Here is a 121,896-nt window from a genome sequence, read left to right as displayed (position 1 = left end):
ATAACCCCTTTAATATCCAAAAACGAAAGCCGCATTCATACGTTCCGTGTTTTGCATGGAACCCAGACATGGAATGCATGTAACGGACTCCCCCCTCCGCCAGGGCAGCATCTATAATTAGATGCTGGGAGCGGGGGAACTGTACAGATACACGGCGCTCTGTAATGAAGTAGCCGTGCGGCACTGTCATTAAAACGCGGCACATAGGCATACAGTTCCCCCGCTCCCAGCATCTTATCACAGATGCTGCCTAAGCGGAGGGGGGAGTCCTTTACATGCATTTCACGTCCGTGTTCCGCGCAGAACACAGAACGTGTGAATGCGGCCTAAGACAGGACCTTGGGTTCTTCTTTGTGAATTCGGGGCAATTCCCTCAGAAGTAAAAGTACACAAGAGAAATGGGACATTTTTAAGAGTATCCTAGGTAGATCTTGTAAACAACAAATCCCCTATGGGAATAAACGTAGTAGAAGAAACCAATGTGGTTGGGGGTGCAATAAATTATTTTAAAAAAGCGTTCAGACTACTAAAACAAGAAGGTAGTGAAGAAGCATTGAACATTTATAGGCAGAAGAATAGATTGTGTAAAACAACAAATAAATGAAGGTAACATTGCCACAGAAAGTAAAAAGAATCCCAAAATGTTCTTTACCCATAAAAATAATAAGAGACTTAAAACTGAAAAAAATCTTGGTCCCCTAAAAAATAATGTGTGTAATAGTGGAGGGGCATGAGGAAAAAGCCAATACCACAAAATACATTCTTCTCTACTGTATTCACATAGGAGAACCATTTACTGGAGTTCCTTAGGGTCCATTTACACAGAAAGATTAGCTGACAGATTATTTGCCAAAGATATGAAGCCAAAGCCAGGAATGGATTTGAAAAGAGGAGAAAGAGGCTTCAAATCTTTGTCAGATAATCTGTAAGATAACCTTTCTTTGTAAATGTACCCTTAATGAAAATAATTTATCACACAGCATCAGCAGTCCTGCCAAACTAATCTGATCAGATTCTATGAGGAGGTCAGTTATAGACTGGACCTGGGAGAGGCTGTGCATACTCCGATTGGGTCACAGTTACTAGTGGGTACCACAGGGTTCCATATTGGGTCCTCTTCTTTTTAATATTTTTATTAATGACCTTGTAGAGAGGCTACAGAGTAGAATCTCCATATTTGCAGATGATACTAAACTGGGTACAATAATCACCACAGAGGAGGATAATATCAAATTACAGAGGGATTTGGAGAAGCTGGAGGCTTGGGTGGAGAAATGGCAAATGAAGTTTAATGTGAATAAATGTAAGGCTATGCAATTGGGCTGTAAAAATAATAAGTACAGTTATGTGCTATATTAAAAAAAAAACACTGGGAAAACTGCTTCTGAAAAGGACTTTGTTTGTTTTGTTCGACAGTAAACTCAACTTTAGTGATCAGTGCCAGGCAGCAGCTGCCAAGGCTAATAAAATCATGGGATACATCAAAAGAGGCATAGTTGCTAAAGATGAGAACATATGGGGAGATTTATCAAAGGCGGGAGTAAAGTAGAACTGGCTCAGTTGCCCCTAGCAACTAATCAGATTCCACTTTTTATTCTTCACAGATTTCTTGGAAAATGAAAGGTGGAAGTGATTGGTTGCTAGGGGCAAATTGAGTTTGTTAAATCTCTCCCATAGTTTTGCTTCTCTAGTCAGACCACACATGGAATATTGTGTACAGTTTTGAGCATAGAAACTTGGAAAGAGAATACCACATTTGGACAAGTGGCAAGAATTAAATGGAACTGCACATAGAATGAGGTCTTTGAACAGACTAAAATGTTAAAAGGGAAGGCCCCCACCCCATCCCCCTAGCTACCGGTGGTAGCTGAGGGGTTGGGGCAGTGTGTGGGGTCCGTCCGTCGGTAACGGGCATTGCTGGCGCCCCCGCTGCCTTTCATCTCCCCCCGCAGTGAATCCACGGCGAGGGGAGATTAACTATGTGTGTCCCAGACCTCAGATCAGCTCCCCCTAGTGCCCCGGTAACTAACCCCCCCTCCCCCGGCGGCCATCATTTCCAAGATGGCCGCCTCCATCGCTATGAACAGACTGTTCACAGTGATGGAAAAGTAAAAATGAATGAAAGCCCCATGCTCTCTGCCACTGGAAGTAGCGGAGATCATGGAGCAGTGATCGGGGACCCCCTGTGGGGTCCTGGTACAAGCGATCAGCGGTATATACTATATACCGCTGATCGCTTGTGCCATGTGCTGCCGGCACTTTTTATCCCGTCACCATAAATGATTGGCCGTAACCACCGCACATTGCCCGTAACCACCGAACATTGCCCGTAACCACCGCACGTTGAACGTAACCACCCCAAATTGCCTGTGACCCCCTCCAGATTGTCTGTAATCACCCCAGATTGCCCGTAACCACCCCAAATTACATGTACCCACCCCAGATTACCTATAAGCACTTCAGTTTATCAGTAACAATCCCAGATTGTCTGTATCCCCTCCAGGTTGCACATAACCCCCCCCAGGTTGCCCGTAATCACGCCAGATTACATGTAACCCCCCAGAGTGCACATAACCACCGCACGTTGCCTCTGACCACCGCAGGTTGCCTCTGACCACGCCACGTTGCCTCTGACCACCCCAAATTGCCAATGACCCCCTCCAGATTGCGGTAACCACGCCAGATTACAGGTACCCACCCCAGATTACCTATAAGCACTTAAATTTATCCGTAACCACCCCACGTTGCCCGTAACCACCCCAGATTGTGTGTAACCACAGCACGTTGCCCGTAACCACCCCAGATTACCTGTAACCACCTCCAGATTACCCGTAACCACCCCAGATTACCTGTAACCACCTCCAGATTACCCGTAACCACCCCAGACTGCCCGTAACCACCCCACATTACCTGTAATCTCATTTTTTTTAATTTTATTTTAGTAACTGCGCTATTCTAATAACTATTACTAGCTGAGGTTTTGCTCCAGTAAATTACGTATAAACTGGAAAAAGGTCGGCACTCCGATCTCAGGTGGTGCCCGGGTAAGAAGTCAAACATCAAAGGAAGATCCCGGCACTCGCCAAATTTCTGCAAAGTGATTTATTTACTAGTGCATGTACAGACAGGCGGATAATCAGCCTGTCTGTACATGCACTAGTAAATAAATCACTTTGCAGAAATTTGGCGAGTGCCGGGATCTTCCTTTGATGTTTGCTCCAGTAAATTGGCACTCCCTTCTGAGCCCTCCTGTGTGCCCATACAGTGGTTTATGCCCACATATGGTGTACCGTTTTACTCAGGAGAACCTGCGTTATCGATTTTGGGGTATGTTTTCTCTCTTGTTCCTCGTGAAATTGAGAAATTTCAAACTAAACCAACATATTATTGGAAAAATTCGAGTTTTTCATTTTTACTGGCCAATTTTGAATACTTTCCTCTAATACCTGTGGGGTCAAAATGGTCACCACACCCCAAGATGAATTCTTTGAGGGGTTTAATTTCCAAAATGGGGTGTCTTTTGGGGGGGGATTCTATTCTGCTGACACTACAGGGGCTCTGCAAACGCACCTGGCGCTCAGAAACTTCTTCAGAAAAATCTGCACTGAAAATGCTAATTGACGCTCCTTCCCTTCTGAGCCCTGCTGTGTGCCCATACAGTGGTTTATGCCCACATATGGGGTACCGTTCTACTCAGGAGAACCTGTGTTACAGATTTTGGGGTGAATTTTCTCTCCTGTTCCTCGTGAAATTGAGAAATTTCAAACTAAAGGAATATATTATTGGAAAAATTCGAGTTTATTTTTACTGTCTACTTTTGAACACTTTCCTCTAATACCTGTGGGGTCAAAATGCTCACCACACCCCAAAATGAATTCTCTGAGGGGTGTACTTTCCAAAATGGAGTGACTTATTGGGAAATTTTACTCCGCTGGCACTACAGGGGCGCTGCAAACGCACCTGGCGCTGGGAAACTTCTTCAGCAAAATCTGCATTAAAAAAGCTAATTGGCACTCCTTTCCTTCTGAGCCCTCCTGTGTGCCCATACAGTGGTTTATACCGACATATGAGGTACCTTTTTACTCAGGAGAACCTGCGTTACAAATTTTGGGGTACTTTTTTTCTCTTGTTCCTCGTAAAATTGAGAAATTTCAAACTAAAAGAACAAAATATTGGAAAAATTTTAGTTTTTCATTTTTACCGTCTAATTTTGAATACTTTCCTGTAATACCTGTGGGGTCAAAATGCTCACCACACCCCAAGATGAATTCTTTGAGGGGTGTACTTTCCAAAATGGAGTGACTTATGGCGATATTTTACTCTGCTGGCACTACAGGGGTGCTGCAAACGCACCTGGCGCTGGGAAACTTCTTCAGCAAAATCTGCATTGGAAAAGCTAATTGGCGCTCCCTTCCTTCTGAGCCCCGCTGTGTGCCCATACAGAGGTTTACGCCCACATATGGGGTACCATTGTACTCAAGAGAACCTGTTACAAATTTTGGGGTGCTTTTTCTCTCATGTTCCTTTAGAAAATAAGAAACTTTAATCTAAACGTATATATTATTGTAAAATGTAAATTTTCAATTTTTTTTACGGCCTAATTGTGAATACTTTCCTCAAGCCCCTGTAGGGTCAAAATGCTCATTAAACCCCTAGATTAATTCTTTAAGGTGTGTAGTTTCCAAAATGTCACTTATGGGGGGGTTTCAGGATACCAGACTTCTAAATCCATTTAAAAAAAGAACTGGTCCCTAAAAAAAATCAGTTTTTGAAACTTTCACGAAAATGTTATAATTTGCTGATAAATTTCTAAGCCCCATAACACCCTAAAAAAGTAAAATATGTTTGCCAAATTTTGCCAGAATAAAGAAGACATATTGGTAATCTCAGAATCGCTAGCATACATTAAAGCATCACTGAGCTATAAGCGCATAAAATGAGACAGGTCAGATTTTGAAAAATTAGCCTGGTCATTAAGGCCCAAACTAGCTGCAGCACAAAGGGGTTAAGTTTTAGGCAGAAATACTTGGACTTGTGGTCAGGGCTAATTGTAAGGAAAAAGGCAGTGGCTTTGGGGGGTGGCGGGCATAGCAGCGTTATATACAAGGGAAAGGTGGTTTGCTGGGCATATAATGAGAGAGCCTGTAACAGGGGCTTTGCTTGTAAATTTCGGCATAGCTGCAACAACTGTGGGTTGAACCATCCGAAAGTATACTGTTTTAAAAAGAGTGTGTTTAGCAATTGTGGGCATGGGGTGCAGTCCTTTTGGGTTGGAGGAAAAGGGGGCAACACCAGTGAGGGTGCACATGTTAAGGGACTAGCTCTGGGTGTTCCCAGATAGAGGGAGGGCGAAGTTGCTTGAAGGTTTTTTAGAGGGGTTTAAGTTGTCAGTGTCTGGGGTTGTGTTGGGATCTCGCACAATTAGGAACCTAAAATCAACTAGTGAGCACGACGAGATATTGCTTGAGAAATTGGAGAAGGAGGTGGGGTTGGGCAGGATGGCTAGTCCTTTTGTGCAACCCCCATTTGAGGATTTCGTCTTGTCTCCATTAGGGGTAGTCCCCAAGAAGGAGGAAGGAAAATTTTGAATGATCCAGCTTCTGTCATACCCAGAGGGGGGGGGGGTGTCCAGTTAATGGTGCCATTGACAAGGACCTGTGTGAGGTAAACTATAGTAACATAGTAAATAAGATTGAAAGAAGACAAGAGTCCATCAGGTTCAACCTAGGGGAACCCTACTGTGTTGATCCAGGGAAGACAAAAACCCCTGTGAGGCAGACGACAATTGCCCCACCACAGGGAGAAAACTCCCCCCCAACTCCAATGGCAACCAGAACAATCCCTGGATCAACGTATCACCGGAAATCTAATGCCCATAACTTGTAATATTATATTGTTCAAGAAAAGCATCCAGGCCTCCCTTGAACTTATTTAATGAATCGGCCATGACAACATCATGTGGCAGAGAGTTCCACAGTCTTACTGCTCGTACAGTAAAGAACCCGCGTCGATGCTGATGATAAAATCTTCTTTCCTCTAGACGTAGAGGATGCCCCCTTGTCATGGTTGCAGTCCCAGGAGTAAAAAGATCACTACAAAGATCTCTGTACTGTCCATTCATATATTTGTACATTGTGATCAGATCGCCCCTAAGATGTTTTTTTTCTAGCGTAAATAACCCCAAGCTTGATAACCTGTCCTGGTACTGTAACCAACCCATTCCTTTAACCCCTTAAAGGGGTTGTCCGGCGAAAAAAAATTATTCACAGAATAACACACATTACAAAGTTATACAACTTTGTAATGTATGTTATGTCTGTGAATGGCCCCCTTCCCCGTGTTTCCCCCCACCCACGCTAGACCCGGAAGTGTGGTGCATTATACTCACCGCATGTCGTGTCGTCCACGGTCTCCGATCGTCAGCAGTGACGTCTTCTTCGGGAGCTTGGCGGATCTTCCCGAGTGCCGGCCACCCTCTGCAGCGTCATCCGAAGCTCAGCCGCGATTGGCTGAGCATAACTGTGCTCAGCCAATCGCGGCTGAGCGGCTGATGACGCGGCCACGTCATCAGCTGCTCAGCCGCGATTGGCTGAGCACAGTTATGCTCAGCCAATCGCGGCTGAGCTTCGGATGACGCTGCAGAGGGCGGCCGGCACTCGGGAAGATCCGCCAAGCTCCCGAAGAAGACGTCACTGCTGACGATCGGAGACCGTGGTCGGCACGCGACAGGTAATGTATAGCGCACCACACTTCCGGGTACACGGGTGGGGGTGGTGGGACACGGGGAAGGGGGCCATTCACAGACATAACATACATTACAAAGTTGTATAACTTTGTAATGTGTGTTATTCTGTGAATAATTTTTTTTCGCCGGACAACCCCTTTAAGGTCCAAGCCAATTTTCGTTTTTGCGCTTTTGCTTTTTCCATTTTATGTTTAAAAGTCCATAGCGCTTGCATTTTTTCACCTAGAGACGTATATGAGCGCTTATTTTTTGCGAAACCAATTGTACTTTGCAATTACAGGCATAATTTTTCTATAAAATATGTTGTGAAACCGGAAAAAAATCATTTGCGCTGTCAAATTGAAAAAAAACCGAATTTGTTTTGATTTCGGGGAGTTTTGCATTTACGCCGTTCGCCCTATGGTAAAACTGACTTGTTATGCATGTTCCTCAAGTCGTTACGATTACTATGATATATAACATGTATAACTTATATTGTATCGGATGGCCTGTAAAAAATTCAAACCATTGTTAACAAATATACGTCACTTAAAATCGCTCCATTCCCAGGCTTATAGCGCTTTTATCCTTTGGTCTATGGGGCTGTGTGAGGTGTCAGTTTTTGCGCCATGATGCGTTCTTTCTACCGGTACCTTGATTGCGCATATACGACTTTTTGATCGCTTTTTATTACATTTTTTCTGGATTTGATGCGACCAAAAATGCGCAATTTTGCACTTTGGGATTTTTTTGCGCTGACGCCGTTTACCGTGCGAGATCAGGAATGTAATTAATTAATAGTTCGGGCGATTACGCACGCGGCGATACTAAATATGTTTATTTATTTATTTATTTATATTTATAAAATGGGAAAAGGGGGGTGATTTGGACTTTTATTAGGGGAGGGGATTTTTTATTAATAAAAACACTTTTTTACTTTTTTTTTTACATACACTAGAAGCCCCCCTGGGGGGCTTGTATATACACAGCAATGATCTCTCATAGAGATCATTGCTGTGTATATACACAGCAAAGATCCATGAGATTGGTCATAGATTTCTATGGCCTGCTGCAGGCCATAGCAATCTACTGCCGAGCCGGGATCAGCGTCATTCCGACGCTGAGGCCCGGCACGGGCAGAAGAACGGATCTCCCCCCCGTGATCGCATCGCGGGGGGGAGATCCGACCCACTAGACACCAGGGATAGTGTGCATAAAGCACTTCAATGCAGCTGTCAGGTTTGACAGCTGCATTGAAGTGCTTAATTAGCCGGCGCGGCAACGGGACCCACGCCGGCTAACAGAGGCACTGCCCGGCTGCACGTGTCAGCCGGGATCAGCGCCGTTCAGAGCGGGGTCCCGGCAGGACCCCGCTCTGAACACCCCCCGCGGCGCCATGACGTATTAGATACGTCATGGGTCGCTAAGGGGTTAATGACCTTTGTTGCCCTCCTCTGCACCCGCTCCAGTTCAGCTGTGTCCTTCTTATATACCTGGAGGAAGCTGTCCAGTTAGTAAGGGGCGTGGGGAGGGGTGAACTGATGGCAAAAGTGGACATATAGTCAGCATTGAGATTGCTCCCTCTGCATCCTAGTAGTTTTTTTAAGTACACTGGTTGTGGTTTCAAGGGGTGGTATTATGTTGACAAGTGTTTACCAATTGGTGGTGGCATATCCTGAGCACTAATTCAAGAATTTCGGTTCGTTACGACATTGGTGCTTGGTAGAGATGACTTTCTTTTGTTTGGGCCACAGGGGTCAGAGATTTGTAGAGGGGTTATGAGGGACTTTGCTGGGTTCCTAGAAGGGTTTGGGGTTCCAGTGGCACATGAGGAAATGGTTGAGCCTACAGCGAGACTGTTGTACCTGTCGTACCACAAGATCAGAATTATAAGGGAGTTGAGAGAGGATCTTGCTGTGTGGGTCACATTTTTATGGGGTTTTAATGGAGTTGTGGTTTGGGTTAGGGAACCAGCATCCAATCAGAAATTGAGATTGTTCACTAATGCAGCTGGGTCTTATGGTTTTGGCGGTAAGTGGTGTGAGAGTAAATGGCGGGTTAGCTGGGAAACCAGGGGGTTGTTGAAGAATTTGACGTTGTTGGGAGTTGTTCCCTATAGTCGTGGCAGTGGAGCTATTGGGGGCAGGAGCTCAGAGATAAATGGGCAATCTTTTTGTCAGAATATATGTGTGTTGTTAATGGCATCAATAGCCTTTCAAGTAGTTCAGAGCCTGTTATACGATTATTGAGACATCTGGTTCTGAGGTGTTTACAGTTGAATATTCAGTTTCAGGCCAAGCATGTGCCAGGGGTTAATACTGGGATAGCTGATACACTGTCCAGGGGCAGGATGGAGGACTTTTTTGCATTAGTACCTAATGCAAGAAAGATTGGTTAGCATAGCCCTAATTGTGTCTGGCAGGTGGTGATCCCATCCTAGGGGAGTTGGTGACATGTTCATTGGTTAATAATGTGATGTGTTCCATGGCCTGTTCTAAAACCCATCCAAAGGGTAGGGGAGCATGGGTGTCACTACAGAAGACTGGGGATCAATTATGTCCCTTACGGGCGGTGGGCAGATATATAGAGATAAGGGGTAAAAGGGTTTGGGGCCCCTTTTAGTGCATAAAGACGTTAGTGCACTGTTCCGGTTCCATTTTTGTGCAGTATTGAAGAAATGCTTAAGTGCGGCGGCCACAATCCTGCAACTTACAGGTCACATTCTTTTCGGATTGGGGCAGCTTCAGATGCGGCTGCAAAAGGTTTGGGGGATGATCGGATAAAAAAAAGATAGGCAGATGGAAGTGTAAAGCATTCAAAACTTATGTGCGTAAGGTTTCATAGTAATGTTGTTCTGTGTTATGGTGTGCTGTCACTGTTTGTTTCATTTTCCTAGGGAAAAAAAAGGTGATGTGGATCGTTGGGCACTCGTATGTGCATCGGGCAGCAAGACGTCCATACGGTCTACAGCATGGGTCTCCAAAATGCGGCCCTCCAGCTGTTGCAAAACTACATTTCCCATCATGCCTGGACAGGCAAATCCAAAGCTTTAGCTTGTAATCTGTGTGGAATGAGGCCTACTGGTTTTAAAATGATGCTTCATCAAATGTATGCAAAATGCATAGGGAACATATATGTATACTTACCAGTCAGCTCTGCCACAGGTTTCCAGGCCACCCAATGGCTGCTGCCATCCTCTTTAAAGCCTCCACTGGCAAGCCATGCAGACAGGAAATAACCACACAACATAGATCTCTCTATGCCATCTTTGCATAGTGGGCACTTGCTGTCCACATGGCACATCAGCAGAAGTTTTGAAGATGATCTGGACACCAGTGGCGGAGTGGTATGGGTAAGTATATATGTTGTTTATGCTTCAGCATGCTTAATTATCAGACAACCCCTTTAAGGTCAATCTAGTCTGATAATTGCAACTTTACAATTATGCAACAAAACTCAACAGTCCAATAAAAGTTTTATTGTATAGAAGCTAAATTTACAGCAAAGAGGTAGTTTTATTGTATTTGAAAACATTCCAAGAAATACGCATAGGGCAAAAAGGAAGAAAATAGAGGGCATTCACCAAAAAATGTCTAGCTTTATTGAAGAAAACTTTAAAACACCATGCAGGGTGAAGCAGACAGCAAAGACGCCAGTAACTCAAGGCAGCATGACAGCTGTTTCCCGCCTGTAAGTGCGCTTCTCCCGTCTGCTGCCTTGAGTTACTGGAATCCTTGCTGTCTGCTACACCCTGCATGACGTTTTAAAGTTTTTCTACAATAAAGCTAGACATTTATGGTAAATGCCCTCTATTTTCTTCTTTTTGCCCTATGGAGATATCTGTTTTTATACCTGTTCCATAAGTGAGCACCCCATTAGTAGCATATATTTGCAATACTCTACACATCTAAAGACTGTTTGTTTTTCGTACACCGGTAGTACTGATCACTAACTATATCTGGAATTCCAAGAAGTACATTTGTACAGCAGATTTCCAAGGGCGTAATGGCCAACAATTAATACTAAGGCTATTAAGTGTTATCAATATGAATTTATAGATGATATCCATGTACCACATTGGCACTATGTGCAGGAGCATTATTGCACAATTCCACCATGTATACAATCAGGATATCTGCTGGAGAGGTACAGTAACAGTACCAGAGCCATGTTTATTCTACAGACAGGAAACAAATCATGTTCTTCAGTTCCAGAAGTGAAAGAAAAAATGTATTATAATATAAAAAGGTAGCACAGCTACATGACACTTTTATTATTATTGAAATATTGTTATTTATACAAGTAAACTGAAGGCAAAGTAAAAAAAAAAATACATATACATACACAACTTTACATTTAAAAAATCCCATTTTAATACAGTCGAGATCTTTTCACATCATTATTGTCGCCAGAGTTTTTTCTCTTTCGAGATATTGTAGTATTTGCAACATGTAGATAGGGAGCGGCATCTGGAAGGCAGTAATTGTTGGTAGGAGGAGGTGGGTCCTGGGAACATGAAGAAAAGAAACTGTTAAATGTTTTTGAAGTAATCCATTTTATCCTTACAATGACTTTTAGTGCATATTATTCTTTTCCCCATTTATATGTACATGTATTTAAACATATCATTATATACATTTACATGTATTCACACAAAAAAAAATTATATATATGAATCCCTCACCTAATATTCCATAATTATGCAAGAAGATACTGCTCTATAACAGCAGGTGTAAATGGTTGCTAACTGACCTTGCTTTATTATTTGTATTACAAAAATATATAGAATAGCAGATTTAAATACACTGCAAATACAAACAACTCCTAGACCACAAACCTTCATTAGGTAATCTGCAATGTACTCTGGCTTTAAACAGTTCACTCCTTGTGCTGCAGCTTCAGATATATTGGCTTTAGCATATTCAGGTTTCAGCTTACTAAAATCTGCAAACAAGTGAGTTGCCTCCTTAAACAGAGAGGGAGCATGACCAGCAAATACCTGAAGATACAAATAACACAGTGTTTTAGTGCTACAAGATTGATTTCAAAAGTAATGGGTAAAGAATGGGTAGGTACCACCAGATTTCAAGAAAAATAACCACTAACAAAATTATGCAAAAATTAGGTGCTACTAGCAGCAAAATGCTACAAAATATAGAAAAGAAAAAGACAAGAAGGCACTAAAATGACCAATAATTATAACTGTAATGCTGAAAATACGGCCGTATTTTCACCTCAAAATGACGGCTGTTCAGCAGAAAAACAATGTTGTATGAACACGGGCTTAATGTTAGGAAGTAAACTAGACTTTTTTCACTATTTTTAATATTTAACTATTTTTTGACTCACTATAGGGCTATATTCTATATTCTGATGAACAGCTCAAGACAAACAGTGCTTTTTGTAAATGTGCAGTTTTACATACAATTCTGCAAGTATTTAGCATAAATACGTATTCACAATTGTATAGTTTTCCCTCTACCGTATCTTGGTTTCAGTATTGTATAAATTCAGCCTAAGTGAAGGGACTTCTTGCCACCCATGGGTTGGGACTAAACTTACTTATCAAACAGAAACAAGAAAGTAAAAAGAGACTGACCTTTGCTCCCCCAGACTGCAGAAGACGTTTAAATCCAGCTTCTTTTGCTTGGTCAACATTCAATATAACTTTCCATCCACTAAAAGCACCCTAAAAGGGTTTAAAACACAAGGTAATACAAAAACAACTGTGCTTAGATGACACAAGTAGTGCTTAATTGCCAAATATTCATCAGTAAGCATTCTGCAGGAGCCGGTATGCAGATCACATGACCAAATGACTAATGTCAAGGAGCGCCGGTCTGCTAGATCAGCGCTCGCTTACTGAGCCTATTACATGGCTTGATAATCGTACAATTGTACAGTCAGACTGTATTTTAGGCAGGACCAAAAGACACAATCAGCTGATGATTGTTGTCATCCGCTGATCGTTGTCTTTATTACCATACACTGAGCTATAATCTGCCAAATTAGCCTGATCCGCCAGATTATTGCTCCATGTAATAGGGCCCTAAAGGTATGTATGGCCTTCCTGTCCTATAAGAATCTATCAACAGATTAGCTCGGGACTAATACATCAATGATCTGCCACCTTCTGATACAGATGAATTTAAAGTTTATTTCTCTGATCATCAGGGGCAAAGAGGGTCACAGATGTAAACTCTGAAAGAGCTTTTACAAATTACTACTTGGCAGGTAATGTACATTTTTTAAAAATTAGATTTGGCTTAGATGTATAAATTTACCTCTACACTGCCAGTATCTTGCTTTATTCTCTGTAGCTTCCTTCTCCATCTCATTGCTGCCTCAGCCAACATACGTTGTTGGGGATTAATACCACTAACAGCATTCAGTACTGAAGTGCTTCCCCATTCATAGTCATCTTCCTGGAAGAAAAAACATCCATTCATGCAGCCACCAATAATGTAAAAAAAGTAAGACCACCTTGTTTACAGCATGCAAAGGTTTTTTTTGTTTTAAAAAGTCATGACCATTAAAGTCCGGTGATTTGAAAAATGTCACAGCCGTCAGAGGAGAACATAGTAAACAATCATTACTTACCTCTCCCTTGCCTGCAAAAGCACCAGTTCACAGGCTCTGGGACCCCCCCCCCCCCCGCGTTCCAATGATGTCACAAGTTGGGGAAAATGCCTGTCCTGGCTGATGGACTATGTACTCAGCCAATCAATGACTGCAGCAGAGTCCCGCCCAAGTGACTGACTGGCTAAGGGGGCAGTTTAACAACCGGGTAGTGAAAACAGCTGGTGTCCCGGAGTTGACCATACACACTGAAAAGCATTGGCACTTCCTTAGATGTTTTACACACTATTTTGACTTCACTGCATTTGCTCAATTTATATAAAGTATTCAAGATAAGACCAATTACTAGAAATTTTTCCTTTATAGACAGTAGGTAAGGTTTCCACTTCCATCATACAGTTATTATGTTAACCTTAATAAAGCGCTTTGCAGCTCGACAGGCCTCAAGGTAAGATCGATGAAGCACCCATTTCCCTGCTGCTATCGAAGCAAGATACTTCTCATTACGGAGAGGATGTCCAACAATAATATGTGTACAGCTTGGGTCAAAACACTGCTTGTCTATCACTATCCCATCTGCAAGCAAATGAAAAAAAAAATAAAAAAATAATCAGGTTACTATGTTGACACGTAACATTCTAAATATTGACATTTGCTATTTTCTCATCAAAAAAGTAAACCCCAGTGGAAACGTTTTCTCTATTTTCTTGCTTCTATGAGCATTTTGTGATTTGAAATAGACAATATTTTGGCATATTAAAATGCCACTTTCATTCTCTGAGATTTATAGAGTACCTGTCATCAAAAATAACTTTTGACATGTCATCAGGCACAGCGGATCTCTCTGCTGAGACCCACCGTGATCATGAGATATAGTAAGGGAGAACGCAAGTCACATTATCAAAATAAACGAGTAGCCAAGAAGTGAATCACTCTGCGCTCTCCACCAAGCTACATCTCCTAATCATAGTGATAAATCGATTTGATAAATAACTTTTGACATGCCTGATGACATGTCAAAAGTTCATTTCAATGACATTGACTTTTTAAGAAATGCCTCTTTAAGAAAGGCACAGCTTTAGAAATAGGGTAAAACCTATGATGGAATCCACTTACCTAACTCCTCAATTAGCTGGCAGTAATCAATTCTTTCCTGGGGATTTAAGGAAGAAAGCTGGAATCGACGTTCCTTATCTTTCCCTTCAATAACTGGGTTTTCATTCTGCAATAAAGTATAAAGTTCAAAATGTTAATGTTTATTTTAAAGAAAACATGGCATGGATTAAAAAAAAGAAACTAAATTTTAATTTGATATTTAACTTTACAGACTAGTTTGCTATCTGACCATTTAAAGGGGTTACTGACGAAATCTCAAGTCTTCCAATACTTATGAGCTACTGTGTGTCCTGGAAGAAGTGTACTCTTTCCAGTCTGACACAGTGCTCTCTGCTGCCACCTCTGTCCATGACAGAAAAAGTTCAGAGCAGTAGAGGTTTTCTATGGGAATTTGCTACTGCTTCGGACAGTTCCTGTCACAGACAGAGGTGGCAGCAGAGAGTACTGTGTCAGACTGGAAAGAAAACACCACTTCCTGCAGGACATACAGCAGTTAATAAGTATTGTTGCAGGTTCTATCGCACAGAGGTAAGCAGATCTCCTCCGGCGGTCCAGGAAAGTTATTGGCACAGGCAACCCTGCCGGGTTACAGTGTACCTGTCACAAAAACAAGACAAAGTTATTTAAGCAGGGTCTGAACACTAGGACACTGACCAATCAGAGGAATGGATAACGACCACATGTTCCTCTCCCTGATCTGTGTCAGTGAGAAGAGACATGCCCCATAGGCTTTTAACATAAGGCAGTTTTCTCACATGACACAGAGTCGGGCTCATTCTCACAGTCTGAACAAAACTAAAATTAGTTTAGTTATAGGAAAAGTACGACCAAACTAATTATTAAACTGTGGGCAGGTGGTGGAGGGAATATAAGAGCCTATTACTTACTGGTCCCCATGCTTTTGCAGCGACGCATCACCTGGTTTCCGGATGTCTGTTAATGTCATCTTCTCTCCTTTTCTTGGTGCGTCACAACACAGTGTGAAAGGGTGGGAGATAGCCCACTCAGCCAGTCAGTGACTGCAGCGCGGTTCCACCCCAGTCACTGACTGGCTGAGTGGGGCATCCATCAGCCGGGTCGTGATGTAGCAGGGGGAAGATATGAAGAATCCCAGTGGGGGTCCAGGAATGGGACATGGCGCTGCGAAGGCACCGGTAAGTATAGTTTCTTCATTATGCTACCCCCACCCCCTGCCCATAATGAATATCTTATATTGCCCCAGACTACTACTTTAAACCACATAACAAAAGCTATCTGATATATGGGTATGTAAAGTACCAATTAACCTGCATCCTGAAATTCATGCATATGGTTCAATATACATCAGTTCATATATCAGTATCAATCAAGCATATGGCTTGGTTACATGCAGCCTATAATGTGGAGTAGATTGCACAGATTCTCTTACAAATTTTGCATATACAGTATTTTGTACAATGATCAAAAGAAAGCCGAATGCAACAATGCAAGCTAACCTTTTCTTTTGGCTGTGGGGCCACCATAGGCTTAGTTAATGGGAATGCAATACTAGGAGCTTGTGGAGTTGGGATCAACTTTTCTTCTTTAGTTGGAGATTGTAGATCCTTTCCTTTTTTAAACGCTTCCTCAGCTGCAGTTTTATCCACTTCACAGGTTTCTGAAACAGAACATTAAAATTACATTTTGTCACTTTTAATTTCTCTAACCATTTAAAGCTAGGAAACAATAAATGCAACTATTCCAGTCTTGTCTGCTACATATGCTACAACCCATGCAGGCAAGGATATCAGGTATACTTACCCATATTAGCCAACTCTGTGTCTGTTAAGGATTCCTTAAATTGGGCTGGATCATCATTTTGGTTTTTCACATTATGCTGAGGTTGTTCCATATACTGGGAAGGACTATTGGGCCACTGTAAATTGCTGGCTAATTTAGCTCTCTCTTCTCTTGCCGTGGGGTCATCCCAAATTATTTGCTCATTTTGTGATGGCTCTGTATTGAGGTCAGCTGTGGGCTGGCGGGAATTTCTAAAAGGACATTATCATACATTGTCATTATTATGATAGGTAACAGATACTAAATTCAGTAAAGTCATCTCATCTCGCACTACCTCCTTGCTTCCAGCACTCGGCTACGGCCATTTCTAGTAGAACGAACTCCTTCAGGAGTACAAGGAGAGTTATCAAACCCTGCCCTGCTTAATGACGTTCTTGGTCCTTGTGCTTTAACTACTGATGTTGCAGACATCAGCTCTTGGAGCTGTCGCTGGAAGTTTTCCCTCATTTCTAGTGTCTGTGTAAGGGCTGGTCATGTGAATAAAGAAAAGAATTTGAGAAATGCATTTTTTTTTTTATAATCACATACATTATTTTTATTAAAAAGCTGGCCTTCGTAGCATTAGAATACATGTAAAAATGAAGAGGAACGATCCAAGAATTATGGTATATGTGATTGATAACCCATGTTGAACATGGTTGTGGGAATTATGAATCTATGGAATCTTTCCTTTATGTCAATATTTATTCAGTTCATTACCTAAAGGCTAACAAAACTCTTCTTGGACAAACTAGAATGTAAAAGTGTTAATATTTACCTCCCTTTACTTCATTTCCTTCCAGTGGAGCATTTACAGTATTTGTCTTTATAGAAGAAACTTCTATTTCATCATCTTCATCTGCTAGTCCGTTATTCTGAAATGCAAACAAAGCACTAGTTTAAAGGAACTATTCATATAGATTTGTTAACAACTGTGCATGAATTGTTTCATGCAAGTGTATTGTCAAGGTATCTAAACCAGTGCTTTTAAAACTTTTTCTACTGGAGCCTAAGGGCTCTGCCACACTAGCGTTTTTCTTTGTTTCTAACAGATCAGTCTATATTAATTAAACGGATGAGCATAAACTGATGAGCAGACTGATGCAAACTGATTGCAAAATGTTCATCTTTTTTTAATGGTCCGTTTGTATTTTGGCTTAAAAAAAACTGACTTTTGTACATCAGTTTGCATCCGGTAGCATCCGTTTTTCTATCCGTTTATTTTTCTTCTTTGGTTTCTTGCTGCTTCTGCGCATGCTCAGTGCAAAAACGGATGGAAAAAACGGATGTGAACGGAAATACCTTCCGTTTTAGATCCGTCCTCATTGACTACAGTGTAAAAAAAAAAAAGGAAGTGCACTTTCCGTTCGTGATCCGTTTTTTTTTAAGCGGAAAGAAAAATACTGCAAACACTTTTTTCTTACGTTCAAAAAAACCGGATCATGAACGGATTGCATGCAAATGGAGCACAATTAGGGCAAACGGAGCACACTAATATATAATGGGAATCTATGGGGATTTTAACAGATCCGCCAGTTTCCGTTTTGCTTATTCTAAAACGGAAAAGGTAGACGGAATGGTGCCGGATGGTCAAACGCTAATCTGAACGTAGCCTAACTCAACCGACAAAATGATGCCTGGGCCTCACCAGACTGACCAAGAGGATGCTGGGCCTCACCATCTGTGGTGGAATACCATGCAAATATAAAAACTATTGCTCAGTCTAACATTAAATAGGTAGAAATGAATGAATAATGTGCCTTAACCCAAGATTGTTGCAGCCAGGGAAAGGTTTGTGCAGCTTATAGTCACTTTTGTGAAAACTGCCTCCCCAACAGTGCCTCACCAACAACTATGGGACTTCTCACTGGTGAGGCCCACCTCACAATTTGAGAAGCTCTGGTATAAAATGTTATTATATTTGAAACCCACACCCACTGCATGCAAATGTGGTTTCTAATGCTTTTAGTCTGTCTTTACATGGTGTTGTACCCTTAAAGGAGAAGTCCGGTCAAAATTTATTTTTTATATGTTATTACTTATGGAAAGTTATACAATTTTCTAATGTACATTAATTATAGGAAATGATCATATACTGCTATTTCCCTTAATTTAGTGTATCAGGAAGTGTTAGAATTCTCTTAGAAGCGGTGACGTCACGACCAACGGTGTAATTCCTATGGAGTGTCCAGCAGGGGGCGCTCTCTATATAAAAGTCAATGAGTACCATTGACTTCTATATATAGTGCGCCCCTGCTGGACACTCCATTGGAATTACAATGGATGTGTGTATGTAATGTACTGTACTTTGCGATTGAATACATTTATGGAATACTTTGGGGAGCAAGTGTCCTTGCTCCCTAAAGTATCCCATAAATGTAATCAATAAATACATTTGCTGGGCACCGAGCAGGGAGGGAGAGAGGTGCCATCTACCTCCCCCCTCCTTGCTCGGTGCTGGGAACATATACAAAGTACTACTCCCCCATTATCTGCAGATAATAGGGGAGTAGTACCTGTGCTGTCTTATCGCCGCCCGCGCCACCGCTCACAGAAGTGCCGCCCGCTCCGCCGCCGCTCACATAAGTGCCGCCCGCTCCGCCGCCGCTCACAGTAGTGCCCCCTCCTCCTCCGCTCCCCCCCTCCTCCTCGAAACACTATGGCCCTGCTGACTCCCTGCTGCCTGCCCGTGCCGCTCCTCACACTATCCGGCCGGCCGGCCACCGCTCTCTGCTCCTGCAGGCCGGCCGCGTCAGCCCTCACCCACCACGGCCGGCAGCACGGCGCTCCTGGTGCTTCCTGGTGTCCCAGGCCAGTGTGGGTGAGGGCTGACGCAGCCGGCCTGCAGGTACAGAGAGCGGTGGCCGGCCGGATAGTGTGAGGAGCGGCACGGGCAGGCGGTGGGGAGTCAGCGGGGCCATAGTGTTTCGAGGAGGAGGGGGAGCGTAGGAGGAGGAGGGGGCACTACTGTGAGCAGCGGCGGAGAGGGTGACACTTCTGTGAGCGGCGGCGGTGGCGGAGCGGGCGGCACTTATGTGAGCGGCGGCGCGGGCGATAAGATAGCACAGGTACTACTCCCCCATTATCTGCAGATAATGGGGGAGTAGTACTTTGTATATGTTCCCAGCACCGAGCAAGGAGGAGGAGGTAGATGGCACCTCTTTCCCTCCCTGCTCGGTGCCCAGCAAATGTATTTATTGATTACATTTATGGGATACTTTAGGGAGCAAGGACACTTGCTCCCCAAAGTATTCCATAAATGTATTCAATCGCAAAGTACAGTGCATAACATTACATACACACATCCATTGTAATTCCAATGGAGTGTCCAGCAGGGGAGCACTATATATAGAAGTCAATGGTACTCATTGACTTCTATATAGAGAGCGCCCCCTGCTGGACACTCCATAGGAATTACACCGTTGGTCGTGACGTCACCGCTTCTGAGAGAATTCTAACACTTCCTGATACACTAAATTAAGGGAAATAGCAGTATATGAGCATTTCCCATAATTAATGTACATTAGAAAATTGTATAACTTTCCATAAGTGATAACATATAAAAAATAAATTTTGGCCGGACTTCTCCTTTAAGGCTGTATTACACGGAACAATTATCGGCCGTGTAATAGAAGGCAATAATCAACCAACATGAACAATTTTGCTGTCGTTTGTCTTTCAACATGTTGAAAGACAAACCACTGTGATAGCAGCGATCTGCCGCCGTCGACCCGTGGAATCGGAGCGGTGGCAGATCACTGCTATCCTCTATGGGCCGCACGGACAATCTAACCATCGCTTGCAGCCCCTCCTGTACTCACCCACTCACTGCCACCGCGTGTAAAAGCGGCAGCAGCAGGTGGGGAACGAGGAACATACGAGTGCTGACGGCGCTCATTTGCTCCTCTATGTCGCCCCATGTAATAGTGGCTTTAAAGGGGTAGTGCAGCGTTTCAAAATTTTTCACAAAATTACACACATTACAAAGTTATACAACTTTGTAACGTGTGTTATGTTAGTGAATGGCCCCCTTCCCCGTGTTCCCACCCACGCTAGACCCGGAAGTGTTGGTTCATTATACTCACCTGATTCGTGTCGACCCCCGTCCGCCATCTTGGGACAATGATGTCATCTTCGGAAGGCCGCCCGAACCGCTCCATCCGTCCCTCATGCCGGCCCCCCTTTGCCGCGTCATCAGCTGCTCAGCCGCGATTGGCTGGGCACAGTTATGCTTAGCCAATCGCGGCTGAGCAGCTAATGACGCGGCAGAGGGCGGCCGGCATGAGAGACGGATGGAGCGGTTTCGCCAGCCTCCCGAAGATGACATCATAGTCCCAAGATGGCGGACGGGGTCGACACGAATCAGGTGAGTATAATGCACCAACACTTCCGGGTCTAGCGTGGGTGGGAACACGGGGAAGGGGGCCATTCACTAATATAACACACATTACAAAGTTGTATAACTTTGTAATGTGTGTTATTTAGTGAATAATTTTGAAACGCCACACTACCCCTTTAAAGGGAACCAATCACACATAAATTGGCTATAAAGCTAAGGAAACGTGCTGGTAGATCAGCCAGCAAGCTTCACAACCATCCCCCTGTCCCCCCCGTCCCCTGTACATAGAGCCCACAAAGTTTGTTTATTAGTCTCCCGGGCTCTATGCAAATTACCTTGTAAGTAGCCACGGTGGGCGGGTGGCTTCTTCAAGTAGTCCTTGTCCTGGGCCGGCTCCGGCGCTGTAATCACACCCCTCTGGGCGTGTGTAGAAAGCGCCGCATGGTGACGTCATTAGGGGGGGGCGGCATTGCACGTCGGCCTGGCCGACGTCTTTACTAAGCTGCGCATGCGCAGTGCAGCCGGAAAAGATGCAGCTTATTAAAGACGTCTGCCAGGCCAACATGCAATGCTGGCCCCCCCTAATGACGTCACCATGCGGCGCTTTCTACACACGCCCAGAGGGGCGTGATTACAGCGCCGGAGCCGGCCCAGGACACGGACTACTTGAAGAAGCCGTCCGCCCACCGTGAATACTTACAAGGTAATTTGCATAGAGCCCGGGAGACTAATAAACTAACTTTGCGGGTTCTATGTACAGAAGATGGAGGGGACAGGGGGATGGTTAGGAAGCGTGCTGGCTGATCTACCAGCACGTTACCTTAGCTTTATAGGTAATTTTTGTGTGATTGGTTCCCTTTAAAGGGGTTATCCAGGCTTAGAAAAACATGTCTGTTTTCTCCAAGAAACAGCACTAGGTTTGTCCCCAGTTTGGGTGTGGTTTTGCAGCTCAGGTCTGCTGAAATGAATGGAGACAAGTTGCAATACCACTAACAATCTGAGGACAAGGTGGTGCTGAGAGTAACCCTTTTTTCTTTTTCTAATTATAGACAACCCCTATAATGTGTGAAAGACTGGTTCATTTTAACAATTTTAACAACATTTTTTTATTAATAGTTACTAACAAAACAAAAAAGAAACGTAAGTATACAAAACGATGGCTGTAACACTAACACACAAACTTTACAGTGGCATTTTATAAATGCTAAACAATATATGAACACAGGATATATGAATATTTTACTTCGTATATATTTATACTGCACTACTGCTTCCACTTCATGGTAAATTAAGGCTCTTAGCGCTTCAGGACAGCTGAAACAATTTGATCAAAATATGCAAAATATGAGAAGGCCCCATGTAACCTCTCTCAGACTTTGAAGGGCATATTTCACTGGTAGGAGACAGATACTGGAACATGTTCTTTCTTTCTATAATGTTTTTTTTCTGATTGAAATAATTTTATTTTTAATACATTTTTATAGCGGCTGCCATCTTGCCTAAGCTGTTTAAGTGACATACTTTACAGCATGCCACAATGAACATCTCCAGACCCTATTCTTTGTATGGACACACATTTAAACATACTTAGTACCTCTGTGACCAAGTTCATTTCACAGGAAGGGAGAAGCAGAGATTCTATTGTCTTTGCTAACTACTGGTGTAACCTCTTGCTGTAATGCTGTACAGATCACTTTCCAGCAACCCTACACTTATTATCACAGACAGAACGGAAATACTCAGCTTAGTTTTAAGCCCAGTGTTAAAATAATCGTGAAATCTTGCAGGCTTTATTTTTACCATCAATATTAAGACAAATGCTGAATGCTGCAGCGCTGTACTCTCAGATGTAACGTCTCACTGGGCAGCTTCTGTATTATGCATTTTGGTGAGAATATATATGTTAGCATTTGCTGAGGTAATACAGTAGTCCTGATTAACATGTTCCAGTCCCTTTGGAGAAAACATAGTAATGGTACAGTACCTCCTGTGGTGGTGATGAACAGCAAACAAATAACTTGGCTGTTTCTGTAGCTTCTATCTTTTTTAATGGAGAGTAACTGCACATGAGCAACCCCCTGCTACTCACATTTAACATTCATTGTATTTTCAAACAATTTTATATTGGTGAAAGGCACTAGTTAACCATAGAAGACTTCACCATACCTTCTCATGTTTGGAAACTGTTGTAGAAACCTTACTGCTATTCACTCCATCCTGTACAGCACTGATGTCAAGGCTCATTTTTGGATTGTATGTATGAGGGTAAAGAGACTCTGGGACTCTCTTTTGCTCTTCTGCACACTTTTCAGTGAAAATGCAAAATGAAGCATATTAATATGGCAAGCATAAAACTTATAGCTGCGAAAAACAAAGGCATATGTACTTCACTATACTCTCAATAACAGTATCTTAAAGTTTGTCCAACATTTTTGTTTTTTATAATAAAAAATTACTACTGTATTAGAATTATTATTTACCTACTGATTTACAAAAATTTACTAAGGGCCTTATCACACTACTTTTGCAGTGTCTGGCAGAGGTATACAGTCCTATTAGAGGGACATAGCAACTGGCACAACCTTTAGCAATATACACCCTGGGTCACAGGTAACGTGCACTGGTAGATATCGACATAGGTGTGTTCAGTTCTGCATAGTTAGCAGTCCACACGAAAAATTGAAAAAATGAGCAGCACGCACTAGATGTAAGGTGTATATACCATTTATTTCCAAATGCTGCACATTAAAAACATACACCCAGCAGGTGAGGAGCAAGCAAAGACAGGTAACAGCTGTTTTGCATGTAGACCCATGCTTCTTCTTAAGCTGTCTCCACGTGAAACAGCTGTATTCTGTACGCCTGCTGGGTGTACATTTGTAATGTGCAGAGTTTGGAAATATATGGTAAAGAGTGGTATGCATCACCTAAAACTGCCTTTGTAAAACAAAAACATACAGGTATACACCTTTGTATGTAATAATCCCATAATAACCAAATTAAAAGGTTTCCTCTTTTTATCTTTGTCAGAAAAATGGGCTCCATTCTATGGATGCAACAGCAGCTTTCTTAGTACATGCGCTAATACAACACTACCACTGCAAAATGCATTGTGAAAGCAGCCCCTTGTAACACCTTTAGAAGCTTAGAAGAAAAAAAATCCACATTATACATACAGACAACAGCCAATGTTCAGAAACTATGTGGATGTCAGTCCTTTCCTTTACAGATCTGAATTCTCGGTTGGTATCATTCTGTTTCCCCTGATAAATAAAGTGAGTTACACTTTCATCAAAGCACCACCTAGGAAAAAAAACAAAACATTATTTGTGTATTGGTTCACTTGTAGTTGGAAAACACTTTACTACATTTTTAATTAATTTTGTTGTTCATCTGATTTAGTGCATCTGCCAGCATAAAATACCTGTATTCTGCGCCAAGCGAGGCTGCTATACCATTGAGCTCCCCTTGTCTCTTGATGAGCTTCTTGCTCACACATATAACTACATCATTTAGTATTTTGGGTTCTTGATCTGTCTGTAAAGAAAACAGAAATTTTATAGAAATCAATAGTACATAGATCTTCAATTTATGAATACTAAGATGAAAGAAAATCTGTTGTTTTTATTATCATCCCTTCATATGTCTATAAGCTATCACCCTCGTAATTTTATGAGAGTACTATACCTATAAGCTATTCATTTCTTCTCTATCCCATAACCCAAAATGCCTTTCTCGTGCGTCTTATTGGGGGACACAGACACCATGGGTATAGGCTGCTGCCACTAGGAGGCTGACACTAAGAAAAAACAAAAAAGGTCGGCCCCTCCCAGCAGGCTATACCCGCCCACTGGCACTGAGCTAATTCAGTTTAGCTTAGTGTCAGTAGGAGGCAGACGCAGGTCTGGTTACTCCAGACCAGTTTCTGCTTGTTTTTTGCTTAGATTACTAATTTTTTCCTCCTTACAGGTCGGGGCACGGTGGGTCACCAAAGACTCACCCTGATCCCCCCCCCCTATGCAACCAGGGCACAGAACCTAACTGGAAAGGGGCTGTTTACCCTAGGTTGCCACCGGCCGGACCCAGCGCCCAGGACACAGACTAGCTCTGCTGTCTGTTGCTCCTTTATGCGGATCTACTCCGCCAGCCCCTGCCCGCCCAGCCTCCCTAAGTTGAGCGCGGCAGCACGGCACAGTGCCGGCAGAAGAGGAGATGGACCAAGACAGCGTCGGGGTAAGTAGGTGCTTCCCTGCACTTCTCTCTCTCTCAGGGCTATGGTTCCTGCATCCACCGGGTCCCGCGATCCCCCTCCCCCCTTCTCCCTCCTCCCCCAGGGTGGTCTTCGTTTCCCTCCGGAGATCCGTCGGATTCTCCATTCTCCTCTAGCTCCGGGCCCCCTGTGCCTCTACTTAGCCCTGCGGCGTTCCGTTCACCGCATGCGGGGGTGCTGCGGGTGCCGGGCTTACGATCCGGGCCCGGGGCCTTCTCTTCTGTCGGGACCGCGACTTCCGGTTTACGGCCTTCGCTTCCGGGTCGCGGTCTCGGCTCTTGCAGTCCTCTGCTCGGGCGCCATTCTCCTTCTTCCTGTATCTTTCGTATTTCCCGCGCGCGGTCTTTTCTCCCGCGCGGGCCAGCGCCTGACGTCGCCACGCACGTAGCGCGTCATCAAGACGGCCCGGTCGGTGCAGCAATCTTCAGACTGCGCAGCGCCTCGGTCTAGGAGATTCAGCCGTGGGACTACAACCCCCAGCCTCCCTCAGCAGCCTCTGTGCCCTGATCGGACCTCTGCCATCTCTGATCCTTGTTCCTGGTAAGCTCCTCTGGGACTAGTTCTGCCTGTTTTCCTCAGTTTTCCTCAGTTTTTCCTCTGAGTATCCTCACTGTGTATTCTGTTACTCTGCAGGCCTGGTTTCTTCAGCCTCCAACAGCTGTATACTGAAGGAGCACACTAGCTGGCTGTTTTTTTCCTACTATATATTTGTATTTACAGATATATGATATATATATATATATATATATATATATATATATATATATATATATATATATATATATATATATATTTATAGATTCTTGATTAGCATTATGTCTGACTCAAGATCTGATTCCACACGCCGCCAGCACCCTCCTCCTTCCTCTGTTACCTACTATTTCTGTACGTCTTGTAACACTAAATCTGCTTTTGGCCACTCTCAGCCACTCTGCGCTGCCTGTTCCATGCAGTCCAGCTCGTCTCTCTCCATGGATCCTGCTCAGGACCCCCCTCCGGAGTCTGAGGAGCCTGCCCCGGCCTGGGCGCGCTCCCTCTGCCAGTCAGTGTCGCAGATGGCTCAGTTGTCTCAGTCGGTGGCGGCCGCTCTTGATCGCCTGTCTGCGTCCACACGCCGCCAGCACCCTCCTCCTTCCTCTGTTACCTACTATTTCTGTACGTCTTGTAACACTAAATCTGCTTTTGGCCACTCTCAGCCACTCTGCGCTGCCTGTTCCATGCAGTCCAGCTCGTCTCTCTCCATGGATCCTGCTCAGGACCCCCCTCCGGAGTCTGAGGAGCCTGCCCCGGCCTGGGCGCGCTCCCTCTGCCAGTCAGTGTCGCAGATGGCTCAGTTGTCTCAGTCGGTGGCGGCCGCTCTTGATCGCCTGTCTGCGTCCACACGCCGCCAGCACCCTCCTCCTTCCTCTGTTACCTACTATTTCTGTACGTCTTGTAACACTAAATCTGCTTTTGGCCACTCTCAGCCACTCTGCGCTGCCTGTTCCATGCAGTCCAGCTCGTCTCTCTCCATGGATCCTGCTCAGGACCCCCCTCCGGAGTCTGAGGAGCCTGCCCCGGCCTGGGCGCGCTCCCTCTGCCAGTCAGTGTCGCAGATGGCTCAGTTGTCTCAGTCGGTGGCGGCCGCTCTTGATCGCCTGTCTGCGTCCACACGCCGCCAGCACCCTCCTCCTTCCTCTGTTACCTACTATTTCTGTACGTCTTGTAACACTAAATCTGCTTTTGGCCACTCTCAGCCACTCTGCGCTGCCTGTTCCATGCAGTCCAGCTCGTCTCTCTCCATGGATCCTGCTCAGGACCCCCCTCCGGAGTCTGAGGAGCCTGCCCCGGCCTGGGCGCGCTCCCTCTGCCAGTCAGTGTCGCAGATGGCTCAGTTGTCTCAGTCGGTGGCGGCCGCTCTTGATCGCCTGTCTGCGTCCTCTTCTGCGCCTGTCCAGTCCCGTCCTGCGGCCTCCAGCGTCCGTCCCGGCAGGAGCCGCTCTCGCAAGCGTCTTCGCCGTGGCTCGTCTCGATCTTCTTCTGGCTCCCCTCCAACCAGTCTGGCCCCAAGGCATCCCTCTCCTACCAGGCGTTCCCATTCTCCTGGAGACCCGTCGGATTCTGAGTTGTCTCTCAACTTCGATGCTGAGGATGCTTCGCCCATGGCTTCCACTGTGGATAGCCTTGTGGCCGCAGTCCGCGATACCTTCCAGTTGAAGGATTCACCGGACCCATCGCCCTCTGATGAGGTCTTTTTCCATAAAAGCGGCCGCCGTGTCCGTAGCACCTTCCCCAGTCACAAGGAATTTGATGACCTGTTTTCCAAGTTTTAGAAGACCCCAGACAAGCGTTTCTCAAAGCCTAAACACTTGTCGATTCTTTATCCTTTTCCTGAGGACCTTATGGCTCGCTGGTCAGCTCCACCCTCAGTGGATCCCCCGACTCTTCCGCTGGACAATGCGTCGTCCCTTAAGGACTCCACTGACAGACGCACTGAGTCCTTAGCTAGGTCGGCTTTTGAGGCCTCCGGTTTCTCTCTCCTACCCACACTTGCGTCCACTTGGGTCTCTAAATCTATTTCAGTGTGGGCTAAGCAGCTGAAGGACGGTCTTATTTCCGGCACATCAGCCGAGGAATTAGCAGACCTCGCACAACAGATTCAGGACGCGGCTCAATATCTCTGCTCTGCTTCTCTGGACGCTGCAGCCTGTTCGACTTTTGCTTCAGCCAATATTGTGGCCATCTGCCGGTCTCTGTGGCTTCGTGAGTGGCGAGCTGACAACGCTTCCAAGCGTTCTCTCACCAGTCTTCCTTTTGCTGGCTCTCGTCTTTTCGGAAAATGTCTAGATGAGATCATTTCTGATGCCACGGGGGGGGGAAGAGTACCAATCTTCCCCAGCAGCGTCCCAAGCCTCAGGATTCCCGTCGCAAGCCAGGGTCTTTTCGTTCCTTTCGGTCGCTCCCACCGTCTCGCTCCGGGAAATCTGCGGCCCCTCAGAACAAAAGGTCCGGTTTCTCCAAGAACCGTTCTTCCTGGCAGGCGCGATCCGCCGCCTCCCGCCCTCCCTTTAAGCCCGGGCACCTCCAAGCCTTCCTCCTCCTGAAGGTTTTCCCCCACCCGGCTCCCAGGTGGGCAGCCGCCTCCTGTTGTTCCAGGAGGTCTGGCTTGCTCATGTTCAGGACGCTTGGGTGCGGGAAGTGGTTTCACAAGGTTACAAGATCGAGTTTGTTTCCGTTCCCCGCGATCGTTTTTTCCTTTCTCGGCCCCCCAGGTCTCCTGCCCTGGCGGCCGGTTTTTCCCAGGCCATCCCTTCGCTCCTCTCGAAGGGAGTGATTGTTCCCGTCCCTCCTCTGCAACGGTTCCGCGGGTTTTATTCAAACCTTTTCGTGGTCCCGAAGAAGGACGGTTCGGTACGCCCGATTTTAGACCTCAAACGTCTAAATCGTCATGTCCGACTTTCTCATTTCCGAATGGAGTCTCTGCGCTCTGTGATCGCATCTCTGGAGCCGGGCGAGTTTCTCTCTTCGGTGGATATTCAGGACGCGTATCTTCACGTGCCGATTTTCCCTCCGCATCAACGTTTCCTGCGCTTTGCAGTAGGGGAAGAGCATTATCAGTTCATGGCTCTCCCGTTCGGCCTGGCTTCGGCCCCGAGGGTCTTCACGAAGACCATGGCGCCCGTCATGGCCCTTCTTCGGGCTCGGGGTATCTCTGTAACCCCTTACTTGGACGACATACTCGTCAAAGCCCCGTCCGAGGACCAGAACTTGGAGAGCCTCCATATCACCCTGGAGACACTCTCACGCTTTGGTTGGCTGATCAACCACCCCAAGTCCTCCTTGATCCCGGCCCAGTCCATTGTTTTTCTGGGAATGCGCTTGGATTCAATACGGGCACGCGTTTTCCTTCCAGCGGAGAAACTGCAGTCCCTTCAGGCCGACGTCAGAGCTCTTTGCAGCCGCCGCCCAGTGTCCATACGTTCCTGTATGAGGGTTCTGGGGAAGATGGTGGCGTCGATGGAGGCAATCCTCTTCGCCCAGTTCCATTCCCGTCCGCTGCAGCTCTTCCTGCTGTCACGGTGGGACAAGTCGCTCCCCTCCCTAGACCGGAGGGTGAACATTCCGGCTCGCCTTCGTCAAGACCTTCAGTGGTGGCTGCGATCCCCGAGCCTCTCTCTGGGTCGCTCCTTCCTCCCCGTCCATTGGCAGATCGTGACCACCGATGCCAGCCTGCAGGGCTGGGGAGGGGTTTGGAACGACCTGACTGTTCAAGGAACCTGGTCGTCCGAGGAAGCTTGCCTCCCCATCAACATCCTCGAACTGAGGGCGATTCGTCTCTCCCTTCTGCACTGGCAGGCACAGCTCCGCGATCTCCCAGTTCGGGTGCAGACGCCCACGCCACAGCAGTGGCTTATGTGAATCATCAGGGCGGGACCCGCAGCAAGGCCGCCATGATGGAAGTGGCGCTGATCCTCTCCTGGGCGGAGAAAACCGTGCTTGCCTTGTCCGCTGTACACATTCCGGGTGTGGACAATTGGATGGCCGACTATCTGAGTCGTGCACGGGTGGATCCAGGGGAATGGTCCCTGCATCCAGAGGTGTTCTCCCAGATCTGTCGCAGATGGGGAACACCAGATGTGGACCTGATGGCGTCTCGCTTCAACCACAGACTGCCGAAGTTCGTCTGCCGGACGCGGGACCCTCTGGCTCTGGCCTCGGATGCCTTGGTGATTCCCTGGCATCGGTTCAGCCTCCCTTACATCTTTCCTCCTCTCCCGCTCCTGCCGCGGGTGGTGAGAAAAATAAAGGTGGAGGGAGTTCCGGTGATCCTCGTGGCCCGGACTGGCCACGGCGCGCCTGGTACACGGATCTCGTGAATCTCGCCGCCGACGTTCCTTGGCGTCTACCAGACCGGCCAGATCTTCTCACTCAAGGGCCACTCTGCCACCCGCGTTTAGCCACGCTACGTTTGACGGCGTGGCTATTGAAACCTCGATTTTAAAGGCACGCGGGTTTCTGATGCGGTCATCAGGACCATGATTAAGGCTCGGAAGCCTGCGTCGGCGAGGGTTTATTACCGTTGTTGGCGGGCCTACCTCCGTCATTGCGAATCCTGCTCTGCGCCACCGCTTTCGTTCTCTCTGGCATGGCTCCTTGCCTTCCTCCAAGCAGGCCTGGACTCTGGCTTATCCCTGAGCTCTCTTAAGGGCCAGGTTTCCGCTCTTTCAGTTTTCTTCCAGAGGCCCTTGGCGTCGGTGCCCCAGGTCAGGACCTTTCTCCAGGGGGTGGCGCACGTTGCGCCTCCTTATCGGCACCCAGTTCCCCCGTGGGATCTGAACCTGGTCCTGGATGTGCTGCAGTCTCCTCCGTTTGAGCCCCTCCGAGATGTGCCTTTGGCCATCTTGTCCTTTAAGGTAGTTTTCTTGGTGGCGGTCACGTCGGTCAGGCGGATTTCGGAGTTGGCGGCTCTGTCGTGCCGTCCTCCCCTGCTGGTGTTGCACCAGGACAAGGTGGTTCTTAGGCCAGTGGCGTCCTTCCAGCCCAAGGTGATTTCCCCTTTCCACCTCAACGAAGATATTGTTCTTCCCTCTTTTTGCCCGACCCCCTCTCATCCAAGGGAGCGCGCGCTCCATACGCTGGATGTCGTTCGCGCCCTGCGCATCTACCTTTCCAGGACTAAGTCTCTTCGGAATTCGGACTCACTCTTCGTCATTCCAGATGGTCCCCGGAAGGGATCAGCGGCGTCTAAGGCGACCCTGGCTCGCTGGGTCCGCTCCGCCATCGCTCAGGCATACCAGAGTAAGGGTAAGTTGCCCCCGTTCCGGATTGCGGCTCACTCGACTCGTTCGGTTGGGGCTTCCTGGGCGATCCGTCATGGGGCCTCGGCTCTTCAGATTTGCAAGGCCGCCACATGGTCCTCACTACACACCTTTTCGAGGTTCTACCGTGTGGACACTTTTGCATCGGCCGATGCGAGTCTGGGCCGCAAGGTCTTGCGGGCGGCAGTGGCTTCTTCCTCTTCTTAGCTCTTCTCTGTGTCTTCCCACCCACGGGACTGCTCTTGGACGTCCCATGGTGTCTGTGTCCCCCAATAAGACGCACGAGAAAGGAGGAGTTTTTACTCACCGTAAACTCTCTTTCTCGTAGTCTTCATTGGGGGACACAGCACCCACCCCTTGTTGAATGTTTTAGGGTTGCCTGTTGGCCTGTGTTTTCAGATTTTGAGTGTGGATTGTTTTTTCTATTGGTTTCGGCTCCTCCTACTGCTTTTTCACTACTGAATTAGCTCAGTGCCAGTGGGCGGGTATAGCCTGCTGGGAGGGGCCGACCTTTTTTGTTTTTTCTTAGTGTCAGCCTCCTAGTGGCAGCAGCCTATACCCATGGTGTCTGTGTCCCCCAATGAAGACTACGAGAAAGAGAGTTTACGGTGAGTAAAAACTCCTCCTATTTGACACCCTCAACTCTCTCCTTAAACCTAAAATAGACACACACACCACTGACCTCTGTGCTGAAGACCTAGCCCCCAAATTCAAAAACAAGACATATCCCATCTGGCAAGATATCATCTCCCAGTCCCCAAGTAGTGTTGAACCCCTTCCCTCTCACATTCCCTCCTTATCCCTCTCAGCCTTCTAACCAGTGACAGAGAAAGAAGTCTCCAGACTTCTCTTCTCCTCACGCTCCACCACCTACCCTAGTGACCGTATTCCCTCACACCTTGTCCAGACTCCTCTCCTGCTCTCACTACTCATTTAACTAAAAACTTCAACCTCTCCCTTTCTTCTGGGATCTTTCCCTCTACTTCCAAACACGCCATCACCACCCCATTTATCTCTAAACTTTTGGAATGTCTGTTCTATTCCTTCCACCTTTCTACAGAAACTGCCCTAACTAAAGTCTCTAATGATCTCCGCACTGCCAAATCTCAAGGTGACCATTCTTTGCTCATTCTCCTGGATCTATCTGCAGCTTTTGACACGGTAGATCACCAGCTCCTCCTCTCCATGCTCCACTCTCTCAGCTTCAGGGACACTGCTCTTTCCTGGTTTTCCTCCAATCTCTCGGACAGCTCCTTTAGTGTATCATTTGCTGGCTCCACCTCATCTTCTTTTCCTCTTACATTTTGGGTTCCCCAGGGATCAGACCTGGGCCCTCTCCTTCTCTCAATTTACACTCTACCAATTGGACAAATCATAAGCAAGTTTGGTTTTCAGTACCATCTCTATGCTGATGATACCCAGCTCTATACCTCCTCCCGTGATATCACCCCCGCACTCCAACAAAACAGTAGTAACCGTCTGTTGTCTCTCCACCTGACATTTCCATATGTCTGTGTTGCAACCATAACCCCTATACACAGCAAGCTTGATGCCTTGGTGTTTTGATTCTGATCTGTCCTTTACTCCCCACATTCTCAACATCTGTAAAGTCTCAAACTCTCATTGTCGACGATTCATTCCCGTCAAACTTCTCCTGCTCATCCAAAAAGCTTTTCACGATTCTGCCCCTCCCTATATCTCCTCCCTCATCTCTGTTTACTACCCCCTACCCGTGCTTTACGCTCTGCTAATGACCTACATCTAAAATCCTCCTTAATCCACACCTCTCATTTCAGTTTTCAGGAGTTTACCCAAGCTCCACCAGTTCTATGGAGTATACAGCCTAAGAATGTCAGACTCGCCTCCGATACCCAAAGCTTTAAATGTGCCCTCAAAGTCATCTTTTCAAACAGGCTTATCAGGTCCCCTAATTTGGTCAACCCCGGCCTTACCATAAGACACTGTGACCTGCAGCATGCAGGCATTGGTTGGTGATTGGTTCACCCACCCTTACCTGCACTGCTCTATTTATAAAGATGGCCGGACCATTGTAACAATAAAGCACTTTTGCCTCCAACCTCCTCCTAATAGTCTGTTAGCTCTTGCAATCAGGGCCCTCACTCATTACGTATGGTTGGATAATTACATGTGTATCTCTGTAATGTCTGATTTTTGTCTATGTACCTCCAGATTATTACTACTACTACTATAGCGCTTAGGTACTATGTGTATGGTTTTCACATTGTAAAAGGGCAAACTAATATTAGCATACAGATAATGTAGGTCAAGGATAACAGCCTGGCGCATAAAACACACAGAGAAGGCTACTTACCTCTTTTTGCTCACTAGTCTTTAGCTGAGGACTAGCCGTGATAGCAGCAGTTTGCCGATTACTATTGGCAAGAGCCAACTGCATATTTCTACCAATAACTTCAGACAAAGGAGTACTCTGGGCCTTGTTCTTCTGGCTGCCTCCACCTGGTGTTTCCAGAGCAGCAAGGGCATCCTGTAGGAATTTTACAAGGATTATGGTATAATGCTAAAGCATTACTGTAACGATAAAGTTTTGACAGGTCACACACACAACAAAAGTCTTGATCAATCAGTTGTTTGGGTGTTCAGACCCCTGCCTATCACTAAATAGAGGCAGAAAATGCGAGTGACAAAGCACTTTACGTCCTGGCTCAGATTAGTTTAACCTTTTAAGGACTGAGCCAGTTTTCATTTTTGTTCTTTCATTTTTCCTCCCTGGGGGACTTCTATATACACAGCACTGATCCACCATTGAGATCAATGCTGTGTATATAAAAAAAAGCAAACTCAGGCCCTCCAGCTGTTGTCAAACTCAGGCCCTCCAGCTGTTGCTGTGTATATAAAAAAGCAAACTCAGGCCCTCCAGCTGTTGCAAAACTACAAGTCCCATCATGCCTGGACAGCCAAAGTTTTGTAGTTTTAAAACAGCTGGAGGGCCTAAGTTTGACACGTCTGTAATAGAGCAATGATCCATCAGATCAGTGCTCTATTACTCTGGCCGAGCTGGGATCAGCGCCATTCCGATGCTGAGCCCCGGACGGTTCAGTAGAAAGGATCTCCCCTTAGCGATCCCCCCACTAGACACCAGCAGTAGGGGTTAAGGACTATTTAAATGCAGTTGCCAGCTTTGACAGCTAATACCGCTGTCCCTGGCTGGGGACCAGGGGCAGCGGAGAGGGCTCACGCCGGGAGCCCTCTCTGTTTACTCTTGACGGCCACAAGACGAGTATACCCGTCATGCTTTGTTAAGGGGTTAAAGGGGTTTTCCAGCAAAAATCTTTTTCTTTCAAATCATCTGGTTTCCGAAAGTTATAAAGATTTGTAATTTACTTCTATTTAAAAATGTCAAGTCTTCCCATACGTCTCAGCTATTGTATGTTCTACAGGAAATGTTTTGCTTTCAGTCTGACACAGTGCTCTCTGCTGACATCTCTGGAAAGGTTTTCTATGGGGACTTGCTACTACTCTGGACAGTTCCTGTCTCAGACAGAGATGTCAGCAGAGAGCACTGTGTCAGACTGAAAAGAAAACAACATTTCTCATCCTATTTAACTGGCAGGGGGTCTAAATACACAGACTCTGACCAATAAAAACTTTTGATGTGTCATGTGTCAAAAGTGTTTTTTTTTTTAATTTAAAGTGACAGCAACACTTTAAAAAAGGACACTACTAAAACTCCAATAACTGTGTAGTCTACATTTTGCTAGAACACTGCTCAGAACCCAGTGCTGTGCCTGACCACATCATATAGGTTACACACTGGTTATAAGCAATGTTTGCAGGTGCTGCTTATTAGGTTAATACATTTTCTAAATACACAGTACCTTAACATCAAATGTGGGCTTGAAGAGTTTGTCTTTACAAAGAAATTTGGATGGTGTATCCAGATGCAAAGATGGTTCCCTCACAGGTAGTTTACTCTCTATACCAGGTGTTGAAATATTTCTGTTGTGCCTAGACAATACAGACTGGAAGGCCTTGCTCTGAAAGCGGTTCATATCCAAAGGGGTTACTGCTGCCTTTTTTAAGGCTTCAGGACAATGTACTTGACGGTCTGGTGTATCTACAGTAGGTCTGGCTATTGTTGGTCTGTATGTCTGACTTACAAAACTTTCTTCTTTATCTACAAGAAAAGAAAAGGCATGTATAAAAAATATATAATAATACGAAATTATACCATTACGGTCATTTGAAATATCTTATGACATGCCGTCAGACATCACTGCTACCCGATGCAATCTGGAGATACAGCCAAGGGAGAGCACAGCAACACACAACTCTTTAACTTCATTATAATCTGCTATCTTTGGTTGGCCAGGAAAAAGAAAGGCACTTTCAACATCTCTTAGTGGTTGTATGTATATCTTTAAGGGTATGTTCACACTGAGCAAATACTGTGGAATTTCGCAGCGGAATCCCGCCATGCTCAGTGTCCCAATGTGAGTGTATGGGAGAGCATGCGCTCCTCTTGAGCGGAGGCTGCGGAGGAGCGTGCGCTTTCCCATAGACGGGCTATGGCACACGGACAGGCGGAATTTTCCACTTGCTTTACTCAATATGAACACACCCCAATGCTTTATTTAGCTGTGTGCTTATTTTCCCCAGAAACTACACCACTCTTGTCCTCAGTTTGGGTGGCTCACTTCCAGAGAAGCAAACTGTAATACCACACACAACCTGAGAACATGTGTGGTGGTGCTTTTATAAGTTTGACAACCATACAAAAAACATACCAAGACAGCATGTAATAAAAAGTGACCCGCAAGTCGCATATGTTAGATATAATATTAAAGAAATGAGAGAGAAGAATGAAAAGAGGAAAAAAAAAACAAAAAACAAAAAAAAACGAGTATTTAGGACCCTCCACAACCCAGTGGCAGAGGGTAGGAGGGGGCAGACGCCAAACACAGCTAACATACAGGTCCAAGACCATATGGTCCTAGGGGACCCGTTGTCAACGGGTTAGAAATCAGAATTTCTCCGAGTTTATGTATGTGCGCCAGGGAAACCACATTTTATCAAACTTGTCAGAATCATTAGCCTCTGCAATGATTTCCTCCATTCTGCCAAGTTCCCCTATTCATTCCTCAATCGTTGAGGTAAAGCGTGTCTTCTAGGGCTGGGCGATATATCGTGGAAATTCTTCTATCTTCCCGTCCCTGGCCCCTTCTAATGGCTGCTCCAGCCTCCTGTCCTGCCAGATGGACATGGAACTATTACGCGGCTGGGGTGGATGTCAGGGCAGGACCTGGCAGCATGCTTTCCTTTGCGGATAAATTTCCACGTACTGCGTTTCCCTGACATCACCGTCAGTCCTCCTTTTTATTGCCTGTGTGTGGACAGGCTTTCAGTCAGTCGCATGCTGCAGAAGTAGGGGGCACTTGTCATCTATTTGCTGCTCTCCTTGCATGAACACTAGCAGTTGCCATGCCTGCCAGACAAGGTACGAGTCTCCTGCACGGTGTCAGGAATTAGGATGGTGACCTCGCAGGCAGAGGGATCATTTACTTTCTCTTTTAAAGATTTATGCACAGAGAGGCAAGTAACGATGAGGGTGAGAAATGGCCCAGAAAGTCTCCCCCCATACACAATCCTTCATTGTGCAGATTAGTGAATAGGATTGTAAGTTTCTGGCTGGTGGTGATCAGACGATGATATTGGAGTGAAGTGTCGCTGCAATCTGCACGTCAATGGGCCATAACTGTTTAATGGACCAGGGACCTCAAGGGATAGATTATATATCACTAGGATCTTATCCCAAAAATTACGGATACAAGGGCAAGCAAACCAAATGTGCAACATGTCTCCTGCCTCTGTCAAGCACCACCAACAGCGATGTGAGGCCTCCGGTAACATCTTGTGCAAAGTGACTGGACAGTAGTACCATCTAAAGATGGTTTAATAATTTTTCTTCTTCGCTTTAAAGGCCATAGGACAGCTAGCAAATCTTCTGGAGACATTGTTTATCAAATGAGATGTTGAGCTCGCTCTCCCACCCCAAAAAGGTGGCTCTGTTAGGTTTGGCAGTACTGACAAGACCTGATAAAGGACCAAGATACAGTGTGGGATTGCAGCTGCTGCAGTCACCAGGTTTATGGACTGGGCTTGTAAAGAGGCCAAAGGAGAGATGGCATCACTGTTTAATGCAGTCCCATACTGTAGGGCAGGCAGGACGCTCCCACAGAAGAAACCGTGGTGCTGCTTTTGTAAGAAAGTAGCCATTTAAAAAAAAAATCTGGATAACCTCTTTAACAAATCAGTACACAGTCATGGCAGCCTTTATTAACACCTAGATATGGGGTTAATAAAGGCTGCACCAGTGATCGTGTTGCCAGGGCTGACAGGATGATGTACAAGCATGGCACCAGACAGGACCTATATTCTAACAATGAACATCAGTTTGCAAGAAGTGTTTTAAAGATTTTTAAATGTTTCTATTTGACGCAACAGTGGAAAGCAAAAATAAATATATAAACAAAGTAAAAGATCTTACCCTTTTCATGGGCATTCTCAACAAGAAAATGGCTTTCATCCACCTTTTTGCCAGTTCTGGCACACTGCAGTAGCCATTCCATAGTTACTGCAGGCAAATTCCACTTTTTAGCTGCTTCAAATTTGGAGCCTTCGGGTTCTTGAAGAATAAGGTGAGTGCTGGCAAACATGCCTTTTTTGGCATTTGCTTTTCTTACAAAAAATTCTTGAACCCTGCAACATTAGCATGTGATAAACATTACTTCACAGCAAAGTCATGTGTGCAAGTAAATTGTAATTTTATCTTTACCTAAACCAGAACCCCCATGGAGCACTTCTATTAAGCCCCCAAACACTTAACAGGCAACGTTGGGGTTGTACTATCATGTGGGAAATTGTGGAGTTACTACTGTGCTTAGTTACTACTTATGCTTAGGGCAGAAAATGGCCTATACACCTTAACTCTTCTGTCCTCCCCATATACAGGACACAGCTGAACAGTCACGTGTTCTGGAGGGAAGGAGTAAGGGAGAGAGTTATAACTCACAATTAGCTCTCAACAGTGTCAAAATCTTGATCTTTAATTGTCCATCCCAGCGCCCGGTATCTTGGCATGAGGGTGGAGTTGCAGCGGCATGTAGTTACATTGACTCCACCCAATTCCCAGTCACTCACGCTTGATTGGCAGCCTGAGTGCTGGGCTTTGCACTAAGTTCCCAGAGCTGAGGCTGCAAAAAAAGTGTGAAAGTCTGGGAAGAGGGTGGAGGCAGCGTCAATTTTTCTCACAAACAGGCAAAGACAGCAGGCATATACTTAAGTATGTGCCTGATGTCTCTGCCTGTTTGTTAGAAAATGGAATTTTGCACTGTTAAAGACAAGTCCCTTTATATATTAGCAAGTGTCCTGCATTTTCTTTAAATATTGTATTTCTGCCCTGCTTGGCTAGGAAACACCATCATTGTGACATTATTTTAGGGTGCGTTCACAGATTCAAAGTAAATCTGCAGCTTCAAATCTGCGTCATTAAATCTGCTGCAGATCCTGTACATGTGACCGCACCCTTCCTAAGTGCACTGTGTGCATGATGAGAAGGTGGTGCAGATCACTTTGTCTGAAGTTTGGATACCTGGCAAAATGGTGCAGTATGCTGCAATATTTTGCCCATTAAAAAAGGTAAAAATTGTGGTGGACACCTAACAGATCCCATCAAGGTTAAAGGGATACTATGGCAATTTTTTTTCTCTTTAAAATCGACTGCTGTCAGAAAGTTACTGTATATAGATTTGCAATCTACTTCTATTTAAAAATCTAGTCTTGCAGTACTTAGCTGCTGTATGTTCTAAAGGAAGTCTGACACAGTGCTTCCTGCTGCCACCTTTGTCTGTGTCAGGAATTGCTCAGAGCAGGAGAGGTTTTTTTATGGGGAGTTACTACTGCTCTTGACAGTTCCTGAAATGGACAGAGATGTCAGCAAAGAGCACTGTCAGAATGGAAAGAATATACCACTTCCTGTAAGACATACAGCAAATGATAAATACTGGAAGACTTTAGAAACTTTTTCAAATAGAAGTAAATTACAAACCTGTATAACTTTTCAACACCAGTTAATTTGAAAGAAAACATTTTTCGCCGGAGTAGTCTTTTTAACCCCTTAAGGACAGAGCCTGAAATGGCCTTAATGACAGAGACAAATTTTATGAATATGACCAGTGTCACTTTAGTCATTAATAACTTCGGGATGCTTTTACCTATCCGGCTGATTCTGAGATTGTTTTCTCGTGACATATTGTACTTTACATTTCTGGTAAATTGGAGTCGATACTCATAACAAATCTTTATGAAAAAAACCCAAATAAGGTGAAAAAATGTGAAAAAATGCATTTTTCCAACTTTGAAACTTCTTTGCGTATACAGAAAGTGGTTATACCACATAAATTATATATTAAATAGCATTAGCAACATGTCTACTTTATGTTGGCGGCATTTATTAAACTATCTTTCATTTTTTTTAGACGATAGGAAGCTTAAAACATTAGCAGCAAATTTCCAAATTTTCAGTAAAATTTCAAAATCAGATATTTTTAGGGACCTGTTCAGGTTTAAAGTGTATTTGAGGGGCCTGTATGTTAGAAAGCCCCACAAAGCACCCCATTTCAGAAACTGCACCCCCCAAACTCTGCAAAAGCACATCCAGAAAGTGTTTAAACCCTTTAGGGGAGTCACAGAAATAAAAGCCAAGTGTGTAAGGAATTTGAAAATTTTAATTTTCTGTGCAGAGATTTTATTGTAATCCAATATTTTTCATAATTATAAACCTATTACCAGAGAAATGCACCCCAATAATTATTGCCCCGTTTCTGCAGTTTATAGAAATACCCCATATGTGGCCCTATTGCGCTATTTGACGCAACCACAAGCCTCAGATATAAGGGAGCGCCTAGTGAATTTCAACGCCTCCGTTATATTTGGTCATTTTTGACTGTACCACTTCAGGTTGGCAGAGGCTCTGGGGTGTCAAAACCTAAAAAACACCCCTAAAGGGACACCATTTAGAAAACTACACCCCTCAAGGAATGTAACAAGGGGTGCGGTGAGCATCTGGACCCCACAGGTGCTTCACAGATTTTCCGAACAATATGGCGTGAAAAAAGAAAAATTTATTTTTTACACTAAAACGTTGTTCTAGCCTTCAATTTTTCATTTTCTTAAAGGGATAAGAGGCAAAAAAAGACAAAAAATGTGTAGCGCAGTTTCTCCCGAGTACAGAAATACCCCACATGTGGCGATAGAGTGCCAAGGGGGCGCAGGACGAGCCTCCAAAGGGAAGGAGCGCCAATTGGCTTTTGGAAGCTGAATTTCACTGAAAAGGATTTCAAGGGCCATGTCGCATTTACAGAGCCCTCGTGCTGCCAAAACACTGGAAACCCCCCACAAGTGATTCCATTCTGGAAACTACACCCCTCAAGGAATCTAACAAGGGGTGCAGTGAGCATATGGACCCCACTGGTGACGGGCACAAATGTGGAACAATGTGACGTGAAAGGGAAAAATTTCATTTTTTCACTTTCATGGCACAAATGTGCCCGTCATCAAGGGGTCCATATCCTCACTGCACCCCTTGTTAGATTCCTTGAGGGGTGCAGTTTCCAGAATGGGGTCACTTGTGGGGGGTTTCCAGTGTTTTGGCAGCACGAGGGCTCTGTAAATGCGACATGGCGTTCATCATCCATTCTAGCCAAATCCAACCTCCAAAATCCAAATGGCGCTCCTTCCCTTCGGAGGCTTGCCCTGCGCCCACATGGCGCTTTATGTCCACATGTGGGGTATTTACGGACTCGGGGGAAATTTATCTACACATATTGTGTGTTTTTTTTCTCTTTTAACCCCTTGTGAAAATGATAAATTCAAGGCTAAACCAACATTATAGTGTAAAAAATGTAATATTTCATTTTCACGCCACATTGTTCCACATTTGTGCCCGTCACCAGTGGGGTCAATATGCTCACTACACCCCTTGTTACATTCCCTGAGGGGTGTAGTTTCCATAATGGGGTCACTTGTGGGGGGTTTCAACTGTCTTGGCAACACAGAGGCCTTTTGAATGCAACATGGCCCCTCAAAATCCATTCCATCCAAATCCAGCCTTCAAAAACGAAATGGTGCTCGTTCCCTTCGGAGGCTTGCCCTGCACCCGCATGGCGCTTTATGTCCACATGTGGGGTATTTACGGACTCGGGGGAAATTGCGCTACACATTTAGTTTTTTTTCTCCTCTTTTAACCCCTTGTGAAAATGATATATTCAAGGCTAAACCAACATTATAGTGTAAAAAATGTAATACTTCATTTTCACGCCACATTGTTCCACATTTGTGTCCGTCACCCGTGGGGTCCATATGCTCACTACACCCCTTGTTACATTCCTTGAGGGGTGCAGTTTCCATAATGGGGTCACTTGTGGGGGGTTTCAACTGTCTTGGCAACACAGGGGCCTTTTGAATGCAACATGGCCCCTCGAAATCCATTCCATCCAAATCCAGCCTTCAAAAACCAAATGGCGCTTCTTCCCTTCGGAGGCTTACCCTGCACCCGCATGGCGCTTTATGTCCACATGTGGGGTATTTCCAAACTCAGGGGAAATTGCTCTACACATTAAATGTTTTTTTTATCTTTTAACCCCTTGTGAAAATGAAAAAAACATGACAAGATTAATGATTTAGAGTAAAAATTTTACAAAAATTACACTAAATGTTGGTCTAGCCTTGATTTTTTTCCATTTCCACAAGGGGTTAAAAAAGAAAATGAACACAAAACGTGTAGGGTATTGTCCCCTGAGTACGAAAATACCCCACATGTGGGCATAATGTGCCATATGGGCACAGGGCAAGTCACCAAAGGGACAGAGCGCCATTTAGAGGCTGGAATGGAGGATGGAGGCCATGTCGCAATTACAAAGCTCCTGTGCTGCCAGGACAGTAGAAACCCCCGACAAGTGACCCCATTCTGGAAACTACACCCCATAAGGAATCCAACAAGGGGTGCAGTGAGCATATGGACCCCACTGGTGACGGGCACTTACGTAGAACATGTGCCGAGAAAATAAAAAATACAATTTTTTTCATTTTCACGTCCCAAATGTGGCCGTCACCAGGGGGCCATATCCCCGCTGCCCCCCTTCTTAGATTCCTTATGGGGTGTAGTTTCCAGAATGGGGTCACTTGTGGGGGGTTTCTACTGTCCTGGCCGCACAGAGGCTTTGTAATTGCATCATGGCATCCTCTAATGGGAATGGCGGCCATACCTATTTAGCTGGGGAAAAGGGACAATTCTAATTTATTTTGGGGGTATTAGGCCAATTATTAGTTTATAAGGTTGAAAATGACAGGTGTCCATCAAATTCAACCTGTGTTGATCCAGAGGAAGGCAAAAAAAAACCCTCGTAAGGCAGACGACAGTAGCCTCATCACAGGGGAAAAATTCCTTCCCGACTCCATAATGGCGATCAGAATAATCCCTGGATCAACGTGACCCCTGAAATAGGAATAAGGGACAGAATTTAGATAATGTAGAACCCCAGTGACGTGTGGTGCGCCTTGAAGCGATCCAATATGCAGAGGCCGGGGGGATCAGGACAGGTGTCACACTGGAAAATGTTGTCCTTCCTGATCCCCCTGTTACACCACACTCTGCACTTCTTCTGGGGTCTCCCTTTCTCCAGTGTGGGGGACGTCACCTGGAAAATGTTGCCCTGGTGCGATACGGGGTCCCTCATATCCAGAAGCGCTGGGTCCACTCCATGGCTGCTAAATATTAGGGCACTATTACTGCTTCTGATATGTTCGGATCGTGCCGCAAGCTACAGGGCAGCGAGAGACCAGAGGAGGGGGGTGCTGGTATAAAAGTTATCCCCGTACAGGTGGTGGTGACCTTTATCCAGCAGTGGGAAGATCAGTTCCCGGACGATCTTCCCACTAACTCCGAGGATGGGGGGGCATCTGGGGGCTGGATTCGGGTGTCCCTTCCTACATACACTCTAAGGGTACGTGCACACTGCGGAATCGCGACAGATAACCCTTCGTGCATTCCACAGCTGGCACCCACCGGCGGACTGATGCAGGCGCGCGTCTCCACACGTGTCATAGACTCCATTCTATGCACGGGCGGATTCCGCTCTCCGTCCAACGTGTTCATTCTTTGGATGGACGATGGAATCCGCCCGTGCATAGAATGGATTCTATGACACGGGTGGAGACACATGCCTGCATCAGTCCGCCGGCGGGTGCCAGCTGTGGAATGCATGAAGGGTTATCCTTCGCCATTCCGCAGTGTGCACGTACCCGAAATCTGTAAGTGTACCCAGAGGTACGCTCACAGAGTGTGTAGAATTTCACTCCATACCGTCATCTCTTATTGGGACGGTACTGGCGGAAAAGATGTGTCTGGGGGGCAGCGTACGCTACGCTACCCCCAGACACGTCACTGGAGGATGAGGATGATGAGGATGAATGGAGGAACGAAGGACCCCCCATTCATCCTCACTGGCTGTTTCGGTGTCGGAGGTAATAATAACGTATCCCTCTGACGCCGAAAACACCCTGGGGGCCATCTTTATACAGGGATTGGTATATGGGGTATGTAGTGGTGTAGTGTCAAACTTTATTCAATGTAGTGTGGTGTAATGTAGTGTTTTTTACGTGTTTTTTTACAGTAAGTATAAAAAAAAAACCTACGCCAACAAAGGAGTTGCTGATAAATGCCGCACTTATGTGCGGCACTTATAAGCAGACCGTGGCAGTAGGATATAGAAAAAAAACACCCTACGCCAAAAAGGAGGAGTTGCTGATTAGCAGCGCACTTTCGTGCGATGCTGATCAACACTCAGCGGCGATAGGGTGCGGAAAATAGAAAAAAAAAATTTAAAAAAAAAAAAAAAAAAAATTCTGAACATCCCTGTAGCTGCTGATAAGTGTATTACACATATCAGCCGCTAGAGGGCAGCAGAGCGCAAAATACGGAAAGAGCCGACGCTGGAGCCGAAAATAGCCGAGAGAAGCCGAACGTGACGTCACGGAAGAAGCCGAAGACCCGAACGAAGACGAGGATGCCGCGAACCCGGAAGACGCCAATCAGGAGCCCGGGACAGGTGAGTAATGTACAAATACCTGCTCTGGACCCCTCGGCTGCCTAGCTGAGGGGTCCAGGGCAGGTATTTACTATATTGTGGGACTCTGATCGCCGTGCCACCGGCCCGATCGCCGTGAATGGCCGGCCGGTACCGGCCGGCCGTTCACGGCGATCGGGCCGGTGGCACGGCGATCACCATTACTTTTTACAGTAATGGCGGTCGGTGCCGTCCTCGGACAGCACCGACCGCCATTTTTTTCCGGGTCATCGGGTCGCCGATGACCCGGAAAGGTTCCGATCGCCGCTATTGGCTGATCTGAATTGATCAGCCTATAGCGGCGATCGTAAGCACGGGGGGTGTTAACCACCCCCCGTGCCGTGAAGCTAAGATGGCCTGCTATGATTTATAGCAGGCCATCTTCCCCGACCGCTGTGTGTGAACACGCAGCGATCGGGGAAACATCGGGCGTAAATTTACGCCCTGATGCACCAAGTACCAGGGCGCGAGGGCGTAAGTTTACGCCCGATGTCGTTAAGGGGTTAAAGGTGTATGTCAGGTGCAGTTAATTTAAAGCATGCAACACCAGTGCACTTGGTTATGTTGTTCTGCTTCAATGACAAAGCAGACAATAAAAAACAAACCGCAGGTGGTCTATTACATAATTCAGGACTGTCTACAACTACGAGAATGAAAAGAGATATATAAATATATGACACACATACTTGGCTCCCAGAACACCTGCAAGATAAACTAATGAATCTCTTTCAGCACCCAAAAACTGGCTCACGGAAAGAACACAGTCCTTAAGCGGTGTTTTGCCTTCCACACAAACCACTGGTGTGAACAAGGGATTTGAATGTGGGTCCAGAAGCTTTTCCTGTTCTATACACTTTCCCTAAAAAACAAAGAAAAAAGTCATTTTTGAGAAAGGACAATAAATCATGTCATTGGATCCACAGTGGAACTGGCTTATAAACACATACTTTCTAACTATCTGCATTAGTCTTCTACATATAAAAATACAGATCAATAGCTGAAAAGCTAAGGATATCTTTTACATGAAAAAATTATTTTTACATGCTAGTGGCTACCGCTGAGATAAAAAGAAAAAGTAAAGTCGCACAAAGTGTTCGGTCCTATTGGACACAGTGAGAGTTCGTCTCCACTGATTAACGACAAACGACCTGAAATCATTAACCTTAATACACGGAACAATAGTTGTCAGGCACGATTGTTATTACAATCGTCTGCATACTCTAGTATATGAATGTTTGTAATTACAATCCAATTATGTGTACATACTCTGAAAGATTTGTGAATTAATAACGATTTTATAATCAACTCAAAAGATGCTATCAATAGCATATGAACAAATTTTGATTATTGATTGCTGTAAACACAAAGATTATCATTTGAACAATATAATCTGGTTAACACTCCATGCAACAAAGACAACTATCAACCAAAAACAATCATTGGCTGATTGTGTCTTTTGCTTGTGTCTAAAAACCATCAGCCACCGACCATGCATTGCTACGTGTATATAGATAATAGACATGCACAGTCGATAACTGATGACTGTGTATAAGGTTTATACATATCTGTCCATGCTCCCTGGTTTTCTTCTCCCTTCTGCCCGCTCACAGCTGAAGTTTCTACACCAGTCTTATAGGCCTTGCCACTGTCTCGTCTCCCCGGTCTGAGGCTGGCTCTGAAGCTCCAGCAGCGGTGAGCAGGCAAAAGCAAGACCACCACCAGGGAGTGTGGAGAGGTAACATAAATACTTTTTTACAATACACAGAAAAGGCTGCAGGATTATCAGGCTGTGTAAAAGGCTCAAGAAGCAAGCGTCAATCTAGCAGGTTGGCGTTTGCTTTTTACCAGAATATCCCCCTCACTTTGCCTTCTATATGTTTGCTCCCTATCAAGAGCATGTGTGATCTGCCCTCGCCAGCAACTTGACAGTTTCCTTCTCTTTCCAAACTCTGAATTTCCCACAACTGCTGGGAATTTGCTAGACCTCAAAACAGCCAGGGACCGTGCCTTTCCTCTCAGATGCAATGCTTAACTGAGAAGGTGGGACAGCTCTTTGGGCATTCAGAAAACAGCATTGTCAGTGATGATTCCTTTAAGATCTTCTACTACCTACAGCCCCCAAATATCCCAAAGGAATCTAAGCACACAGGTGATAGAAGGGAGGGCTTGTGTGTCTTTCCTGGGGCTTTGATTCACGCCTCATATACAGAACATTACCAATTATACTCCCCATACAGGAATTGGCATAAAAATACCTGTATCTGAGGTGGGTCAGTGCACTGAGGGGCACTAAATAGCATCTCTCTTTCTAAATAAAAGGGACAGGGACAGTGCATGCAAAATACTCATGTGCTCTGGCTCCTACCTGCCCGGAAGAGTCTGGTAGCCAGATAGATAGAAGAAGATAGATAGAGAAGACAGAAAGTAAACAATCAGAGAAGACATCACCTGTCAGTCACTGTGTGAACTACACTGTAGTCGCCAGGGCTGTGGAGTTAGTAAGACACAGCCCCGACTCAAACTCCTGAATTTTATCAGGACCGACTCCTGCTCCTTCATAAATGGCCGGTCAGATAAAAGGAGATTTATTTATCACACTGGCTCAACAGCTTCTCCCTAATTTCCTACATGATTCTGGGGGGACTTCTTAGGGAATAAGGAAAGATATAAAGCAGAATCTCCTGTGTGTGCAGTGGATGCAGCCAGTCTCCAGCCTCCATGTCCTGAACTACTCACAACTAGACTAGATGGGGCAAGTGTTTTTTTCTGCTGACAATCTTCTATGTTTCTAACTAAATATTCACATACACACAGAAACACTGCTAACATTTCCAGATACCTGTAATACAGAGGGCAGCCATAGTGATATAGAGGGGTCACTGTGGGTGTGGGGGCACGCCATAGCACGCACGCACGCACACACACACACACACACCTGCCGCCATAGAACACTGAAGAAAAACACCACACTGAGGACAGAGGTTACTGCTACAGTACTTATGTCTTCTCCTCCTCCTCCTCTATATTACACAGGATATCTTTATATTACATTGCTGCTCATATACAATCATCCAGCATCCAGGAAGAGAACAGCACAGATCTCCCACCACACAATGGACTTTTCCAGCTCAGAAACAAACAGTGATTGACAACTTTTCCTCGATCACCCTTATCTAATAGGGTCAGTGTCCTATTAGAGTGTTGCTCATAATATATATTGAGGAGCAAAACTTATAAAATTCATATCAAAACTCAATTCTAAATTGTTCTAAGATTCTTTTTACAGCTGGAGTCGGAACATTTTTTCCGACTCCGACTCCACAGCCCTGGTAGTTGCTTATAATGGTCTGCAGACCACTAGTGCAAAGCAAGCATCAAGTTCTATATAGTCAATGTATGAAGGATAACTGTCTTGAATATCATCAAAAAGTTATTTTTTCCAGTAATACGATTCAAAAAGTGAGAACACCTATATTATATAGATCATTACAAAGAGAGTGAACTTTTGTTTACAAAGTTCAAGGAGAGTGAACTTAGTGTTTATTTTTGCTAATGTTGATGATTATGGCTTACAGCCAAGGAAAACCCAAATCCATTATCTCTGAAAATTAGGAAGCTTTCTCAGATGTTTATGGTTAATTAATCTAAGCGTTTAAAAATGTCCCTTAAGGCCCTATTTCACGGAACGATTATCGTCCGTATTCGGCAGATATCGTCCGCTACGGACGATAATCGTCCCGTGGAATAGAGTGCAACGATCAGCCGACATCGTTCATGTCGGCTGATCGTTGCAGTCGCTTGTTTTTTAACATGTTGAAAAACAAGCGACTGATATAGCAGTGATCTGCTGCCGTCGCTCCGTTGAATAGGAGCGTCGGCAGCAGACGCTGCTATATCCTATGGGCTGCCCGGACAATCAGCGATCACCCGGGCAGCCCCCCCGCAGCTCCCCGCCGCCCCCTCCCGCACTCACCCGCTCGCTGCAGCCACGTTGAGTAGCGGTCGGCAGCGAGCGGGGAACGAGGAGCAAACGAGCGCTGAGAGCGCTCGTTTGCTCCTCTTAACGACCAGTGTAATAGGCCCTTTAGGACTGTATTACACGGCCCCCTCAGCCAATCAGTGATAGAGGCAGGGCACAGCTGCAGTCACAGACGCTGACAGAGAGGCAGTAAATTTGGGTCTCTGTCTGACCTCTATATTACAGGTATCTGGCATTGTTAGCAGTTTTTCTTTGTGTAAGGCGAATATTTAGTTAGAAACAGAAAATGTTCAGCAGAAAAACACCACCTGCTCCATCTAGTCTAGTTTTGGGTTCTTCATGACATGGTCACTGGAGAATAGCTGCATCCACTGCACACACAGAAAGAGGAGAATTTGCTTTATATCTTTGCCTTATTCACTCAATCGCCCCAGGATCATGTAGGACATTAGGAAGAAGCTGCTGAGCCAGATCTACTTTACACTAGTTTGATAAATAAGTCCCCTGGTGACTGACTGGCCATTTGTGAAGGAGCTGGAGTCGGACATTGATAAAAATCAGGAGTCGGAGCTGAGGCCTTCCAACGCCACAGTCCTGGTTAGTGGTAAACTAGCAGTGTGCATCTGTGTACGCATTCAATTTTATCTGGAGGTGCTGATTTTTTTTTTAGCAAGATTTTGAGCAAAAAAGGCCACGTGGTCCATCTAGCTTGCCTAATATTTCCTTTATTTCTATCTTAGGATAAATGGTTTATCCCAGGCATGTTTACATTCACTTACTGTGGATTTAACAACCACATCTCCTGGATATTCCAAACATCTACTATTTTTCAGTAACCAACTAACCTCAGGTTGTTTGGTTCCTGCATTCATTTTTTTGGTTCCCTCCTTATTTAGTCCTTATTTAAAGATTTTGACCATGTCTCTTCTTTCCTTCAGACTACAAAGATTTAAATTTTTTATGTTTATGATTGCTTATGATATACATATACAAAAACAGGGTCCATGGAGCCTCAGTTGCGAGTCTCAAAACAGAGGAATAGCCCAATATCCCTGCTAGGAAGGAAAGCATGTTGCCAAGGGTGCTTCCCAGTGAGGAGAGCACCAAGCCACCCGGATACGTAGCCCCTTAAGTCCCACTCTGTTGTGAGTATTGGGACACAAATAGGGAAGTACCAGGGAAGCCCCTTTTATGCCATAGTCTAACTCAGTTGCGAGTATTGCGACATGACAAGGAAATTGAGGCCAACCTCTTTAAGCGGCTACGTATCAAGATGGTTTGGTGATCTTCCCACTGGGAGGCACCATTTGGCAACGGGTTTCCTTCCCAGAAGGGATATGTGGCTATTCCCGTGTTTTGAGACGCGCACCTGTGGCTCCATGGATCCTGTTTTTGCATATTCAAATTTTTTAGGGGCAATGTTTCAATGGAGACTCTTGACTCTTGCAATGGATTTTTTTTTTTTGCTGATCTAGTATTACATTCATTTCATACGAATACTAAATGGATAAAAGGTGTTGTGTCATGAAGTAAAGGAGGTAAAATCAGATATGTATGACATACAAATATGCAAGGCAGTGCAAATGTGCTGTTTTAAGTAAAGTAGCTTACATCACTATACCATATTATTTCCATATGCATCTATGATTACTTCCTGGGTTCCTCTCTGAACTGTGACCCTGCTGTTGCAATGCATCGGTGCGGACACTTTCCCACAAAATAGCACATGGGGGATTAGTAAGGATGCCTCTACACAGAGAGATTTATCTGACTGATTTTTTAAACCCAAGCCAGGAACAGACTATAAACAGAGAACAGGTCATAGAGGAAAGACTGAGATGGCTTCAAAAATCTGTCAGATAAATCTCTGTGTAAAGGCACCCCAAGTAGTAATGCTATATGAATTATATCAGCTGTTGGACCTTGATAAGACTTCCCTTATGGTGTGTTTACACAGATTTATGTGACAGATTTTTGAAGCCAAAGCCAGAAACAGACTTTAAACGGAACAAGTCTTAAAGGAAAGATTGAGATTTCACCTGTTTTTAAATCTATTCTTGATTTTGGCTTCAAAAATCTGTCAGATAAATCTGTGTGTGTAAACAAACACACAGTGCAGTTAAGTTGCTCTTTTTACTGAGCCCATAACCAGGTGTAGATCATAATGAATTAAACAAAAAAAAAAAAGTTGGACGTAGCATCTGTTCTTTATATAACCTAATTTATTATGATCCACACTTGGTGTTGACCTCAAAGATGCAGCAAGAACCACAACTAAACTGTACTCTGTAAAAGCAGGTATGATTTCCGTCTGAGCAAATCAGATGAAATTATGTTAGCAGGTCATTTTGAGGCAGTGCTAAAATACAGTGGAAATTTGGTTTTCGTGATTAAAACATTTTTTCATGGCAAGGAACAACACCTGAAAAGCTCCTTAGGCTGTGTTCACAGATGGGGTTTTTACTGTGACGTTCCTGCAAATTGTGCAAATGTAGTAAGACCATTTTGGCTAAATTTTACAGAAAATTTGCAATTTCGGCAAACAGACATAAATGTCACAAATAAAAATAAAAAAAAGTTCAAAAGTTAACACAGCGGTAAAGGGATATTTCGGGATAAAATTATATTTTACTATGCTGGGGGGACATGCCAGTGACAAATACTGACCTATCCCATTCCACCACCGCTGCCAGGAAGCTGAAGTGCCACAGCTATCTGCCTGTAGCCTTTTCCTTGAAAGTGGATGTGCCACACCTATCTGCAGCTCTGTACCTATTAGGGTCCTGACAGATTCCCTTTTTAAACATTTGGCCCCAGCTGCATGATCACTGATCTCCTAACTGACCTCTACTTTACTAATGATTTCCAGAGTGGTATAAGAACATAGCATCAAAACAGGCTGAATCAACATGTGGCTAAAAAAAAAAAGCATTACATTTAAAAATCAGCTTCAAATGAAGAAAACAAACAAAGACAGTTATTGCTTACCAGCCAGGCATTAGTTACCACTTCTTCAACTGTAGCCTCCACTTCACATCCAAGTAAAGGAACCACAGCATAATCCGCAATCATTCTCTTCTGCACAGACAACACTTTACCAGCATTCTTCTTTATTATATCTGTTATGCAAGCTTCATCCTCATCAACAAAACCCAGAACCAAAAACCTTCTCCGACTGAACAAGCCCCCTTCCATGATTGTAGAAGTTTCTCCAAAGCCACTTTGGCTGTTGTAAGAGGACATGTCACCCTGTACACTAAATTGTGATATAGTATTCTGCTTTGCAGTCTCATGGCTTCTTGAATCTACTGGAAAAGCAAAGCCATAAACAATGGTAATACTACATTTCTGCCAAAGAAATATGTCCTTTAGTGTGCCTTCACACGTACTGGATTCACAGCGGATTTCACGCTGCGAGTTTGCAGCGAAATCCGCTGTGAATCTCTGTACTGTGAAGTCCAATGGGTTTCATTTTCATTTCGCTGCGAGTATGTAACCCAGCCCCTTTAATCCCCCCCACCCGGAGCATACATTACCTGCTCGGCCGCACGCTGCATGTGAGGCTCCCGTCATTCCACAACAGTCAATCACTGCACGGGCAGCTCTGATTGGCTGATGCTGACCAACGGGAGCCGAAGGCCTCACATGCTGCCGTGTATGCTCCAGACGCGGGCTGCAGGGGGTTAAATGAGCCGCGTTACATACTCGCAGCGGAATAAAAATTCCACTGCGCATATGTAACCCCATTGAACTTCACTGTACCAGGATTCGCTGCCGATTTTGCTGCAAACTAGCAGAGTGAAATCCGCTGCAAATCCAGTACGTGTGAAGCTACCCTTAGTTGCAAAATGTAGAAAAGCATGTCAAAGCAATCTTACTTAGAGTGGAATCATTTTCTGTGTACTGAGACAGCAGGTCTTCATCAGCTTGAGCCTGGTTGTCTGGTCTTGGTAATTTACTGCTCGTCTTCCGAACAGAGGAACTGACAACAGGTAGTGCTGGAGTTTGGATTTCAGCAGGCATATAAGAGGAGTGAAAGTAAGTGTCCTCAGCTTGCAGGACCCCTTTAGAAAAACTGTCTAATAACCACTGTACAGTAAGAACGTAAGGCCTGAAATAAAAACAAAACCTAACAAAATGACCAGAGCAGTGTAATAACTACAACTGTGTAACGTGAATGTAAGAGAAAGTAACAAATTCTTAAAAAAATTGCATACTTCCAAAAGGGTATGCCAACATACAGTGCTGCATACCTAAGCCTAGCCCACTCTTTTCAATGGACCAAACAGTCTACCAGCGAATAAGTTTGGTCCATTTCTGCACTTTTGAGACCTGCAAAAATTACCATTCATGCTTGGAAACAGACCAACACAGTTACTGGTAGACGAAGTTTGGTCTAATTAAATGAATGGGCACAGCTCAGGTATGTGGCAATATACACCAGTATATCATTCTGCTGGTTTGTTAATGTATACAGTGGATGTACAGCAACAAATGTGCCTTAGACCACTGATACAAAATTGGTCAGTAAAATTGAGGCCTGTCACAAGTCAATGAAAGTCACTTTACAAAAAGAATGTGTTTTTCTTTGTAATCTCAGATACAGCAGTTCTTGAGAAAGTAGAATATGTATGCTGCAAGCAACTTCAGAAGACTGTAGCAGTCAGGTGGAAGTTCTTTTTCTGTTTAAGGGTATATTCACACGAACGGGCTCGCAGCGAGATTCTCGCTGCGAGCCCGGCAGGTCCTGGCAGTTCCCACACACTATATACTCGCTGCGGTCTAAACGACCGCAGCGAGTATGTAATTATACCGCCCTTAACCCCTTCTGCTCCCGCCCGGCTCCCCCGCTGTAAGCATACTTTACCTGTCCTTGCTGCACGGGTCCGGCGTCCTGCTCTCCCACCCGGCCAATCAGTGGCTGCGGCTGGGCAACACACTAATTGGCCGGACAGGAGAGCAGGACGCCGGACCCGTGCAGGAAGGACAGGTAATGTATGCTTACAGCGGGGGAGCCGGGCGGGAGCAGGAGGGGTTAAGGGCGGAATAATTACATACTCACTGCGGTCGTTCAGACCGCAGCAAGTATGTAGTGTATGGGAACTGCCAGGACCTGCCGGGCTCACAGCGAGAATCTCGCTGCGAGCCCGTTCGTGTGAATATACCCTAAGAGTAGCTTCACACATACTGGATTCGCAGCGGATTTCACAATGCAAGTTTGCAGCGAAATACGCTGCAAATCATTGTACAGTGAAGTTGAATGGGGTTACATAACCACAGCAGAATTTTCATTCCGCTGCCAGTATGTAACACGGCCCTTTAACCCCCTGCAGCCTGGAGCTTACATTACCTGTTCGACGCCGCGGCTGCATGTGAGGCTCCTGGCTCCCGTCAGTCCCCATCAGCCAATCAGTTCACAGCAGCACTGACTGGCACATGTAGCCGTGTTGCTGAGCAGGTAATGTATGCTCTGGGCGCGGGCTGCGGAAGGTTAAAGGGGCCGGGTTACATACTCGCAGCAGAATAAAAATTTAAATCTGCTGCAAATTCGGTATGTGTAAAGGCACCCTAAAGGGGAAGTCTGGCCATTTTTTTTTTTAAACCAACTGGTGTCAGATAAGTACTGGAATCTCAAATCTTCCAGTACTTATCAGCTGCTGTATATCCTGCAGGAAGTGGTGTATGCTTTCCAGTCTGACAGGTTGCTCTCTGCTGCCACCTCTGTCCATGACAGGGACTGTCCAAAACAGGAAATGTTTTCTATGGGGACTTGCTACACTAAAAGACATGAGATTTTTAAATAGAAGTACAAAATCTATATAAAACTTTCTGACACCAGTTGATTTATGAGAGAAAAAAATCCCCCTTTAAAGGAAATCTATCTACTGTAATTCCCAACCTTTCTAACCTTTTGTACCAGGTAATAAAAGCATTTTTCTACATTATGGAAGCCCATCTGGATATATGAAAGGTACCATGTGTCTCCTTGTCCCAACAGCTAAAAATATCAGCAGTTTGGAACATGAATTGCAGCTGACAGATCTCATTTAATCCAGCAACCAGAAGAATGTTGGGTGCTGAGATTTTCTATGGACTTTCAGTGAATCTGAATACCACTCCATGCAAAGCAGTGATGAGCAGACAGAAAAGGGGCACAGTGCTCACCTAAGCACTGCTGCCTCTTGTTTGAGGGAATGACCCGCAGGTGTAAAACACAAAAATCAGACATTTTTCTCCAAACCTGTGATCAGTCCTGGTAAAAAACTGCTTCAGTTCCTCATCATTTTCTCCAGCTATAACATGGGTAACGTCACCGGTGAGCTGATTAAACCGTACAGCCCCTCCGCTGTTAATGAGCCTCCTCAGCTTATCCAGTTTCCTTCCTCCAAAACCACACACATATATCTATGGAGAATACACATGTGAAAAACTAAACCCCATGCGTACATAAGTAAGTGAAGCATTCAGGACAACAACCTATACGAAAATTGAAGTTAATAAACCCAGTATTTTAAAGTGATATTGTCACCTCCTTATTCTATGTGCGGTTCTCCGCACCATTCGTAAGCTTACATACTGCACTTTCAATATATCTCTCCCTAGTGCGTTTATAAAATAGATGTTTTAATAAAATGCAATCGAGGCAGTACTTTACCCCTTGGGGAACTGAAATGGCTGCCCTTTTACTCCTATTAGGCCCCTAATGAATACTGAGAATTCCCCATGCTGCTGTCAGATTGCCTTTAAAGTGTCACTGTGGTTTCACAAAACTTTTGACAAGTCACAGAGATTGGTCGGGGTCTTGGTTTTGATTGGTTGGGATCTGAGTGTTCAGACCAGTACCGATCGGGAGGTAGAGCCGGAAGACGACAGCAATAAGCGGTGCCCTCTCCCCACTCTGTGTCACGTGATCAGTCGGGCTCCATAGAGCACCATTTTAAGTCCGACTGATCAGATGACAGAGCCAGGAGAACACTGTGCCATGCGCTCTGAACACTCAGACCCGGACCGATCAAAACTTATGACATGTCAAAAGTTTTGTGAAACAACAGTAACCCTTTAAATTCACCATGGACCATTTCTAATCAAAGACAAGCCTCTGTAACACTAAGGGGATGAAAAAAAAAAGTTAATTTTATTAAGTTAATGTGTTTTCCCTGAGTCCTATTAGCATCACAACAGAAGGGTGTTCTCTGCCCCTATGAGCTCACAGGACGAAGGAATTTTAATGAGATCAGACCTGTAACGCCACACCCTGAGGCTATATCCTGGTGTCAGACCCCCTTTACCTCAGTTAATTTTAAAGTAGTCAACAGGGAGGCACTCGTGTGATGCTAATAGGACTCAGGGAAAACACATTAACATAATAAAATGTTAACTTCCCTTACGTCCTATTAGCCTCACAACAGATAGGGATCTAGCAAGAAATACCCCCACTGGGAGGGCACTCTGTAGATACAGCGCTGAACACTAATTTAGCAAACTCTGTATGCTTTATCAGGATGGAGTCTAGACGGGTTGAACATCTAGTTTAAGTCTAGTGTTTGAACATCAAAGGAGAAGTCCAAGTTGCGGATAAGCATATATTTTCAATGGGAACCGAGCATCTCTCGGCCCAGGATGTGGATACTGCCCTTGTAGAATGAGCTTTTAAGAACTCTGGTGGCTGGAGTCCTTCCAAGTCATCACAAGTTCTTATACAGTTCGTTATCCTCCTAGAGACAGAAGGCTTGGAGGCCTTTTTGCCTTTGAATTTCCTGTGAAACAGGATAAGCTAATTTTCTTCCTTTCTAAATTCCATCACCCTAGAAAGGTATGTCCGAAGAGCCCGAACTTCATCAAGTGAGGTGAAGTCCTGTTCCTCTTGTGACGGATGAGAAAACACCGGTAAGAGAATTGATTGGTTCAAAATCATCTGTGAAAGTACCTTGGGTCTAAAAGATGGTAAGTATCTAAAAATAACTGTCAGTGAAGAAGGATACATATGGCTCTGCCGAGCCTAGGGCCTGTAATTCCGGCGTGACGTCACTTCCGGTAACGCTGGACCCGTAAAAGATGGTGGTGCCCCTGACAGGAGACCTAAAACGCCGATAGGCTACCAAAGTCAGCAGGAGCGCCGAAAATGAATTCTAAGCATAGTGCTACACACTGCAGCACAGCAGAGGACTAAGAAACCTGAAAATAAGAAGAGATGAATCTTGAATGTTACTAAGATGATCACAGACGTCCTATGAGCTTCAAGGGACGAAAGGAAATAACTGAGGTAAAGGGGGTCGCCAGGATTTAGCCTCAGGGGGTGGAGTTACAGGTCTGATCTCATTAAAATTCCTTCGTCCTGTAAGCTCATAGGGGCAGAGAACACCCCATCTGTTTTGAGGCTAATAGGACGTAAGGGAAGCTTTTTTCTTACATTGAGAATAATAAAACATTAAAATGATCGATGTAAATAAAAAATATCCCATGGAGGTCTGGATTTGGAATGATATTCAAACTCAAAGTGGAAAATCAAATTACAGGCTGATCCAACTTTAGTGGTAATGCCTCAATACAAGGAAATGAGACTCTGTGTGTGTGGCCTCCAAATGCCTGTATGACCTCCCTACGACACATAGGCATGCTCCTGATGAGACAGTATATGGTCTCCTGAGGGGTCTCCTCCCAGACCTGGAAAGCATCAATCAACTCGTGGACAGTCTGTGGTGCAACGTGGCGTTGGTGGATAGAATAAATATAGGAAGAGGTGGGAACCCTTAGTAAAGCCAATAGGTCTGGGTGCTGTTGACAAACCTATAATACAGTAGACAGTAACAGAAAAGAAAGAGAAATATAGGGTATAACAGTCAGACGCACTCCTGAAGTATTAAGAAAATAGGTTTATTATACAGACTACATTAGTAAAATCATCTAAAAACAAAAGAGGTTTTAAATGTTTTTACTTAATTAGTCAATATAATAAAGCTATTTTATTAATACTTCAGGAGTGAGTCTGACTGTTATGCCCTATATTCCTCTTTCTTCTCGTTGTTACAATGGATAGAACAAGACATGATGTAGCAGATGTAATCGATTGGATTCAGGTCTGGGGAACGAGCAGGCCATTCTATAGTATCAATCCCTTCCTCATGCAGGAACTGCTGGAAAACTTGAGCCATATGAGGCCTAGCATTGTCATGCATCAGATGGAACCCAGGGCCCACTGCATCTGCGTATGGTCACACAATGGTTCTGAGGATCTTAGCTCTTAAAGAGAACAGGGTGGCAATGTCGAATCTGCCAATCCTGATGATATCTGGAAAACGTCAATCGTCCTGCACTATGTTAGGCTGTAAGAACAACACCAATTTATGAGCATTGGGTGGTTTAAGTGTTCCCTTTATTTTTTTTATAGATCTATACGTAGTTATTAATTTGAAAAGTGCCTGAATGATCCATTTTATGAACTCACTTATTATAGAAATAGTGCTTCTTATTTTATACTGGGCGCAGTCAGTGACAAGTTCTTCTCCTGTCACTGACTCCCTTAAAAGGGGTAGTGCGGCGCTCAGCAATTATTCACAGAATAACACACATTACAAAGTTATACAACTTTGTAATGTATGTTATGTCTGTGAATCGCCCCCTTCCCGTGTCCCCCCCACCCCACACGTGTACCCGGAAGTGTTGTGTGCTATACATACCTGATCCGTGTCGACCGACCCCGTCCGCCATCTTCTTCAAAGACGTAATCTTCGGGAGGCCAGCCGACCCGCTCCTGCCGGCCCCCCCTCTGCCGTGTCATAACTGTGCTCAGTCGCGATTGGCTCAGCACAGTTATACTCAGCCAATCGCGGCTGAGCAGCTGATGATGCTGCAGAGGGGGTCGGCATGCCTCCCGAAGATTGCAACGACAGAAGACGGGGGTCGACATAGGGCTGGGCGGTATACCGCATAATACCGATACCGTCACTGGCGTCGGTTAACCGACCTCAACTTAGCCAGGACGGTATCTGCCGGTATCTACCAGCAGCAGGGCCCAGGTGACAATGCCGCCCGACCCGCCCCCGCCCGTCCGAGCACCCTCACCCATCCAGTCCCAGGCCCCGTCCCGCCGCACCTGTCCATCCATGCGCCCACCCGTCAAGTCCGGTCCCGTCCGGCGTCCCTGCACATTGACATTGCCCTCCCCGGCACCAGTCCTGTCCGAGCCCCCCCCCCCCCCCCCCGGCCTGCGAGCGCTGCACATGTCAATGTGCTGTGTGTGCAGGGGCGCCGGACTTGACGGGTGGGCGCATGGATGGACAGGTGCGGCGGGACGGGGCCTGGGACCGGACGGGTGGGGCTAAGGGCGCTCAGACGGGCGGGGGGCGGGTCGGGCGGCATTGTCACCTGGGCCCTGCTGCTCCTCCACCTCCCGCTCTGATACCGGCGTCCCTGCACATGTTATTGTGCTGTGTGTGCAGTGACGCCGGCATGTCATAGCTGGAGGAGCAGCTGTACCTGTAGTCCCCTCAGTAACAATACAGGGCTGTAACATAGGAGGAATAATGGGCTGCAGCAGGCAGGATAACTTATAGCTGTGTGTGGTATCCTGCCTGCTGCAGCACATCCATTCCTCCTATATTACAGCCCTGTATTGTTACTGAGGGGACTACAGGTACCAGCATGCACCTCCCTGTATAATACTCTCCTATCCGCCTGCCATCCCTATGTGCCTCATGTAAAGTTACACGCCCCTTTTCACCCCTCCGTATAGTCATACCCCCCTATCCGCGCCCCCCCCGTTTAGTCATACACCCCTGTCCGCCCCCCTATGTATAGTCATACACCCCTGTCCGCCCCCCTGTTTAGTCATACGCCCCTATCCGCCCCCCTATGTATAGTCATACACCCCTGTCCGCCCCCCGTATAATCATACACCCCTGTCCGCCCCTCTATGTATAGTCATACACCCCTATCTGCCCCCCCTGTATAGTCATACACCCCTATCCGCCCCCTGTATAGTCATACACCCCTATCCGCCCCCCTGTAGTCATACACCCCTATCCGCCCCCTGTATATAGTCATACACCCCTATCCGCCCCCCCCTGTATAGTCATACACCCCTATCCGCTCCCTGTATATAGTCATACACCCCTATCCGCCCCCCTATGCATAGTCATACGCCCCTATCCGCCACCTGTATATAGTCATACACCCCTATCCGCCCCCCCTGTATAGTCATACACCCCTATCCGCCCCCTGTATATAGTCATACACCCCTATCCGCCCCCCCCCCTGTATAGTCATACACCCCTATCCGCCCCCCCTGTAGTCATACACCCCTATCTGCCCCCCCTGTAGTCATACACCCCTATCCGCCCCCTTTATAGTCATACACCCCTATCCACCCCCTGTATAGTCATACACCCCTATCCGCCCCCCCTGTATAGTCATACACCCCTATCCGCCCCCCTATGCATAGTCATACACCCCTATCCGCCCCCCCTGTATATAGTCATACACCCCTGTCCGCCCCCCTGTTTAGTCATACGCCCCTATCCGCCCCCCTATGTATAGTCATACACCCCTGTCCACCCCCCGTATAATCATACTCCCCTGTCCGCCCCTCTATGTATAGTCATACACCCCTATCTGCCCCCCCTGTATAGTCATACACCCCTATCCGCCCCCTGTATAGTCATACACCCCTATCCGCCCCCCTGTATAGTCATACACCCCTATCCGCCCCCTATGCATAGTCATACACCCCTATCCGCCCCCCTATGCAGTCATACACCCCTATCCGCCCCCCCTGTATATAGTCATACACCCCTATCCGCCCCCCCTGTATAGTCATACACCCCTATCCGCCCCCCCTGTATAGTCATACACCCCTATCCGCCCCCCGTGTAGTCATACACCCCTATCTGCCCCCCCTGTATAGTCATACACCCCTATCCACCCCCTGTATAGTCATACACCCCTATCCGCCCCCCCTGTATAGTCATACACCCCTATCCGCCCCCTGTATATAGTCATACACCACTATCCGGCCCCCCTGTATAGTCATACACCCCTATCCGCCCCCTGTATATAGTCATACACCCCTATCCGCCCCCCTATGTATAGTCATACACCCCTATATGCCCCCTGTATATAGTCATACACCCCTATCCGCCCCCTGTATATAGTCATACACCCCTATCCGCCCCCCCTGTATAGTCATACACCCCTATCCGCCCCCTGTATATAGTCATACACCCCTATCTGCCCTCCCTGTATAGTCATACACCCCTATCTGCCCCCTATCCCTATGTGCTGCCTGTATAGTCCTGTAACCTGATCCCAACCTCCTGTATAGTAATACACCCCAATCCATCCCCCCCATATAGTCATACACACCTATCCCTCTGTGACCTGTGTATACCCTGTAGAGGGTGTATACCTGTATATACACATGTCCAGGTCTCTGCTGAGACCCCCTAATAATGACAAATAATAATAATGATAATAGACTAACCATGGGTTGCTGCTCAGTGAGTTCTTTTTAACTTTTTTTGAATCAAAATATTGCCAGTTTGGCACGGCAAGTGGGTGTGGTTTGCAAAAAGGGGTGTGTCATAATTATCGTTCAATTATCGTTACCGCGGCTACATGTGCGATAAACCGCGATATTGATTTAGGCCAATATCGCCCAGCCCTAGGTCGACATGCGTCAGGTATGTATATCGCACCACACTTCCGGGTACATGTGCGGGGGTGGGGGGACACGGGAAGGGGGCGATTCACAGACATAACATACATTACAAAGTTGTATAAAGTTGTAATGTGTGTTATTCTGTGAATAATTGCTGAGCGCCACACTACCCCTTTAAACTCTGCGATTGCTATAGATTGTGGAGATAAAGAAGTTAATGACAGGTAGCTGTGCGATCACAGCTGCCTGTCAATATCCCCGACTCCTGGGACACTAATGTGCGCGGGGCTGATCACACTGAAGCAGGCCTGCACACATTAAAACCCCTTTCATGTCAGTAACACATTCTGACTGCACAGGCAACAACAGTAAGACTGCATATAAACGTATGGCTGACGTAAGTAAATGCTATGCTGTATCATGCAAGTAGAGGAAAATAATACCAACATCTTAAGTCATCATGATGATGAGAAGCCTACAATGCAGCAATACTGATAAAAAAACAACCTTTTAATATACTCACCTTACAACCATCTAGAAGATCTTCTGGAGCGTGTAAAGAACTTATGTCCAAAGTTTCAAGAGTGTCTGCTGGAGGCTCCAGTCTTGTAATCATCACTGAAGTAAAGGCAGATTCATTTACACAGCTAGTACTTATGTTAGAAATATGGCTGACATCAGACAATGCCCGATCTGTAGAACACAAGAGTATGTACAGTATTTGTTAGATTTAAAAAGTAATGCTTGCTGCAAGTGAATAGCAAGATATTATTTCCTAGTCAAATAAAACACGTATTTCTTTGTATTGTTTCTTAAAGAGAACCAATCATGGACGAAAGTTAAAATTTTTTTATTCCTTAATTAGATGCAAATCATAATTTAATTGACATTTGCAAATATAATTAATTATTTTTATTGTCACGTTTTTGAATTATTCCCTTTTTACTTTCCTGTCTCGAGCCGGCTCTTTTCAAAAGAGCCGGCGCGAGACAGGAAACTCCCGTCATGCAGAGTGGCAGGAAAGGTTCCCAATATCCTTTGCCTGCCGCTCTGTTAACACACAGTGATCTCGCGCTATACAGCGCAAGATCGCTGTGTATTATCTAAAGTCCCTCTTCTCTAATCTATTTATGAAGATACAGACTGCCTCTGCAGTCTGTATCTTTATACTTTACCTAATCCTCTTCTTCGGTGCAGCAAGGCCGGCGGCGCCATCTTGATTACGTCACTTGCGTTCCAGCGGTGGAACGCAAGGCCCGTAATCAAGATGGCGGTGCCCGGCCTTGCGGCACTGAAGCAGAGGATAGGTAAAGTATAAAGCTACAGACTGCAAATGCAGTCTGTATCCTCATGAAGTCTATCTATGAAGATACAGACTGCCTTTGCAGTCTGTATCTTTATACTTTACCAGATCCTCTTTTCCCTGGCTGTTCCGGCGGCGCCGCCATCTTGATGACGTCACTTGCGTTCCAGCTGTGCGTTCCAGCGTGACGTCATCAAGATGGCGGCGCCGCCGGAACAGCCAGGGAACAGAGGATCTGGTAAAGTATAAAGATACAGACTGCAAAGGCAGTCTGTATCTTCATAGATAGACTTCATGAGGATACAGACTGCATTTGCAGTCTGTAGCTTTATACTTTACCAGATCCTCTGTTCCCTGGCTGTTCCGGCGGCGCCGCCATCTTGATGACGTCACGCTGGAACGCACAGCTGGAACGCAAGTGACGTCATCAAGATGGCGGCGCTCACCGGAACAGCCAGGGAACAGAGGATCAGGTAAAGTATACAGATACAGACTGCAAAGGCAGTCTGTATCTTCATGAATAGACTTAGGGAGAGATGTACTGTCATAATAGGGACAGTTATATTTAGGTGATTGGTTCTCTTTAAGTAATTTTCCCGAGGAAGCCTTTCCTTCAGTTTACTTACTATTTGGTCTAATGGAGCTACTCGTGGGAGTAGAGGTCTCTGGCATAGTCTTAGCTGATAAAACAGGCACCATAGTGTACATGGTCTCATCCTGACAAAATCCTCTCTCAATACTGTCAAAGAACCACTGGATTGAGACACAATGCACATTCCATTTTCTAGCACACTCGTACTTCTGACCTAGGAAATGAAAAATGTAAAAAAGTCAACAAATATTGCATTCATTTTTTGATGCAAGTTCTATACATTGTATATATGGCCAATAGAATGTAATCCCTGAAAAGAATGTATGAAGAGCAGCAGGACCCTGTTCTGTATAGCACTGAGTGGCAGCACTTGATCAGAGAGGGGGTCTAAGAACTAAAAAGCTTAGAGACCCCGCCAATTCCCAACACACGTTGGTGGCAGCAAAGAAGCCCAATGTCAACCCCTACTGCTGCCGCTCAATCCTCATACAACCATTACATGGTCCACTGAGTAATCCACACTCTAGTTTATTAGGTCCAAATAGAACTAATTTTGGGGTATATTACCCCTTGTTCAGATACAGGACAGCTCTTTTATTAAAATAATATATTGCAAAAAAAAAAATCGAAGTACCCCTTTAACGACCATGGGTCATTGATTCCTCAATGCCAAGGTCGTTTTTGGAACTCAGCTTATGGGATCATAATGATCCCATAAGCTGATGTCCCTATGTCTGCCCCCTCTTCTCTGTCCCCTGCCGCTGTTACAATCTTGTGACAGCGGCAGGGGAGAGAGGAGAGGGGGCAAAGCGCACTGCCGCGCACCCTGTCTTCCCTCCCTCTCCCCAGCGTGCACCCTGCCGCTGCGGAAACTGGGTTCCAATGTGCAGTCACTTACCTGATAGTCTGGCTGCAGCAGTCTAGACTTTTGTTCCAAAAATATGCAGTGAATTTGTGTAAGAAGAGTCACCCTCCTAGAGTTAAAGGGGTATTCTTCCCTGGTAAGGTTTTTTATAACTGTTAAATGCTTTTCATTAGCAAAATTACTTACATTCAGATTTGTGCCCTATACTATGTCCCTATTTTTGACAGCTAATTTTGTAGGTTACTGACCTTCAATTCGGAACGGTGGATGGCTGTTACGTCACTCAAGGGCCGAGACCAGGGGGAGCATGCTACAGCTGGTGAGTATTCTCAGCTAGCTTCTATGTCTTCCACTCAGATCACAGATGGCTCTAGGGCTTGTGGATTGTCCCTGGAACAGTCTGTGATCTCAGTGGGAGTTCCAAAGAGGCAGACCTAATTCAGCTCAGCATCTTTGCATTCTGCCCTCACTCCCCTGCGGCCCCACTGGCATCTCAGCTATTGTGTCATCCAGTGCCGGTAGGATGACAAAAGCCCTTAAATGCCACAATCACTATTGTGATTTGACCACACCATCTTAGGACCAAATTATCACGATTGAAGGTTTCTCTCCTCTTGATAGTTAGAGCAGGGGCCCCGCTGTCATACAACATACAAGTTCCTGTGATATTCTGCACAGAAGATCAGTGCCAGGCTTATATTGCCCCGCCAACAAAAGACATATTACTTTTCTTTGTGAATGTATTCAGTGCACACCAAGCCATAAAAAAAAAAAAGTCTACCAGTAAACATACATTTATAATGCAGATATTATCTAAGGTCAGTCACTCCCTGATAAAGCTACCCAAGCTATCCTTTGACAGCTGTCAATCTCGTGTTTTTATGTATATTATGAATAGTTTTATAACCAAACAACGTATTTGAAAGTACTAACAAAAAATACATACCTTTAGCCTCATGCACAATAAGATGTGTGGACTCATTCATTTTAAGCTGACCAGTATACTGCCCTCCATGAAGAGAAGAAAGCCTCTGAACCTCCTTTCTATCTAGACTGCTTAATCCAGTCACACAGATGGTACAGCCAAGGAAGATGGGACATAAATATTCCTCTATATCAACATCTGTGTAACTAATTATCCTTTGAGAGAAACAAGTAAAGTTAGACAACAAATAACAATAAATAGACAACAAAATGACTAATGTAACAGCCATGACTTGGGGGTTACCTTTGCTGGGACTTCTCCCACAGGACTTTTACCCATGAAGGCAAAACAATGGGTTTCTTTAGACTGGCTGCCACAAGATATTTTTTGCTGCCAACTTCTCCAGCAATTAAGTGAGTGACTGAAACATTCAGATCCCTGTAGACACTGCCACCCATCAACTGCACATACTGATGAACTTCTTCCTAATAAAAAGAAAAAGTTTTTACTGCAAGGATACATAACACATAATAAAATTAGAACATACAATCAACAACCAGATTCTCACAACATATTAACATTTCTACTTTCCCCTTTAGGGCCCTATTAGAAAGGGCGATTATCTGGCCAGGCAGGCAGTTAGGTAGATATCGCTCCATGTAAAAAAGACATTGATCAGCCAAGGAGCTGGACATCAGCTTATTGTTGTCTTTAATTAGCAAGTGACCACACATCTCCTATTACACAGAGCAATGCACAGTTGGAGGCTGATGAAAGTAAATAGAAAATAAAGTTATTTGGTGATAACTTGGTGGTAAAAGAACGCTCAGTCAATTACTATCCCGTCTCAGTCAGTGATTGGCTGAGCTGCCAGTCACTGCACTTTTGTGTTTAGAAGCTTTAGTGGTGGCTGATGTGAGTGGTGAAAAGCCAGGACGACATCGGGGAGCATAGACAGGTAAGTAATAACATTAATATTTTTTATTGTGATGTCAGTCAGACATGGTTGCTATAGGCAAGCACTATAATTATTAACAGGAAAAAGGACTTGTAATTAGGGCTGGGCGATATAAACGATATGCCAAAATATCGTCATCAATTCGGTTGACGATATGGATTTTTGGCATATCGTCATATCGCGATATACCACGGAGCGGTAGTGAATAAGCTTCTCACTTACCGCTCCGTGGTACCGCGCTGCAGGGCCTTCCGTTCACGCATTGTCAGCGCGCTAGCGCGCTGATGCGTGTGACGTCAGGTCTCCCAGTGCATGCTGGGAAGAAGACGCGGCCCGTCTCGCCTCACGGACTCCATCAGCCAGCCCTGCAGGAAAGGTAAGTAGCAGAGGGGTCGGGGGCGGGCGGCAGATGGCTTGGCATGGGGCTGATGATGGCCCTGGCTGGGGGGACATGATGGCTGGCACATGAAATGCCTGGAAAACAGTGAGGGGTGAGATGGCTGGCACCGGGGGGGCGGGGATTGGGGGGGCTGATGACTGGCACAAGGGGGGCTGATGACTGGCACAAGGGGGGCTGATGACTGGCACAAGGGGGGCTGATGACTGGCACAAGGGGGGCTGATGACTGGCACAAGGGGGGGCTGATGACTGGCACAAGGGGGGGCTGATGGCACAGGGTGGGCTGATGACTGGCAAGGGGGGGTGATAACTGGCACAAAGGGGGCTGAAGGCATAGGGGAGGGCTGATGACTGGCAAGGGGGGGTGATAACTGGCACAAGGGAGGGGGGGCTGATGACTGGCACAGGGGAGGGCTGATGACTGGCACAGGATGGGCTGATGGCACAGGGGAAGGCTGATGACTGGCAAGGGGGGTGATAACTGGCACAAAGGGGGCTGAAGCCTTTGTGCCAGTTATCAGCCCCCCTTGCCAGTCATCAGCCCTCCCCACCCTTGTGCCAGTTATCACCCCCCCTTGCCAGTCATCAGCCCTCCCCTATATATTTATAATTATATATCGTGATATATCGTTATATCGTGCATGCATCAAATTATATCGTGATATAAATTTTAGGCCATATCGCCCAGCCCTACTTGTAATGTTAGGTAATTTGCATCTAAATGACCCCTTAGAGAGTTCTTAAAGCGACTCTGTACCCACAATCTGACCCCCCAAACCACTTGTACCTTCAGGTAGCTGCTTTTAATCCAAGATCTGGCCTGGGGTCCGTTCGGCAGGTGATGCAGTTATTGTCCTAAAAAACAACTTTTAAACTTGCAGCCCTGTGCCCAACGGGAGTATCTGTGCCCTAACTTTGCACCACCCCTCCGTCCCTCCTCCCCACCCTCTTTATCATTAACCTCTTAAGGATGCATGACGTACCCGTACGTCATGCGCCCGTAAGAGGTGTTCAGAGTGGGGCCGCGCGGCGACCCCACTATGAACCGCCGCTGTTCCGGGTGCCCCTTGTAGCCCGGGACCGCGGTTATTAGCGGGCACGGTCCGATCGCCATGCCCGCTAATACAGTAATCAGATGCAGCTGTCAAACATGACAGCTGCATCCGATTACCGGACGCAGCTTATCCCTGGTGTCTAGTGGGTGAGTTCGCTCCTTCGGGACGTTGTCCCGGAGGAGCGATCTCCGTACCTGCTGCCGGCCGGGGACCGCTCCAAGATGGTGCCGTCCCCGGCTCGGCCCTCATTTGTTTTCGGCTGCAGCAGCCGAAAGCAAACGAGTGCCGATCTCATTGATCTTTGCTGTATAAGTATACAGCAAAGATCTCAATGAGAGATCAAAGTGTATATACTAGAAGTCCCCCAGGGGGGCTTCTAGTATAAGTGTAAGAAAAAAAAAAAAAGTATTGTTATTAGTAAAAAGCCCTCTCCTCTAATAAAAGTCTGAATCACCCCCCTTTTCCCAGGTTTTAAATAAAAGTAAATAAATAAACATGTTTGCCATCGCCGCGTGCGTAATCACCCGAACTATTAATCACTTTCCTGATCTCGTACGGTAAACGGCGTAAGCACAAAAAAATCCCAAAGTGCAAAATTGCGCATTTTTGGTCGCATCAAATCCAGAAAAAATTTAATAAAAAGCGATCAAAAAGTCATATATGTGCAATCAAGGTACTGATAGAAAGTAAACATCACGGCCCAAAAAATACACCTCATACAGCCCCATAGACCAAAGGATAAAAGTTAAGCCTGGGAATGGAGCGATTTTAAGGAACCTATATATTTATTAACAATGGTTTGAATTTTTTACAGGCCATCAGATACAAGAAAAGTTATACATGTTATATATCATTTTAATCGTAACGACTTGAGGAACATACATAACATGTCAGTTTTACCCCAGGGCGAATGGCGTAAAAACAAAGTCTTTAAGCCCCACATATCAAGTGGCTCTCGTGGAACATTGAAGTTCTAGCCACTCGTATTAACCCCTTCAAGAAAGAGCCCTTTGATGCCAGATGTCCGGGTCAAATTAATGCAATGTTCCTCTTCACCATCTAAGAGCCATAGCCCTTTTATTTTTCCACTTACAGGGCTGGTTGAGGTGTCTTTTTTTGCGGCATGATCTCTAGTTTTTATTAATATCATATTGGTGTAACAGAAAAATTATGATCGCTTTTTATAAATTTTTTTCTGACATATAATGTCAGATGTCGGGCGGCCTTCACCCCGGCACAGGGGGTGACAGGTTCCCTTTAAAACAACTGCAAACAATTTAACCTGAGAGGTTTAAAACAACTGCAAACACTTACCCTGGTTTCTTTCTCGAGACTTGTGCATGAAATTTTGACGTCAGCCATTGTCATGTTGAAGACTGGATATTCAGCACGGGGAACACATATTTGATGTTTCATGCAGAATATAACAACCCGGGGTCCAACTATTCTACAACCAAGCTGAATCAACAATTGTTAAAACCATACTTCATATTTGCATTAGTAAAATATATTTAAAAGAGGTATTTCCGTATTAAGCACTGATACAGCACTTGTTTCCCTTTTAAAGGCTTCACACTACAGAACAGCTCCACTGACATGAATGGCACAGGCTGCATCTTCCAGTGCTGCTCTGCACAGAGGTCTAATAATAACCCAGCACTGCAGACCGTTCTCTCTCAGGAGCAGTGAGGCTCCCAGAGGTCATGCCCCTCTCGATCATAAACTAATAAAATATCTTAGAGATATGCCATCACTTTTAAAACATAACAGCACCAGTACTAAAGAAACGTTTTACAGAGATCTTACAAACTGACATACCTTCTTAAGATGGTTGAAAGCAGGACCACTGAATGGATCACATATGTAAAGAGACTTATCTTTCTCCTTTAGGGCAAGAGCTTCTTTGTCATCAATCATATGAAGATATTCATTAGACTGAAATGCCTTTATTTCCTGGAGCAACAAAGAAATGAGTGAGTTAGAGAGCACAGAACAAAAAATGTGATAAAATGGTATAAATAAAAATGCATTTTTATTTTGCTGTTCTTATGCAATATTATGAAGAAATGCACACCACTACCAGCTTAGGAAAAAGAAAAGTCATTGGTCAACATACTCTATTTTCATACCAGTCACCTCTTCAGCCTCTCCATGGAAACCGCTAAAAGAGGTACCCAATAGAGATGAGCGAACCGGGTTCGGGTCGATCCGAACCCGAACGATCGGCATTTGATTAGCAGGGGCTGCTGAACTTGAATAAAGCTCTATGGTTGTTTGGAAAACATGGATAGAGCCAATGACTATATCCATGTTTTCCACATAGCCTTAGGGCTTTATCCAACTTCAGCAGCCACCGCTAATCAAATGCCGAAAGTTTGGGTTCGGATCGACTCAAGCATGCTCGAGGTTCCCTCATCTCTAGTACCCAAACTCAAATAACCTGCCACGTCATTAACATGTCAGAAGTTGTTTTCCGGAGGTCTAAGCATCACGACCCTCCCTTACGACCACAATAAAAAGGCAAAAGAGCTTGCCTGAGTGCTGTGTTCCTTTTTTTCCCCTGCGCACCTCTCCTTTACATATCTGTACACAGCTCACTCAGTTTTCAAATTTCTCAGCTTCCCAAGAAGAACCACGCAGAGACTAAGGTGCACAGCGCTTAGCCATGCAAACCTTCCATACCACTGGATTGATATGGTTTCTCTAAACTAGACATTACAAGCGAGTAATGTAAGACTCTGCATATGTTTCAGTATGCAAATCATAAAACAGAGGATGACTTAAGCTTACATCTGCCTAGAAAATAATACTTACTGGACTGAGGGATAGGAGTCAAAACTGGCAATTGCACGAAAAGTAGTAGTATCCCTAACTGTAACTTGCTCACCTCGTGTGCTTCATAGAAGAAATCCGTATTATCTGGTGTTTTCACAAATTTCACAAAGAAAAGGTCATTGTCACTTTTTGCCATCATCAACTGAAAAGCAAACATGTTTAAAATACTTTGTTTCATAGGGCAAAATATAGACAGGGGAAGACAGGGCAAGACATAAACATCGCTATTCACATCTGAGCATATTAAAATATCTGATTGCTGAGGGTCCGAAACCCACCAATCCCAAGAACAAGGATGCAATTGCCCCACAATGAATGAAGCGCTTAATGTGAATGTACTCCTTTCTCTAAGGGGCCACTAAATGTTCAGAGCAGTGAACTGTGGGGCGATTGAGTCTCTGTTCTCTGAACTGTTGGGGCCCCAGCAATCAGTTTGTTATCCCCTAGCCCAGTGTTTTCCAACAGGTCATGATTTGAGGCTTTCTCACTTATAGTTATATCACTAGTGACATGGACTAAGGAAATCCTTAAAACATGATCTGTTTGGAGTACTTGAGGGCTACAATTGTAAAACACGGACTTAGCCTATTGATAGAAGCAAACAAGCTCCGATGAAAATACGGCTTTAATTTTTCAAATGCTATATTGAAGAGAATCCTCAATTAAAACGTACTTGCCACAATTATAACTTACTTATCAACAGGATGGGGACAAGTAAGATATCACAGGGGGTCTGACCTCGGTAGCCCGGTGATCTGCGGATCAGCCTCTGGCACCTTTGTTTTGAACACAGCCGCAGGCTGGCATGTGAATTACGGCTCTATTGATTCCCTACGGAGCCGCTGGAGAGAGCAAAGTACAGCACTACTCGGCCAATCTGGAGATTGATGGGTGGCATGGAGGTCGGACCCCTGTGATCTCTTACTTGTCCCCGATCATATGGATCAGGTGAAGAGCTGCAACACGGTCCACTCCTGCTCTGTGTTAGAAAAAAAAAAAAAGAGTTGGACTCATAACGTAAGTCTATAGAGCCTGACTCTTTTTCTTACAGAGAGGAGACGGGACCCCGCTATGGCTGCTGACTGGCTGAGCGGGCCTGACATATCACAACCCGGGTCCCCACTCAGACGCTGGGGGACCGGGAAATCGAACTGGTGGCAGTGGACCTTTTGAAGGGAAAAAAAGGCAGCGGATTTCTCCTTTACGGTCAGTTTCTCATAAGCGCATTGCATGCACATTTTGTCTAAAATCATGCGCTGTGCATTTGATTACTGGTGGCTGGAGCAGTAGGGAGTCCTGGCAGCAGTAGGGAGTCCTGGCAGGTATGGACACAGGAATGCTGCAGGCTGTCGTCACATTACATGATATACACCGTGATGTGTACCGGCCTATCAGGAGCCCTATCTGTCACATATGGTGTGTGTCACAACAGGGTTGTTATATCATATAGTAGTACTTCAGCTTCATAGGATTAAAAGTGCAAGGCCCCTTTAAGAAAAAATGACCACAACAGAGCCGGCTGGGTCGCCACAGACAACCCGGGCTGTCACCTAGTGAGGCGGCTCTATTACCTGGTTAGCAGTCTGTAGGAATGCCGGCACACTCCTGTATTAGTGAGGACAGGAGAACTGACTGCCACGGAAACCGACACCGGGCTCCGTACTGCACACTACCGGGTCCCGTGCAGACCCGCCAAACGCCTCACACCTCACTGGTGGGCGAAGCGCTCGTATGCACCAATGGCAGCGCCGTTCACAGCCACATAGTGTTAGAGACAAGGACTGCGATTGGCTATTGCGGGGGAAGGCGTTGTCTCGTTGTGAGCATGCGCGTTACAGTGTGAGACCGTGCAGATGGATGCCTGACGGTGGAGGACGGCTGATGTGTGGGCATTCCTCCTCATGGAGGATCTCACACACGGAGACGTGTGTATCACTTACACTGGCGTCAACACTGATGTTTGCCATGAGAACAAGTGTTTCATTGATTTCGGAGACTTAAAAAGAGTACTGTTTAGTTTCACCACAGTATTCAGAGAGGGCGTACTCTGGTGAAGACCATGGAAGTAGAGATCCTATTAGAGAGCTGTATAGTGGGTCAGGCTCGGGACCGTCTACTAGACGTATACATGGCGGTGGGATCCGACAGATAGGAAAGGTCCGAGCACTACGGAATTAGCACAGAAATTCACGTAACGTGCGCACTGCGGAGTCCCCTTGAAGTTCCATCTGTCCCATTGATTTAATAGGATGTCTCACCTGCACTCCGCCCTCTGCCCAAAGAATTGACATGTCCATCCTTTGGGTGGAGTGCGAGACATCCCATTGAATCAGTAGGACAGGCAGAATTTCAAGGGGACTTAGCTTCAAATTTCGTAGTGTGAATGGACCCTTATGCTAGGCTCACACTCAGTACTGTCCATCAGGCATAGATTTGTCATGGTGTAAGAGAGAAGGGTTTGGGTCTTTGGAGCACTGGAATGCTTTTTCATTGGGGTACAGGTAAATTGCACCAGTGCTTTAGTGACTGTTATCCTATAGTTTACTAAATGATGAATTTCTTTAGCTGTCCCAGCATCTGTCCTCTGAGATTTCATTCATTCCCCTGCTGTACCATCCCTCTCAGAGCTTGGATTTACAGTGCTACACATAGTAGAAGCAGCCTATCTTCTCTAATATGCTACAACTCTAAGCACTGTAAATCTGAGCTCTGCTAGTGATCACACAGCAGGTGAATGAATGAATGAAATCTCATGAAACAGCAGCTGGGACAGCTAAAGAAAGCAATCATTTAGTAAACTACAGGATAGCAGTCACTAAAGCAAGAATAAGAGCTGTAGTATACAGTGGTACCTCAGTTCTCGAACATAATCGGTTCTGGAAGGCTGTTCCAGAACCAAGCAGTTCGGGAACCGAGCTGTAAGTTCCCATAGGGAACAATGCCTCTCACTGTTCCCAAACACCTCTAACTGTCAGCTGAACATCAGTTTAGCTGACAGTTATCCCCCTGGTTTTGTTCGGATACCGAGCAAAACTTCAAGGGGAAATTTAGTTCAAATACCGAATTGTTCGAACTCCGAGGTTTTACTGTATACATAACTGCTTCTACTATGTGTAGTACAGCACTTCTAAGCTCTGACAGGGATCATACAACAGGAGGGTGAAGGAGATCCCATGGGATTGCTGCTGAAATTTCTCAATGTTTCTTACCTTTATAAGTTTCGGCAGCAATCCCATGGGATCTCCTTCACCCTCCTGTTGTATGATCCCTGTCAGAGCTTAGAAGTGCTGTACTACACATAGTAGAAGCAGTGATGTCTTCTATTCTACAGCTAGGCTGTAGTTTACTGAATGATGGCTTTCTTTAGAGAAGTCTCAGCATTTGTCCCATGTGATTTCATTCATTCATTCATTCCCCTGCTGTATTATCCCTCTCAGAGCTTAGATTTACAGTGCTACACATAATAGAAGCAAACGATATTCTACTATACTTCTCAGCAGTAAGCTCTGACAGCGATCATACAGCAGGGGAATGAATGAAATCCCATGGGACAGCAGCTGGAAAGAAATCTGGTGAATGGTGAAGAGAGCCATCAATCAATAGTACAGCCCAAAACTCCAGAATTCTTCCCTCTCCTCAGTCTCCCACCACCCTAAAACCACCCCCCCCCCCCCGACCCCCAAACACACAAATACTCCCCCACACCCTAAGTGTCACCTCCTCCCTTCCCCCTGGTTTCTGCCCAGAGATCATGGACCAATATACTAAGGGTACTATTACACCAAGCAATTTTTCGACAACTAACGATAAACGATCTTAAACGACCGCTAAGGCAAATGACCCGAAATCGTTCCCAATTACACGGTCAATTTTCACTTTTTCCGCCTGATTCTAAAAGGTTTCCTTGAACACTTATGGGGTCTAAACTCTCACTATACCCCTAGATAAATTCCTTGAGGGGTCTAGTTTCCATAAAGGGGTCACTTTTGGGGGATTTTTACTGTACTGATACCACAGGTGCGTGCAGATGTGACATTGTGTCTGAACATAATTCCAGCAAAATCTGTGCTAAAAATGCTGAATGGCGCTTCTTCCCTTTTGAGCCTTGCCGAGTGCCCAAACAGTATATTAGGACCACATATGGGATGTTTTTTGATTACGGAGAAACTGCTAAATACATTGTGAGGTGCTTTTATCTCTTTATTCCTTGTCAAATGGCTATTTATTTATTTTTTTAAATAAAGTAGAAATTTTAAGAAAAAAACTAAATTTTCACTTTCTCCGCCTGATTATAAAAGGTTTCCTTAAAAACTAAAAGCTCACTATACCCCTAGGTAAATTCCTTGAGGGGTCTAGTTTTCAAAAAGGGGGTCACTTCTGGGGGTTTCAACTCTACTGATGCCACAGGAATGTTGTGGTGCCTGAATCCATTTCCAGCAAAATCTGTGCTAAAAATGCTCAATGGTGCGCCTTCCCTTCTGAGCCTTGCCAAGTGCCCAAACAGTATATAAGGACCACATATGGGGTGTTTTTTAAATACGGAAAAATTGCTGAATACATTGTGGGTTGCTTTTATCTCTCTGTTTTTTATGAAAGTGCTTCTTTTTTTTAAAAAAAAAATGTTAAGAAAAAATGTCATATCTCGCTTTTATTGCCTAATTCTAAAATTTTTCTACTAATACTTGTGGGATCTAAACACTCAATATACTTATAGATGAATTTCCTAAGGCTGCATTCCCACGTAACGTGATCCTGACGGATCACGGACGTTGAATGCATGTACCGGAGTCCCCCCGCGCCCGGACAGCATCTGTAATTAGATGCTGGGAGCAGGGGAGACTGTATTCATAAGCGCCGCGCTGTAGTAACAGCAGCGCGCGGCTGCTTCATTACAGAACGGCGCTTATGAATACAGTCTCCCCCGCTCCCAGCATCTAATTACAGATGCTGTCCGGGCGTGGGGGGGCTCCAGTACATGCATTTCACGTCCGTGATCCGTCAGGATCACGGAACGTGGGAATGCAGCCTAAGGGGTGTAGTTTTCAAAATGGGTTCTTCTGAGGGTTTTTTCTTATATTTTGGCACTTTTACTCCATTTCAAACCCTATATGGTTTCTGAAAATCACTGTAATAAAAGCAAGCCCTCAAAATCCATACGGTTATCCCAGGCCTTCCCATGACACTGGAATCCCACTAAGGCCACATATATTTTTAAAAACTGCATGAATGGAGTAATGAATATTTAATTGAATTATTCAATTAATACCTGCAATTTTATAGAAAAAATGGATGATAAATGGAATATTGCACAAAATTTAGTGATTTGTAAATTTTTCCTTAATTTTATACTTGTATCTGTGACCCCAACCAAACAGTTAAGGAATGTTACAAATATTTTTTTTTATTCTTTGAGGGGTGCAGTTTTTAAAATGGGGTGATATGTGGGGGTTTCTAACATAAAGTTCTTTAACCCTTTGAGGACCAGGCCCAAAATGACCCAGTGGACCACACAAATTTTGATCTTAGTGTTTTCGTTTTTCCCTCCTCCCCTTCTAAGAGCTCTAGCACTTTCAGTTTTCTATCTACAAGGCCATGTAAGTGCTTGTTTTTTACAGGAATAGTTGTACTGTGTAATGGCGTCTTTCATTTTACCATAACATGTATGATGGAATCCCAAATATATTATTTATGAGGATATAAATAGGTGAAATCGTAAAAAAAGAATGCAATATGGTAACTTTTGGGGGGTTCCTGTGTCTACGTAATGCACTATATGGTAAAAGCGACATGATACTATTACTCTATAGGTCAGTCCGAACACAACCATATGCAGGTTTACACAGATTCTGTAAGTTATATATATTTTTTTAATGAAATCCTTTTTTTTTTGGCAATTAAATATTAATAAAATAAGCCTATTTTGATGCTTATAACAGTTTTATTTTTTCACCTACGGGGCTGTATGAGATGTCATTTTTTCCGCCATGATCTCTAGTTTTTAATAATACCATATTTGTGAAGATTGGACGTTTTGATCACTTTTTATTTTTTTTTTAATATATAACGTAACATAAAATCGGTATTCCGCGCACTTTTTTCACTCTTTTCGTGTACGCCGTTCACCGTTCGCAATGACGCTTGTTATATTTTAATAGATCGGACAATTACGCACGCTACGGTATATTATATGTTTATTTATTTTTATATGTTTTATTTATATAATGGGAAATGGGGGTGATTTTAACTTTTATTGGGGGAGGGGTTTTGGGGTAGTGTGTTAGTGATTTAAACTTTTTTTTTTAATGCATTTTAAGTCCCTTTGGGGGACTTGTACATACATAACTTTCCTTTTTTACACTGATCATTGCTATGCCATAGGCATAGCATCGATCAGTGTTATCGGCGATCTGCTCATTGAGCCTGCCTGTAGATGTCCTGTAGATCTCACATTTTATGAGGGACCACAGGTTCTCTATGGGGTTCCGATCAAGTGAACAAGAGGGCCACGTCATTATTTTTTCTTTTTTTTAGACCTTTACTGGCCAGCCATGCTGTGGACTATTTGGATGCATGTGATGGAGCATCGTCCTGCATGAAAATCAGTAGGTCTGGGAGTTGAGCTTCACTCCATCCTCAACCCAAAAAGTTCCCACAAGTTGATCTTTGATAATACCAGCCTATACCGGTACCCCACTATCATCAAGTCGGAGTGGAGCTCTCTGCCCTTTACTGATCCAGCCTCGGGCCCATCCATCTGGCCCATCAAGAGTCACTCTCATTTCATCAGTCCATAAAACCTTAGAAAAATCAGTCTTAAAAATTTTCTTGGCCCAGTCTTGACGTGTTATCTTATGTTTCTTGTTGAAAGGTGGTCGTTTTTCAGCCTTCCTTACCTTGGCCATGTCCCTAAGTATCTCACACCTTGTGCTTTTTGATACTCCAGTAACATTGCAGATCTGAAATATGGCAAAACTGGTGGCTAATGGCATCTTGGCAGCTTAACCCTTGATTTTCCTCAATTCATGGGCAGTTATGTTGCGCCTTTTTTTTCAGCACGCTTCTTGTGACCCTGTTGGCTATTTGCCAGGAAATGCTTGATTGTTCGGTGATCACGCTTCAAAAGTTTGGCAATTTCAAGACTGCTGCACCCCTCTGCAAGACATCTTACAGTTTTTGACTTTTCAGAGTCCGTCAAATCTCTCTTCTGACTCATTTTGCCAATGAAAAGGAAGTTGCCTAATAATAAGTAAACATTTTATATAGGGTGTTGATGTCATCAGACCACACCCCTCCTCATTACAGAGAAAAGATTGCTTTTCTAGCATCTTGTATAGTGGTCAGTAGGGCTGGGCGATATTGGCCTAAATCAATATCGCGGTTTATCGCACATGTAGCCGCGGTAACGATAATTCAACGATAGTTATGACACGCCCCTTTTTTAAGCAAACCACACCCACTTGCCATGCCAAACTGGTGATATTTTGATTAGAAAAAGTAAAAAAGAACTGAACAGCAACCCATGGTTAGTCTATTATCATTATTACTATTTGTCATTATTAGGGGGTCTCAGCAGAGACCTGGATGTGTATATACAGGTATACAGCCTCTACAGGATGTGTATACACAGGGGGTCATATAGGAATACATGTGTCTAACTATATGGGGGGGTGGATAGGTGTATATGACTATAGGGGGGGATGGATTGGGGTGCATTACTATACAGGAGGTACATAGGGATAGAAGTGTATGACTATATGGGGGTGGATCGGGGTGTATTACTATACAGGAGGTACATAGGGATGGGGGTACAGAACTATACAGGGGGCACATAGGGATAGGGGTGTATGACTATACAGGGGGCACATAGGGATAGGGGTGTATGACTATATAGGGGGCACATAGGGATAGGGGTGTATGACTATACAGGGGGCACATAGGGATAGGGGTGTATGACTATACAGGGGGCACATAGGGATAGGGGTGTATGACTGTACAGGGGGCACATAGGGATAGGGGTGTATGACTGTACAGGGGGCACATAGGGATAAGGGTGTATGACTGTACAGGGGGCACATAGGGATAGGGGTGTATGACTGTACAGGGGGCACATAGGGATAGGGGTGTATGACTGTACAGGGGGCACATAGGGATAGGGGTGTATGACTATACAGGGGGCACATAGGGATAGGGGTGTATGACTATACAGGGGGCACATAGGGGGAGGGGAAGATAGGGGTGTATGACTATACAGGGGGCACATAGGGATAGGGGTGTATGACTATACAGGGGGCGGGGCAGATAGGGGTGTATGACTATACAGGGGAGGGTGGACAGGGGTATATGACTATACGGGGGGATAGGGGTGTATGACTATACAGGGGGGGGATAGGGGTGTATGACTATACGGGGGGATAGGGGTGTATGACTATACAGGGACGGCGGACAGGGGTGTATGACTATACAGGGGGGGGCAAGATAGGGGTGTGTTACTATACAGGGGTGTATGACTATATGGGGGGGACAGGGGTGTATGACTATACGGGGGGGACAGGGGTGTATGACTATACAGGGGGCACATAGGGGTAGGGGCGGATAGGAGTGTATGACTATACAGGGGGGCGGACAGGGGTGTATGACTATACGGGGGGGACAGGGGTGTATGACTATACGGGGGGGACAGGGGTGTATGACTATATGGGGGGGACAGGGGTGTATGACTATACGGGGGGGGACAGGGGTGTATGACTATACAGGGGGCACATAGGGGTAGGGGCGGATAGGGGTGTATGACTATACAGGGGGGCGGACAGGGGTGTATGACTATATGGGGGGGACAGGGGTGTATGACTATATGGGGGGGACAGAGGTGTATGACTATACGGGGGGGACAGGGGTGTATGACTATACGGGGGGGACAGGGGTGTATGACTGTACGGGGGGGACAGGGGTGTATGACTATACGGGGGGCACATAGGGGTAGGGGCGGATAGGGGTGTATGACTATACAGGGGGGATAGGGGTTTATGACTATACAGGGGGGATAGGGGTGTATGACTGTACAGGGGGGGGCGGACAGGGGTGTATTACTATACAGGGGGGGATAGGGTTGTATGACTGTACAGGGGGGGCAGACAGGGGTGTATGACTATACAGGGGGGGCGGACAGGGGTGTATGACTATACAGGGGGGAGTGGACAGGGGTGTATGACTGTATGGGGAGGAGGACGGGTGTATGACTGTATGGGGAGGAGGACAGGGGTGTATGACTGTACAGGGGGCACATAGGGATAAGGGTGTATGACTGTACAGGGGGCACATAGGGATAGGGGTGTATGACTGTACAGGGGGCACATAAGGATAGGGGTGTATGACTGTACAGGGGGCACATAGGGATAGGGGTGTATGACTATACAGGGGGCACATAGGGATAGGGGTGTATGACTATACAGGGGGCACATAGGGGGAGGGGAAGATAGGGGTGTATGACTATACAGGGGGCACATAGGGATAGGAGTATGACTATACAGGGGGCGGGGCAGATAGGGGTGTATGACTATACAGGGGAGGGTGGACAGGGGTATATGACTATACGGGGGGATAGGGGTGTATGACTATACGGGGGGGATAGGGGTGTATGACTACGGGGGGGATAGGGGTGTATGACTATACAGGGACGGCGGACAGGGGTGTATGACTATACAGGGGGGGCAAGATAGGGGTGTGTTACTATACAGGGGTGTATGACTATATGGGGGGACAGGGGTGTATGACTATACGGGGGGGACAGGGGTGTATGACTATACAGGGGGCACATAGGGGTAGGGTCGGATAGGAGTGTATGACTATACAGGGGGGCGGACAGGGGTGTATGACTATACGGGGGGGACAGGGGTGTATGACTATACGGGGGGGGGGTGTATGACTATACGGGGGGGACAGGGGTGTATGACTATACGGGGGGGACAGGGGTGTATGACTATACAGGGGGCACATAGGGGTAGGGTCGGATAGGAGTGTATGACTATACAGGGGGGCGGACAGGGGTGTATGACTATACGGGGGGGACAGGGGTGTATGACTATACGGGGGGGGGGTGTATGACTATACGGGGGGGACAGGGGTGTATGACTATACGGGGGGGACAGGGGTGTATGACTATACGGGGGGGACAGGGGTGTATGACTATACGGGGGGGGACAGGGGTGTATGACTATACAGGGGGCACATAGGGGTAGGGGCGGATAGGGGTGTATGACTATACAGGGGGGCGGACAGGGGTGTATGACTATATGGGGGGACAGGGGTGTATGACTATATGGGGGGGACAGAGGTGTATGACTACGGGGGGGACAGGGGTGTATGACTATACGGGGGGGGGGGTGTATGACTATACGGGGGGCACATAGGGGTAGGAGCGGATAGGGGTGTATGACTATACAGGGGGGATAGGGGTTTATGACTATACAGGGGGGGATAGGGGTGTATGACTGTACAGGGGGGGCGGACAGGGGTGTATGACTATACAGGGGGGATAGGGGTGTATGACTATACAGGGGGGGCGGACAGGGGTGTATGACTATACAGGGGGGGGCGGACAGGGGTGTATGACTGTATGGGGAGGAGGACAGGGGTGTATGACTGTATGGGGAGGAGGACAGGGGTGTATGACTATAGGGGGGCGGACAGGGGTGTATGACTGTATAGGGGGCGGACAGGGGTGTATGACTGTATAGGGGGCGGACAGGGGTGTATGACTGTATAGGGGGGCGGACAGGGGTGTATGACATGGCCGCCTCCCTGCACACACAGGACAACGTGTGCAGCGTTTGCTTGCCGGCCGGGGGGGGGGGGGGGGTGGCGCTCGGACAGGACTGGTGCGGTAGGGGGGACCAGCACAGTCACTACCATACAAATGAAAGAACACAGGTGCTGTACACAGTGAGCAGGGATGTGCGTGGTATCTAGGTATTAGTTGGAACAATACTGAATTATGAAACAAGACATAAGGGAAGTGTGCCCTGTTATATTAGGCTCAGTTTTTCCCGGCCTACTCTAAGTGCCCAGGAAAAATAATAAAAGGACAAACAAAGAAAAGAATGTAATGTGTCATAAAACACCACACCAATATTAATATGTATACATCTTACCGAAATACTACTATGTACAAAACTTACAATGATATGTGGATGTCATGTCTGTTATACCACAATTACGCTATTGATACAGTGAAATCTACTGCTGTTCCAACACGTTTCCCCTGAGAAAAGATACCCCAGGTTCATCAGGGAACATTACTAACATTATGCTAAGATAAAGCACTGAGGGCGTATGTTGAAAATTTTCTCACCTGTAATTTTCATTTCCTGGAGTCCGGAGGCAGCACACCAAGGGTTAACTGGATCTCATCCACCCGGATAGAAGAGTAATTATTCCTAGCAATACAAACAGAATAATTAATTATCCAATCAAAATAGACCCTGCCCTATAAGGCTTAGCTAGGACCTTAGGTATACGTACAGTTTGTAGCAATGACAGTATGGGGGGGGATTATTGTGCTGCCTCTGGACTCCAGGAAATGAAAATTACAGGTGAGAAAATTTTCAACTTCCTGATCGTCCTCCGGCAGCACACCAAGGGATTGCACAACAATGACATAGAGGCGGGTTACACAGACGTTGCACCTTGGATCACTCCTTTACCAAAGGCTGATCCCTCAGCAGCAAATGTGTCGATCCTGTAATGTTTAATAAAGGCAGTAGCTGAAGACCAAGTGGCAGCCTTGCAAATTTCTTCAAGTGGAATATTGTCTCTTTCCGCCCAGGATGTTGCTGTAGACCTGGTAGAATGTGCTCTGATGGAAAGTGGACATTCCCGTTCTTCTGTAGAGTAGCAAAATTTGATCAAATCCTTAATCCATCTGGATAGTGTTGGCTTACTTGCTTTAGCACCTCGATTAGTGGAAGCGAATTGGACAAAGAGAGCTTCTGAATTTCTATGGTCCGCTGTCTTTTCCAGGTAAATAGATATAGCTCGTTTCACATCTAACAAGTGTAGACTGGAATCTTCTTTTAAAACTGGTAGAACAATCTCCTGATTTAGGTTAGAAGTTGAAGCAACTTTAGGGAGGAAACCTGGCATAGTACGTAGAATGACAGCGTCTTCCAGTATGCGAAGATATGGTTCCTTACAAGACAAGGCCTGAAGTTCACTCACCCTTCTGGCGGACGTTATTGCTATTAGGAACAGAGTTTTCCAAGATAAGAACTTGATGTTTGCTGCTTCTAAGGGTTCAAATGGTGATAGACATAATACTCTTAGTATTAGAGACAAGTCCCATGATGGTACTGGGTTATGAAAGCATGGCCTTAATTTTGCGATAGCTCTTAGGAAACGAGAGACTAAAGGTACTCCTGCGAAGATACCTTCAAGATGAGCGTTTATAGCTGTGAGGTGTACCTTCAATGTGTTTAACTTGAGGCCTTTCTCGTAACCGTTCTGTAGAAATTAGAGAAGAGAACTTACTTCAGTAGTGGATTTTGAGGAATTTTCACACCATGAAGAATATAAGGACCAGACTCTAGAATAGACCCTCACGGTGCTTGGTTTTCTTGATGCTAGAATGGTATTAACCACTCCTTCTGAAAAGCCCCTTTGTCTTAGGGAAGACCTCTCATCCTCCATGCGGTTAATCGTAGGTTGTTCAGGCCGGGATATGTCATGTCTGCTTTGAGTAGCAGATCGTCGTACTGTGGAAGTTTCCAATATTCGCCTCTCGATAACCTCAATGCGAGAGAAAACCATGCTCGTCTGGGCCAGTGGGGTAATATGAGGATTGCATCTACCTTCTCCTGTTGGATCTTCCTCAGAATCCTCGGAATCATTGGTAGTGGAGGGAAGGCGTACACAAACTCCTTCGCCCAGCTGATCGAGAGCCCGTCGATGGCCACTGGATTCCCCTGCTTGAAGAGGGAACAAAAACGAGGCAGCTTGGTATTCTTGTGGGTTGCCATTACGTCTATCGTCGGTGTACCCCAACGCTTCACGATCAGTTTGAACACCTTGGTGTTTAACTCCCATTCTCCTGGGAGCATGAGATGTCTGCTCAACCAATCCGCCTGAATGTTCAACGACCCCTTTATATGGATAGCGGAGATTGATTAGACATTGTTCTCAGCCCACGACATCAGTAGGGCGCACTCTCTGCAACTGCGGACTCCTTGTGCCCCCCTGCTTGTTCACATAATAAACAGCCGATATGTTGTCCGATTGTACCTGAACGTACTGGTCTTTGAGGAGGTGACTGAAGCTGAGCAGTGCTAGTCTGACTGCTCGGAGTTCCTTTAGGTTGGATGACAACCGAATCTCTTCTGGGGACCATCTGTGCTGCACCCAACTTGTCCCTACATGGGCACCCCAGCCCCAATCGGATGCATCCGTCGTGATCACCATAGGAAGATGATGAAGAAGAGACCTGCCCTGACGTATGTGATGAGAGGTACACCACCAGCGGAGACTGTTCTTGAGGACTGGAAAGATGGGCATCCGGTGATCCAGACCCAACGGAGACTTGTTCCAGAAGTGAAGAATGTGATTTTGCAGAACTCTGAAGTGGGCTCTGGCCCATGGAACTGCCTCTATCGATGATGTCAAGAGACCTAAAATTTTCATCGCCACTCTCACTTTGCACATACTGTTTTCCTCCAAGAATTGCACTGCTTGCGTAATCTTTAGTATTCTCTCTTCTGAGAGTTGCAGAGTCATTCTTCTGGTGTCTATAATGTAGCCTAGGAACTGCATTCTCGGCGACGGGATGAGTGACGACTTCTTGTAATTGATCAGGAATCCGTGTGTAGTTAGACACTGTATAGTAGTTTGTAGATGTTGAACAAGCACTTCTTTGGAGGATGCTCTGAGTAGCCAGTCGTCCAGATAAGGTGTAACAAAAATTCCCTTTAGTCTCAGAGCCGCTGCTAGTACTACTGCCACCTTGGTGAAAACCGGGGTGCTGAACTGATGCCGAATGGTAGGCATGTAAACTGTAGGTGAATTACTCCTTGATGAGTCTGTACTGCTATCCGCAAGAACTTCCTGTGTGTCTGGAGAATTGGAATATGTAGATAAGCATCCCGCAGATCTATTTTGGCAAGTACGTCTCCTTGTTGGATAGACATTGTGGCAGATAGAATGGATTCCATTTTGAGGTGTTTTTTCAGTATGTAACGGTTTAGATATGTCAAATCTATGACGAGACGCCAATCCCCTCCGGCCTTTGGAACTGCAAAAATTGGGGAGTAAACCCCCCTGCCTCTCTGGGATGATGGTACTTCTTCCAGAGCCTGTTTCTGCATGAATTGGTGTAATAGATCCAAGATCACAGGTCTTACGTTTCTGTTCACCATAAAACGATTTGGAGGCATGTTTTGGAATTCTATGGAATACCCTCTGGTCACTGTCGATGTTACCCAGGCATCTGTTGATGTTATGGACCAGAGACTGGCAATACGTAGAAGTCTTGCCCCGACCGGAGGAATAGATGTGGCGTCAAAGGTCAGAGCCCTTGCCATTAAAGGGCTTTTTCCTGGTGTTCTGTTCTTTCTTATTTCTGTAGCGGTTTTGTCTGTTGTAGGGACGAAAAGTCCGCTGTCTACGGGGGGAGCTTCTTCCCTTACTTTGGTAAGTTTTAGGAGGCTTCTTCTTATATGCTTGTGGGAAATTTGTCCCTTTATCTTCATTTAGGGACTTGAGAATCTCCTTCAGTTCTGGTCCAAACAGAGACGATGGGTTGAAGGGTAAGGAGCAGAAATTATGTTTGGAGCCCGCGTCTCCACCCCATTGTTTTAACCATATGGCACGTCTAGCAACATTTAAAGAAATTTTATATTATCCATGCTGCTGTCACACAAAAAATCTGTAGCTATTTTCATTAAGGACACATTTTTAAGCAGGTCATCTCTACTCACTTTAGACTGTATATCTTCTGATAGCTGACTCCGCTGCAGAGGAGAATGTGCGTTTCAGCATAGTATCTGCCTTCCGTTCCATGGGGTCAGGCAGCAGTGAGGAGTCATCTGCGGGATAATTAGATTTTTTAGTTAATCATGCCACAGGTAAGTCTATCTTTGGTGTTTGGTCCCAGTCCTTGTAATAATCTGGTTCCAGGCTATAAATAGCTTTGAATTTAGAACTCTGTTCATATCTTCTTTCTGGTTTGTTCCAATCCTTCTGCAGCCAATCCTTAATGATGGGGTGAGAAGGAAAGGTTTTACTTGTACTCGGGGGGAAACTAAACAGTTGTTGCCTTTTAGATTGACTGGAAACATCTGCATCTGTCTCTAGAGTATGTTTGACTGCAGAAACTAAATGTGGAGTTCTATCTCTATTAAACAGATACACATCATCATCTCTGTCTACCACCACTTCCTCATTATCCGAATGAGAGAACCCCATTTTATCAGCGGAAGAATTTGGGGATAATTGTGTTGGCTGAGAACGAGAATGATGGCCTTGCTTAATAGATGTCTAAACTTGCGCAAAAGTTTCCAGTAATTGGCCCTTGAACCAGGACAGAAACTGTGTGGTATCTGTCTGAGGCGCTTGCTCTTGCTCCAAACAATTATCACATATATCCTGCTCTCATGATTCTGGCAACGGCTGCTGACATGAAGAACACATAGTATGCCTTGATTTGCGCTTCCTTTTAGTAGAAGGGCTCGACATCTGCAAAAGAGCAGACGTATACACAGTTTTTCAGACATTGACCCTTCAGCCGAAAAACAAATATATAAACAAGGACACGTGGTACCTGGCATGACTATCATGCAGTTACTTACATTGCACGTCTGAGGGATCTGCTGCCCGGCGAAGCGCAGTCCCCCAGACGTGCACGCCAGCTTTTACCAGTTCCTGGCTCTGACTTCCGGTCCGCGGCCGAGTGGCGCGACGTCACTTCCTGCGTCTGACGTCAGACGTCGTCCCTGGATGCCGGAGCCGTCTTGGAGGAGGCAAGTTAATCCGGAAGTCTGTCAGCGAGCTGTGGAGCGGAGGGGTAAGCCGGCTTCAGGTTAAGGTGGTGGGAGGGGGTAGCCCAGCGCTCACTACAGCAAGATAGGCCCCAGAGTGGCGGACTAAAGCCAAAAAGCCAGGGAATCAACCACGGCGACCGTGGGAAGGGGAGTGACCGCAATGGCTACTCCATCAACCTGTTACATACTGTAGCCCTTCCTTGTCCCTGTGTCGGCAGGGCAGAGGGAAAATTTGTCCGGACCAAGGTCCATAACCACTATAACTTCACAATACCTGTGGAGACAGGAAAAATATGTAAGATTATATACATAATGAAACACTGCCACAGAATGGCAGTCCTTCTAACCTGAGAAGAGAAAAAAATATGTATACCTAAGGTCCTAGCTAAGCCTTATAGGGCAGGGTCTATTTTGATTGGATAATTAATTATTCTGTTTGTATTGCTAGGAATAATTACTCTTCTATCCGGGTGGATGAGATCCAGTTAACCCTTGGTGTGCTGCCGGAGGACGATCAGGAAATGGTATATATGCGCTTCAAATTGGAGGCGGTAACCCAAAATATATACAGACAGTAACAAGATTAACTAATATATATTGTCACCCGATAGAGGGTGTATGTCGCAACACCTAAACCATATCACAGGAATTTAAAGATGCATATAAAAATATAAATGAATTTATTATGACCAGATGTCTTATAGAACTAACTGGTCACAATGGACCCTATGTGATACGTTAGCTTAGGGCTACATGGTCACAATGGACCCCTTGCATTAAGTCAATGCAAGAGGGACTGCATCACATGTTAATAGCTATACAGAAGAAAACCGCACGCATCCGCATAGATAAGCAGATAACTTAGCTTTAGTAGTTCGAATCGGGGAGCTGGTGCTAGTTCAAAGATAGGACTCCAGCACCCCAGTCTCAGAGATATGGAGGGTGGACCCTAGATGCAAAATACAAACAAAAGATATAAGTAACCCCATTTGTGATGTCCGCTGGTCTTACTTGGAAAATATGTATAGAGCCGAGCGATACCTCCGGTGGCCGACTGTAGATGAATCCAGACGATGCCTATGTGGTGTACATGGCTACTTAAATATCCACACGCCATCCCCATTTCCGGTTGTGACAGCGTGTCACATGATCGGAAGGTGCATGCGGTCCACAGCCGGAACGCAGACTGCGCTCCACCTGGGCCGAGGTTGTGGCGTGTCAGGTGACCAGAAGACAGGTCCGGCCCTCTTATGGGACGCAGTATGTGTTACACCCAGCCTCCGTAATGTGAAAGAGTGGTCAGCGCGCATGTGCGGCCCAGTTGTCAAGATGTAATATGATGGACAAGATGCGTCCAGAATTATATCACCTGTGGAGCCGATTTGGAACGCTATATGCGCTCCACTAGTGATGCCATGTTTAGGAGGTGGGACACAAGGTCCACTACATATGAATGACATGTGGTGTGATATGAACAGAGGGGAAAAAAGACAATAAAGGTGATAACTTGATATACAATGAAATGAAACTAATTATGTCCACTATGTAAAAAAATAAATGTAAAAAGATATGGATATAACAGGGTGTCGACAATTAGGGCTGACCTGGTACAAATAAAAACAAACGAGTATTGCAAATATTATGTAAATCAAATAAAAGACACAAATGAGAGGGCTTTATTGAGACCCAATGGACTGACTGTACGTAGTCTGTAGATCCATTGGGTCTCCTTTTGTAATAGTCTTTTGTCAATATCTCCACCCCGTGGTGAGGGACGAATGACTTCAATCTTCAACCTTAAATTTAATACCCCAAGGATCATCTTGATGATCTCGACGCATATGGATAGAAACTGGTTTCTTTCTTTTAGTGGGTAGTGTGTCCTACATGCTCCAAAATGCGACGTCAGAACTCCCTCTTAGTTTTCCCTACATACCGCAACCCACATGGGCAGGTGGCCATGTAGATAACGCACTCCGTTTTGCAGTTGGCGAATTCCCTATTTACGTAGGCATGTTGGTCCTCCGAGCCACAAAATATGTTAGTAGTAAGGACATATTTGCATGCCTTACAGTATCCGCATCTGAAGGTGCCTGTTGGTTTAGGTTGTCTAAGCCACATGGTGGACAGTGGGGGGGAGTAAGGGCTATGAACTAGCCTGTCTCCCAGATTCCTGCCACATCTATATGTAATCATTGGTCTGGTGTCCACTAGTTGGGATGTAAGGGGGTCTGATGTTAGAATGGGCCAGAATTGCGTAATGATGTCTCTCACTTGCTGTGCTGATGAGTCAAAGGTACCTATGACTGGTCTTCTGGGAGACGTCTTGACTAACTTGGGGTGTTAGGAGGTGATTCCTATCTCTACCAAGGGCGTCCTGGTAGGCTCTCCAGAGAGTGCTCATTCGGTACCCCTTATCTAGGAACCTCCCCTTAAGGGTCTGTGCTTCCTGTTTACAGGACTGAAGAGATGAACAATTCCGCCTCGCCCTTAAATATTGTCCCTTTGGGATCCCACAGCGTAATGGGGCCGGGTGGTGGCTCTCCCATCTCAGCAGGCTATTGCCTGCTGTGGGCTTACAGTACACCAATGTGGTAATTTGCCCACCGTTTCCTCGTTCGAGAACATCCAGGAAACATAAACTGTCGGTTTCTACTTCAAAGGTAAACCGCATTCCGCATGTAGCCCTAAGCTAACGTATCATATAGGGTCCATTGTGACCAATTAGTTCTATAGGACATCTGGTGATAATAAATTCATTTATATTTTCATATGCATCTTTACATCCCTGTGATATGGTTTAGGTGTTGCGACATACACCCTCTATCGGCTGACAATATAAATTATCTTCTCTTCATCTTGTTCTTCATCTTGTTACTATCTGTCTGTATATATTTTGGGGTACCGCCTCCAATTTGAAGCGCATATATACCATATACGCCCTCAGTGCTTTATCTTAGCATAATGTAAGTAATGTTCCCTGATTAACCTGGGGTATCTTTCACTGTAAATTTCACTGTATCAATAGCGTAATTGTTGTATAACGAAATGACATCCACATATCCTTGTAAGTTTTGTACATAGTAGTATTTTGGTAAGATGTGTACATATTATTGGTGTGGTGTGGTGTTTTATGACACATTACATTCTTTTCTTTGTCCTTTTATTATTTTTCCTGGGCATTTAAATAGAGTAGGGACTGTCAACGTGGTTGGGGCCACCCTATTAAGGAGGTGGGTACCCCAAAAGGCTGGGAAAGACTGAGCCTAATATAACAGGGCACACTTCCCTTATGTCTTGTTTCATCATTCAGTATTGTTCCAACTAACATCTAGGTGCCACGCACATCCCTGCTCACTGTGTATAGCACCTGCGTTCTTTCATTTGTATGGTAGTGGTTATGGGTGAATTTTTGAGGCGTTCACCTCTTTTAGTTGTTTTATAAAAAAAAAGGTTATGTTTTATTATCATTTGACCAAAGGTGGTTTCTCCTTTTCAGTGACATAGATTTAGTAAATTATTACTGGGTCATCCCTATCTAAGGCTCACAGACCTATATTTTTTCCTTGTGTTTTGGATTTCTCAGCATCTTCTATAGAAGTATAATGGAGGTCACCCAGCTTTCCCAGCATCTTGTATAGTCAGTATAATAGGGTCACCCAGCTTTCCTAGCATCTTATATAGTAAGTATAGTGGAGGTCACTCAACTTTCCCAACATCTTGTATAAAGGGGTAACCCAGATTTCCTAGCATCTTGTATATTAGTCAGTGTAATGGGGTCACTGAGAGGAATGAGTTAATCCATCCAAAGTTTGAAGGAAGAAAAATAAATTCTTTTCTCATGAACTCTTTTCTCACGAACTTCAGATTATGAGACTGAATCCTGTTCAAGGACATATAGCTGGTCCACCGTCTGTTCCCAGCAGATAATAAATGTTATTCTAGAATTCACATGCAGATAACAAATGTTTTAGTATTAGCATCCTTATGTATGTATCAACATCCTTATGTAAACAATTTTAATTGAACATTTAATCTTATTGTATCAAAATATATCCGTAGTTATTCGTTCTTTTGAAGTTGATGACGTGCATGGTGTATGACTTTGCATTTTACATTCATATCCATTGGTTTTTTCCTGTATAAATAAAGGTGGGTTCTCAGAGATAAAAACACACCAGACTTGTTTGCAAGATACGTAGTCTGTGTCCTCATTCTAAGTGCATGGTGTGGGAGAGGGGATCCGGACCCATTCTCCAACTTAATTAGGAAACAGCCAACAACAGTAGGCCTTCTTTGGGAAGGCACCTCGACATTATTGGCGCCCGAACAGGGACACGCCCATTACATCGGGAGATCGGATGACCTACACTGCTGTACCAGGAGAGAGAGGGGTGAACAAGGAGACCACAAAACCTGGCCAGGTAAGAGTAAAAAATTTGTTTGCTCTTTTCTGTGCTCTCCTCCTTCACATCTTTCTTACCTACCTCTGCAGAGTAAGTTATCAAAGTGAACTCACGATAGGCGTGTCAATTTGAACTTTGTTCTCCTCTTGTTGGCTGTTCTATGTCTGTTTGTCCTAACCTGTGAGGGATAGTATATAGTAGGCAAAGAATTGCTCATTCAGGCTAAAACTGTTACCCAGAGCCCGGCCGTGGTTGTCACAGGTCCTCATAGACACGGAGCGTTGTGCGGTGGGAACAGTGTCAGTGCTAGAACCACTTTGGAATGAGCCTAGTAGCCTAACTATACAAGGACGCTGGACAGTGGTCTGGTTGTTTCCAAGGGAAAGATCTGTAATATGCTAACAACTGTCCTCTGTATACTTGGGGTAACTTGTTTTGCAATCTACATAGCAGCAAGAGTGTATTTCAACATAAGAGACAGAAGCCCTGAACCGTGGAATATTCTAAGTCCCAGCTTTTGGTAGTGATCCGTGGTCATAAGTGCACAGGACACAAGAAAGAAAATCATCAGTTGATCATTCTGGGTTCCTCCTGTTATACGATCACGAAGTAATATAAAATGGGACAAACTGAATCAAAAGGGGTTTCTGCAACCCACATAGTGACCTGCCGATATGGCAAAGAACAAGCAAAAAGGGCAAAAGCAATGTTGAAATATTTTAACATTCAACACGATGCTGTTTTTAACCCCTATACGTGGACTAAAGTCCAAGAAACAAGGGGAGGATTAATAATTGATAATGGATGGGAAATCACAGTTACCCATATGAAAGATCTATCTCAACAGGCAAAAGACCAACAATGGATGTATGACTGGACAGAGGGAACCTGGGATATAACCCAGAGGGGAGATAACAAAAAGGAACTGAGCCTTACTTCAGCTCCAAATTCCCCCCCTTCTTACATAAAAACAGTAAACGGACCCCCGGGATGGGTATGTTGTAACTGTGGTCAACAAAACCCAGACTGGGAGGACACTTGCTTGGCATGTGGGGCACACAAGCCTCAGCCTGTGCTCAAGAAAAGTCATTATCTGAGCAAATAGAACCGTTGTTGCAAAGGGGGGTACTGATTAGATTAAAATCTGCAGCCAATACTCCATTATTCCCTGTTAAAAAGAAGACCATCAAGGGACAACCAACTGTTTACCGAATGGTTCATGATCTCAGAGCCATAAATGCAATACTGGAACCCCTCACTCCAATAGTCCCAAATCCCCATACGCTGCTCAATCAAATACCATCTGGAACACAGTATTATACTGTCATTGACTTGGTCAATGCCTACTGGTCAGTGCCATTGCATCCGGATTGCTACCACCTGTTCACATTCACACACAAGGGTGTCCAATATGCATGGACAAGATTGCCACAGGGAATGGTTCATTCACCAACTTTGTACTCTGCAGCAATGGCATCTGTCCTAGAAGCCTTTCAGTTGCCACCAGAGACTGTGCTCTTACAGTACGTTGATGACTTACTTCTTTGCTGTCCAACAAAAGAAGTTTGTGAAAAAACAAGCATGGAATTACTGAATTTCCTTGTTACAATACACTGCAAAGTGTCCAGAGACAAATTACAATTTGTCCAAGAGAAGGTCATTTTTCTAGGACATTGTCTATCAGCTGGCCAGAAACATCTGAGTCCAAGTCGCATACAAACTGTACAGCAAGCTAAACCTCCAACCAATGTGAAGAAGCTTCGTGCTTTTCTGGGACTCGTATCTTACTGTAGGCAGTGGATATCAAATGCTTCAAAACTAATGCAACCATTGTATGACTGCACAAAAGAAATTCCTTTCAAATTTCCAGCAGAAGCGGCAGCTGCATTTCAAACTCTCAAGCAAGAATTGTTGAGAGCCCCTGCCTTGAGTTTGCCAAATTACGAGTATCCTTTCTTTCTCTTTATCAGAGAAATAGATGGGTACGCTTTGGGAGTCCTTACTCAGAAACATGATGGCAAACATAGACCTCTGGGGTACTATTCAGTCAAATTGGACTCAGTGGTCAAAGCAGCTCCCACTTGCCTAAGGACTGTTATATCAGTACAAGTCATTGTGGATAAAGCATCAGATGTATCTCTAGATTATCCTACCACCATTCTAACTACTCATGACGTCTATGCCATACTAACACAGGTCCAAACTAAGCATCTGTCAATGGCTAGACAAGTCCGTATGCAATGTGCACTTCTCCTTCCTCCTAATTTCATCTTTCAAAAACTCACAAGTCTAAATCTGGCTGAACTTCTCATATTCACAGATTTGGACAGGGGGGAAAAGGACAGTGACAATGGTGAAGAAACACTTGAAATCATGGAACACGACTGTGCTGAACTAATAGAAGCAGAGTCACAACCTATTCACAATATTTCAAGAATCCCATTGCCAAATCCTGTGCATGAATTTTTCATTGATGGCAGCAGGTTTGCTGATGAGCATGGCAAATTCCATACTGGATATGCTGTGGTAACCCTGCATGAGACAGTGATATGTGGCCCTTTGCCGCCAGGCTGTTCTGCCCAGGTTGCAGAATTAACAGCACTGAAAAAGGCCATAGAACAAGCAGGAGATGATGCCACCAATATCTACACTGATTCAGCATACGCACATGGCGTAATCCATGACTCAGGCCACATTTGGGCAGTGAGAGGGTTTCTGACTGCAGCAGGAAACCCTATTAAGCATGGGACTCTGATCAAAGAACTCATAGAGACAGCTGCAAAAACCAGAGATCTTGCAGTGATAAAAGTAGCTGCTCACACACAAGCAGATACCAAGGAGGCCAGAGGGAATGATTTGGCCGACAAAACTGCAAAGAAAGCAGCTCTTCTTCCACTAGAACCTGATGAAGAAGTGGATACTGTGAGTGATCAAACAGAATTACAAAAAGTCATTCGGTCCATGACGGAGGAAGAGCTTGACGAATGCACAAGAAAAGGGGTGTTGGTGGATGGAATATGGCATATTGAAGGGTTACCAGTTTTGCCAAAAGCCAACCCTTTACTCAACCTTACATCTACCTAGCCATGTCAGTGCAAATGTGATGTTGCAACAAAGCAGAAAATTCTGGTATGCACCAGGATTCAGGCATTATGTGAATGAACGCCTAAGGGTATGTCACATTTGCTAGGCCAATAACCCTGGACAGACAGTAAAAGTCCCACAAAAACATTTACCAAGGGCTTATTATCCCTTTCAGAGACTTCAAATTGACTACATCCAGATGCCAAAGTCTGGTCCACGAGTATGTACTTGTCTGTGTGGATCTCTTTTCTGGATGGCCGGAGGCATATCCGGTAAAGTCAGCCAATGCCAGAAATACAGCAGCTAAGATTGCTATGGAACTGGTTCCAAGATTTGGCCTACCAGAAGTCATTGAATCGGATCGAGGAACGCACTTTACTGGTCAAGTGTTCCAAAATGTGTGTCAAGCTTTGGGTATAGACTCAGCACTACACACCCCCTACAGGCCACAGGCCTCAGGAAAGGTGGAAAGGCTGAATGGTACCCTTAAGCTGAAAATACAAAAAACAATGCAAGAGACACATAAACCATGGCCATAGTGCTTACCAATTGCTTTGTATTCAGTGAGAACAGCTCCTCAGGGCAAGACTAAACTCTCTCCATACGAAATATTGTTCGGGCGGGCACCACAGTTGGGGTGTTATCTACCACAGCAGTTGGAAATGAATTGCGATAACCTATCTGCAAATGTTATCAGTTTGCAAAAGCAACTAAATAATAACCATTCTCGAGTTTTCTCTTCCCTTCCAGACCCTGAGGCTGATACTGGAGCCCATAAATTACAACCTGGTGATCTTGTCTATGTAAAGAAGCATACTCGAAAAAGTCTTGAGCCCAGATTTGATGGTCCATTCCAAGTGCTTCTGACAACGCCTACATCTGTCAAGTTGGAAGGAAAGGAGACATGGATCCATGCCAGCCATTGCAAATTTGCATCATGATTTTGATCCTGACTGGGTCAAGTGTATTCTTGTTAAAAAACTCTGAGTTTCGAGAAAACATGTTACTAACACATCACAAATTACTTAACATGGAATTAAATGTATCAGATTGCTGGATATGTACCCACTCACCAGTGACTGCTTCTTCTCTAGCGTATTTGGCTATACCTGTCCCGTTTGAAGAATTCCTTAATTCAGACACATGTTGGGATCAGAGAGCTAACAACGACACACAGTATAGCAGTCAATGGAATGTTAGTGTACCAATTCCAGTAGTGGGATGGACATCACCCCCATGGTGGGCGGGAGCTTTAGTATCCATAACTAAGTGTCACCACCAATATTTAACCTTCAAAGGAGGTAGTTGGGTAAGAAGAAATTACACACAAATTGTGCAAGTAGGAGATATTCCTTTAGAGGGAGTAAAAATAATATTCAACAGAACGGAGAATAGTGTGGGGAAAATTCTAGACCCTGAATGGAAGAGGGCATCCCTATTTAAAGATGGTAATGAGACCACCTGTATGGATGAGATAGATAATTTATGGTGCAATGAATCCTCTGAGTATACGCCATTCGCACCCACCTGTGGTAACCCAGATGTAGGGTATTGTAGCCCTTTGGGACAAGATCCTGAGTGGTGTGCAATAAAGAGTGTAAACAAATTGATTGATCTTGCCCATCATCTAGTTTTACAGCATTCTCACCTATGGGACCTTCCAGGAGGAGTGTATTGGGTCTGTGGAAGGAACGCTTACAAATGGCTCCCTGTGGGAATAAATGGTACCTGTACAGTGGTAAGATTGACACCTGCTACTTTTATAGTACAGACTGACGACCTCCCAATAGGTAAGATCCCTAGACATTCACTGACAAAAAGGGCCAAGGACAATGAACGCGACACAATGGAAGACCTCATCTAGTACAGATGTCAGCGGCCAACAAATTTTTTAGTACTTTATTTCTGTATCCTATGGTGATGCAAACTTGGGACAAATTAGTTGAAGCCACAGACTATTTAGATGATCAGATATTTGACATACTGGATATACTCAACACCTCGGTAGCAGTGCAGAGGCAACTTATGGTAGTTACTAACCAGCACACTGTGGTGCTTGATTATCTGACTGCTGCTCAAGGGGGGATGTGTCAGGTAATTGGCCCTACATGTTGTCATTATGTAAATGATCAGGGAATAGTGCAAATCACAGCAGGACTGGATAAAATTGCACAACTAAGGAAAAAACATGATGAGATGATTTTGGCAGACCAGGATAAATGGTGGTCAGGGGCATTAGCTAGCTTAAATCCTGCAAATTGGTTCAATGGTATGGGAGGATGGTTCATGGGAATACTACAAACAGTTTTTCAGATCATGTTGTTTCTTTTATTGGTCTATTGTGTAATCAAAGGATTATGCTGTTGTTGTCAACAAGTTACAAAGACTAAATCTTATTACTCTATAAGTAATGATGTTTGTTTCTTTTCCTTCTAGATTGGCGTTATGATGAGAAAATCTCTTGGAGGAGGATATGCCCATGTGGCTCTAGGTGATGGTGTTGGACCCAGAAGCATCCGCACCCTGGCAACCCTCGCCGGTCAGAGAGTGTTTAGGGTACATATTGGGATTTAATCCTGTCCAGGACCCAGATTTCTTCATCATCGCCAAAAAGGGGGGACACTGAGAGGAATGAGTTAATCCATCCAAAGTTTGAAGGAAGAAAAATAAATTCTTTTCTCATGAACTCTTTTCTCACGAACTTCAGATTATGAGACTGAATCCTGTTCAAGGACATATAGCTGGTCCACCGTCTGTTCCCAGCAGATAATAAATGTTATTCTAGAATTCACATGCAGATAACAAATGTTTTAGTATTAGCATCCTTATGTATGTATCAACATCCTTATGTAAACAATTTTAATTGAACATTTAATCTTATTGTATCAAAATATATCCGTAGTTATTCGTTCTTTTGAAGTTGATGACGTGCATGGTGTATGACTTTGCATTTTACATTCATATCCATTGGTTTTTTCCTGTATAAATAAAGGTGGGTTCTCAGAGATAAAAACACACCAGACTTGTTTGCAAGATACGTAGTCTGTGTCCTCATTCTAAGTGCATGGTGTGGGAGAGGGGATCCGGACCCATTCTCCAACTTAATTAGGAAACAGCCAACAACAGTAGGCCTTCTTTGGGAAGGCACCTCGACAGTCACCTAGCATCTTGTATAGCAGTCCGAATAATGGAGGTTACCCAGCTTTCCCTGCATCTTGTATAGTAGTCAGTATAATGAGGTCACCCAGCTTTCCCTGCATCTTCTATAGTAGTCAGTATAATATGGTCACTCAGCTTTCCTAGCATCTTGTATACAGTAGTAGGCAGTATAATGGAGGTCACCCAAGTTTCCTAGCATTTTGTTTAGTAGTAGGGGTCTGCTGAGACCCTCTAATAATGATGCAACATGATTTGCTATACAAAGGGGCCTGCCGAGGCTCTGTTGCCCAGGGGCCCACAAAAGCCCGGAGCCAGCCCTTGGAGTAAATACGATCGGTGGAGCGGGGGGGGAGGAAATACTATACAAAAGGCACAGAGGGGGGGGGCCTAAGACTATACAAAGGTAACAAAGGAATCAACTCCTCTCTGCCCCCTCCACCATCTCTCTCCCACCTCCACCTCCTCTCTCCCATCACCTCCACCTCCTCTCTCCCATCACCTCCACTCTACCCCCCTCCCCCTTATGAGCTCTTTTCCTCCTCCTCTCCCCCTTTACCTCCCCTCTCTTCACCCTCACCTCTCTCTACTTCTGTCTCCATCACCTCCTCTCCCCCTCACCCCTCTCCACCATCATCTATTTCACTACTCTCTCCCCCTTACCCCCTTTACCTCTTCTCTCCCCCTCACCCAATTTTCCCTCATCTCTCCCCTCCTCACCCTCTCTCTTGTCCTCTCCCAATCTCCTCCTCTTTCCCTCCTCACCCCCTTAACCTCTTTTCTCTTCATCTCCCCCTCACCCCCTTTACCCAGGGCCATATTTAGAGCTGCTGCTGCCCAAGGCACTAAACCTGAAGACGCCCCATCTTCACTCACCAATTAGCATCAGGATTTTCTAGTTTCTAAACATCCTTATTGATATCTGATCAGTCTTAGGCCGCGTTCCCACATTTACTGTACATTACCACATGCAGCCAAAACCAGACCCTCGTGCCGTAACCAATAGGCGTATGATATGGATAATGCGTATAGGACTATGGCAGTGATTTTCAACCAGTGTGCCGCGGGGAAAGTTCCCCAAACTCTGTGGCGGATTATAATGTGGGCGGTTGCGTAATGCGCTGCGGCGGGCCGCGATGCACACATCCAATCAACGTGTGCGCTACAGCCCGCCGCAGTGCACCACGCTCCCGATCTCCGCTGATTGAAGGAGCATGTCCGGGCCCTACGGGTGGCCAGTAGGTGAGGCGGACAGCAGTGGCGACCATCTTGGAGGAAGTATGGGAGAGAAACCTGCGGATGGGGGAGAGAAACAGCGAAGAGAAGCAGGGGGGAGAGAAGTATGGTGGAGAGAAGCATGGGGGAGAGAAGCACAGAAGACAAGCAGGGGGGAGAAGTATGGTGGAGAGAAGCAGGGGGGGAAAAGTATGGTGGAGAGAAGCATGGGAGAGAGAAGCACAGGAGAGAAGCAGGGGGAGAAGTATGGTGGAGAGAAGCACAGGAGAGAAGCAGGGGGGAGAAGTATGGTGGAGAGAAGCATGGGAGAGAGAAGCACAGGAGAGAAGCAGGGGGAGAAGTATGGTGGAGAGAAGCACAGGAGAGAAGCAGGGGGGAGAAGTATGGTGGAGAGAAGCACAGGAGAGAAGTATGGTGGAGAGAAGCAGGGGGGAGCACAGGAGAGAAGTATGGTGGAGAGAAGCAGGGGGGAGAAGTATGGTGGAGAGAAGCACATGAGAGAAACAGGGGGGGAGAAGTATGGTGGAGAGAAGAAAACAGGCCCAGGTTTCACAGTGAGTGAGTATAAATACATTTAGAATCTATATTATTAGCTATATGTATAATATGCACTGTTTTAGTGTCATTTTGGTTGGTGGTGTGCCCCGGGATTTTTTAAGTATAAAAAGTGTGCCGCGGCTCAAAAAAGGTTGAAAATCACTGGCCTATGGTATGGATAACACCACCAGACCAGACCTGACCAATACCACCATAATCATCCCTAGAAAAAAAAAATGACACCAGATTTACTGGTAAGTCTGAACAGGAGCTGGGAGACAAAAAAATAAAAAAACAAAAAGTTGTTTCTTTTCCCCTGCTCCCTGGTGCTGCCCTAGGCAGCGGACCACGGGTGCCTAGTCGTAAATATGGCCCTGCCCCCTCTCCCTCTCCCCCATTAACTCCTCTTTCCTACCCCCCTTTACCTCCTCTCCCCCTCTCTCTCCTTCTCTGCCCCCTCTGACTTCACTCTGCAGCGCCGTGCTTGGACGTGATTTTTCCTGTGGCTCAGAGGCTAAAGAAAAGAGGAAGACCCCCTCCATGCCCAGATTAGGTGAGTATGTCTTTTTGTGTGTTTGAGTGGGGATGGGGGTGGGTGGAATGGTGGGCTTTGCTATGAGGCTCAGGGGGCAGTATTATGGGGGCACAGCAAGGCAGGGGGGCATTATTACTATATGGAGGCAATGTAGGGGGTATTATTACTATATGGGGGTAAAGCAGGAGCCATTATAACTATATGGGGGCACAGCAGGAGGCATTACTACTATATGAGGGCACAGCAGGAGGCAATATTACTAAGTGGAGACACAGTAGGGGGCATTATTACTATATGGGGGTACAACATGAAGCATTATTACTATATGTGGGCTAAGTAGGAGACATTATTACTATATGGAGGGCACAATAGGGGTATTATTACTATATGGAGGGCACAGCAGGGGGCATTATTACTATATGAAGGCTAAGAAGGGGGCATTATTACTATATGGAGGCACAGGAGGAGACATTATTACAATATGGAGGGCACAGCAGGGGACATTACTACTATATGGAGGGCACAGCAGGGGGCATTATTATTATATGGGGGATCCTACATATGGGGGCAACCCACACACCTAGTCACTTTACTGCGGATGATACCTAACAGAATTGCTACTGTATGGGAACCTATAAATAGGAAAAAGGGAAGGAGGTTAAAGAAAAGGTCAGGAGCCTAAGATGTTTGTCTGGCAAGAAATGAATTGTAGCTGCAAGAAATCATCATGGTGGTCTGGGCCGGATGGAAAAGAAAACATGGGGAGGTGTCTGACTACATGAGGACATATTTGGCTGGAATGAGGAGGTATCTAGCTACATGGGGAATGTATCTGTCTACATTGGGGGAGGTATCTGGCTGCAGGGTGACATGTCCAACTCCATGGGACAGATCTGGCAGAAAGGGGCATATCCAGCTTCAGGGAACAAATCCGTCTGGAAGAGATATATCCACCTACAGGGGACATACCTGACATCTAGAAACATATCTGACTGAAGGGAGCATACCTAGCTACAGGCAGCATACCTGGCTGCAAGGGGCATAGCTCACTCCAGGGGGCACATATGGCTCAATGAGACACACCTGGTGCAAGAGTCATATCTAGCTGAAAGTGGTGTATGTGGCTGGAAAGGATGTATTGGGCTGCAGGGGACATATCTGGTTCCAGGGGCATACCTAGCTGAAAGGGGCATATCATGCTTACTTGCCTGTTTCTCTGGCTCATGGCTCTCTGACGACCTGCTCAGTGCGCTGTCCTGCTGCAGCCACTGATTGGGTGAGCAGGCTGTCAATGACCCGCAAGACTAAGAAAGGAGTGCGGGCTGGTAAGCATAGGCTGTTCAAGGCCCGGCAGCTAACTAGTTAAATAGGCAGTGGCCATAACAGTACAGAGTGTCACAGCAGATTTCGCTGCGAAAAGTGCATGTGAATCTACCCTAAGGCAATGTTTATAATGGATTGCATGCTTGGGGGTACTCGGCTGGTGCATCTCATCGCATGGGGGTACTTGGCTTGAAAAGGTTGAGAAACACTGATCTAGGGGGCTTCATTTTTGTGTTACCATGTAATTTAATTATTTACTTTTTTGCATTATTTATTAGATGTCTTTACACCTTTTACTTGTAAATGTAGGTTTTTTTTAAAGAAACTGATCTATTCCATATTTTGGTTTTGGCTGGCAACAACATTTCAAGCAAGCTGGCATACACATTTAAAAAGGTTGTCCAGGCAAAACTAACAGCACTTGGCTCTTTCCGGTGGCTCCACAGGAATGAATAGAGCCATGGGTCACGTGGCTGAATTCATAACAGAGGAGTTAGGGGCCAAGAAAGAGATCAGCAAAAAGTTCGGAGGTCAGACCCCCGGCCATCTCTTACTTGTCCCCTATCCAAGTTAGTTTTGCCTGGAAAACCTCTTTACAGCTAGTAAACCTGCATCCCTTAAGATTAGAGATGAGCAAATTTATAGTAAGTTTGGGTATGTGAAACCATGAACTCTTGCTATATGACTCATAGGATAATGGATTGTCCACCGCTCCAGTTAAATAAAAGTAGAATCTTTATTTCACATCTTTAAAATGGATGACAAAACAATAAAAACATGTCTGTTTGTGCATGTTTTTATTGTTTTGTCATCCATTTTAAAGATGTGAAATAAAGATTCTACTTTTATTTAATTGGAGCGGTGGACAATCCATTATCCTATGATTCCTGCTTCCACCTGTTGGCACCAGGTGTTTTCATCTACCTGCTCCTTCCCAGGATCCCACCACACAAACAGAGGACTAAGCACAAGATACAAGGGTGAGCTGACTGCAACCTGTTTTCTACTGCTTGCTATATGACTACCAGTGGTGAAGAAGATGGGCTGCCTGGAAAACATGGATAAAGTCATAGGCACTGTAAAACCAAGAGACCCATGCATTTACATTTAAGTGACCATATATGCTGTCTGCAAAGTGCTAAGAGCTGTCCTCTGTCGATTGTACGTATGTAAGAGGCATGGTAGGGACAGTAACCAGATTGGTTTGTTGGTCTACAGAGGATATTCATATCTAAAATGGGAGGAGACTATAATCAACTTTTTTTTTCTTTTCAAACAGGATCCTGCTGCAGACGATGGCACTAGGATTGCTTGGTCTCTAAGTGAATTCTAATAGAAGTGGTTTATATGCAGCAAATGGTGGATGATAGATAGACCGCCATTTCTGAAGCTTAAAGGTCTTCAAATCTTTATTTTACAGTAAGACCACATGCCTAAAGGTCAACTGCTACCACCTGGAAGGAAGCTGTGGTTTCTGTGCAATAAATGGTAGCCTGAACTACCTCAATAAGGTTAGGTTCACATCACGATTTTGCTATCCGTTTAATGTATCCGTTCTAAACAAAAGAAAAAAAGGCCGAACAGAAATGTATACATTTCTTTTTACATTTTGTAACATACACAAAAACGTGGTTGACCATGTTTTTCTGTACATTATCCAGAACGGATACAGTAATACTGATTGCAAAATCGTGATGTGAACCTATGAACCTATCCTAATATTCATACGGCATTACAAGCTAAACATCTAGGCTAGGGATCTAGCTTTTAGCATGGAAGTTCTGGAGGTTCTTCTCCAAATCCCATAGATGTTGCCAGAGAAAGCAAGGAAAGTAGGCAGCACAAATACATATCCCTCCCCCCCCCAAAAAAAAACAAAAAAATTACTTATACTTGTGATTCTTCATTGGGTGGAGTTTAGACAAGGAAAGCAAAATTCCGTTGAGTATAAATCACTATAAAAATGGAAGCAACAAAAGCTTAGTGAAAACTCAAAACTTTTGCCCATGACTGTGCAGAGAGTGTGGAGCTCAAACTATCCAGGAATGGCCACATGCTTACAAAGACTGCTGGGACTTGTAGTTCTGTGGTGATGGCAGTGAGGTTCCTAGACTAAATCATCTATTTCAATGCCTGCGATGGACATTTCTCAATGACTTCACGGTTCCCATAGTATAACTTTACAGATTTCTTATTAGCTCAGAGCCCTTTATCGCTGTGTGAATGGGCCTTTGGTGCGCTACTAATATATGACACATATAAAAGGATTTTTAGTTTACAAATTACTACTTCTGGATGTGGTATTGGGGCAAATACATGTTACTCTTCACTAACTGGAATATTTCACTCAAGACTGAATTCCAAAATTAAAACATTGTCACATACAGTAGTAAGACATTTTCATATGTGGCAATAAATACTATATACAACGGAATCACAGTTTTAATATAAAAAATTTAGGCAACATGGCAGCATGTGACAGTTCCATTAAGGTCATTATTTCCCTTTATTTCTTAAAATTTTCTGTACAGAGTTGAATGATCTGTATAATGTACATTCATAGAAAGCTGTTTATATACTGGGGAATAATGGAGGAATAATGTCACTATTACACTAGGTTTTTACATAATAAGATGACATTTTACTATTGACTTTTCTTTATTTGGTAAAGCTATGCTGTACACAGGAATATCATTCTCTCTTCATTCTCAAGTGGATAGTGTTAATGATTTGTAAAAGGACACAGATCATGGACTGAACACTGTTGGGATTCCATAATTCTGCGCGAGCCCAACCACTTCCAACCTAACAGAGAACGGTAATGTGAATGCCCTACCATTCTAGACCACACCTTTGCCTCTTGGAATATAAAACGTTTAACAGGGAGATTATTATTACTTTGATTCACAGTCTTGTAAACAAATACAAAGGAACAGAATGTGCTTAGATACAAAAGGAAAGACAACAGAATAGGTTGTGTAACCAGACAGCTGATCCACAGAGTGCTTTTTTGTGTATGATACAGTGATGCTTCATCAGGATCACATCTCCAATGTATTTTTCATTTATATCCCTAAATAAAAATATATTTATTACAAAAAGGAATAACACTTTGTCTTAAAACAAGGAAGGCAGAAAATAAAGTCCTTTGAATCAACCCTGGCAGGGTGGGGGAGAGGAGAAGGTTTACGGTGCTTTTCCTCGTGCAACAAGAAGCAGTTCCTTTTGAGACTTCATTGGTGTAACATGTGTTTTAACTAGCCAAGATCTCCTACTTCATGGTCTACCGGTGGTGGCACACTGGGCATAACGGTAGATGAAGTCCCTGCAGTAAGGTAGCCAGCAACTCCAGGTCCTGTACAAAATACAAAGCCTATATTAGTTAAATGTTTTAACAAACATTCTATAAAAATATCCATACAACATGCAGAGATCAGGTTTTGATAAAAATTAGGCCTCAAATTACAACATTGCCACAGCAACTACAGTGTTTCCCTATGGGAAAGAAAGTTAAAAGTGATTGCCAAAAGCTAAAAATGTAACACTTTACTTTGTCACCTTAGGGCCGTATTACATGGGCCAATACTCCCAATAAGCTCACGGAGCCTATTATATGGCTTGATTATCGTGCAACGCTTTGCTTTGGTGTAAAATAATAAAGCTGTTATTTACCTGATCATTTTCCCGTGTCCTCAGGCCTCGTCTGTGGGATTCCATGGTCTCAGCAGCTCTCACTACTGGTCCTGTCTCGGAAGTGAAAGGCCACTTAGTCAATCTCTGGCTGTCCCATTTCTGCCAGGGATTGCCTGAGCGGTCCGTCACTTCAGAGACAGGACCAGTAGTGAGAGCTGCGGTAACCGGGGAATCCCACAAACAAGGCCGGAGGACACCGGGGAAAACCTGGACAGGTAAGTAATAGCTTTATTATTTTATACACACGATCATCAGCTGCCTACCTGTTACATGTAGCGACGCACGATCTGTGACCAATTTTTTATTAGGTTTTTAATGCAAACTAATGCAGATAGGAAAGAGTAATTCTTTAATGCAAACTAATGCAGATAGGAAAGAGTAATTCTTTAAAACTAGATCAAGATCCCAAGTGCATAAATAGGCAACATATCCAATCTACAATCTATAACCATATCTAAGAAAACCAGTTAAGGTGAAATGATAGTTAACAGACTGCAAAAAGTCAGTAGAGTGAATATGTTTTTTTTGTGGACAAATAGGACAAGGACAAACTAAGTAAAGTCATGGGAAAAAGAGACACATGGGAAGAAAAAGGGGAGGGAAGAGGGGGAGGGACGCAGAACTCTCAAGCATAACTAGCACCTGGAGCACAGTATAAGTCCCATGGAGACAATATGGACCCAAGCAGGTCCATTTTATTGTTCAAGGAGGCTGTTATCTTTTCTAAACACCTCAATTCCTTCATTCTAGCCTTCAGACAGTTTAGAGAAGGAGGAGTTGTTTGTTTCCAACTTCTGGATTTGACTGCAACTAGCACTGCTAGTAGCAACTTTGCAGATTTCTTTCTAATGCCCTAAGGGAATAAATTGAGGAGACAGACTATTGGGTCTCTAAGTATGTCTGTCTGGAGCATCGCTGAGGACAGGCCGCAAACCACCACCCAGAACTGTTAAATAAGAGGACATTCCCATAATATATGATAAATAAATCCCACAGCTCCTAAACATCTCCAACATAGCGAAGAAATGCTATTATTCAGTTTGTGTAAAAGTTCCGGTGTGTTATACATCATCAGTAATTTATAATGTGATTCCTTATAAGTAGTCCAAAATTGAGTAGGTTGCAGCTCTGCCCCATTCGATTGCCCAGCGTTTAGGAGATATTTGCCTTCCTAGTATTGACTCCCAACTTGGTCATGTAACAATGTCCGACATGGGTTCCCTCTGCTCATAAGTTGAGAACATGGTAAATATCCAATATTAGATCTTTAGTAGACGTACCTGCTCTAGCCAACTGCTCAAATGTGGTAGGCTTAGAGACGGAGAACCCAGGTGAGACATCATGAAGTGCCAATGACTTTTAGGCTGCAATCCCACGTTCCGTGATCCTGACGGATCACGGACGTGGAATGCATGTACCGGAGTCCCCCCGCGCCCAGACAGCATCTGTAATTAGATGCTGGGAGCGGGGGAGACTGTATTCATAAGCGCCGCGCTGTAATGAATCAGCCGCGCGGTGCTGCTACTACAGCGCGGCACTTATGAATACAGTCAGGATCACGGAACGTGGGAATGCAGCCTTAAACTTGCCAAAACGATCAGTCGATTATCGCCTCTTTGGTCGATCACATTCTTAAATTACACAAATCATTTTCGGCCTGATTAGGCTATATATTGTTCAGTGTAATAATGCCCTTTAGAGTCCAAGCCAAAACCTCAAAATATAGGTCTGCTTAATTTCTCCAAGATAATGAGAACCCTGTAAGCTCTATCAGTTTTATTATAGTACATATTTCATGTACAAAAATCACCCACCTTATGCTTAACCGCTGGTTGACCATAACACTTATGTGTTGCCAACATACACTGTTCTGCCATAACAATAAAACCACCTAACATAGTGTAGTTCCCCCTCATGCCAACAATAGATTGTTCGTGGGACCCTAACGTTAATCCGCCAGGCACACATCTCTTATTACACAGAAACAAGTTAAAGAAAAAAAAAAAAAAGGTCTGCTGCACATGTCAGAAGTGAGGCCCTATTACACAGAGTGATAATCTGCTTGATTGCATAACGCATAATCAGCCTATATAATAGGGCCCTTACATGTTGGCTTAACGACCCGACTCCCAGAGCTGTGCGGGCTGTGGCTGCTGGAGAGGATGATGGCAGGGGGACACCGAGGGACACAGGACACTGGAGGGACACTGATCATCCCTCTGCCATCATCCTCTCCAGCAGCCACAGCCCGCACAGCTCTGGGAGTCGGGTCGTGACATCACCATTTTATCCAGGAAGTGAAGCCTTGATGCAGTAGTAAGTGCAGGCAAAAGAGCGCTTTATATTCATTTCCCGTAATAAGTGTATATTGGAGATTTGTAGAAGTTTTGGGGAGCAATAATTAGTAAAAAATTGTCGGATTTCTCCTTTTAACCCCCTTTAAATCTATACATGTCAACACTGCCCTGTGCTACCAAGGAATTGTATCATTCCTTAGCGTCCTTTTTCAGACACAGATTTATCTGACAGATATTGAAGCCAAAGCCAGGAACAGACTATTAACAGAGAATCGGTTATAAAGGAACGATTGATATTTCTCCTCTTACTAAATCCATTTCTGGCTTTGGCTTCAGTAATCTGTGTGTGTGTGTAAAAGGACCATAGATACCATGTCACTTACCTGGAATCATATACATAGAATGAAAGTCAGGGGAAACAGTACATAATAAATAAGGTTAAGGCAACATGTAAGGGCCCTATTATATAGGCTGATTATGTGAGTATGTGTTATGCAATCAAGCAGATTATCACTCCATGTAATAGGGCCTCACTTCTAACATGTGCAGCAGACTCTTTTTTTTTTTTACTTGTTTCTGTGTAATAGGAGATGTGTGCCTGGCGCATTAACGTTAGGGTCCCACGAACAATCTAGCAATTTTTCGTGCAGCCCTGGCCACGCGATTTTCGAGACATGGCTCTGTAAACTGGCCTTACGGGTTAAGAAAACCCAATAAGTGACACAACAAACACCTGGTGTAAGCTGGACACAAAGACTGACAACAAATGAGACATTTCATGCAGATGTTAATAACATGAATCGCCTGCTTTAATTCATATGGTAAGTTACTGGTGCCAAATGGATACCATTAAATAAAGACACATTCTTTACTGGTAACTCAACCAGTGTCCCTCACTTCCAATCTACAAGGAATCCCAATAGGTCATGTTTTAACTTTGTAAAAGCTGCCCATCTAATGTATATTTGAGCTCCAAAACTGTCCTGGCAGCATATCAGGGTGGAACCAACAACTAAAAATGCCTGACTCCTTTCCAAGATACATTGTTGTGCTGGGAGCTCTTGCCTTCTGTCTGCTGAGTGTGCTTTAGGCTGGGTTCACACGACCTTTTTCGCAATCCGTTTTTTTCATTGTTTTTTTTGCAAAAAACGGATGAAAAAAAAGGATGCATTTGTGTGCATCCGTTTTGATCCGTTTTTCCATTAACTTGCATTATAAAAAAAAACAGATCAAAACGGATTTTTTTTTTAACATACACACAAACGTACCTGACCCTACTTGTGTCCATTAAAAAAAAAAAACGGATCTGTTTTGAACATTCTTTTTTACAATGGAAAAATGGATCAAAACGGATGCACACAAATGCATCAGTTTTCTTCATCTGTTTTTCGCAAAAAACGGATTGCGTAGTGTGAACCCAGCCTTACTTATGGACTATTAGGTAAATCAGAAACGGTCTTTGGGATTCATTGAGGGCTTGATTTGAGAAACACTGTATTAGACAAAGTACTAATGTTAAATGATCTAGACTCAACAAAAACTAGGAGACACGGTATGAAGGGGGTAATGTATACACAGTCATGTCTGAAACAAGGTGCACAAATGCAGCAGGTGCAACAAGCATTGTACCTGTGTTACAGAGCTACACAGCAGTTAGCAAGCTGCCTGGAAGAAAGCATCTAAAGCCCACTTCTGAGATGAAGGGGGCTGCTACCAGTAAGAAGGGAAGGAGAGACACCTGAAGAACGGTAAAAAGCAAGGGAAAAAAAGGTTAGGAAGGAAGCAGACAGCAACAAGCAGAAGGGTGTACATCTTCACTATTTATCTTAATGAACACTCACACCTAAAGGGCTCTATGATTAAAAAAAGATGACTGCTTTCTTAAAAGAACAACACAGCAACAGATTGTATTAGGTTGTATGTGATTTTGCTGCTCACTCCCACTCACATCAATAGAGCGGAGCTGCAATACTAGGCACAACTTGTGGAAGTTTTTTTTTTTTTTTTTTAAATGAAAGCAGCTATATTATTCTAATTCTGCAGAACTGCTTTAGTAGAAACCTTTCCTTGGCATTCAAAAATTCTGCTGGTTGCTCCTCAGTAAGTCTCTTTAGTAATATCTCATGGCACAGAGCCATTTCTAAAATAAGCTGTTGTAAATTAAAGGGGTTATTCAAGCTTTACTATCAATATTAGACTGTCAGGAGTCAAAGAACTGGCCCCCAATGATCAGCTGTTTGAGGGAGCCACTTACACATTAGCTTGTACTTACAGTCGCCACACTATTTGTAGGGGCGGTGCAGGGTACTACAGCACATCAAATTCAATTCAGTGGAAGAAGGCTATAGTATCGCTGCTACATCTATAAGCAATGAGCCACTGGTTGGGGATTTGGATTTAACAGCTAAGTATTTTAACACCATTCATTAGAAAGATGGAGAGATATATCCTAAAAATGCCAGAAAAGGGTGTGAGTGCTCAGTAAAGAAATCAGTACAGGTTTTGTACAAGTAAATATAGGTACAGTTGTTTACAGTGGTTTTCCTTATTTTTTTAACAAGCCCTCACTGTATGTATTGGAAATAACCAGACACAGGACACAGCAGTTCCCTTTAGTGGCATTAGCAAAATATGACAATAAATACAACTATTTGTTACATGATTTCTAGAGCAAAAAAAAAGTAAACAGCTGCCCAAAGCAACCAACATACCATTAATTTTAGAGAGCTTGGATATAACTGATTTGAGTGTCCATTTTCTCCCTTTTTGCCCTCGCACTTGATTGATAAACCCCCTCTTATGTGTTATAAAGGCCTACTAACCAAAATAAACATTTACTTACTGAAAATTTCTTGGAGTCCATAGGCAGCACAATAACAAAGCTTGCGCTGCCCTAGAATGATCAGTAATACAAAATGTATCCACAAAAATTTTCTTTTTCTGGAGTCTGTAAGCAGCAAAAGCTTTCTTACTGTGCCACCATAGGATTATCAGGAACTCTAATTTTATACTGTATACAAAATCTTCTACATTTTGAAAGGAAAACCACTTTATAAAACCACATTTTGCCATAACTCTCAAAAAATTCGTTAAACTTAGATACAGACCAATTCCAAAACATTCCAGGTAGGGATATGTAAGCATGCCATGCAGATGTTCAGACATTTACTATTTATTGTAGTTTTTAAGATAAAGCTATGGCTTTAAACAATAGCTTTAGCAATGTTGCACCTGACCCCAATGGGGGTGAAAGAAGTTTGCTTTTTAACATGGTAGTGGCAGTACTGTGTTTTTGCAGTTTTAGCTCCTAGTGAAGTAAAAAGTCGAGGCTGCAGTAACTCTGCCCACCACTACAAGGAGTATGGAGCCAATTCAGTCTTGGAGAAATTAAAGGCACCAAACTGGATTTGTTCCACTGGTGTCTTTTTGGACACGTTCCTATGCCAAAATTAAAGAACAAAGAGGGAGATTTATCAAACTTGCTGTAAAGTGAAACTGGCTCAGTTGCCCCAAGCAACCAATCAGATTCCACCTTTCATTTTGCAAAGAGTCTGTGAGGAATGAATGGTGGAATCTTATTGGTTGCTATGGGCAACTGAGCCACTTTCAATTTATACCATGTTTGATAAATCTCCTTCAAAGTGCCTATTTAAACTGCAGATGTGAACTCAGTATGGCCTGGCCTGTCTGAGCTACTACAATGAATAGAATGGTTCTACTCTTGTGGGCCTACAGGCTAAGAACCACAGGGATGCTATCTCCGGGCGCCCAGTAACTAGGCAAGGGGGTGGAGCCACAGCAGCATGTAGTCTCCCCAGCCACTTACACCTAACTGGCAGCCCAAGTGCTGGGCTGTGCATTAAAGTGACACGGTCACCCCCTTTGTGCATTCTGACATCTCTACACAGGTGTAAAGGGTAAATTTAGTGTTTTTCATACCTTATTTCATATCATACGTCATGGTGCTTGTTCAAGTAAAAAGTGTCCTTTTATCAACTGCAGATTGTATTAAGTGGGCGTGGCCTCGGGGCATTAGCGCCACTTACCCCCGCCCACAACTGCACAGTTGGCCCGGCCCCCTTGACGTCCATTGGTTGGCCGACGTAAAGGGGGTGGGGTCTAGACCTTTCGGCCAGCCTGTTCCAATGGCCGATGAGGGGGCGGGGCCAACTGTGGAGTTGTGGGTGGGGCTAAGTGGTGCTAATCCCGCGAGGCCCCGCCCACTTAACGCAATCTGCAGTTGATAAAAGATGACTTTTTACTTGAACAAGCACCATGACATATAATATAAAATAAGGTATGAAAACCGCTAAATTTACCCTTTACACCTGTGTAGAGATGTCAGAATGCACAAAGGAGGTGACAGTGTCACTTTAAGTTCCCAGAGCTCAAGCTGCCAATCAACCACAAGTAGCTGGGAAGAAGGCGGAGGCAGCATGACAACATAACTGTGCTACTCCCCACCAATGCCTAATTTCCGGGCACCAGCACAAAGGATTAAAGATTGATATTTTGAAATTGCTGCCCTGCAAGAGACTGCCAGGTACAGCATTGAAGAGCTGTGCCCGACAACTGTAAGGAACTGGGGCCCAGTCACACCCCCTTAGGGAGGCGATTGGTTGCCTTTAAACTAACCTGTCATTAGACATGTTTGCTCTATAGACTGTAATGGAGCCAACGAGTAGGATTTCATGGAAAGCCAAGAAGAGGCATGCACTGCCACATACTCTTTGCAGCTGTATCTCAGAATCACAATGGATCTCAGTAGTGAAACCCAGTAGGATCAGATGGACATATCCATTAGATTATGTCAGCGAAACATTCAACATGTAAGCGGGCTCCCCGACTCTCTTCTGACCGCAGATGTTTGGTTAGAGATTGATTAGGCATTTTGATTTCAACATGCCATATCCTTTTGTTTTAAAGGGACACAAACCTTTGCCAGACGCTTTCTTTTTCACTTGATGGTACACATTTGATCCCAATAAAAAGCTTGCAACATTGATAGCCATTGGAAAGGATTATGCTACTCGCTGGGCAAGTATTCACTAGGGCAGAGGGTAGGGGCTTGGGGAGGTTGTTAGCATGGAGGTGCGGGACAGTAAGGCAGCTATCTGGGTGACAGACAGTCCTGATCTTGCACAGCCAAACAAGTCTGCCAAGTTGGCGGATGGCACGTTAGTTCAGGAGTGGCACTGCTAAAGCTAGACACTGCCAGGGTTGTCTGCTCCAGTAAGGAAAGGAAACAGGAGAAAATTAGGAGGACAGAAAGGTCATTAGGAACATAGCAGTAGCAAATCCCCATAGAAAACCACTTCTGCTTTGAACAGTTCCTGATATGGACAGAGGTGGAAGCAGAGAGCACCGTTTCAGACTGGACTTACATACAGAAGCTGACTAGTACTGGGAGGCTTCAGTTTTTTAAATAAAAGTAATTTACAAATGTGTATAAACTTTCTAAAAACCAGTTAATTGAAAAACTTTTTTTTATCTCCATATAACTTCCTTTAACCACTTAAACTCTGCAGCCAATTGTCATTTTCCTTATTACCTTTTAAAAGGCATAGCCCTTATACTTCCCCATTTACAGAATTTGAGGGCTAATTTCTTGCCGGACCAATTGTACTATGCAATTATACTTTAGATTTTTCCATAAAATAAGCAGCTAAACAAAAAATATATATATTTGAGAGGTGAAATTAAAAGAAAAACAAAACACATTTTTCTCTAATTTGAGAAAGGGTTTGTTTTTAGTCGTATAAAGCTGACAGGTTATCTTTATTCTTCAGGTCAGTATGATTACAATGATACCCAAGTTATGTACCTCTGTATTTTATTTTACTAATACTTGACCTATTCTGACTCCTATAACTTTTTTTTATCTTTTAGTCAGTATTCTTTATTGGTACAACCATTGTATATGTGTGACTTTTGATCGCCCTTTTTTTTTGGGGGGGGGGAGATATGACCATTTAATACTTCAGCAGACATTTCTGCCAATTACAATATCAAACATATGTACTTACCAGTGAGGTATCCTGCTGTTTGTGATTCAGAAATGAACAAGTCATGTTTCTGATCTTTAAAGGCACTCCATACAGAGGATCGAGACAGAATTTCATTAACCTAGAAAATATACATAACCATTTATATTTTTTACAAATAAATGTGTTACTGTGATTACTGTAAGGGTAATCTCCTGCCCCAAGGGCAGAGTGAAGAGTAAATGTGCTTAGCGAACACTTCCTCCTGCTTATTCCAGCGAATGCCTAGACCCTGACTGATCAAAACTTATGACATTTTTAGGACAGGTCCAAAGTGTGTGGTTTTTTTTATGTGTCCATTTAAGTAGGCACACAAACATTAAAATGTTGTTGGGGATTTCTTACCTGTTCTCCATACTGTAGGCTACGAGTCATGGACTTCAAAGCTTTAACTATCTGAGCTTTTGTGGCTGCAGGACTTTCCAGGTTTTCAAGGCCTTGACCTTCAAGCAACCTTAGCAAATAGGAAACCAGATCTGCTTTCAATGCCTGGAAAATGTTTCAAAAAACACTGATTAATTTCAACACGTATTTAGATTTTTACATTTTCCTGAGCAGAAAAAAGTTTTTTGCCTATCTTACCCTTCGCATATTTATCTCTGTGTGTAAGCACTGATTGTAGAGGTGATGCTCTACACATTGGGACAGCTGATGCGGTGTCAAGAAATTCACGTTATGCCAGTGTTTAAATCAGTGTTTACAAAACTGTACGCATAGGCAGAACCACGATATAGAAGTGTCATTTTATTTTAATTCATGTAGTTTTTTTCTGCACCATGTCCCTTTTATGGCTTCTAAACAAGTATCTGACTGTGTGCCACTGCTGAAGCCTTCTGCTCCCCCATGTGCACTTTATTATTTTCAATCCCCTCCTTGCTTGCCATATATCAGGTAAGTCCCCTGCCCGGACAAATTCTTTAAAAACTATGATCCCTATTTATCACGGCATTTCAGGGGTAACATTAGCGTAATTGCTGACATTCTTTATTAGCGAGTGTCACCTGCTAATAGTAGCTGGTACTGACTGGGTATGATGTGGGCTTAGAAAAACATGGCTAATTCCTTCCAGAAACCGCACGACACAAGCAGTTTTGGTGGAGTTTGAAACTTCGTTCTATTAAAGTGAATGGAGCTTAAAAGGAGAAGTGTGGTGCTAACTAAAATAAAAACACTTAAAAATAAGATGATATGGCCTACCATTATTCCGCCGCACTCCCGGGAGCCTGGTGACACTGATACCGCCAGTTGTTCTGCAACGCTGTCTATTTTCAAAATTTCCTGCACTTCCTGTTATTTCGGCGTGATGCACCATGGTGCAGAGCCCGTCACACGTCATAGTCCCGGCCCACCCTACCCTCCCACCTTATCTATATTCCGTCCACCTCATTTCCTATGCCGCCCCTCTCCTTATCCTAAACACTCCCCCCTCCCCTGCATTACGTGCCCTTCAAGCTTGTAAGCTTGCGCTGTAGTCTCTGGAATCTGTGCATTCGCCCGGTCACTGTGTAATGCATAGCGAGGATTCCACAGTGACAGGGTGAATTTAGTGGAAACACCTACAGGAGACGCCAGGAATAACACTCACTAGCGCATGCGCGCCAAAAGGGTTGTGATAGGTTGCCCGGTCCTGCCCTGTGATGTTGATTGCTATGCTTCTATTGGTTGAGTAAGCAACGTCACATAACGGGGCCGAGCTAGGGATGTAACTAGAGGCGGGCCAAGGGCGAGCTGAACAGGGGACGACGACTGAACAGGTAATAGCACCACATGACAAAGTTATATAACTTTGTCATGTGGTGCTAGATTCATATAAAAGCTTATCGCTGAACTACCCCTTTACTTGAAAAACTACACTTGAACTAGAGACAAGAGTGGTGCTCTTTCTGGTAGAAAGTAGCCATGTTTGTCTAAGCCTGGATAACACCTTTAAAAGCAGGTAATCTTTTATTTTTACCAAACAGGACTGCAAAGTTTCAGTTCCATAATGGAAAAGATTGATGGATGAATGAAAATTTGAAGATTTGAAGTGGTAGTGTATTTTTCAGGAGTTTACCAGTTGTTCTTCAAGCTTGGATCCCTTGTTTTGCTTACATTTAAAGAAACAATGTTACCCTCTTTTAGCATTATGACTTCTCTACACAGGTGTAAAGGTAAATTTTGCAGTTTTCATACCTTATTTTATATCATACGTCATGGTGCTTGTTCCAGTAAAAAGTGATCTTTTATCACCTGCGGATTGTGCTACCTGTGCGGGGCTTTACGGCAACAGCGCCACTTAGCCCCGCCCACATCACGGGGGACCCTCCCCTCTGTGACGTCATCAGCACATAGGCCCGCCCCACTTGGTGGCCATTTGCATGGCCCGACCTAGGAGGGGGTGGTTCCTAGACCTTTAGGCCAGCCCATTCCAATGATTGTCAAGTGCGCAGGGCCTGCTAAGACTGCTATGAAATCACAAAAGGGATGGGATAGTACAAGCAATAATGAGAAACTCTGTAATAGGTTTTATTAGGCAAAAGAGCCTCCTTCATTACTCACAAGGCTGTTCAACCCCGCCACACTTCTTATCATAACGCATCTTTTTTTAATGTATACAAAAATAAAGGTCAGCTACGTTTTTGTAAACATTAAAAAAAAAACTTATACACTTTGATCCTTTTTTATAATGGAAGTCAATAATGGCAGCCTTTTCATGTCCCTTTCACTTTACCAGAAGACGCAGAGGAGGAAGAAGACCAGGCCCGCCCCTGCTGTGACGACATTGTCACAAAATGGTGCCCAGGAGAAGAGGACGGGGTCGACTGTAATTGGGTATGTATGCTTTATTTAACTTCTGGGGGGTCGGGGTCGGAAAGGGGGGTGGGCAGACCACTAATTTACACACATTACAAAGTTATATAACTTTGTAATATGTGTTAAATAAGCTAAAAAAAAAAAAAAAAAAATCGCCTGAGTTGTTATTCAAAACTGATAAACAGGGTAGAAAGGGACCTTCAATCTCTCTAACCTTCAGTCTTACCTAATCAATAATCAGAAAGAATGTGTCATATGTCTACACTAAGTTTTACACACATCCTTTCAATACTACGTAACATAGATACATACAACAAGCAGTTGCACTTTAACATGTGCCTATAAAGTACCAAAAGTTTTCTCACCTGTGCCACCAATTCTGTTTGTTCCCTCTGAAACATTCTATTAAGAGCTTCACACGCTATTCCAATCATATCGGAGCGTTTCTTCATCCCACACATAAAGGGTCCAATTGTTTCCAGAGAAGCCATTGCTCGAACACATAACTAAGATAAAATATGGACATTTCATTAATGAGAGGTCATGTGATCTGAAATGTAAAATACACGCAATACTACTGCACCTCATTATCAGTCATAGTGTGGATGACCCGTATAGCACACTTTGGAATGGCATTGTTCTTGTGATTCAGTGCCTGGAGGATCTTAGGAAGGTGACCCAAAGGTGGAACTTGGTCCAGTAACTGAGGCTGGGCATTGAATAGACATACTGTTGCTGTAGTTACAGTCTCTAAGGTTTCACCCTATAGGATAAGAACAAAGTTTTAATACTTGTTTTATTTAACTCTTAAAATGCAATACTATGCTAACTCTGTAACTAAGTAATTCAAATGACAACCTTTGACCCCTCGAGGGCAAGCACCTCTGTCAATTGCTTTTTTCTGACAGAGGCGCTGTGTGTATGCAGTCTCACATACACACACACACACACACACACACAGCAAACATGTAACTTAAAAAGCTGCTGGTGCTGTGTGTGCAGAGAGAGAGCAGTGTAAGGAGCTACCAGGCCCCCTGTGCCACCGTTCTGTGATCCCAGTGTGAGACAAAGGTATTGTGATATATCATTAAGGGGGGTGTACAGTGAATTATAAAATGCACTGGGGGACACAGTGTATATTAAAAGAAATTGAGGGGGAATAGTGTGTATTTTAATCCACTTCCATGTGTAGCAGTACAATGGTCCCTCAACATATGATATTAATTGGTTCCAGGACGACCATTGTATGTTGAAACTATTGTATGTTGAGACCAAAACTCTATGGAAAACTGGTAATTGGTTCTAAATCCCCCCAAATGAGAAAAAACAAAAACTTAAAGGAAAATAGATAGCAAACTAATATGGATACAGCAAATACTTACATAGAACAGTCAGACAGAGCTACAAGAGACTCTAAATTTCTTTCTACGTAGAGGACTGGAACATTTTTAGGTCCTGTACAGGTCACACAGGGTCCCAAAAAAATAAAATGAAGCCGCCCTCACCTGGTGCCCAAAGAAGCAACTCATCCTGGCCCAGGTAAAGAGCAGTACAGGACATGTAGTATCACACTGTACTGTAGAGAGGAGATACCAGACAGCCAACCAGTGCATGCACTTCACTAATACTCGGGTTTTACTGGTAAAATGGACACTTTCATTGGTTGATCAGCTAGTTTTTTTTTTACATGTTCCGCAGATCTGGACTGTCTGTAGCATTTTATGTTGAGTCTGGTCTCAAGTTACAATGGTTCAAAAAGTAACATTGTATGTAGAAAATATTGTATCTTGAGGCTATTGTAAATTGAGTTATCACTGTATTATATTCAGATTGTGAAGTATGCAGCAGAATTATATTTAGGAGGTGTAGCATTTGGTAGTATTCACAGGGTGCAGTATGTGACACTAAAGATCCCCATACACGTTCAATAACTGACAGCTGAACAATCGTCCAGCTGTCAGTTCTCTCTCCTACCCGTCCTCACTATACATAGGAATGTTCAGCACGCTGAACAGTCCTGTATTCTCTATGGGTAGGGTAGTGGTAAGCCACAGTAAAAGCCCTCAGCTTATCTCTCCTAAAACAAAGGGGACGGCTGTGATTTTCCATCACACCTGATCCCTATCAGCACCTATATCATCTGTCAAGGGTTGTTCAGTAGAGCCCCATACACCTTAGACCAGGCATGTCCAAAGTCCGGCCGGAGGGCCATTTGCGGCCCGCGTTCCGAACTTTTACAGCCCCCCCAGGTATCCAGCTTGCTATTATCTGCCTGTGTTATAAAGCATACAGCATGTAGCATGTAAAATGGTCGGCCCTCGCACATGTTCACTTCATCAAATTTGGCACTCTTCGAAAAAAGTTTGGACATGCCTGCCTTAGACTGATGGCCGAATCCTCTGTGTTTTAAGTCTAAGGTGTATAGGAACCGTTAGGCTCCGTTCACAGAGCAAACCTGGCGGAATTCCACGGCAATCCTCCCAGCCTTCCTGTCATAATGGCAGTCTATGAAAGGCTCGCGCACCAACTCTCTTTGCGCTGAAGAATGAACATGTTCATTCTTCAGCGCAAAGAGAGGAGACGCGCAAGCCTCCCATAGGCTGTCATTATGACAGGGAGGCCGGCAGGATTTTGCGGCGGAAAATTCTGCCAGTTTTGCTCCGTGTGAATGGAGCCTTAGAGAAGCTTTTCTTAGCTTAAAGAATAAGGATCTGCTGCAAAAATGGAGAGATGAAGATGACTGGGCTTTAAACTCTGCTGAGACAGAAATCATGGCGGTCTAGACCAGATAGGGAAGAAAATGAACAATTTGAGAAAAAGGCATCACCTGTGAGTCACTGATATCATTGTGTAAAAGTAAATGTTGGGCTAGACTGCCGTTCCCTCTCAACCTCTACCCTATTCTACAGACTTGCCTCTATAAAATTATTACACCCACCTTCCCTCATGTCCCTTACTGAAATTAAGGAAAAAAAAAATGTAAATGTACAATAATGTTCTGCCCAATCTGACAGAAGGTGCGGAGTTTAGTCACTGAGGCTACGGACTATTGTACCTGCTTCTCACAAATTAGATCTGTGCACAATACTCAGCAGGTATCGTATAGTTGCTTTCAGTTCTGTGTGCAGGCGAGGGTGGGGGTCCTGCACTGGGTCTGACAAAATGAATGGATGGCATGGAGTTCTACAAAATATCCTGAAAAGATAATCATCTCCCAAAGAGCTTACATGAACATTGTTTTTTTCCAGAAGTTCAGTGAACTTTTCCAGTAGAGCAACAAGGAACTCTCTTGGCTTCCGCAGAACCCAAGCAGGCTGAGCAATAAATATTCTTAGGAAAACACCGCCAACTGATAATTCTCCGTGTGCCTCTCCGAAAGCAATGCTGAAATCATCTGGCAACTAGAACATACCAAAATTATTTACAAATGTTTTCAAATGGCAAGTACATGAAAACAATAAAAACATAGGAACCAAAATAATAATTCTTTAGAAGAAACATACAAATGTTATAAAGGAAATCTTTCACCACGTAAATACTGCTCTATAGGAGGGAAGTATAAAGGAGTGACAGGCACACTGGCCCTCATTTACTGAAACTATTTCTTAGACATTTTGGTGAGATTCATCAAACATTGTGCAGCGGATCAGTGGAGCAGTTGCCCATAGCAGCCAATTACATTCCAGATTTCAATTTTAAGGCCTCTAAAAAAATAAAAACTGGAATCTGATTGTTTGGTATAAGCTCCAATGTTCCTCTGCAAAAAGTTTGATGAAGCTCCCCCTGTAAACTTAGGGCCCTATTATACAGGACAATTACTGTGTGAAAAATCGTTATATAGTTCGAATTTAAGGGATAATCTTTCCATTTCTATGCAGACAACGAGGGGAAAAATCATTCTAGCGTTATTGATCCCATCTTTTAAGCTGACCATAAAATTATCTATAATCGGTCGCTAATCTTCTGTATATGTACACATTGTACGTTCTTTTGCTGGAAAGGAGTAAACGATATTAGTAACAAAATTATCTAACTATTGTTGTGTGTATTATGGTGAACAATTTCAGGTCGTTCCCAAAAACGCTTATTTCTGATTGTTTATTGCCAACATATAGCAAAGCAGTGGCCAGGAAGAAAGTGTAAATAAAGCCTCACAGACATGCTGCTAAAACAACGGTCTTGCTCTACTTCAGGCTGCTCTCAAAAAGGGTGGTATAAATGCAGCAGTATATGTAGGGGTAAATTACAGGGCTATTTTATTTTTTTCATAAAGTGCTTACCCTCCAATTTGCATCAGGATTTTCTACCTGTTGCCTAAAGTGCCTGAAAGTTAAAAGAGCAGATTAGTGTATGTCCATAGAAATAGAGAACAAGAGATACATTGAACATTTATTGCTTCGTGTACCAATAACTGGAAAGTAGGTATTTTCCTCAATTAGATACCCTCTAGCGTACATGGAATTAAAACTAATAACACAGAAACTTCTATAACTAGATGCACACAAAGTGAAACCTGGACTTGCCCATGCAGCAGACATTTTTCTTTTATACAGTGGATAAAGGGACAGCCTGCTAAATTGACACAACAGTCTGATTCCAGTGTGATCAGTTTTTATTATAGACTTATTTTATTCACTATTCTTTTGGTTTTCAATGGAAACAAACTAGAGGAAGGATAGCGTTTTTATGGCTTAGATGAGCTCCTTAGTCTTTTTCATATTCCCCAAAGTGCAACTACTGTACTTGGACAAAGCTCTGCGCAATAACATCATCAGCAAAGAATGCTTTTCTTTTCAAGCTCTGAAGCAGAACTGGAAATGGCTTGTAACTCACTACAAGAAAAGCAATGTATTTACAGTGTGATCGAAATTTTATGTAGGGTAGTTCAATGCATACCCTGCAAAAGGTGCTTGGACCTGCACTTCAGTGGTCTTTCTGATGAAGGAATTAAAGGGTGTGCCACCTTCTCTGCTGCCCTGTTTATGGTAATGGTGTTGGTCTCTGAAAGCAGCCAGATGGCTTTACCGTCCATATAAATAACTGTGCCTCCTCCACTGTGCCTGTGCTCCCTGCTTGAGCACAGTGTGCAGCTACAGTCAAAGCAGAATGATGCGTATTGTCTAGTGCTTTTCTACAGGCAGCCATGTATTGAAAAGAGTAACCATCCAGCTACTTTCAGAAAGTGAGGGTCGAGCTTTATCATTACTATGAACAGGGCCACAGAGAAAGCAGACTTACCATACTTATATGGCCAACTCCTTTAATCTTATGGTAAATGTCAAGGAGGTATTACAAAAAAGTAAATACTGTAAAAGACTTATCATGTACTTACTCTAACATCATTTCACGGACTGTGGTTGACACTTTTTCTCTGGAGTTATCATTCCAAATTAACTCTGGATTTTCATGGGTTCCTTCAAATATATGAACAGCAGCTTCAGCATTGTCCCTCATTGCATCCATGAATACCCCAGGCAGGAACTTCATGAGTGCAATTCTCACCTAAAAAGGTAAAGGACAGATAGAAGTTATTCATTTGGTTTTAATGGTAATTCAAGATGCAGAGCTTGGACACTGACATTTTCATGTAACTTCTATAATTCTGTAACTTTAATAATAATAATAATATTATTAATAATAATAATAATAATAATAATAATAATAATAATAATAATAATAATAATAATAATAATAATAAAGATATGTTTCAATAAAGGGGTAGTTCAGCAAGAATGTTTTCTTTCAAATCAACTGGTGCAAGAAAGTGACAGAGTTTTGTAATTTACTTCTATAAAAAAAAAAAAAAATCACAAGTCTTCCAGTACTTATCAGCTGCTGTGTGTCCTCCAGGAAGTGGTGTTTTATTTCCAGTGTGACACAATGCTCTCTGCTGCCACCTCTGTCCGTTACAGAAACTGTCCAGAGCAGTAGCAAATCCCTACAGAAAACCTTTTCTGCTTTTCAGACTGGAGAGAATGCAACTACATGCAGGACATCCAGCAGTTGATAAGTACAGGAAGAACTTACAGAAGTAAATTACAAAGCTCTGGCACCAGTTGATTTAAAAGTTGTTTTTTTTCCGTAAACTACCCCTTTAAATGCAAATAATTACAAACCAACTGAAATGGACATGTGGCTAGCCTCTGGACCAATAGCTATTATGATGCAGTCTTACCTAATTTAATCCTGTCTGTGACGGTAAGGACGATACTGCTAAAAGTGATATGTACAGAACTGGAAGTATCAGTTTGAAGGGGTTATTCAGGATCATACAGGCCATCAGGTGGTGTATAGTATTGCTGCTCAGTTCCAATTAAAGTGAAAAGAGCCCAGGGGTAATACAGCACACAACATAAGGCATGGGGCTGTTTGTTTGTTTTATTTTTATTTTAAACAGTCTGAGAACTACAAGAGTTTGGGAGTATTATTTTAGCTGACCAATTAGACGCTAGATGCAAGTTGTGCTGCAGTAACCCAACACCCACTGCTGCAGTAACCCAACACCCACCACTACAGAATAAATGAAGCCTTTAGCGTGTAACTGTTCATTGTGTAAGTGCAGAGTTGTGGCTTTGCCAAGGAGCTGATCGGTGGGGATGCTGGGTAACAAAGAGCACCTAACCACTTTTATTATCAATTTCAATGGGACAACTCACATCCATTGTTTCCTATGTCCATGGAGCTTGTTGTAAAGCATATCTCTAAACACTGTAAAAACAACTCAGGCTACTTCCGGTTCCGGCGCCATGTGAGGAGGACGCGCCGACACCTCGCTCCGCTGAGAGAGTGTCCTCTAATCGGCTGCCCGCTCACCCACAAATCTATCCACTGCCACGGGAGTTGCCACTGGAGCCCCAGGCAGTGCCATGGACCGTTATATCCAAAAAAGGGGCAAGCCAGGCAAAGCTGGGAGCCGCGGCAAGATGAAGAAGGCGGGCAGTGGGGAGAATAATATGGCGGCGTCTCCCGCCATAGCCCGAGCAATCTCTTCTGAGAGGTCAGAACATGGGTCCTCCGGGGGGGAAGAGGAGACAGAGGACAGCGGTTTTGATTATGCCATGCTAGCCACCGAAGTAGCTAAACGCATAGCCCTGGGGTTACAAGACACAGTGTCGGCGGCAGTGAAATCCGCCCTCAGACAAGTACAGAGGGAGGTTGCGGCACAAGGAGCGAGGCTGGGAGCGGTGGAGGAGCGCGTGTCAGTGTTAGAAGACAGAGACTCCAATATGCCGGTTCGTATGCAAGATCTAGAATCAGAGAACAGGCGTCTATGGGACAAAGTAGAGGACCTTGAAAATAGGTCGAGGAGAAATAATCTCCACTTCATAGGTGTCCCTGAATTGTACAAGCAAAAAGACCTGCTGAAACTGTGTGAAGTCACGCTGCCTGCACTGCTGGGACTGCCTTATCCCTGTAAA

At 44.6% G+C, this 121,896-nt stretch overlaps 2 protein-coding genes across 4 annotated transcripts in view; both read right to left on the bottom strand.

The window, feature by feature from the left end:
• Positions 1-10,535: 10,535 nt before the first annotated feature.
• Positions 10,536-71,067, bottom strand: TOPBP1 (DNA topoisomerase II binding protein 1). Of its 2 annotated transcripts, none has more exons than XM_069958342.1 (28): positions 70,924-71,067; positions 69,405-69,494; positions 68,336-68,470; positions 67,832-67,975; positions 64,409-64,590; positions 64,127-64,320; positions 62,350-62,529; positions 60,944-61,113; positions 54,007-54,170; positions 51,644-51,876; positions 50,754-51,073; positions 44,473-44,645; positions 37,150-37,361; positions 34,481-34,779; positions 32,956-33,129; positions 23,980-24,092; positions 23,732-23,858; positions 22,722-22,859; positions 16,995-17,091; positions 16,512-16,704; positions 16,199-16,428; positions 15,895-16,055; positions 14,420-14,525; positions 13,716-13,879; positions 13,009-13,149; positions 12,324-12,413; positions 11,562-11,723; positions 10,536-11,230 (listed from the first exon to the last, which is right to left on the bottom strand). In XM_069958342.1, exons 2-28 carry the CDS (start codon positions 69,489-69,491, stop codon positions 11,096-11,098), a joined length of 4,524 nt encoding a protein of 1,507 aa, XP_069814443.1. In that variant the 5' UTR covers positions 69,492-69,494; positions 70,924-71,067; the 3' UTR covers positions 10,536-11,095. The 2 variants fall into 2 exon arrangements, with proteins under 2 accessions (XP_069814443.1, XP_069814444.1); XM_069958343.1 differs by having other exon boundaries at positions 50,754-51,070.
• A 31,008-nt stretch (positions 71,068-102,075) lies between these two features.
• Positions 102,076-121,896, bottom strand: part of DNAJC13 (DnaJ heat shock protein family (Hsp40) member C13) — a 147,842-nt gene continuing 128,021 nt past the window's right edge. For both annotated transcript variants that reach the window (XM_069958340.1, XM_069958341.1), the window contains 8 exons: positions 119,811-119,980; positions 118,759-118,801; positions 117,706-117,879; positions 115,062-115,241; positions 114,844-114,984; positions 112,031-112,174; positions 111,668-111,767; positions 102,076-103,006 (listed from right to left, as the gene is read on the bottom strand). In XM_069958340.1, the coding sequence (XP_069814441.1) occupies positions 102,909-103,006; positions 111,668-111,767; positions 112,031-112,174; positions 114,844-114,984; positions 115,062-115,241; positions 117,706-117,879; positions 118,759-118,801; positions 119,811-119,980 (1,050 nt within the window). In that variant the 3' untranslated portion in view covers positions 102,076-102,908. The remainder of the gene's footprint in view (positions 103,007-111,667; positions 111,768-112,030; positions 112,175-114,843; positions 114,985-115,061; positions 115,242-117,705; positions 117,880-118,758; positions 118,802-119,810; positions 119,981-121,896) is intronic.

Source organism: Dendropsophus ebraccatus, chromosome 2 (genome assembly GCF_027789765.1).
Source record: "Dendropsophus ebraccatus isolate aDenEbr1 chromosome 2, aDenEbr1.pat, whole genome shotgun sequence".
NCBI lineage: Eukaryota > Metazoa > Chordata > Amphibia > Anura > Hylidae > Dendropsophus > Dendropsophus ebraccatus.
The sequence above is the reverse complement of the archived record's forward strand: the minus strand, read 5'-3'. Positions and strand labels throughout refer to the sequence as shown.

Bases quoted from the DNA above. Each gene is read 5' to 3' on its own strand.
- TOPBP1 (XM_069958342.1), bottom strand. From the start codon at position 69,491: ATGATGGCAAAAAGTGACAATGACCTTTTCTTTGTGAAATTTGTGAAA. The intron at 51,877-54,006 runs GTTTGGAGAAAA...TTTTTATTTCAG, and splicing joins TTTACCAGGACTGATCACAG to GCCTTACGTTCTTACTGTAC. The intron at 34,780-37,149 runs GTAAGATCTTTT...CTTTTCTTGTAG, and splicing joins TGAGAATGCCCATGAAAAGG to ATAAAGAAGAAAGTTTTGTA.